The sequence below is a fragment of the Aquarana catesbeiana genome, linkage group LG10 (assembly GCF_042186555.1).
Source record: "Aquarana catesbeiana isolate 2022-GZ linkage group LG10, ASM4218655v1, whole genome shotgun sequence".
In the NCBI taxonomy this organism is placed as follows: domain Eukaryota; kingdom Metazoa; phylum Chordata; class Amphibia; order Anura; family Ranidae; genus Aquarana; species Aquarana catesbeiana.
Genome location: NC_133333.1, coordinates 238517245 through 238622113, shown reverse-complemented (window position 1 = coordinate 238622113; position 104869 = coordinate 238517245). Strand labels below are relative to the sequence as shown.

The window sequence follows — 104869 nt, the reverse complement described above, 5'->3', positions numbered from 1 at the left end:
TTTTTTTCTTTAAATAACAAATTTGATCTTTGAGTCTGATGATATTTACCAGATTCAACCTCTAACAGTATACACAGTATATATCTCCTCTAATAGTATATACAGTATATCTCTCCTCTAATAGTATATACAGTATATATCTCCTCTAACAGTATATCTCTCCTCTAATAGTATATACAGTATATCTCTTGTAATAGTATATACAGTATATCTCTCCTCTAATAGTATATACAGTATATCTCTTGTAATAGTATATACAGTATATCTCTTGTAATAGTATATACAGTATATCTCTCCTCTAAAAGGGAAAAAAAAACTGCTAATGTTTCAAATATCAATCAATTAGAGATTTTCCTCCCTAACCATATAGTTGGTTATTTATTTATATTTACCACTGCATAGAGAGATTTAAGAATAAATTGCCTTTTTTTTTTTTTAGTTTACATTTTCACTAAATTACACACCACACTTTTTTTTTAAGGTCATTATCCAAATAATCGATTATGAAACTTAGTTGCAGCCCTAGCTGGCTTTGTACACATATGAAGATGATGACAGGTGAGGGAGGGAGGCTCCAAAGAGAGTACACAGCACAGGGATTACACATAGGAGGAACCATAGGCGTGTGCACAGGGTGTGCCAGGTGGGCCTAGGCACACCCTACTCACCCCGTGTGGCGTAGTTTCCTCCCTGTTTAGACTCCTGATATTTCACCAAGCCCCCTAAAGGAGCTTGTAAAATAATTGTAAAAAAATGAGAAAAAACAAAATTAAAAAAAACAATAAAAAATAAAATAAGATAAAAATAAAAACTACTGACACCGATCTCTGCCCTGCCGACACCGATCTCTGCCCCGCCGACACCGATCTCTGCCCCGCCGACACCGATCTCTGCCCCGCCGACACCGATCTCTGCCCCGCCGACACCGATCTCTGCCCCGCCGACACCGATCTCTGCCCCGCCGACACCGATCTCTGCCCCGCCGACACCGATCTCTGCCCCACCGACACGATCTCTGCCCCACAGATACCGATCTCTGCCCCACAGACACCGATCTCTGCCCCACAGACACCGATCTCTGCCCCAGAGACACCGATCTCTGCCCCAGAGACACCGATCTCTGCCCTCCGGACACCGATCCCTGCCCCACTGACACCGATCTCTGCCCTTCGGACACCGATCTCTGCCCTCCGGACACCGATCTCTGCCCCACTGACACCGATCTCTGCCCTCCAGACACCGATCTCTGCCCCACCGACACCGATCTCTGCCCCACCGACACCGATCTCTGCCCCACCGACACCGATCTCTGCCTTCCGGACACCGATCTCTGCCCCACCGACACCGATCTCTGCCCCACCGACACCGATCTCTGCCCCACCGACACCGATCTCTGCCCTAGAGACACCGATCTCTGCCCCGCCGACACCGATCTCTGCCCCGCCGACACCGATCTCTGCCCCGCCGACACCGATCTCTGCCCCACCGACACCGATCTCTGCCCCACAGACACGATCTCTGCCCTACAGATACCGATCTCTGCCCTACAGACACCGATCTCTGCCCTACAGACACGATCTCTGCCCTACAGCTACCGATCTCTGCCCTACAGACACGATCTCTGCCCTACAGACATCGATCTCTGCCCTCCAGACACCGATCTCTGCCCCGCCGACACCGATCTCTGCCCCGCCGACACCGATCTCTGCCCCGCCGACACCGATCTCTGCCCTCCGGACACCGATCTCTGCCCTCCGGACACCGATCTCTGCCCCACCGACACCGATCTCTGCCCTAGAGACACCGATCTCTGCCCTCCGGACACCGATCTCTGCCCTCCGGACACCGATCCCTGCCCCACTGACACCGATCTCTGCCCTCCGGACACCGATCTCTGCCCTTCGGACACCGATCTCTGCCCTCCGGACACCGATCTCTGCCCCACTGACACCGATCTCTGCCCCACTGACACCGATCTCTGCCCCGCCGACACCGATCTCTGCCCCGCCGACACCGATCTCTGCCCCGCCGACACCGATCTCTGCCCCGCCGACACCGATCTCTGCCCCGCCGACACCGATCTCTGCCCTCCGGACACCGATCTCTGCCCTCCGGACACCGATCTCTGCCCTCCGGACACCGATCTCTGCCCCACCGACACCGATCTCTGCCCTAGAGACACCGATCTCTGCCCCACCGACACCGATCTCTGCCCTCCGGACACCGATCTCTGCCCCACTGACACCGATCTCTGCCCTCCAGACACCGATCTCTGCCCCACTGACACCGATCTCTGCCCTCCGGACACCGATCTCTGCCCTCCGGACACCGATCTCTGCCCCACTGACACCGATCTCTGCCCTAGAGACACCGATCTCTGCCCTCCGGACACCGATCTCTGCTAGAGTTGCCACCTCATCCCTTTAAACCCGAACACATATTAATTACACAGGTTCTGAGGCAGATTAAGGTAGTAATTAAACTCACTTATCCGCATCAAATTAGCCTCAGAACCTGTGTAATTAATATGTGTTCGGGTTTAAAGGGATGAGGTGGCAACTCTAATCTCTGCCCTCCAGACACCGATCTCTGCTGACACTGTCAGTATATATATATATATATATATACACATGGACGTATACGTGGGTTTGATCTTTGGGGTGCACACCTATGGGAGGAACACACAGTAATCTGATCTCTCCTCTTATACACACAACAGCCGCCCTGCACTGTCCCGGTGTCCTGTATCCCGGGCAGACCTTCCCCCACATCCGGAATACAGCCCGGCTCTGACTGACAGCGCACAGCCGGCGGTATTCATACCTGCTGCCCTCTAGCTACATGATTGACAGCTGAGGCAGTTGCTCGTCTCCGCCCACATTCCCCCCCTCCGCCAATCGCAGGGGGAGCGTATCCCGTGGCGTCCAATCGGCGGCGCCGGTGAGAAGAGAGTTTGGCGTTGCCCCGGCAACCAGGAAGTGTGGCGGATCAGCTGGGAGCAGAGAGGAGCCGGAGGAGAGATGAGGAGGGAGCGGCGCCGGAGACTGCTGGTGCTGTGCGGGGTGCTGCTGGCCGTCATCCTCATCCTCAGGTAAGAGAAGAGGGGGGATCACAGCGACCTTCTATGTGCGCACATCTCCTTCCATTCTATGGAGACCTGCACGTCACAATACACAGTATATCTACCACCGTGTCCCCACTGAGGGGATTGCCCCTCACTTCCTGTCTTGGTGACACCAGGCCAGGAAGTGGGGGAATCTCAGTGGGGGCAGAGCTTGCAATATAATATATATATATATATATATATATATATACACACACACATCTTATTTTTTCGCATATTATATTTATTTTTATAAGGAAACAATTGAAAGCTATGTCCCCACTGAGGAGGTTTTACCCACTTCCTGTCCTGGTGTCACCAAGACAGGAAGTGAGGGGAATGTTCTCCGTGGGGGCAAAGCTTGCAATTATTGCCTTACAATAATAAATATAATATGCAATATGGACATTGTAAGAAAACAATAGCAAGCTATGTCCACACAGGGAGATTCCCCCACTTCCTGTCTCGGTGACGCCAGGACAGGAAGTGGGGGAAATCTCAGTGGGGGCATAGCTCGAGATACATAATACATAATAATACATTGATATAGAATAATGTTAGAGAGACATAATAAATATTGTTCTGATTCCGGGGATTCAGATCGGAAGTGTGTTTTTGCCCATTGAGACGCATTACAGAACGCACTGTGGGCGGTTATGCGCATTGTGGGCGGTGACGCGTACATTTACATGCACATGGGGCAACATTTTCAAGCGGTAAAATATAATTCTAATCGGAATGTTTAGATAAAATGCGCCCATACACGTGCGGGAAAAGAGCATTTTATTGTGCACAGCTGTACACATGCAAGAGCCATTATTCTGTATACATGTATCATTCCGTATAGACTGTCTGTGCAGCTCTGTATACATCGTATCAATATATACAGTATATCTGTAATCCCAGCGGTGGTCAGTGCAGACTTGGAGCAGAGATCAGTCCGGTGCGCTGCGGTTGGGGAATTGTAGCGAAGGAAGTGTTGATGGAGGCAAACACTGACGTTTTATTCTCACTAATGTGAATGCTGAAATGTCCCGGGGGGCCATTGTGTAGGGGGCTGTGCAATGTTGCAGTGCATGGCACTATTTACCTTTTTTTTTTTTTTTTTTTTTTTTTTATTCTTTATTTAACCGCTTTAACCCCCTTCCTGCCCAGGACAATTTTCAGCGCTGTCACACTTTGAATGACAATTGCACAGTCATGAAACACTGTACCCAAATGACATTTTTATCTTTTTTTTTTTTTTCACCCAAATTTAGGTGGTATTTAACCACTTCAGCCCCGGAAAGTTTTACCCCCCCCCCCCCTTCATGACCAGGACATTTTTTGCGATTCGGCACTGCGTTACTTTAACTGACAATTGCGCGGTCGTGCGACGCTGTAGAAAAATAAAATTGAGTCCCTTTTCTCCCACAAATAGAGCTTTCTTTTGGTGGTATTTAATCACCTCTGCATGCGCTATAAACATTTTGAAAAAAAAAACAAAAAAAAACAATATTTTTTACTTTCTGCTATAAAACATACCCTATAAAAAAATGTAAAAAAATCAAATGTCTTCACCAATTTAGGCCAATACGTATTCTGCTACATATTTTTTGGTAAAAAAAAAAATCCCAATTAGCATATATTGATTGGTTTGCGCAAAAGTTATAGCGTCTACAAGCTATGGGATATTTTATGGCATTTTTATTTATTTATTTTTTACTAGTAATGGCGGTGATTTTTAGCGGGACAGCGACATTGCGGCAGACAAATCGGACACTAAGGCTGCTTTTACACTGAAAGCTCGTTTTAGCAGCACTATAGCTCTGTTTAGCATGTCTACAAACTATGGGATATTTTTAGGGCATTTTTATTTATTTATTTTTCACTAGTAATGGCGGCGATCAGCAATTTTCAGCGGGGGCTACGACATTGCGGCGGACAAATTGGACACCTAACTGACACTTCTGACACTTTTTTTGGGACACCTAACTGACACTTTTGACACTTTTTGGGACACCTAACTGACACTTTTGACACTTTTTGGGACACCTAACTGACACTTTTGACACTTTTTTTGGGACACCTAACTGACACTTTTGACACTTTTTGGGACACCTAACTGACACTTTTGACACTTTTTTGGGACACCTAACTGACACTTTTGACACTTTTTTTGGGACACCTAACTGACACTTTTGACACTTTTTTTGGGACACCTAACTGACACTTTTGACACTTTTTTGGGACACCTAACTGACACTTTTGACACTTTTTTCGGGAACCAGTGACATTATTACAGTGATCAGCGCTAAAAATATGCACTGTCACTGTACTAATGACATTGGCAGGGAAGGGGGTTAACACCATGGGGCGATCAAAGGGTTAATTGTGTCCCTAGGAGATGCTTTCTAACTGTGTGGGGGGGATGGATTTACTGGATGAACAGAGAGATCCGTGTTCCTGCTTAACAGGAACACAGGATCACTCTGTTCATTCCTGTCAGAACGGCGATCTGCCTTGTGTACATCAGCAGATCACCGTTCTGTGTCTCTAAGGAGCGATCGCGGGTGGCCGGTGGACATCGCGCCCGCTGTACCAGCTGATTGCCCCCCCTTGGCCAATCAGCGCGCGCCCCCCCCCCGCTGGCTATTGCACGAAATGACGTACAGGTACGTTGTTATGCGCAATAGAGCCAAAATGCCAGCCGGTCGGCAAGTGGTTAATCGCCACCGTTTTTTTGAGGGTTTTTTTGCTAAAAAAAACCCCAAAAATGTTGAAAAAAATAAGTTTTTCTTATTCACAAAATTTTCTGATAGAAACAAAGTAATTTTTCTCCTTCACTGATGTGCGCTGATGACTCGGCACTGATGGGCACTGATAAGCCGCACTAATGGGCACTGATTAGGAGGCACTAATATGCTGAACTGATGGGCACTGATAAAGTAGAGAAGCGAGGGGGAGAAGGGATCACCGCTCCAGGTGGGTGCGGTGATGGCGCTCTCCTCAAGGTGGAAGCAGCAGATGCAGGCTAAGCATATAGCAATTAGAAGGAGGATCTGGACAGCCGCACTCCAATATAAACATCTTAATTGTATAAAATAACAACAGTTCAAACCACAGCAGGGTACAGGATAGATTACTGACGCGTTTCACACTCTCAATAGTGCTTAGTCATAGCCATGACTCCTTCTTCTGATGGGCACTGAAAAGCAGAACTGACTGGCATCACTGATGGGCACTGATTGGTGTCATTGCTGGGCACTGCTGGGGCTGCACTAATGATCAGGGCCCTGATTATTTTTACGCATCTCCCCTGCGAGGAGAGGCCGCTGATTGGTTCTCCTCTCACTCTGTCAGTGTGAGGCGAGGAGAGCCTATAAAGGGCAGTTCCGTGTTTTTCATGTGATTGGCTGTGATTGGACACAGCCGATCACATGGGTAAAGAGCCGCGTCATCAGCTCTTTACCGAGATCGGGGTCTTGTCGTGTCCCAGTGACACCGGAGAGACGTCATATGACGTCATCCCAGAACGAGAGGACATCCCACCTGCCGTCATTTTACTATACGGCGGGCGGGAGGAGGTTAAGCTACAAAATTACACTTAATTCAACTTTATGCACAGCAATGTGCTACACACCCCCCACCACCGTCTTCATTTTCTTTTTAAAGCTCGGTTCACACTGCTGCGACATGGGATCTGACCTGTGAGACTCCAAGTCGCATGTCAAATGAAATGTTTCCCTATGAGAACCGTCTTCCTAGAAAAGTATGGAAATTTTTTTTTTCTTTTTTAATCATACTTGCCTAGGTGGATGTTGCATCTGTCCCCTGCTGACTCTAAAGGCTGAGAACTGAGCGATCAAACACTGCTGATCGCTCGGTTCTCAGTGCTCCCTGAGCAGAGAGCTGGTGACTGTCAGTGGAGGGGGATGGGCCGGGTCAGGCTCTCAGCGGCTCGCTGATAGGCTGAGCCGGGGGCCGGTCCAGGCATGTGGGCGGATCCCAACCATATGGTTGAGATCCTTACCGAACCTGGACCGGCTGAAGCCCGCTGTCTGCTGAAAACAATCTGCACTCCTGTGATCCACAGGAGAAGTACAGCCTAACGAGCTTTGGCTGTACTTCTCCTTTAACTGATGCTACACAAGTTGCTCCGACTTTGGAAAATGTTCCTGCACTATTTTGGGCTGACCTGGATGCGATTTCAGCTCTTGTACAGGCTCCTAAATAGTATCCAAGGCGGATCAAGTCAGAAGGAAGTCGCAGGGAAAAGTCGCAGGGCAAAGTCGTACAACTTTGCAGTCGCAGCAGTCTGAAACGAGCCTTAGGGATTTCTTGTTAGGGAAATTATTGGTCCTTTTTTTTTTTGTTGTTTGCTTGCTGATTTTACAAGGACTTTATGATCACGGACAGATCAACTTGATATTAGCACCACATCTCTTAATTAGTTAGATGTAAGAGGAGGGATTGGGATTTTTAAGGGGCAAAATGAATTGAAATAGTATCAACTATAATGTATAAGAATGTTTTTATTTTAAAGAGCAACATTTTAAAAAATTGTTAAAACATAACAATTGGCAAGTATAAATCAACAAGTTTTTATGGATACAGCACTATAGAATGGAGTTCCCAACATGTTTCACCCATATGTCAGGCTTCTTCAGGGAATGCTGTCCCATTAGAGGTACAAGCCTTTTAGGTCTCTTGAAATGTTAATCAACTCACTAAAAAAGGTCACAGGTGTCTATCTGCATCTGGAACACCATGTGCTAGAAGTGACCAGCGTTCGTCCCTCGGTATTGAGTCCACTGCAGAACTTTGTTTTTTCCCGGTCCTTGAATGCCCCCTATGGTCACCTCTAGCACATGGTTTTCCAGACGCAGATAGACACCTGTGTAGTTTTTTAGATTAACATTTCAAGAGACCTAGAAGGCTTGTACCCCTAATGGGACAGCATCCCCCGAAGAAGCCCGACATATGGGGGAAACATGTTGGGAACTCCATTCTATAGCTCTGTATCCATAAAACCTTGTTGATTTGTACTTGCCAATTGTTATGTTTTAACAATTTTTTATTTTGCTCTTTAAAATAAAAAAAAATCCCATACATTATAGTTGATACTATTTCAATTTATTTTGCGCCTTAAAAATCCCAATCCCTCCTCTTACATCTCGCTGATTTTACAGAAATTTGTAGCTCAGTCGTTCTGCAGTTGTGTTTGGACAGCGTTTCATGTTAGTGATAAACTTCCCAGCGTCAGTCGCTCCAATGCCCTCTCCTAATGAAATAAGGATGCCAACACAGATCTATGCAGGAAAAGTTTTGGCGCCGGTATACGGAGCACGCCCATCGAATGTGTTTGTTCGCTATACGCTCTGGTACATTCAATCACTGAATCATCTTTTCTAGAAATTTTATTTCATCATCTTCTTTAATTACATTTGAATTGCTCTATAATTTGGGTGGCTGTAATGAGTTACCCGTGGAGGGCGGTGACTGTCACATGGGCCTCCAGCAAGGTTACATTACAAGGAAGGACTGTGTGTGTATATGACAGAGAATCATTCTTGTGTGAAATCCGATCGAATCTCTGGACCCGCTGTCTGCTCACCCCCATACACGCTGCAATAATAAGGCAAATGCAGTCACTATTGAACAAATATTGATTGCAAAACTGATTACATACACTAACAGTTTCCTCTGCATTGTGCTTACATGGGAAACTGTTTATGGTAAGGGTAAGAAATTCACAAACTGGTTCTTTCTGCACATTCCAGGTGATAGACGGGATAGAACCAGCAGCAGTTTATCTGAACTAGATCGATCATCTAATCTGATATGAAGATCGTTTCACACCAGGAATCACACAAGAAAGAGCCGTGCATTCCTGGGCCATTCACATGCAATCCAGGTGCAGAGCCATGTCAGCCTATTCATTGGAAAAGGCTGAAACTGCTCCGAACTGCACCAAAAGTAGTGCATCCACCATGCGATTCCCGGGCAGGCAAACGCATTACCTTTGGTCTGTACTGATACCCTCTGCAGATCGCAAGCGCAGTGCATTTTGAACGTGGTGCGTGAAACGCGCATGGAAAGCAGGTTTCCCGCACCGCATTCTAGTGTTAACTGTCCCTAAGCCTACGTTCACATTATAAATCGCACAGGAAGGCGCACCACTTTCCTGTGCAGTTCACATGCGATTTAGTGCGATTTGACTCCATTCATTTTGCATGCAATGTATGTACTTTATTTTACTGTAATGTGATGGCTTCATAGATCTATGACATACACAAAGTCTGAACATAAAAAAAATCTTGGAGTCCTTTCACAAGGGCTGTCCGATCCGGTCCACCTGTCAGTTTTTAAGGTAGACCTGATCGGACACTGCATTGTCCTCCTATGGAGCGGCGGATGTCAGCGGACACCCGCCGCCACCCGGTCCGATCCTGCCCGCAACAAACAGACAGATGGTGGTCCTTTTTTCCATCTGTCCGGCAGGACGGGTAGAAATGGACAGGCGGTCCGTTTCCATCCACTTTCCCCATAGAGGAGAGCGGGACTGTGTCCGTGTCCACTCCGCACATCGGAGCAGACACGGACCTGTCATCTGCACATCGGATCAGACACGGACCTTTCATCCACACATCAGAGCGTACACGGACTTGTCATCTGCACATAGGAGCGGACACGGACCTGTCATCCGCACATAGGAGTGGACACGGACCTGTCATCCGCACATTGGAACGGACACGGACCTGTCATCTGCACATCGGATCAGACACGGGCCTGTCATCTACACGTAGGAGCGGACACGGACCTGTCATCCGCACATTGGAACGGACACGGACTTGTCATCTGCACATAGGAGCGGACACGGACCTGTCATCCGCACATAGGAGCGGACACGGACCTGTCATCCGCACATTGGAACGGACACGGACCTGTCATCCGCACATTGGAACGGACACGGACCTGTCATCTGCACATCGGATCAGACACGGGCCTGTCATCTGCACGTAGGAGCGGACACGGACCTGTCATCCGCACATAGGAGTGGACACGGACCTGTCGTCCGCACATCGGAGCGGACACGGACCTGTCGTCCGCACATCGGAGCGGACACGGACCTGTCGTCCGCACATCGGAGCGGACACGGACCTGTCGTCCGCACATCGGAGCGGACACGGACCTGTCGTCCGCACATCGGAGCGGACACGGACCTGTTATCCGCCTGCTCAGGGGAACGATCCCCTGATGAGCGAGTGGAATCAGCTTAGGACCCTTAATAAAAAAACACACTACTTTTCATGCAAAAAATATAATGGCCACTTGTATGAAATACAACCATCCTGTGCAAATTAAACTAAACAATTTTATTTCTGCTCAAATCTACTACCACCACTACTACTATTTCTACTACTACTTCTACTACCACCACTACTACTATTTCTACTTCTACTACCACCACTACTACTATTTCTACTACTACCACCACTACTACTATTTCTACTACCACCACTACTACTATTTCTACTACTACTTCTACTACCACCACTACTACTATTTCTACTTCTACTACCACCACTACTACTATTTCTACTACTACTATTTCTACTACCACCACTACTACTATTTCTACTACTACTTCTACTACCACCACTACTACTATTTCTACTTCTACTACCACCACTACTACTATTTCTACTACTACCACCACTACTACTATTTCTACTACTACTATTTCTACTACCACCACTACTACTATTTCTACTACTACTTTTTCTACTACCACCACTACTACTATTTCTACTACTACTACTACTACTTCTACTACTACTACTACTACTACTACTACCACCAACACCACTATACTACTACAACCATAGCTCCCAACTGTCCCTGATTTTGAGGGAATGTCTAGGGTTGCCACCTGTTTGGGATTCACCTGGACAGTCCGGGTTTTAAATCATGTGTTCAGGTTTCAGGCGGACTAAAACCCGGACATATTATTCAGACTGGGCTGTGGCTTCCCAAGTAACCAAGATAATCACACACAAATCTGTTGCTGTCTAGGAGCTGCGAGCAGCTGTCTGAGGGCAGGTTCGGCATCACTGGGGGGGGGGGTCGATGATGTCAGCAAGAGCAATTTGGCGACACCCACTGTTCGTGGCAGCATGCTATGCGCTACTCATTACTACTCTCCTTGGGGCACCCAAAGGTGTCCCAGGGCGATAAAGTGTTCGGATTTGGCTTGAAGAAAAGGTGGCAACCCTAGGACTGTCCCTGATTTGGAACAAAGTCCCTCTGTCCCTCATTCCTCTTCATTTGTCCCTCATTTTGGTCTGATCTATATAGATGTATATAAAATGCACTTTTTATCTTTCAAAAAGTGTTTCCCAGCGCTAAACCTTTCATCCAATTTCTAAATTGACCAGTAACACACCTCCTGTATTAACGTGCCCCCACTCTGGATGAAGGAGCACAGGGTGCACTTTTGGACAGCAACATTGTCAGTCTGGGGGGAGGGGAGTGTTAGATGGACAAGCAGGCATCTTTTATGTGCAGCACTTATGCAGTCACAGAAGTCATAATATAATATAATAGTCACTCCTAGTTGCGCGCTCTCAGCAGGGAATATAACCAGACGTGAAGACGCAACATTCCGGGGCGGCACTGACAGTCCTCCTAGTAAGAAGGCAGCTGCTGCACCCACCAGCCCCAGGATCAGCAGGTGGGTTCCCGTTGCCTCTCTGCGTCAGGGGGGGTCATTCTTTGAGGGGGTTCAGTAAGTGCTGTTTGACCAGGACTTTGGGGATGTGATGGGATAGAGACTTAGGTGGAAAAGTTTCATAAATGTTCAGTCGTAGAGCAGCTAGAAAAATGGATGTAAAGGCGAACATTCATTTCATGGTCACGGTTTATTACTACTTTTTATTTAGGATTGAGCATGAGTTCATTCTTTTACTGCTGAAATATAAAAACCCAACACAGGTTCTAACCCTTCTGCACGCCGACCCCCCCCCCCCCCCCCCAAAAAAAAAAAATTGGCCACAGTTGGACTTTAAATTCTTATAATTAAAAAAAATGGGATTTGACGCAGGGGACCAGGTTTTATATAAATGTCAGTCCAGAGAAACGTGATTCACAGAGCAGCCCGAGTTTCCTGAAGATGAAGTAATGCAAATCTAAGTGGTCACATTTGCATCCGGAGTCGGGAAATGTTTTCATCACACGAGTTGTCATTTATCTGTGTCTTTTTATAGGTCTCTCTGCAGGGGGTCGGATGTGGCCCTTTGCTTGCTTATATCCAGCCCTTGGGATATTATCCCCCCCCCCCCCATTAGCAACAGTTGGGCACTATTCCTCCCACTGACACCAATGATGGGGCACTATTCCTCCCACTGACACCAATGATGGGGCACTATTCCTCCCACTGACACCAATGATGGGGCACTATTCCTCCCACTGACACCAATGATGGGGCACTATTCTACCCACTGATACTAATAATGAGGCATTGTTTATTTTCACTGACGCCAGGACATTTTCGTCTCCCACTGGCCACAGTCTGGCCCCCCCTATAGTTTAAAGGACAGTAAACTGGCCCTTTGTTTATTAGGTTGGAGATTTGTGCTTTAGATAATCAGAAGGGGCAGAATTTTAATGTAAATCTGTTAGTACATCACTCTCCCCTCCTCCCAGACTGACAATGCTGCTTTCCAAAGGTGCTCCTCCTGTGCTCCTTCATCCAGAGTGGGGATACTGTAATACAGGAGATGTGTTACTGGGCAGATCACCAGGTGAAAAAAAAAGCAAAGAAAAGAAAACGAATGCAGCCACCACATCTAATGATTGGTTATTACTTTTCACAATCAGGTGCACTTATGCAGGTAATGTCATAGGTATTTGTTTTAATGATCTCTCTGGTTCCTCTGCTCTGTTTTGCATTCCGCTGTTGACTATAGACCTACATCAGGAGGTTACTGTAACCTTTGTACTGATTTATTCTCCTGTGTACTATGCAGGTGTCATTCAACCGTGAAATGGAACATAGCAACTTTTATAGCTTCCCATTCAGACACATGAACTTTTACCAATGATCGAAGATAAACAATGTCACTTCCCTGGTGCCAGTGGTGGCTGGTGCTGTATATTTGGGGGGGGGGGGGGGCAGCAAACAAGACACACATCATCATCCCCCCCTCCCGGGTCAGTCCATTACTCACTCGTCCGTCACCAGTCACACGCTTGCAAATTAATATTCGCTATTGTCTTCCTGATTCTCCTCCTGGCCAATCAGGATTGGGTTGGCTGCCGAGGGAAGGAGGAGGGAAGCCGCCGTGAAGCTACGGCTACTTCCTGCGTCTCCTTCTCCTTGGCGGCGGCTTCACCCTGTAAATCCGGCTTCACCCTTCCTTCCCCTTGGCAGCCAACCCGCTTCTTGATTGGCCAGGAGGAGAATCAGGAAGACAATAGTGAATATTAATTCGCTATTGTCACACAACTGGGTGGGCTGGGGGCGCAGTGTTCTGTGCCCTGAGCCCACCCTTTTTTGAAGCCAATTAGAGCCTCTGGCTTTAATCATGTGCTTGTAAAAAAAAAAACAACTCCATTGGAATCCATGCATCCGGCGCCCTGCATGTAGATTAGGGGCCGGACGTTTGGATTAGGGGGGCGGCGCAGCTAATAGACGGGCCGCCACTGCCTGGCGCTGAATTCTCTCTTTACTGTTCAATGAATGTGTTAAATGAATGGCATGTGATATCAGTATGGGGGAACTTCTTCAAATCATCTCCTCTTAATTTTGAGCATTTTCTTGGTTATAAGGCCTCATGCACACTGGACCTTTGGCCATCTCTCTTAGACGCCTTTCCTCCTGGCAGAAGCGTTTAACAGAAAAAATACTTGACACTTGTAAGTGCGTGCAAATGGCGCATCAAGTGCTTGGGCGACAATTCATTTAATTGGCTAGAATAATCCACTGCCCACTGAAATTAAGGGGGCTCCCGACACCAACAATTTTTTTGGTATGCATTGAAATTAACGCTTAAGCGCTAAATGCCCCTAATGTTAACTCGCATTTAGACGCGCTTACACACGTTTACACGAGCATGTGGGAACGGGTGCGCTTTATTTTTTTTATTTTTTTTTTTATTATTATTTATTATACTTAAATTATTTTATTTTTTACACTTTCCCTTTAAATGTATTCATTTTTTTGGTTCGCTTTTATTCCTATTACAAGGAATGTAGACATCCCTTATAATAGGAATAGTGTGTGACGGGTCCTCTTTAGATGACGTTCTGCAAGAGTTGTTTTTGCATTTTTTACACACATGCATAAAAAAAAAAATCAATTTAGGCCTGAAGATAACATAAAACTTCCCAAAACATTCTATATTTTCTGAAAGCAGATAACATAGATGTAATAGGAAAACAAAAACATCTGCGGTGGTAACATGTAATGTAAAAAAATAATATAGCATATCCTCTCTCCCCTCTGTGTACTGATCTGTACAGTGGAGGGAGAGATCGGATGGCAGCAGTGCCAATACTCTGCAATGCCCTGCCAATACTCTTCCATACCCTGCCAATACTCTGCTATACCCTGCCAATACTCTGCCATACCCTGCCAATAGTCTGCCAATATACCCTGCCAATAGTCTGCCAATATACCCTGCCAATATACCCGCCAATATACCCGCCAATATACCCGCCAATACTCTGCCAATTCACTTCACTTCAGAATTTGCATGAAGCACCCTTTACCACCGCAGATGTTTTAGTTTTCCTATTACATCTATGTTTTTTTCCTCACATGATTTCATATGGACACTTATATTATTATTTGTAGTTTTTAGATTATTTTTTCAGCGCTGCGCTGTCTGTTATTGTCAAGCTTTAAAGGGTTTATATATTTGCCTTTAGTGTTCAGCGGCTTTTAGCATTTAGGAGGTTTTTTGCGCTGACTGTTTGTCTTAATTAACTAATGTCACACGATAGTATTGTAAAGGTCTAAGAAATGCAAAATTTCAGTAAAAAATAACCTAAAGTTCATTTTCAGGCACACAAACGCAGTAAATTACCCAGATTTTTGGTAACATATAAAAGATGAGGTTGCACTGAATAAATAGATACCCAACATGTCAAACCTTAAATTTGCAGGAGTCCCTGTGAAATAGCGACAAACCTCCACACCCTATATTTTCCATAGGCAACACTTTAAAAGCCCCCTGTAGGTCACAGTTTAATGTTATGAAGGAGGTCTTTTTTGGGGGAAGATTTTATGTGCTCGGGTGTAACTTTAAATTTTTTACAATTTAACAAAAACATTTTTTTTTACTTACATTTTTTTCCCATCACATCAGGGACAAAAAGTCCCCTAGATGATGATTTTTTTGGTGACAGGTTCTCTTTATTGAGACATCCAGGGTCTTAAAGACTCTGCATTTCCCCCCTGTGCTCCAGTAAATGTAATGCAATGCAGATCGCACCGCATTACATTCTTTCCTGGGTATGCTGGCCAGGCCGGAGACACCGAGAGGCGAACCCGGAAGTGACGTCACTTTCCGGGTGAGCAACAAGGAGGGGAGGAGCTGTGTCCACTCTGCTCCCTCCCCCTTCCCTGACATAGCACCCGCTATGTCAGTCCCAGGCCTGCAGATGGGTAAGCAGTGCCTGGGTTACATGGGAAGCGCCCGAAAGGCAGGAGTCTGCTTGTCAGATTTATACACAATCTCGGAGGCTGCAGCCATCGGGAACGTGCGTACAACCCTCCACTGTCAAGTCCGTACGACGTACGGACCTGGCAGCGAAAGGGTTAAAGAATAAATTTACCTTTTGGAACATGTTACATGTTCCGCCCATATTTAGCCCCCCATTCACATCAGTGCGACTTGTCATGCGATTTTGACAGTTCCAAGCCGCACCCCATTCGCGGCAATGGAACTGTTCTTATTGCCGCAACTCATGTCGCAGTGATTATGAAAAAGGTTCCTGCACTATTTTTACCAATTTCGTTGCGACTTTCATAGATTTCTGTTATAGGAAGCCGCAAACCGCAATGAAAACAGTAGCGCAAATCGCACTAATGTGCGGCTTTCAAATCGTGCTGAAGTAGCGCGATTTCAAAGCTGCACTGGTGTGAACCAGAGCTTAGGGTGGAACATGTAACATGTTCCAGCTCCTGACTGTTGAAATATTAAGGATTTCTGCGCAATACGCGGAGCACGTGCACTTTTTCTATATATATCTTTGGACACTGCATGAAGAGATTATCATCACGATTGATGTTTAATCTTTTTATAATGGACTTTTCATATTATTGAAGACTTGTGTGCCTTACACGGAGCACGTGCACTTTAATTATAATTTTGTGTGATTTTTATAATTCTATATTATAGGATATATGCATTTAGTTATTAGTTTAATAGATATCCAATTTATATATTAATTTATTTCATTTATTTTTAGCGCCGCACATTTGGTATATCAGTTTGTATTGTCACATTTGGGAAGTGTGGGTAGTGTTGGCAGCTGTTTTTTTTTATTTTTATTTTATTTTATTTTTATTTCTATATTATTATTATTATTATTATTATTATTATTATTATTTTTACTTTACTTTTTATTGCTTTAGTTTTTGTTTAGGGTAGGAGTGTGGCAGCTCACAAGGTTTTTTCCACTTGATGTTCCAGCTCCTCCTGTCAATTCTGCCGATCTCTCCTGTGACAGCGGGCAGGGGATCTTCTCCCCCCCACCCGCTGTCACTTTTTGAAAAGGAAGCGGCCATGCGGAGCTCCCCCCACACAGCCGCATCCTTCATATACAGTTTGCTGTGAATGCATGAACTACAACTACCATCAGCCATTGCTTTTTTTTGTTTTTTTTTTTTTGTTTTCAATGAACTGCAAGGGTGCTGGTGAGCGCCTTCATAGTTCATTAATTGTTCCTGCTTTCAAGTAACCGCTTGCACATACGAGTTACGGGCAGACAGTTAACTTGAGAGTCTGCATTGCACCTGCGAGCTGCTGATCATGGTTGCAATGCTCTGCAGGCTCCCTAGAAAAAAAAAATACATGCACTAACCTAAAAAAAAAATATGCCTTTATTATTTTTTATGAAAAGGTGATCTTCTCCTTTTAACAATTGTGTGACGTTTGTTGCGCAAAAAGGAGCAGGAGCTACTTTTGGGCAACAAACGCACGAGAATCACGTTTTGAAACTCGCTACATGAGATCTGAACGGGGCCCAAACGTCTATGTGTGCATGGATGCTTACAGAAGCATTACAAATGTCCAGTCTGCCTGAGGCCTAAATCCTCTTCAGGGGCGTCTTTAAGGCAGGGCAAAAGGGGCAGCTGCCCTGGGCCCTGTCATTGTTGTGGGGCCTGAAGCAGCTGCCTCATACTTGCCAACTATCCCAATTTAAATTCCCTTATCCCTTGAAGTTTTAGTCCTGTGCTGTGTCCTGATATCTCAGTGTGAAGTGCTAGTACTAATGCTGCTCTGCTCTTCCCTATTATTGTGTACAGATGACTCAACTGCAGACCCTGTGTTTATATGTAAATAACCGGCATTGATAGGTAAATAGCGGCGCCATTGCTAAGTAAATAGCTGCGGCCGGTGGCATTGATATGTAAATAAAGGCGGCATTCATATGTATATCATGCCCCCTACAGTGAGGAGATGATGTGCTGTAACCTCTAGCAACCAATCAGTGAGCAGCATTACTGTACGGTAATCTCTAGCAACCAGTTAACAAGCAGAAATCATTTGCTGTAACCTCTAGCAACTAATCAGTGAGCCGTAATGTGTGCTGTAACCTCTAGCAACCAGTCAGTAAGCAGTAATTATATGCAGTAACCGCTGGCAACCAATCGCGATTGCTGCCTGATCTGATACAGTAAACTGATTTTAAGTCTAGCTGCTATTTATTGTATGTCTCAGAACAGGTGGAGAGTTAAATTGCATGGGGGGGGCCCAAGAAAAATTTTGGCCAGGGTCCATTCAATATTAAAGATGGCTCTGATCCTCTTGGTAATGATTGATATACTGCCATCAACTTCTATAGCACCATACAATACAGCACAAGGGATGTCATTCAGGTATTAGAAATATACAGTGGGGAAAAAAAATAATTTGATCCCCTGCGGATTTTGTAAGTTTGCCCACTTACAAAGACATGAAGGGTCTATAATTTTTTTTTCATAGGTGTATTTTAAATAGACACAGAATATCAACCAAAAATCCAGAAAAAAATACACAATACAAATGTTATAAATTGAGTTGCAGTTCAGTGAGTAAAATAAGTATTTGATCCCCTACCAACCAACAATAATTCTGGCACCCACTGACTGGCTACAGTATGTACTTATGTGGCACACAGATTAGTCCTGTCAATTTAAAGTTCTGCTTAAAAAAAAAAAAAAAAATTAGAAGTCAGCAGCTACAATTACTGCAGCTGCTGACTTTTAATAATTGGACACTTACCTGTCCCGGGGTCCAGCGATGCGGGGGAGCGAAACCCCGCTCGTCTCCCCCTCCTCCTTGCGGCGCCGGCATTGTAACTGTGGGCGCCCGGCTTTGGCTTCACATCCGGGCACCCACTGTGCTCCGAGCTGTGCGCCATGACTGGCTGGGCAATCATCTGGGACCTGCGACGCGTCGAGAGGGAGGGGGAGAGGTGATCTCCCTTCCAGTGCTGCGGTGCGCCGGGAGGAAGTGGGAGCTGGACCCTCTAAAAAGAGGGTATCCGCCCCCCCACAAAAAAAAAATGACATGCCAAATGTGGCATGTCAGGGGGTCACCTCCCTCAAAGCGGAAGTTCCATTTTTGGGTGGAACTCCGCTTTAAGAAGGTGCTCCCAACGACACCTTGTTATGTGTATAAAAGACACCTGTCCACAGAATCTCTATCTTCTAGTCAAACCTCACCATCATGGGCAAGACCAAAGAGCTGTCAAAGGACGTCAGGGACAAGATTGTAGACCTGCACAAGGCTGGAATGGGCTGCAAGACCATCAACAAGAAGCTTGGTGAGAAGGAGACAACTGTTGGAGCGATTATTCACAAATGGAAGAAATACAAAATAATCATCAATCGCCCTCGGTCTGGAGCTCCATGCAGGATTTAGCCTCATGGGGTAAGGATAGGGTTGCCACCTCATCCCTTTAAACCCGAACACATATGAATTACACAGGTTCTGGGGCTGACTAAGGTGGTAGTTAAACTCACTTGGTGCATTATTTGCATTTAATTAGCCCCAGAACCTGTGTAATTCAAAGGTGTGAAAGGTGGCAACCCTAGGTAAGGATGACCATGAGAAAAGTGAGGGATCAGCCCAGAAGTACACAGGAGGAGCTTGTGAATGATCTCAAGGCAGTTGGGACCACAGTCACCAAACAAACCATTGGTAACACAATACGCCGCCATGGATTACAATCCTTGATTGAATTGAAGGTCCTCCTCCTCAAGAAGGCACATGTACAGGCCCATCTGAAGTTTGCCAATGAACATCCAAATGATTCAGAGAAGGATTGGGAGAAAGTGCTGTGGTCAGATGAGACCAAAATTGAGCTCTTTGGCATTAACTCGAATCGCTGTGTTTGGAGGCAGAAAAATGCTGACTATGACCCTAAGAATACCATCCCTACAGTCAATCACGGAGGTGGAAACATTATGCTTTGGGGCTGTTTCTCTGCTAAAGGTACAGGCCAACTTTGCCGAGGGGCCAATGGACGGGGCCATGTCTTGTAAAATCTTGGATGAGAACCTTCATCCCTCAACCAGAACACTGAAGATAGGTCTTCCAACATGACAATGACCCAAAACATACCACCAAGGCAACAAAGGAGTGCCTCAAAAAAAAAAAAAGCACATTGAGGTCATGGAGTAGTCTAGCCAGTCTCCATACCTTAATCCTATAGAAAATGTGTGGAGGGAGCTGAAACTCTGAGTTGCCAAGCGACAACCAAGAAACCTTAAGGATTTAGGGAAGATCTATAAAGAAGAGTGGACCAAAATCCCTCCTGAGATGTGTGCAAACCTGATAAACAACTACAAGAAATGCCTTAACTCTGTGATTGCCAACAAGGATGTCTCCACCAAGTACTAAGTCCTGTTTTGCTTGGGGATTAAATATTTACTTTACTCACTGAACTGCAACTCAATTTATAACATTTGTATCGTGTGTTTTTTTTTTTTTTTTCTGTATTTTTGGTTGATATTCTGTCGCTATCACTTAAAATACATCTATGATAAAAATTATAGAAGTGTAAGTGGGCAAACTTACAAAATCTGCAGGGGATCAAATAATTATTTTCCCCACTTTATTTGAGCACATCAAACCACCCTCAGGCACTTTTGTTGTCCAAGGAGGTCTGTGCGCTGTCTCTGTTTCGAAGAATCAAACGTTGAGTCAGCTTATCAAAGCTTTAAATGTGAACTTTGGGATCAGCCAATATTCTCTGAATACATTCATCTTATGTATTCTTCTTGAATGTTGATGTGCTTTGTGTATTTCCTAAACAAAAATCAAAAAGACGTATCCTTCTACATCTAATCATCCATAAACAGTAATCTTTTACTGTGGAGTGGGGGGCCATCCACAAAACTTTTATGCCCAAAAATACAATAAAAAAATGGACTAAGGCAGGGCTCGACAAATTCCAGGCGCCAGGTCGCCATGGCGACTAGAAGTTGTGTCCTAGCGCCTGGGCTTTTGTCAGCCCATTCACTGTTGGCACCAGTGACTGCATCTATAACAGCCTCAACTCTTCTGGGAAGGCTGTCCACAAGGTTTAGGAGTGTGTCTATGGGAATGTTTGACCATTCTTCCAGAAGCGCATTTGTGAGGTCAGGCACTGATGTTGGATGAGAAGTCCTGGCTCGCAGTCTCCGCTCTAATTCATCCCAAAGGTGTTCTATTGGGTTGAGGTCAGGACTCTGCGCAGGCCAATCAAGTTCCTCCACCCCAAACTCACTCATTCATGTCTTCATGGACCTTGCTTTGTGCAGTGGCCCAAATCATTGGGGGGGAATCGTATTCAAAGTCTCTGCAATTTGAACGGCTACATTGCCGGCAATGGGGTGCAAATGGTCATGCGTTTTTGAATTGTCAAATCGCATGACAAATCACACTGGTGTGAACCAGGGCTTTATAGTTCTACCTATTCTCTTAGCTTTTGATCTTATTGAAAGTCTTGTGTTTGTGAAGGTTTCTCGATGTACTTCGGCCCTGTGCTCCATCTGTCATCACTTCGCACATCCCTGGGGCTCCATAGATTGAAGTTTCCCTTAGAGATTTTTCGAGACCCGCTCTTACAATTTATAATTACATCCTGGGGAATAAGAGACCATACCTTGTGATTGTCTCTCATTCACATCCACTCTGAAGAAAACTGCTTTTTAAAGAGACATAACATCTACACTTCGCCCTTCATTGTTCTCAGTTAACCATGTGACCTCCAGACAATTTACCCCCCTTCATGACCAGGCCATTTTTGCTATACGGCACCACATTACTTTAACTGACAAATGCACAGTCGTGTGACATTGAACCCAAATAAATATTTTTTTTCCCAAAAATAGAGCTTTCTTTTGGTGGTATTTGATCACCTCTGCGTTTTTTATTTTTTGCGCTATAAACAAAAAAAGACGGACAATTTTGAAAAAAAAAAACAATATTTGTTACTTTCTGCTATAATACAAATCCAATAAAAAAATGTAAAAAATAAAATGTCTTAATCAATTTAGGCCAATATGTATTCTGCTACATATTTTTGGTAAAAAAAAATCCCAATAAGCGTATATTGATTTGTGCAAAAGGTATAGTGTCTACAAACTATGGGATATATTTATTTTATTTAATATAATTTTTTTTTTTTTTACTAGTAATGGCGGCGATCAGCAACTTATAGTGGGACTGCGATATTGCATCGGACAAATCAGACATTAACTGACACTTTTGACACTAAAAATATGCACTGTCACTGCACTGTTCTAATGACACTGGCTAGGAAGGGGTTAACATCAGGGGCGTTCAAAGGGTTAACTGTGTGCCTTAGCAGTGTTTGTGCACTGTGGGGGAGGTGCTTTTACTAGGGGAAGGCATGGATTCATGTTCCTGCTTTACAGGATCAATGCCTTCCCTAATGACAGAACGGCGATCTGCCTTGTTTACAAATCGCCGTTCTGGCTCTCTAATGATCGACAGGTGCCAGCGGACATCGAGTCCACAGTACCCGCAGATCAGCTACCGCTGTGCATAATCACAGTGGGAGCGGGTCGCCGGTGGTGCGCACGTGTGCTCCCCAGGCTTGGAAGTGCAGGATCACGTACTCGGTACCTGATACTGCGCAGTAGAGGTACCTTACTGCCGTATATGTACGTTTTATGGTCGGCAAGCGGTTAATGATATACCTGATGCCGATGAATATTTTCCATGTGCCACATATTCACTAAACATTCACACAAGCCCAGCGAATCCTGCATTTTCCTTTTCTCCTCCACCCCTCTTCCACCGCACATCCCATGCCGCCATCTTGAATCATTAATATTCAAGAGCCCGGTCTCTTTCCCATTTTCACAGGAGCCCCCCGTTGACATGCCTTTGATTTCATACGCAGACATGCCGGTGGGCATGAATCAAAACACCACCCTACTTTGACACATACTGGAACGTGCATGAAATGGGTATCCCAGGAGGCTGTGGGTGGCCAATCATACATCGCCCTCGCCTAGACAGGGAATCCGGAAGTGGGTGGAGGGCGTACTATTAGTAATGGATAAAAAAGTTGTTTTTTTTTTTAAATACAGAAACTACCTGTTCCAGTGTGCTCCAGTGGTGGGCTGTCCCTTGGCATCCTCATGTCCAGTGCAGGTATACGAACCCTGTATAGGTCTTGATGACGTTAGGGCCTAAAGTTGACCATAGATGGATCGAAATTCCTCTGAATTAGCAGGAATCACTCAAATTTTGATCCATGTACAGTATGGCTAACGATTGACTTCCGTCGAACGGGAAGGTTGGAAAACATTTGTTGATCGGGGGCTGCAGCCACTGATCAGTGTAGTCTGAGAGCAGAGCAGTCTCTGCTACCAGAATGCTATAATACATCGGGGTTGGGGGGGGAATTCTTCCATCCAACTTGTGTGTATGGGGAAATCCAACCTATTTTTTTTTTCCATTAGCTATGTGGCTAATTAAAATGAAAAAAAAGTAATCTATGGCCATCCTTAGACTGTTGGAGTACGGGGGAGGGGATGCCATGGGGACTGGTCTATCAGTGCAGGGTAGTGGAGGATCAGGTAAGTAGATATTGTTTTCTGTGTCCCCTAGACCTAAGCAAGCAACTGACCTTTACAGTGGTGGGCTGTCCCTTGGCATCCTCATGTCCAGTGCAGGTATACGAACCCTGTATAGGTCTTGATGATGACGTTAGGGCCTAAAGTTGACCATAGATGGATCGAAATTCCTCTGAATTAGCAGGAATCACTCAAATTTTGATCCATGTACAGTATGGCTAACGATTGACTTCCGTCGAACGGGAAGGTTGGAAAACATTTGTTGATCGGGGGCTGCAGCCACTGATCAGTGTAGTCTGAGAGCAGAGCAGTCTCTGCTACCAGAATGCTATAATACATCGGGGTTGGGGGGGGAATTCTTCCATCCAACTTGTGTGTATGGGGGAATCCAACCTATTTTTTTTTTCCATTAGCTATGTGGCTAATTAAAATGAAAAAAAAGTAATCTATGGCCATCCTTAGACTGTTGGAGTACGGGGGAGGGGATGCCATGGGGACTGGTCTATCAGTGCAGGGTAGTGGAGGATCAGGTAAGTAGATATTGTTTTCTGTGTCCCCTAGACCTAAGCAAGCAACTGACCTTTACAGTGCATGCGCCGCCCCACTCCAAGGGATTATTTTTAGGTTTCAATCTTAAAGTGATTCTAAAGGTAATTTTTTTTTTTTTTTTTATACAACCATGTTATACTTACTTGCTCTGTGCAATAGTTTTGCACAGAGCAGCCCCAATCCTCTTGTTTTCAGGTCGTCGCCCCCCCAGTGCTCCTGGCTCCTCCCCCCTGTGTCTTGTGCACTCTTGCATGCTTGTTCCCAAGCCAGCTCTGTGTGTCCATTTACACATGGAGCACAGCTTGGCCCCGCCCCCCAATCTCTCTTCCCTGGCTGTGATTGACAGCAGCAGGAACCAATGGCTCCGGCTGCTACCTCTCTGTCAATGAGGAGAGAGAGAGCCACTGCTCACGTGCACATTGCTGGATCGAGGGTTCAGGTAATAAAATGGGGGGGGGGGGGGGGGGGGCTGGGGAGGGGGAGCTCCACTTTAAATAGGATTAATTAACAGCCAGATCCTTGGAATCTACGGTTTGTGACCCTTTTCCAAAATGCCATAACAAAGGACTGTTTTTCAGCTTCCACAGTATAACACCGTGGGGAGGTTTGCTAAAACTGGAGCACACAAAATCTGGTGCACCTGAGCATAGTAACCAACCAGCTTCTACTTTCAACTTGTTTAATTAAGCTTTGATACTAAAACCTGGAAGCTGATTGGTTACAATGCAGAGCTGCACCAGATCCTGTGTGCTCCAGTTTTAGTAAATCTCCTCCATTGTAACTAATGGCTCCGGCTGCTACCTCTCTGTCAATGAGGAGAGAGAGAGAGAGACGATGCTCTTGTGCACATTACTGGATCAGGGGGTTCAGATAAGTAAAAGGGGGAGGAGGAGCTCCACTTTAAATAGGATTAATTAGCAGCCAGGTTCTTGGAATCTACACTTTGTGACCCCTTTTCTAAAAGGCCATAACAGAGGACTGGTTTTTAACTAATTACACATTGTGGAAAATCCATCTGCAGATTGTGACACCGTCAATTGACTTTGTAATGGCGATGGCTTTAGGGAGCGACTTGCAAATCTGATAGAAGCGTCCCATTATGATTATGGCCCAAGCTGGGATGAGAAACATTACAGCACTGCGGGTCTATGCTCACCCATGTGACTGCTTCTGATGTGGCCACATAAGGTGTGTATGGCTGGGGGTGAGCATTTTTTTTAGTATTGCGCATTTAATTACCATATTTATCGGCATATAACACACACAGGCGTATAACACGCACCTTCATTTTAAGAGGGAAGTTTCAGGGAAAAAAATTAAATTTTAAATTAAGAACTTTGAAGCAAAATAAGGGTCAGTGCCCATCAATGCAGCCTCACCATTGCCCATCTGCAGCCTGATCAATGCCCATCTGCAACCTCACAATTGCCCATCACTGCAGCTTGATCAATGCCCATCTGCAGCCTCACAATTGCCCATCACTGCAGCCTGATCAATGCCCATCTGAAGCCTCACAATTGCCCATCACTGCAGCTTGATCAATGCCATCTGCAGCCTTACAATTGCCCATCACTGCAGCTTGATCAATGCCCATCTGCAGCCTCACAATTGCCCATCAATGCAGCCTGATCAATGCCCATCTACATCTGCAGCCTCACCTCAGATTACCGCTGCCTCAGAAGGGACAGGGAGGGGGGGGCGTGACGTGCGCCATCAGATTACATACAGCGAGAATCTCCTGTTTAATCGGCAGCCTCTTTAATACAAAGTCTCCTGGACCGGCTTCTATGATAGACAGAACACTGGTCCAATTCTGACCCAGGAGACAGGACTTCCTATTACAGAGGCCGCTGAGTAAACCGGAGATTCTCGCTCTATGTAAACTGATGGCGCTCGTCCCACCCCCCTCCCTGTTCCCTCTTTGGCAGCCCAAATTGCAGTATCGGCGTATAACACACACACACACTATTTGCACCCGATTTTAAGGGTGAAAAAAGTGAGTGTTATACACCAATAAATACAGTATTTACAATAACATAGGATAAAATATCTTAATAATTTGCATCTTTCCCTCTGGATACTTCAGTCTCATATCAGACAATGCAATCATTTCCTCCTTTGTCTTCGGAACGCTCTTGTCTCTATGGAAACGGCCCCTTGAGGTTCCAGGCACCGCTCATTAGGAGCAGCACCGGTTGTACCATCCTGCTCAGCAACTTCCTAATGACAGACGGGCTCAGAGGGCTGACAGGGTGGGAAGTTGTCCACATCTACTCCGAAGGGCTGCTCACAATGTTCTAGAAATAGTGGGTGAATGGACGCACTAGGAGTATTGGCCTCTCAATATACAGTGCCTTGAAAAAGTATTCATACCCCTTGAAATTTTCTACATTTTGTCATGTTACAACCAAAAACGTAAATGGATTTTATGTGATAGACCAACACAAAGTGGCACATAATTGTGAAGTAGAAGGAAAATGATGAATGGTCTTTAATTTTTTTTTTACAAATAAATATCTGAAAAATGTGGCGTTCATTTGTATTCAGCCCCCTTTACTCTGATACCCCTAACTAAAATCTAGTGGAACCAATTGCCGTCAGAAGTCACCTAATTAGTAAATTGAGTCCACCTGTGTGTAATTTAATCTCAGTATAAATACAGCTGTTCTGTGAAGCCCTCAGGTTTGTTAGAGAATCTTAGTGAACAAACAGCATCATGAAGGCCAAGGAACACACCAGACAGGTCAGGAATAAAGTTGTGGAGAAGTTTAAAGCAGGGTTGGGATATAAAAAATATCCCAAGCTTTGAACATCTCACGGAGCACTGTTCAATCCATTATCCAAAAATGGAAAGAGTATGGCACAACCGCAAACCTACCAAGACATGGCTGTCCACCTAAACTGACAGGCTGGGCAAGGAGAGCATTCATCAGAGAAGCAGCCAAGAGGCCCATGGTAACTCCACAAATCTGGCCTTTATGGAAGAGTGGCAAGAAAAAAGCCATTGTTGAAAGAAAGCCATAAGAAGTCCTGTTTGCACTTTGTGAGAAGCCTTGTGGGGGACACAGCAAACATGTAGAAGAAGGTGCTCTGGTCAGAAAAATGTAACTTTTTGGCCTAAAAGCAAAACGCTATGTGTGGCAGAAAACTAACACTGCACATCACCCTGAACACACCGTCCCCACCGTGAAACATGATGGAGGCAGCATATTGTTGTGGGGATGCTTTTCTTCAGCAGGGACAGGGAAGCTGATCAGAGTTGATGGGAAGATGGATGGAGCCAAATACAGGGCAATCTTAGAAGAAAACCTGTAATGCCGCGTACACACAGTCGGACTTTCCGACGGGAAATGTTCGATCTGAGCTTGTCCTCGGAAAGTCCGACCCTGTGTAGGCTCCATCGAAAATTTGCTGTTGGAATTTCCGGCCACAAATGTTTGAGAGCAGGCTCTCAAATTTTCCGCCAACTTCACTTTGTTGTCGGAAATTCTGAACGTGTGTACACATGTCCAGTGCACAAAGTTCCACGCATGCTCGGAATCAAGCAGAAGGAGCCCCACTGGCTATTGAACTTCATTTTTCTTGGCTCGTCGTACATCTTGTACGTCACCGCATTCTCACATTCGGAATTTTGGGCCAACATTTGTGTGACTGTGTGTATGCAAGACAAGTTTGAGCCAACATCCTTCGGAAAAAAATCCACGATTTTGTTGTCGGAAAGTCCGATCGTGTGTACGGGGCATTAGAGTCTGCAAAAGACTTGAGACTGGGGCGGAGGTTCACCTTCCAGCAGGACAACGACCCTAAACATACAGCCAGAGCTACAATGGAATGGTTTAGATCAAAGCATATTCATGTGTTAGCATGGCCCAGTCAAAGTCCAGACCTAAATCCAATTGAAAATCTGTTGCAAGATTTGAAACTTGCTGTTCACAGACGGTCTCCATCCAATCTGAGACAGAGCTTGAGCTATTTTGCAAAGAATGGGCAAAAATGTCCCTCTCTAGATGTGCAAAGCTGGTAGAAACATCCCCAAAAAGACTTGCAGCTGTAATTGCAATAAAGGTGGTTCTACAAAGTATTGACTCAGTCTAAAGTCTAAACTAAAAGTCTCTGTGATGGATGTAGTCAGCATAGACTGACTTAATTAGGGTCACTGACATGTATTATAAAAGATCATATAAAGTGACAAGCGCGCATCCAAACAAAGTATTTAGTGAAGTACCGTATCTAACAAATATTGTGTTATCAACACTATTAATGTGACAAGAATTATTTGATATATGTGAAACTTGGTGAAAGATATATTAAAGTATCTATTCTTAAATCTGTCACAACATGCTTCAAACACCGTTGTTGAAGGAGAAAAAAATTATGTATAAAAATGTGTCCTTATAAAAATGTAACCACCTAAAAATTGTGTTATTTGATGAAAAACAAATACAAAAAAAAAACAACAATGTTGCTAGAATGTAAAAGGAACAATATTATGGTACCCACACACCAAATTGTGTCAATTTAATTGGTCAATTAGTGAGAGCTTTCAAGCATATAAAAGTGCAAATTAAACTCCTATTCATTAATAGGTGTAAAAATGATCATAAGCAAAAAAAATGTCCACATGAAAACATATATTAGGGTGATGATAAACCGCAATCTTCTGCTCTTGAATAACTTGATGTTCTTCCCGCACAAGATATGGTAAAATTAACCGCTTACCGGATCAGTTGGATCTCAGGTTATAGAGATCTTATAGGCTTGTTGACCAGGTCTGGGTTAGTCCAGAGATCTGTGCTCCATCCACACCATCCCGCCGGGGCAGTCAGGACACAAAGCACAGCAAGGCAGGGGACGAGGACACGGAGCGGCAGAGAGGAGACCATGGATGGTCTTGGGGAGATAATCAACCGTCCCCTCCGTAGTTGTAGAAACCAGTGATTAATACAAGAAAGAGAGTGCCTGCTTGCTGATCATTAGAAGTGGCTGAGGACATCTCCCTTGATCGCTATTCAGGTGGAAATCACTGATGCCGGCAGGCGAATGCAACAATCCTATAAGATCTCTATAACCTGAGATCCAACTGATCCGGTAAGCGGTTAATTTTACCATATCTTGTGCAGGAAGAACATCAAGTTATTCAAGAGCAGAAGATTGCGGTTTATCATCACCCTAATATATGTTTTCATGTGGACATTTTTTTTGCTTATGATAATTTTTACACCTATTAATGAATAGGAGTTTTATTTGCACTTTTATATGCTTGAAAGCTCTCACTAATTGACCAATTAAATTGACACAATTTGGTGTGTGGGTACGATAATATTGTTCCTTTTACATTCTAGCAACATTGTTGTTTTTTTGTATTTGTTTTTCATCACATAACACGATTTTTAGGTGGTTACATTTTTATAAAGACACATTTTTATACATGATTTTTTTCTCCTTCAACAACGGTGTTTGAAGCATGTTGTGACAGATTTAAGGATACTTTAATATCTTTTACCAAGTTTCACATATATCAAATAATTTTTGTCACATTAATAGTGTTGATAACACAATATTTGTTAGATACGGTACTTCACTAAATACTTTGTTTGGATGTGCGCTTGTCACTTTATATTATTAGTTGTTGGGTCTTTTTTGTATTTTTGGCTTACACAAGCGGCTGCACCGTTTTTATATGGTTAGCGCAAAATACTTCTTTTTGATTTATGTATTATAAAAGGACAGGCTCATCGCTGATAATAAACCTCTCAGTAGTGGGGGCGTCCAATCCATCGCCATATCTTCGCTGTCAGGTAGCAATGAGACTCGGTACCAGGAAAGATGGCGTCTTCTTTTCCGGAACCACTATGGAACGCATCAAAAGCGGAGGCAACGTCGCGTCGCTTTCTGTGCATGCCGCGAATGAGCCTGTTCTTTCATAATACATGCGAGTGGCCCTAATTTTAACCTGTGCTTACAATGATCAGCTTTTTTTATTCATGCAAAACCATTATCCCAATCTCTTTTATTCCTGTAACTGCTTATAAAGCATTAGCTGGAATTTGGCTTCAGTTTGTTAGTGTAATTAAATCTTCTAGCACATTGGTCTCCAAACTGAGGCCCGGGGGGCCAGATGCGGCCCTCTGCTTGTTTTTATCCACCCCTTTAGGGCACTATTTCATCTAATGATACCAACAATGGGGCATAATCCCCCCCACACACACACACATTGACACCAATGAAGGGGCACAATTCCTCCCAATTACACCAATGATGGGACGCAATTCCTCCCAATGACACCAATGATGGGGCCCTATTCCTCCCAATGACACCAATGATGGGACACAATTCCTCCCAGTGACACCAGTGATGGCACACAGTTCCTCCCAATGACACCAATGATGGGACACAATTCCTTCCAATGACACCAATGATGGGGCTCAATGACACTAACAATGAGGCACAATTCTTTTCACTGTCACCAAAGATGTGGCATTATTTTTTCCCACTGACATTGGGACTTGTTCCACTCTCAGTAGCTACAGTCCGGCCCCCTAAAGTCTGAAGGACAGTAAACTGGCCATTTGTTTAGAAAGTTTGGAGACCCTTGTTCCAGTACATCAAGTTCATCCCCTCCCCCCAGACTGACAATGCTGCTGTCTGCTGTGACCCCTGTGCTCCTTCATCCAGAGTGGTGTCTCGATAACACAGGAGGTGTATTACTGGCCAGATCACAAGGTGAAAACAGAGGGAAAAAGGCAAAGAAAAGAAAATGAATGCAGCCACCACATCTAATGGTTGGTAAGCTGCAATATATTGCATTGCTGGTTTTGGGTTTTATACTGCTTTAACTGCAGTAGAGAAAAGTCAGGTCACGCAGTCCTGCATTCTGGCAAGTCAATTTCTATGGTGCGAAAGCAGTAAACACACACAGAGTCCCATTGCAGAAAACAGAACTCATAGTAATCCAATGATTCACAACAAGCCCAGCGGGAGACACCCAACTGGGAACACTCAATACCAGCAATGTGCAGCAGAACAGGTCTGGATATGCCAATAGAGCCTATCTTGCGGGATGGGATGTGGCCTGAGCCCAAATGAGGAGGTCTCCAGAAGGATAGCGTGTCCCTACCCTGTCCCTAGTCCACTGGAACCCCTCCCTGTCGCTAATCACTGTCCCAAGAAATGCACCCCAAGCCTGGGAGCCAGGGCCTTAAATAGACTCTGCCTGAACCAAGCTGGCTGCTGGAGTCACATGGGACGGCAGCATCCAATTGGATAGCTTCTCGAGTGACTCAGGAAACCATAGATGAACCATGATCCTCTCGACGACTTCTCCCTCTGCAATGCCGCTGGCATTGAGCGCCACCTGCAGTGGAGAAAATAGACTGCACCTGCCTACACTCTGAACACACAATATCTGCATTTGGAGCTCACGTCCGTGCGCATGCATTAGGCAACTCCAGGCGAATAACTGTATGCAGCCACATCTTCTAATTGATGTCTATGGGCAGCAGCAAAGGGTCCCGGGAAAGTTTTTACAGAGGCTCTGGAAGCTATCTGGCCCCTTTACAGCCGTGCGCACGAGCCCCAACACACACCGATCAGGTTGTTTACATCATGCTGACCCTTCCAGTGGTCTAAAAACCATACAAGCATTGCCTTGTATCTTTTTTCTCACTTCAAATGGAAATAAAAACACAGGATCTGTATAATGTACACTTAACGTCTGTCAGCAGCAACTCCTGCAGTCCCAGGTGTACATAGACACGTGTGACAAGATCCGGGCTCCGTATTTACAGCCTGGACAGTGATAGATTGTAATGGGGAGCAAAATGTATACCAGAGATGGCTTAGATGTGATGCAGTATTACAGTACAGGTTCTCAGCCAGTGGTCTGTGCACCCCAGGGCATAGCTCCCAACTGTCCCTGATACTGAGGGACTGTCCCTGATTTGGAGCAATGTCCCTCTGTCCCTCTCTCCCCCTCATTTGTCCCTCATTTTGGTCTGATCCATATAGTTGTATATCAAATGCACTTTTTATCTTTCAAAAAGATCTCCCCAGAGTGGCTCAATGATAATGAGGTCAGCAGACTGCCTGAGATGGCCAATTCCAGAACCTTCACTTTATTCTGCTGTAGCCAATGACAGGTCGACTTGGCCTTGTGTTTTGGATCATTGTCATGCTGGAATGCCCAAGTACGTCCCATGCGCAGCTTCCTGACTGATGAATGCAAATGTTCCTCCAGTATTTTTGAGACCTAAATCCTATTGAGCATCTGTGGGGCATCCTCAAACGGAAGGTGGAGGAGCACAAGGTCTCTAACATCCACCAGCTCTGTGATGTCATCATGGAGGAGTGGAAGAGGACTCCAGTGGTAACCTGTGAAGCTCTGGTGAACTCCATGCCCAAGAGGGTTAAGGCAGTGCTGGAAAATAATGGTGGCCATGGAAAATATTGACACTTTGGGCCCAATTTGGACATTTTCACTTAGGGTGTACTCACTTTTGTTGCCAGCGGTTTAGACATTAATGGCTGTGTGTTGAGTTATTTTGAGGGGACAGCAAATTTACACTGTTATACAAGCTGTACACTCACTACTTTACATTGTAGCAAAGTGTCATTTCTTCAGTGTTGTCACATAAAAAGATAGAAGAAAATATTTACAAAAATGTGAGGGGTGTACTCACTTTTGTGAGATACTGTGTGTGTGTATATATATATATATATATATAATATATATATATATATACACATACCAACACTATATATTAGCCTTTAATAAACAAGACCTTTTATATCGTGCAGATCAGCATGTTGTCATGTGACTTCTGGGGAGATTTGGATCATGATTTCCTAATTCTGCACATTCGGACAAACATCTCCCTAGTTCCCGTATCTCTCATCTTCTTTTCCGGGCTGCTAATTGAATTTTATGGACGCGGCTCTGAAGCGGCAGAAGAAAGCGGAGAGTGTGTACTCTCAGCACCCCCCTGATGATCACCGGCTCAGTATTCTGGATGAGATGTGCACACCTGCTGGGGACGGAATGGTTTTGTTTGCAGGTGTGCGCCACCAACCTGATGTGAAATGTGATCATTGGAAGTCATAGAAGCCTCCACCAGACTCCCATGCAAAAAAGGTCTTTTCCACTATGGCCTCGTGTGTTTACTGAGCATAAAAATTGGCTTCTTAAAGTAATACGAAAAGCCTCATGTTTTGTTGTCCTAATGACACTGTTGCTGAGCAGGGAAACGGTAAATGTCTTTGTATCAATAGTTCAGAAGCTCTACAATAGGGGCTCCTTCACACAGACGACCTTGGGTGGGGAAAGAGCAGGAAAAATATGCGGTTGAGCCGCAGTTTTACAATGCCCCCTAAGCTGCCAAGGCAACAGGTTTGCGTGTATGCTGTGGCGAAATGATACTCCATGTCATGTTCAGCTGCTTCTCCGCAACTGCCCTGCAGTCGTGTGCAATTTGTGTGGTGGTGTGGGCTTTTCAGGGTTCAAACCGCTCTCTGAAAAGCAAGCCACCGCAGATCGCTTTTCAGAGGGGAGGCATAGGCTGCTGCAAATGTGAATGAGCCCCAGGGGGCGTTGAACTCAATTTCATTGCGGGCTGCATCATCAGTATGGTTGACCTCAAAGGCCGCTTGTATCTGTAAGACAATGTATCTACTCTTTTTAGGGGTGCCCTATGTACAGATTGAGAGTTTAGGGGTGCACTGTGTATAGAGTGCAGGGTTTAGGAGTGCGCTATGTACAGACTGCTGATTACAGGGGTGCCCTATGTACAGAGTGCAGAGTTCAGGGGTGTCCTATGTACAGAGTGCAGAGTTCAGAGGTGTCCTATGTACAGAGTGCAGAGTTCAGGGGTGCCCTGTGTACAGAATGCAGTTTAGGGCTGCCTTGTGTATAGAGTGCAGAGTTCAAGGGTGCACTACATACAGAGTGCAGTGTTCAGTGGTGCGCTCCATACAGAGTGCAGAGTTCAGTGGTGCGCTACGTACAGAGTGCAGAGTTGAGCGGTACGCTACATGCGCTACGTACAGAGTGCAGAGTTGAGGGTACGCTACGTATAGAGTGCAGAGTTGAAGGGTACCCTGTGTACAGAGTGCAGACTTGAGGGGAGCCTGTGTACAGAGTGCAGGGTTTAGGAGTGCGCTACATACAGAGTGCAGAGTTTAGAGGTGCGCTACGTACAGAGTGCAAAGTTGAGGGGTGCGCTGCGTACAGCGTGCAGAGTTGAGGGGTGCGCTGCGTACAGCGTGCAGAGTTGAGGGGTGCGCTGCCTACAGAGTGCAGAGTTGAGGGGTGCGCTGCCTACAGAGTGCAGAGTTGAGGGGTGCACTGCCTACAGAGTGCAGATTTCAGGGGTGCGCTGTGTACAGAGTGCACAGGGTTTAGGAGTGCGCTACATACAGAGTGCAGAGTTTAGAGGTGCGCTACGTACAGAGTGCAGAGTTGAGGGGTGCGCTGCGTACAGCGTGCAGAGTTGAGGGGTGCGCTGCGTACAGCGTGCAGAGTTGAGGGGTGCGCTGCGTACAGCGTGCAGAGTTGAGGGGTGCGCTGCGTACAGCGTGCAGAGTTGAGGGGTGCGCTGCGTACAGCGTGCAGAGTTGAGGGATGCGTTGCGTACACTGTGTAGAGTTCAGGGGTGCTCTGCGTACCGATTGCAGAGTTCAGGGGTACCCTATGTATAGAGTGCAGATTTCAGGGGTGCGTCATCTAGCCCACTCTGCACATTGGGAGGACGCACAGATGTCACTATAAAACCCTGCTAGGGCAAGGTGACACCCACCAACATGAGGCAGTGAAAATAAGACTGCCTCAGCAGGAAGAACGCCATGTTTTCAAGGAAAGACAAGCAACAGCTAATGTAAGTCTGGACCTTGGAGTTTAATATCACCATAATGACAAACCAGAGGCTTCCCTAAAAATGGTTGTAAACCCTCAAATACCAAATGAAGTGACTGGCCTCAGGTGATACACGGAGATGAAACAAATCCTCCTACATAATTTGTTCCAGTTTATCTACAGTCTTCTCTTCTCTACATCAAAGTCCGGAATTTATACAGCTTGTCTGAGAGTTCAGAACAAAGAGGGCGGAAAGATGAAATTACACGCTGCAGAGCTCAGTAAGGAGAGCTCTGAGAGCTGATTGGAGGACACACACCCCTCTACACAGCACAAAGGAACAGAGCTGAGGCTGTCAATCGGCTGGAGATCCCTCCTCCCGTGTCACCATTTTTCTCTTGGTGTCAGGAAAACTTGTCAGAAGTGATTCATGCTGATAGCAGAGGAAGGAGGCAGAAGACAGAAATGACACTTAGTGCTCTTAATTGAGACAAGTACACACTATAGAGGGATAAGCTTTTTTAATATTTCATGTCTGAGGTTTACAACCGTTTTAACCACTTGACATCCGCGCTATAGCCGAATGACGGCTACAGCACGGACCTGAATTCCCGGGAGGCCGTCATAGGAAGGCCTCCCCTGTGCACGCGCCCTACAGGGCGCGCGTGGAGCGCGCTGTGATCACCGAGTCACTGAGACTCGGATGATCACCGATCCGAGTAAGGGGCCGGTCCCGGGCCCTTACCATGTGATCAGCTGTCAGCCAATGACAGCTGATCACATGATCAAAACAAAAGCTCTGTGATCGTTTTCTTTTTCTCCTCACGCTGACAGCGCATGGATAAAAAAAAGCCGATCACCGGCTTATCAGCAAGGGACATCAGTCCTGAAGAGGAAGAGGCAATTCTGCCTCATATATGCCACCAGTACCCCCTGCCAGTCCCACCTGCCATTGCCACCTGACAGTGCCCACCAGTGCCACCTATCAATGCCCACCAGTGCCACCTATCAATGCCCACAAGTGCCACCTATCAATGCCCACCAGTGGTGCCAATCAGTGCCCCCTAGCAGTGCTGCCTATCAGTGTAACCAATCAGTGCCCATTATTGCCACCCATCAGTGCCCATCACTGCCACCCATCACTGCCACCTATCTGCTGTCTGTGTCAATGGTCGCAGCAGCAGGACACGGGAGCGTGCCCGCATGAGTGCCCAGAGGGAGAGCGGCTCTCCAACGGGACACTCGAGAAGAGGAGGAGCCAGGAGCGCCGCTGAGGGACCCAAGAAGAGGAGGATCGGGGCCACTCTGTGCAAAATCAACTGCACAGAGGAGGTACGTATGAATTTTTTTTTTTAAACAAACCTTTACATATGCTTTAAGTTTTCCAACTGCATTGGAAAAAGCCGAAGTCACATTTCACCTAATTTATTCCCCCGGCGTTTCTTCGGTCATTCTTATAAGCTGTTATTGGAAAAAAATATGTAACCGCATTGTTGGTGATAGAACACAACATTACCTTCTTGTTTCTGGATACAAGTGACTATGGGAGCTTTTATAAATAGAAAGTAAATTCTGCCAAAAATCACAGCAGATTATTTGTGTTTTGTAGTATTTATGTGACTGTGGGCCCCATCCTCATCTACCAGCATTATCAGGATGGACTACACATGTACTTTCTCTCCAAAGTCAACTTCACTATCCAAGGTTGTTACTTTTGAACAATCTATTCTAGACTGCCTATTGAAGAAGGCCCTTAGGGCATGTTCACATGTGTGGCTATACTGCCGCCCATCTGAAAAGCAGTCCATGGTGGATCACTTTTCAGAGGGTGTTTGACAGCCTTGCTTAGCCCACCGTCTGCTTAACCCAAAATGCAGGCACACCACATTACAACCGGGTGCATTGTACTCGGTTGAAGGGTGGTTGCAGCACGGCCTCATTCAGGTTTTGGCGGTGATACTGTCTGCCGAAAGCAAGATTTTTCATTTAAATTTTGCTGTGACGTGTACAGCTCTGATCATCTGCGTGATCAAGGGGGGGGGGGGGGGGTGACGTTAAAACTGCAGCCCAACTGCCTGCATGCGTATGAGCCCTTAAAGTGTACCTAAACCCAAACAATGAACTTCTCTTATTTGATCCTATTTGGTCTGTTAAATATACCGTTGAAAGTGTTTTGCTATATCTTTTCAATAAGTGCATAAAACACCTGTCGATCCTGCCAGAAATCTTGCAAGCCATAGATTATGCAATGTTCTTTCCTGCAAGAAAATTGCTTTATTTCCCCATCAACACAGTCAGTGTTAAAGCATTTGTTAACCAAAAAAAATATATATATACGGTGTATATATGATCCTGTTCTCTTAAAGCGTGTTATACAGCACAGTGCTTGTGCTGTGTCGTTTGGCCCCCTATATCATCTGAAAAACTTGGCTGATCCTGCCAGTTTATACTCTCCTCTATGTAAACTGACCACAGTGTAGCATGGCTGCTGAGCCCTGACACCGTGGTCAGTTTACATGCCTCCGTCAGCCGCAGCTCTCCTGTCTCTCCCCGTCCTCTCCCCCTCCCTCCCTGCCTGACGGCTCCCCCCACCCCATATATACCTTATTTTTGAGCGCTGATCATGTGACCTATCTCCTCCTCCCCTCCAGACTGACGTGAGCGGGGTGAATCTTGGCCCCTCCTGCTGCATCTGTCAGATGGGGAGAGGAGAAAGCCGGTGGGTCATGTGACCACTGATCAGCACTCAGAAATGAGGTATATACTGCATTTTTTTTTTTTATAAAACACACACACAGGGGGACATATTCTTAGAAGACAGAGCGGATTATATAAAGTAAGACATGTGGGTTAAGAAACACTTCAATAGGGGAATCCCTCCCAGTGCTATTGTGTTCTGCTGGTGGGGAGCCTTCCCTGCTGGGAGTACACAATGATAAATGCTGGCAGCTACAGCAGCCAGCAGTAATCACATGCAAAAAAATCCAACAGGCTGGTTGTACTGAAGTTAATCGATGGATCGACTTCAGCCTGCCCATAGATGGATTTAATCTCGGCCAGTCTCTGTTGAACCGTTCGAGATTCAATCCATCTATGGTCGGCTTTACTTTAGGTCAGGGGTCTCCAAACTTTCCAAACAAAGGGCCAGTTTACTGACCTTCAGACTTAAGTGGGGGGGGGGGGCAGACTGTTACCAGTGGGAGTGGAAAATGTCTTGGCATGAATGGGAGTAAATAATGCTCCATTATTGGTATTAGGGAAGAGGAATAGTGCTCCACCATTGGCATCCGTGAGAGAAATAGTAACCCATTATTGGGGTCAGTGGGATGAATAGTGCCCCATTGTTTGGTATAAATGGGGTGAATAATGCCCCATTATTGGTGTCTGGGAGGGAATAGTGTCCAAACATTGGTGTCAGTGGGAAGAATAGTGCCTTATCATGGTGTCTGTGAAGGAATAGTGTCCCATCATTGGTGCCATTAGGAGGAATAGTGTCCCATAATTGGTATCAGTGGGAGGAATAGGGCCCCATCATTGCTGTCATTAGTAGGAATAGTGTCCCATCATTGGTATCAGTGGAGGGAATAGGGCCCCATCATTGGTGTCAGTGGAGGAAGAGTGTCCCATCATTTGTCCCATTGTTGGTGTCATTGGGAGGAATAGTGTCCCAACATTGGTATCAGTTGGGGAAATGGTGCCCCATCATTGGTGTCAATGGGAGGAATAGTGTCCCATTGTTGGTGTCATTGGGAGGAAAAGTGTCCCATCATTGGTGTCATTGGGAGGAAAAGTGTCCCATCATTGGTGTCATTGGGAGGAAAAGTGTCCCATCATTGGTGTCAGTGGGAGGAATAGTGTCCAATCATTGGTGTCAGTGGGAGGAATAGTGCCCCAAGGGCCAAATAAAGGCAAGCAAGGGGTTGCAGTTGGGAGCCAACGGCTCCAGGTTGTCACTCTAGGGCAGGAAGTGTGTTCTTGGCAGGGTCACTAGGTAAAAATAAAGAGAAAAAAAGCTTAAAAAATAATAATGCAGTCACCACATCTAAGGCGGTAAGCTGCAATATATTACATGTTTGTTCTTGGGTTTAGATGCACTGAATTCCCATTATTTTAGCCAATGGGTCCTGCGGAAGAGTAATAGAATCCATATCATACGTGGAGCCTTGGACATTGCCATTGTTTGATAAGATGTGTAAAGTTCATCTATGTTATAGTTCAGTCCCTGTACTTTACACCTTGTCAGCAGTTCTGTCTACTTCATGATATATCGGCTACACTGGCAGCAAGAGTCTGAGGATAAGGTAGGACTGCCACTAAATCATTCCTAAATCAATACATGAGCAATACGCCGACTGATTTATGTGAGCCCTGCGGACCTAGTAAAAGAGATCAATATACTATATATTCTACTTACAGCGGAACTTCACCCTAATGCCGCGTACACACGATCGAACATTCCGACAACAAAACCGTGGATTTTTTTCCGACGGATGTTGGCTCAAACTTGTCTTGCATACACACGGTCACACAAATCTTCTCGGAAATTCCGAACGTCAAGAACGCGGTGACGTACAAGACGTACGACGAGCCGAGAAAAATGAAGTTCAATAGCCAGTGCGGCTCTTCTGCTTGATTCCGAGCATGCGTGGCACTTTTGTGCGTCGGAATTGTGTACACACGCTCAGAATTTCCGACAAGAAGTCTTCTTGTCGGAAAATTTGAGAACCTGCTCTCAAACACTTGTTGCCGGAAATTCCGACAGCAAATGTTCTATGGAGCATACACACGGTCGGCATTTCCAACAACAAGCTCACATCCAACATTTGTTGTCGGAAATTCCGATTGTCTGTACGCGGCATTAGGCTTAATGTACAGGGACGTTTTTACAACCTCTCCTAAACGATTTAACTTGACAGATAGTAACGCATGTTTAAGATGTCCGTTTTGACGCGTTTACATCCCGCATTTAGCAGCGTTTTGCCGCGTTTTAAAAGCGTTTGAAAAAAAAATAAAATGATTATTATTTTTTTTTTTCAAAATAGCCAAAAATGAAAAACGCCTGTAAACACAATGCGGCTAAATGCGAGTTACTGCGTTTAGAAGCGTTTGGCGATTGAAATGCCTCTAAACTCAGCATCTGAACTAATTTTTTTGCTTTCCAAAAAAGGCCTCTAAACTCAACTGCCTAAAAACGACTATAAAGGACCCTGTGTACATGTACTGATAAGATAACATAGAGGAGAGTTCAGGGGCAAATGAAAAATATGCCCGACTGTCCGTTTAGCAGCAGAAGTCTACATGAGGCCTAAATGGAAAGTTCCGCTTTTTGAAATCCCCCCCCCCCCCCTTACCATTTCTTGGCAATTTTTTTGGGGGGGTGGGGGGAGCAAGTATGAGGTCTTGGCAGGTACCTGCTCCTTACTCTCGCTGGAGTCGCCTAGAAAGTTCACACATCACAGGTCCAAGAGGTTGCAGGATCATTCACAGGGCACAGCACAGTTCGCACTTGTGTGAAGCAGCAAGAAGTCACAGCAGGCTTCCCACACCAAACACGCCAGCGACGGAGACCCGAAGACTGGAGAAGAACCGGCCCGGGTGAGGACGACGCTGGATCTCTGGACGGGCACCCGGGTGAGGATGATGCTGAATCTCTGGACAGGTACCCGGGTGAGGACGACGCTGGATCTCTGGACGGGCACCTAGGTGAGGACGACGCTGGATCTCTGGATGGGCACCCGGGTGAGGACAACGCTGGATCTCTGGATGGGTACCCGTGTGAGGACAATGCTGGATCTCTGGATGGGTACCTAGGTGAGGATGACGCTGGATCTCTGGATGGGTACCTGGGTGAGGACGACGCTGGATCCCTGGATGGGTACCCGGGTGAGGACGACGCTGGATCCCTGGATGGGTACCCGGGTGAGGACGACGCTTGATCTCTAGACGGGTACCCGGGTGAAGACGACGCTGGATCTCTGGATGGGTACCCGGGTGAGGACGACGCTGGATCTCTGGATGAGTACCCGGGTGAGGACGACGCTGGATCTCTGGACGGGTACCCGGGTGAGGACGACGCTGGATATCTGGACGGGTAGCGGGGTAAGGACGATGCTAGATAATAAAAAACACGTTATCTCCTCCGATTCCGCAACATTTCTGATTGACGAATGACCATTCAGAAAAGCTGAAAAGCACAAAATGAAAAACGCGAAAAGAAAAGCGCAAATCAACACTCACCAAACTTCTACTAACACGAAATTAGCAGAAGGAACCCAAAGGGTGGCGCTAAAGAGCTGAAAAACCATGTAATACGTCTAGTACGTCACTACGTTCGTGATTGATGGCCAACAATTGTGTGCCGTTTGTATGCAAGACAAGTTTGGGCCAACGCCCTTCGGACAAAAGTCCACGGTTTTGTTGGCCAAAAATCCGATCGTGTGTACGAGGCTTTACAGACCACTTTTTGCTACAGGTAAGCCTATAATAAGGCTTACCTTTAGCTACCCTGGATATCTCCTAAACCTGTATATATACATATACAAATCATTTAAGTTAATTTTTTTCCTCATTAATGTACACACAGCACCCCATATTGACAGAAAAACACAGAATTGTTGACATTTTTGCAGATTTATTAAAAAAGAAAAACTGAAATATCACATGGTCCTAAGTATTCAGACCCTTTGCTCAGTATTTAATAAAAGCACCCTTTTGATATAATACAGCCATGAGTCTTTTTGGGAAAGATGCAACAAGTTTTTCACACCTAGATTTGGGGATCCTCTGCCATTCCTCCTTGCAGATCCTCTCCAGTTCTGTCAGGTTGGATGGTAAACGTTGGTGGACAGCCATTTTTAGGTCTCTCCAGAGATGCTCAATTGGGTTTAAGTCAGGGCTCTGGCTGGGCCATTCAAGAACAGTCACAGAGTTGTTGTGAAGCCACTCCTTCATTATTTTAGCTGTGTGCTTAGGGTCATTGTCTTGTTGGAAGGTAAACCTTCGGCCCAGTCTGAGGTTCTGAGCACTCTGGAGAAGGTTTTCGTCCAGGATAACCCTGTACTTGGCCGCATTCATCTTTCCCTCGATTGCAACCAGTCGTCCTGTCCCTGTATCTGAAAAACACCCCCACAGCATGATGCTGCCACCACAATGCTTCACTGTTGGGACTGTATTGGACAGGTGATGAGCAGTGCCTGGTTTTCTCCACACATACCTCTTAGAATTAAGGCCAAAAAGTTCTATCTTGGTCTCATCAGACCAGAGAATCTTATTTCTCACCATCTTGGAGTCCTTCAGGTGTTTTTTAGCAAACTCCATGCGGCTTTCATGTGTCTTGCACAGAGGAGAGGGTTCCGTCGGGCCACTCTGCCATAAAGCCCTGACTGGTGGAGGGCTGCAGTGATGGTTGACTTTCTACAACTTTCTCCCATCTCCCGACTGCATCTCTGGAGCTCAGCCACAGTGATCTTTGGGTTCTTCTTTACCTCTCTCACCAAGGCTCTTCTCCCCCGATAGCTCAGTTTGGCCAGACGGCCAGCTCTAGGAAGGGTTCTGGTCATCCCAAACGTCTTCCATTTAAGGATTATGGAGGCCACTGTGCTCTTAGGAACTTTAAGTGCAGCAGAAATTTTTTTGTAACCTTGGCCAGATCTGTGCCTTGCCACAATTCTGTCTCTGAGCTCTTCAGGCAGTTCCTTTTGACCTCATGATTCTCATTTGCTCTGACATGCGCTGTGAGCTGTAAGGTCTTATATAGACAGGTGTGTGGCTTTCCTAATCAAGTCCAATCAGTATAATCAAACACAGCTGGACTCCAATGAAGGTGTAGAACCATCTCAAGGATGATCAGAAGAAATGGACAGCACCTGAGTTAAATATATGAGTGTCACAGCAAAGGGTCTGAATACTTAGGACCATGTGATATTTCAGTTTTTCTTTTTTAATAAATCTGTAAAAATGTCAACAATTCTGTGTTTTTCTGTCAATATGGGGTGCTGTGTGTACATTAATGAGGAAAAAAATGAACTTAAATGATTTTAGCAAATGGCTGCAATATAACAAAGAGTGAAAAATTTAAGGGGGTCTGAATACTTTCTGTCCCCACTGTCTGTGTGTGTGTGTGTGTGTGTGTGTGTGTGTGTGTGTGTATATATATATATTTATTATTATTATAATTTTTTTTATTATAAATGTTTTGTTTTTGTTTGTTTTTTTTGAGTGGGGACATTTAGCCCCGGTTCACACAGGGGCGGCACGACTTGCAGGTCGCCTCACCGAGGCGACCTGCACACGACTGCCACAGCGACTTGCAAAACGACTTCTGTATAGGAGTCTATGCAAGTCGCCCCCAATGTAGTACAGGAACCTTTTTCTAAGTCGGAGCGACTTGCGTCGCTCCTATTAGAACAATACTATTGTACAGAACGGGAGGCGACTTGTCAGGCGGCTAGGTCGCCTGACAAGTCGCCCCTGTGTGAACCGGGGCTTAAGGGGTTGTAAAGGTAAAAATTTTTTCACCTTAATGCATTCTATGCATTAAGGTGAAAAAACTTTTGACAGTACCGCCGCCCCCAGCCCCCCCCCCCGTTTTACTTACCTGACGCCTCGAATCTTCGCTGCTCGTCCTCGTCATCTTCATTGCAGCTCAGCCTGGTCGCTGATTGGCTGCAGTGGATGGATTGAAAGCAGCGCAGCCATTGGCTCGCGCTGCTGTCAATCACATCCGATGACGCGGCGCGCCGGGGGGCGGGGCCGAGTGATACAGCGAGGGGCTATAGCCGCCGGCTGTATCACGGGAGCGCGCCCGCAAGCACTCACCACCATGCGAGGGAGCTCGCATTAAGGTGGTAAATGCTTGCGGGGAGGAGCTGAAACAGCCGCCGAGGGACCCCAGAAGACCAGGTTCGGGGCCACTCTGTGCAGAAGAGCTGCACAGTGAAGGTAAGTATAACATGTTTGTTATTTAAAAAAAAAAAAAAAAAAAATATCTTTACAACCCCTTTACCTTTGATTCCTGCCCAGGTGACAGGAATTGGGGGAGATTCTGCCCAATTGTGCACTGCACTATACAAATCTATATAAAACATAGGGCCCATCATACTGATCAGTTTTTGATGCATCTTTGGAGTTTAAAAAAAATGCATGAAAAATGCATCTCTTTAAATCCTATAAAACTGGTCACACTATAGGTGCGCTCCGCTTTGAAAAGTCCTGCATGCCGCATCTTTGGTGCAGTTTTTTTTTTTTTAAAAGGCATCAAAAGCGCATCAAAAACTGATCAGTGTGAAAGGGCCCTAAAAAATAGAGTACTGACAATTGGATGGATCATTATACTACATTTGTACTGATGGGTCTCCTTTAAAGACTCAGTGTTTTTCTGTCATGTGACTAATGAATCAGAGGCAGCTGTAATGTGATTGGCAGACCATAAGCTAACCATTACACGTTTGGGGTGAAAGTGCAGTACAAGAAATCCAGACGTCTTCACATCACTGTGACTACAGATCGGCTGATCGTCTGATATCTGGGTGAGACGTGAATTTAATGCAGAGCTTTGTATAGGACGGACATACCCAGGCAGTGCGCTGGGTGCAAATCTGGTATACTGCAAGAGACCAGCCCCTTCCTGCTGTGCAAAAAGTGTACATCCAATCCGAACTAATATATAGGCAGTGATTTACTAAAGGCAAATAGGTTGTCTACTTTGCATAGGAATTTCTCGTGAGCTTAGTGAATGTGGTGAAAGAATACCCAATCTCTATATTTGTTAGCATGTGATTGGATGATAGAAGTCACCAGAGCTTCACGTCATTCGCTAGGCTATTTCCCATCGGCGCATGCGCTCTGAAGGAACGGCCACCTGTGCCGTTTCTGCAGGCGAGTGTTCCGTGACCGGCGACTACCGTATGCAATGCGCGGGAGTGACGTCACGTGGCTCCGGCCAGTCACAGAGCTAGAGTCTGCAGCCCCGGAAGGAAGATGGGCAAAGATGGATGCGGCCTGCAGCAGGGATGATGCAGGCTTTGTTTGCAGGTAAGTGTCACATAATGCGCTAGTATGCGATGCATACCAGCACATTATGCCTTTACTTTGCAAGGAAGAATAAAAGAAGAAAAACCCACCAGGGTTTACTTCCTCTTTAAGAGTTCCCTTCATTGGAACTAAGGGGCCAAGCCCAACCCCTGAAAAACAACCCCACACCATAATCCCCCCTCCACCAAATGATATGGACCAGTGCACAAAGCAAGGTCCATAAAGACATGGATGAGCGAGTTTGAGGTGGAGGACCTTGACCCGCCTGCACAGAGTCCTGACCTCAACCCGATAGAACACCTTTGTGGTAAAATAGAGTGGATGATGCGAGCCAGGCCTTCTCATCCAACATCAGTGCCTGACCTCACAAATGCTCTTCTGGAAGAGTGGTCAAACATTCCCATAGACACACTCCTAAACCTTGTGAACAGCCTTCCCAGAAGAGTTGAAGCTGTTATAGCTGCAAAGGGTGGGCCAACTCAATATTGAACCCTACCGGCTAAGACTGGGATGTCATTAGAGTTCATGTGCGTATAAAGGCAGGTGTCCCAATACTTTTGGTAATATAGTGTATACACACACACACACACGTGGATTTTTTGTTAGCTATGTATTTAAATAAAATCCTTACCTGCATATTTAAATACTATTGCCTTAAAGAGGAGTTCCACCCAGGGGGGCCCATGAAAAAAAAATTAAAAGTCAGCAGCTACAAATACTGCAGCTGCTGACTTTTAATTGGACACTTACCTGTCCCGGGGTCCAGCGATCCAGGGGATCGAAGCCCCGCTCGTCTCCCCCTCCGTTCAGAGGCGCCGGCATTGCAACTGTGGGCGCCGGGCTGTGGCTTCACAGCCTGGCACCCACTGCGCATGCGCGAGCGGCGCCGCGCGCCGTGATTGGCCGCTCAGTCACCTGGGACCTGTAATGGGTCCCAGATGATTGACAGGAGGGAAGGAGCAGAGCGGAGCCCTTCCTGTGCCAAGGGGGAAGTGATGTCACCAGCCCAGGCACTGGAAGGGGCAGACTACGAGGGACCACCTAGCAACAGGCATTTAGAGGTAAGTTAAAAAAAAAAAAATATCCAAATTTTTTTTGTTTGTTTTTTTAGGATTTTTCATGTATTTTTGTTTTTTTGGGTGGACCCCACTTTAAATAAGTCTCTCTGTTAAAGTGAACCTGCAAGCTGTTTTTTTTTTTTTTTTTTTTTTTTTTTTTTTTTTTTTACATTCTTTATTTATAATTTTCAAAGGTCAGACAAAGATGTATAAAGGTCAATAGAACAACCCAAACAGTGGACAAAGCCCGGTTAATGACATACATATCCATTGAGGGTATCAACCGAAGAAAGAATCCGTACATCATAACACAGCAACAATAGACCTTAGCATGTTAGCTGGCCAACCTTTCAGCTGTTTTAAAATTTTGATATTAAGATTTATTTTTTACTATTAATATTTAATATTGGAGATCCTGCCAAAAGCCCATTCACCACAAGGAGCTATTACCAACTCTCAGCCAGAAAAGCCTCCGAGCTTACCAAGCTCTTTGCTGCCTGGTACAAGAACCAATGGGGCACTGGATTCAGATTTTTCTAAGGGTCACTGAAATTGTGACTGGGAATACTGGCTCCAGTTCAGCAACACTCCACAAAACTGGGACCACCCTCCGGAAAGAGGGAAAGGACCCTGAGTTGGGGAATCCACACACATACAATCCAATGAGAGCGCCAAACAAACAACCGAGAATCCAAGGTAATTTAACCACTTCAGCCACAGAAGATTTGGCTGCTGAATGACCAGGCCATTTTTTTGCTTTTCGGCACTGCGTCGTTTTAACTGACAATTGCGCGGTCGTGCGACGCTGCACCCAAACAAAATTGACGTCCTTTTTTTCCCACAAATAGAGCTTTCTTTTGTTGGTATTTGATCACCTCTACGTTTTTTATTTTTTGCGTTATAAACAGAAAAAAGACCAGCAATTTTGAAAAAAAAAAAACAATATTTGTTACTTTCTGCTATAATACAAATCCAATTAATACAATGTAAAAAATAAAATGTCTTAATTTTGAAACAATTTTGAAAAAAACACAATATTTTGTACTTTTTGCTATAATAAATATCCCCTTTTTTTTTTTTTTTAAAAAGCGAATTTTTCCTCAGTTTAGACCGATATGTATTATTCATATTTTTGGTAAAAAAAAAATTGTAATAAGCGTATATTGATTGGTTTGCGCAAAAGTTATAGCGTCTACAAAATGGATAGATTTATAGCATTTTTATTATTATTTTTTTACTAGTAATGGCGGCGATCTGCGATTTTTATCAGGACTGCGACATTATGTCGGACACATCGGACAATTTTGACACATTTTAGGGACCATTGGCATTTATACAGCGATCGGTGCTATAAAAATGCACCGATTACTGTAAAAATGGCACTGGCAGGAAAAGGGGTTAACACTAGGGGGTGATCAAGGGGTTAACTGTGTTCCCTGGGTGTGTTTCTAACTGAAGGGGAAGGGGACTGACCTAGAGGAAGTGATGGATCGTGGTTCCTAGCTATTAGGAGCTCACGATCTGTCACTCCTCTCAGAACAGTATAATAACGGCTGCTGGTCGGCAAGCAGTTAATGATGAGATTAATTCATAGCAGAAAAGAGCCGACGCGCTTTGAGGGCCAAATACACTCACCCTTCTTTAGGGCTGAATAAAACTTGGTTTTAGCCCCTTGCAGCCCCAGTGCAGCAGAGCTCAGACTTCCTCCAGAGAATACTAGTTTGGTGGCGGTCATGCAGTTTCATTGTCTTCAGTACTTTGAGTCAATGACCTGCCAAATCACTTCATCCCACATAAGTGCAAGACAAGATCTTTGATTCAAAGTGCTGAAGACCTTGTATTTACTGGAGGAAGTCTGAGCTGCACTTGGGCTGCAAGAGTCTGTGTTATATTCAGCCCAGATGGAGCTGATGGATTGGGCCTTGGGCCTGATGGATTGGGCCTTGAAACGCGTTGACTATCCTGCTATGAGAGAGATAGCAGTTATTGTGTCGCAGTGCCAACATCCAAATAGACAAATGCAATAAGAAAGGAGTTCCCCTTGGGGTAGGACTTTAGCGGCACTCAAATAGTATTCAAAAAATTATATAAAGATAGTCATATATTTAGTTAGAGAATACAAAGATAAAAACATGAATCATGACGCGTACATATCAACCATAACTGATATCGCAAGTAGTCAAAATAGATGACAGTGAGTTGAATCCTTCACCCGATGCGTTTCGGAGTCTACAAGAGGTACTCCTTCCTCAGGGGTATACAGGATATCCTGCATACCCCTGAGGAAGGAGTACCTCTTGTAAACGCGTCGGGTTAAGGATTCTACTATCCTGCTATGAATCAATCTACTCATTAAATTTACCCTGGACTCCTGGGGATTTGTTTGGCGCTCTCATTGGATCGTATGTCTTTACTTCCTGGTGACGGTTACTAAAGGTACATGTAGGCTGCCATTGCTGACCTCTCATTTTAAGAATTATGGTTAGCATGTTGTCATGTTGATCAAATGTCATTGACATTTCTTCATTTACTCACCTGCCCACCCACCTTCGCCCTTAATTGGTGACAGTGCTGTCATTGGCCACTGAGGTACTTGCATGGGACAAGTGGAGAAGTGGAGGGAATGGAGATCCATGGTTAGGAATACTGAAACTGAAGCCACAGCCTTGATCTGGGATGTAACTTTGATTAAAGCCGTCCACAAATGTATTATTATTATTATATTATTATATAGGATTTATACAGCGCCAACAGTTTACGCAGCGCTTTACAATATAAAAGGACAATACAGTTACAATACAATAAAATGCAAGAGGATTAAGAGGGCCCTGCTCAGAAGAGCTTACAATCTAATAGGGTGGGGCAGGTGGTTCAAAAGGTTGTAACTGTGGGGAATGAGCTGATGGAAGTGGTAGGAGATTAGTTGGAGACGTTACGGGCTTTTCTGAAGAGATGAGTTTTCAGGGATCGCCTGAAGGTAGCAAGAGTAGGGGCTAGCCGGACGGGTGGAGGTAGCGAGTTCCAGAGGATGGGAGAGGCTCTGGAGAAATCCTGGAGACGAGCATGAGAGGAGGAGACGAGAGAGCTTGAGAGTAGGAGGTCTTGAGAAGAATGGAGTGTTATGTACACTGCTAATGTCATTTTCCTCTTGTCTGCAGGTTGCAAAATTCCTTTTCACTGAGGATGTGGACTCGACACCGAGGTCTCCAAGCAGAGAACGGTCAGTTTATGCTGGAGGGGGAGCCGCTGAGGATTCTGGGAGGCTCCATGCACTATTTTCGAGTCCCTAAAGAATACTGGAAGGATCGCATGCTGAAGATGAAGGCTTGCGGCCTCAATGTTCTCACTACGTACGTCCTGTAAACTGATGAAGGACTGTTATTGATTTGTTAAAGGGTCAGATTCTGGGCTGACGTTTAAACTGCATAATTCTTTTTTTAATTCAATAAACTTTAATTCAACTAAAGTGAAAACACAGACCCATTATCCTTTCATGGCACCCTGTGGCATGTTACATCTCACAGCTATTACTGGCTGACTTACGGTCTCTGCCTCACCCTATTATAAATGCAAGCAAGGGAGTCTCATTCCTTCTGCTGTATTCTGCAAATTAAACACATTTAGACACTAGCTGTGAAAATGAGACCCCTTAAAGCCAATCTATTCACCAAAACAAAAATGTTATATATTGCAGCTTAGCGGTCCTTAGATGTGGTTACATAGTTACATAGTAGGTGAGGTTGAAAAAAGACACAAGTCCATCAAGTCCAACCTATGTGTGATTATGTGTCAGTATTACATTGTATATCCCTGTATGTTGCGGTCATTCAGGTGCTCATCTAAAAGTTTCTGGAAACTATCGATGCTCCCCGCTGAGACCACCGCCTGTGGAAGGGAATTCCACATACTTGCCGCTCTTACAGTAAAGAACCCTCTACGTAGTTTAAGGTTAAACCTCTTTTCTTCTAATTTTAATGAGTGGCCACGAGTCTTGTTAAACTCCCTTCCGCGAAAAAGTTTTATCCCTATTGTGGGGTCACCAGTACGGTATTTGTATATTGAAATCATATCCCCTCTCAAGCGTCTCTTCTCCAGAGAGAATAAGTTCAGTGCTCACAACCTTTCCTCATAACTAATATCCTCCAGACCCTTTATTAGCTTTGTTGCCCTTCTTTGTACTCACTTCATTTCCAGTACATCCTTCCTGAGGACTGGTGCCCAGAACTGGACAGTATACTCTAGATGCGGCCAGACCAGAGTCTTGTAGAACGGGAGAATTATCATTTTATCTCTGGAGTTGATCCCCTTTTTAATGCCAATATTGTGTTTGCTTTGTTAGCAGCAGCTTGGCATTGCATGCCATTGCTGAGCCTATCATCTACTAGGACCCCCAGGTCCTTTTCCATCCTAGATTCCCCCAGAGGTTCTCCCCCCAGTGTAGTGACAGGTACTCTGATGGGTGGTGACAGGTACTTTGATGGCCTGTCATCTCCTAGGACCCCCAGGTCCTTTTCCATCCTTTGTGGTAGCTGCATTTGTTTTTTTTTTTATCTTGCCAGTGTAGCACCCTGATGTTTAGGTGGGGTTGCTATTAAATTTATTTGCCAAGTGATAGTTGCCCTGGCCAATTGATAGGAAGTCAGTTGACTTCACCCTAATTCTGGAATTGCTGCACTTCTCTCTTCTGTCACTAGATGGCCCCAATATCTGGTGACATTAGATAAGACAAGGGCATTACAAGGACAGATTAGAATGAATGGGGTGTCTCAGCCAATGGGCAGGGATTTTCTTGGGTCCCTTGGCCTGCTGGGAGAGCCTATTTATTTGTGTGGAGTCAGGTGATCGGGGTTCTGTACCACCTAAACGTCAGTCTGGGTGGACGTGTGTTGTAATGCCGGACTGCTAGGCCAGAAACCTAAGGCCTATTCCGGGGGGATGTCTGGCTGCTAGGCTGTCTGAGGGCCTATCCAGAAGCAAGAAGCAGCGTAGGGTTGGGACTGCATTCTTGTAGTCCATCCAGAATAATGGTTCCGCCGGCCGGGGAACCAGTCGTGGTCGGAGGTAGAGGGGAAGCTGTCACCACTAAGGGACTATCCACCTTGTTACTGGAGACCATTGTGAGTAAGCTGAGGCCAGTACCAGAGCAGACTTCTCGCCAACCGGGGACGGTGAAGAAGAGGGAAAGCATCAGCAAGTGCCAGGTCAGGGACCAAGCGGGGCAGCAGAGGTGACACTTGTGGAGTGCCAAGCCAGGGACCTAACGTGTCAGCAGGGGTGAAGCTTGAGGAGTATCTGTGAGTGCCAAACCAGAGACCTAGCAGTGAAGTGGGGGTAACGCTTGAGGAAGATACTGAGTGCTAGATTGGAGAAGTGCAGGGGATCCAGTGGATCAGGAAGTCTAGTGAAAGACTAAGAGCTCAGTGGAGTGAAGTTCTACACTAGGAGATTGTAGAAGAAGTGAAAGAGTTCATTGCAACCTTTGTTATAAACTGTTACAAGACTGTTGCCATAGGAGACATCGTTCCTACTCATACAGATGTGGTGTCTGGCTGGATACCTTTCCCTGCATGGCTGTCTGCCTATAGAAGTCTCGGAGTCTGCCAATTAACATTGCATCTACTTAAGGGTGTCCTGGCCCTAACCCTCTCTCCCACAGTTTTGTTTAAGAGACAATAAATCTCTTTGCATTCAAGAAATGTCTGGCGCCCATCAATCTACCTTGCATTACACCCACCATGCCTCATAACTCACTCTACACTGAAGGATGTCAGCTGCCCCTAACCCTGGAGGTCACCATTGGGCCTAGAGAGGCTCGGGATTTTGCTACACCAGTGACACTCATCCTGTCCCGGGATGGCAACACTTGCTTACTGCACTGTATTTATGGGGGAGCCACAGCAAACACATCTTCATCTCCCTTACATGGGGGCAGAGGAATTTGTAGTTTACAGAAGATAGCTGAGGAGGAAGATAACACTGTTTGTGATTTCAGTTCAGCTACCAGGAAGTGACATTTCTGGAAGATCAACTGGTATTATTTTATGTGCTGAAAATGTTCCTAGCCTAAAAAAAGAAAATTAACCCCTTCCTGCCGAGTGTACGAAGAAGCCCAGCCAAACAAGCTCACACTGGACCTCTCCTTTAACTCTTAATGGCACCTCCACACATATGAAAACAAAGTGTGTTTTGGGGTACGTGAAACCGCATAATGTCGCAGCACTATGCAGTTCTGTGCGGCTGCCCTGCAGGTGCATTTTGGAGTAGGCTCTGGGATCTCTTTCCTGTGTTTCCCTCAAGTACAGCAGCCCATCCAAATGAATAGGCTGCTGTGCACCTCACAAACGCGGCACGCAGGACCCCCAATAGTCTGGCCCTAGCCTTAAGCCCCGTACACACGATCTGACTTTCCGAAAGGAAATGTTAGATGTCAGGCTGTTGGCGGACAATCCGACCGTGTGTATGCTTCATCGGACAAATGTTGGCTAGCAGGTTTTCAAATTTTCCGCCAACAAATGTGTGTTGTCGGATTTTCCGATCGTGTGTATACAGCACAAAATGAAAAGCGTGAACTAAAAAGCACTAAATGAAAAACGCGAAAAGAAAAGCGCGAATCAACACTCTCCAAACTTCTATTAACACGAAATTAGCAGAAGGAGCCCAAAGGGTGGCGCTAAAGAGCTGAAAAACCACGTAGTACGTCACTACATTCGTAATTGTTGGCCAACATTTGTGTGACCGTGTGGATGCAAGACAAGTTTGAGCCAACGCCCTTCGGACAAAATTCCACGGTTTTGTTGGCCAACAATCCGATCGTGTGTACGAGGCATTAGGCTTCAAGTGGTTCTGCTGAATTCCCTTATTAATACTGCCTAGACTTTAATATAAATGTGGTTCAGTAAATATAGGGTTGTGATGAGGAAAAAACATGGAGCCTGTCAATGCTGACTTCTGCATGTGAAAATGCTACTTGAGAGCTCCAATCCAAAATCTTATAGTGATGGTGTTCATTAAAGCGGGGGTCCACCTACATCATCTAAAAAAAAAAAATATTAAAAGCCAGCAGCTACAAATACTGCAGCTGCTGACTTTTAATACAAGGCCACTTACCTGTCCCAGAGTCCAGCGATGTCGGCAGGCGAAGCCGAGAACCCGCTCGGTTCTCGACAGCTGCCGCCGCCATCCTAGGTGAGGGAATCAGGAAGTGAAGCGTTGCGGCTTCACTTCCCGGTTCCCTACTGCGCATGCGCGAGTCGCGCTGCGCGTCCCAAGTGGTCCCCGCTCTCTCCTGGGAGCTGTGTGTTTCCCAGGAGACAGCGCGGAGGGACAGGAAGAGGCGTAGACTCCCATGAGAGTCTATGCCGGAAGTGGGTGCAAATACCTGTCTTAGACGGGTATCTGCACCCCCCTCCCCCCTGAAAGGTGCCAAATGTGACACCGGAGGGGGGGGGGGTTCCGAAAAGCGGAAGTTCCATTTTTGTGTGGAATTCCGCTTTAACCCAACAATATTTAAAAAAAAAAAAAAAACAACGCGTTTCAGGAGTACACAGGTTTGCCTCTTCTCCAGGGCTCACACAGTGTGTATACTCGAGAGGACTCAAATTGTCACAATCATCAAACATTCATTTTTTTGAAGACGATGAATAAAAAGGGTCCAGGAGTGAAATATAAACAGCAGGTTCAAACCCAACGCCTCGATCACATCCGTTCCTTCTGAAGATGCTACTGTCCTGGCTGATACGCTGACCCTTGTTCTTCAGTACTCTGAGCCGTTGACCCAGAACTAGTACTGGATAAGGCAATGAGGAAATCTATTGTAGAGCTTTCCTGGTGACTTTGTGAAGCTACAGCTTCTGACTTCTCCATACTGGTCAGTTTCATGCAAGCTTTTGTTAGCTCATCTTAGACTGGTTGACATGCCCTTTGAAATGTTTTTTTCTTATCTCCTCCCAGGTATGTTCCCTGGAACCTTCATGAGCCACAGAGGGGAAAGTTTGACTTCACTGGGAACCTGGATATTTGGTAATGTGACACATCGAAGCCATCCGTAGTAGCTGTAGTAATATGTGGATGTTTGTGACCACAATGAAAATTTCAATAAGTATTACTGAAATTAAAACTGAAAACAAAATCGGGTACAAATGAGTATCCGGACCATAGCAAAATGGGGAATTATCCACCATAACAAAGCAATATAACACAATCTGGTGAATTGCCAACATTAGTAAATAGCGGACAAAATTACATACAGGTTATGCATTAGTCTTATGCCGCGTACACACGATCGGAATTTCCGACAACAAAACCGTGGATTTTTTTCCGAAGGATGTTGGCTTAAGCTTGTCTTGCATACACACGGTCAGACAAATGTCAGAAATTCCAAACGTGAGAACGCGGTGACGTATGACACGCTGAGAAAAAGGAAGTTCAACAGCCAGTGCGGCTCCTTCTGCTTTATTCCGAGCATGCGTGAGCTTTTGTGCGACGGACTTGTGTACACACGCTCGGACTTTCCGACAAAAAGTGAAGCTGACGGAAAATTTGAGAAACTGCTCTCAAACATTTGGAAATTCCGGAAATTCCAACAGCAAATGTTCGATGGAGCATACACACAACCGGACTTTCCGACAACAAGCTCACATCGAACATTTCCCATTGGAAAGTCCGACCGTATGTACGCGGAATTAAAGGAGAAGTATAGCCAAAGCTCTTAATGGTCAGATCCACCCAGAAGCCTGGATCAGCAGCTGGCTCAGCCTTTCGGCGTTCCACCGAGAGCCTGAGACAGCCTCTCCAGCTACCTCCACAGCCCATTGCTCCGATGAGCACTGGAAGGGCAGAGCAGAGAGCTGTAGACTGGTAGTCACCACTTCTCTGCTCACGAAACACTAAGAACTGAGTGATCAGTGGTCTTTGATCGCTCAGTTCTCAGTCTTATAGCTGACAGGGGACAGATGTAGCATCGGATTGATGCTGCATTCACCTAGCTGAGTATAATTTTTTTTTCCTTTAGTTACCCATACTTTTCTTTTAAATCCTGCTGCACACTGACAGATTTCCCAGTGGGCTGAACAAAAAAAAAAAACTGGGGAGCTCTGAGGGGCTCGCTGTACTAACTATTCAATGTTAGTAGAGAGATCTCCCCACTGACAGGGGGACTGTTCTGACAGGGGGACCGCTCCTGTTCAGCCGGCTTCTGTTGGACACACAGGCCACATTACAGCTGGTTTCTGTTGAACCACCCGATATTTGGCCCGTGTGTACCAGGCTTTAGGAATAAAGGATCAACATTCTCCGTAAATTCAGCATGTAGAAATAGTCAGAAAAAAGAGAAATGGGGAGAAAAGAAAGAGAAGGGAGAGGAAAGGGTCTAGAGGTAAAAACAGAATGAAGGAGAAGAAAGAAGAGCAAATTGGAGAGAAAAGTTGCTTCGCTCAGCTCAGTGCTCAACCCCCCCAAGTGAGCCCCCAAATCAGATTGGTGATTGTAAGTATCTCACAAAGTAAATTTCTTAGTAAATACAATACAAACTACAAGACAGGGTTGTTTGCTTTATTATTCTGATAATGAATGTTTTTTATATATATATAAAATTAGGGGTGCAACGGATCATCATCCGTGATCCGTTTCGCGGAGGTTGATCCGTACGGGACACCCGCGATCCGCGGAGCGCTCTGTGGCCTCGGCCATAGGAAAGGCCGCGGCTTTGACCTAGCTCCGGAGCGGCGGCCATCTTGGTACACCCGGCGGCCGTTTAGCATGTGATCGCTCCGTCATGACTCCAGTTCCTCTCTCCCCTCTGTGTACTGATCTGTACAGTGGAGGGAGAGATCGGATGGCAGCAGTGCCAATACTCTGCAATGCCCTGCTGCAATACCCTGCAAATACTCTGCAATACCCTGCTGCAATGCCCTGACAATACTCTGCAATGCCCTGACAATACTCTTCCATACCCTGACAATACCCTGCCAATAGTCTGCCAATAGTGTGCCATACCCTGCCAATACACCCAATCCTCTGCCAATATAGCCGCCAATCCTCTGCCAATATACCCGCCAATACTCTGCCAATATACCCAATACTCTGCCAATATACCCGCCAATACCCTGCAATACTCTGCCAATACTCTGCCAATAGGGAGATTGTGGATATTACAGTGGGGGAGATTTTTTTTTTGTTGATCCGAAAATGATCCGAACCGTGACTCCTGATCCGAGGAACGATCCGAACCGTGAGTTTTTTGATCCGTTGCACCCCTAATATATATATATATATATATATATATATACACACACACACAGTGTAGACCCTATATGGTCAAAAGTATTGGGACACTTGCCTTCACACGCACATGAACTTTAATGGTATCCCAGTCTTAGTCTGTAGGGTTCAATATTGAGTTGGCCCGCCCTTTACAGCTATAACAGCTTCAACTCTTCTGGGAAGGCTGTCCACAAGGTTTAGGAGTGTGTCGATGGGAATGGCCTGCACACCACAACCTGATAGAACACCTTTGGGATGAATTAGAGCGGAGACTGTGAGCCAGACCTTCTCATCCAACATGAGTGCCTGACCTCACAAATGTGCTTCTGGAAGAATGGTCAAACATTCCCATAGACAGCCGTTATAGCTGCAAAGGGTGGGCCAACTCAATATTGAACCCTACGGACTAAGACTGGGATGCCATTAAAGTCCATGTGTGTGTAAAGGCAGGCGTCCTGTAGTGTATTTAGGTTCTGTGCTGCCCTAGGCCTGGCTAAATTCGTGCAGCCCCTAATTTAACTATGACTCACCCCTTCCTGTCAAGGCCACACCCCTTGCTGCTTAAGACCTGCCCTAAACTTTTCGAGTGGGGACCCCAGTTCTGAGGGAGTTGGGGGGGGGGGGCAATGGATTCCCTTAATTTACATAAATTTCTCTCACTTCCTGTTCGGCTATGGGGCAGGAAGTGAAGGGAAATCTCTGCAATGGGACAGGGATGGTAAAAAATAAACTGTCAGGGGCTATAACCCTCCCTTATTCTATCCAAAATGAAAAAAAAAAAAAGTGTTGCCTGTAGTTCTACTTTAAGCACAAATTTCCGCGCAAGCCGGTGGGGACTCTTTCCGTGCTGCCCTAGGCCTGGGCCTTGTCGGCCTAAGCCAGGATACAGCGTTGCAGGTGTCCCAATACTTTTGACAATATAGTGTATCTGTGTTGTATTTTCATGAACATCAGAATATTCTTCCATGGACATCTTTCTGCAGTCAGAAGGTACATTCATAGGCAACTGCAATCTGTTTTGCAATCTGGGATGCTTTAGAAAGCTGAGTCTGAGCCAAATATACAGTATGTAGTAGCCATATTGTCTAGGATCCACCTTGGTATACTTTTAATCATATGGAGTCAATTTCAACTCCAATGCCGCATACACACGTTCGGACATTCCGACAACAAAACCGTGGATTTTTTTCCAACGGATGTTGGCTCAAACTTGTCTTGCATACACACGGTCACACAAAGTTGGTCGGAAATTCCGAACGTCAAGAACGCGGTGACGTACAAGATGTACGACGAGGTGGGAAAAATGAAGTTCAATAGCCAGTGCGGCTCTTCTGCTTGATTCCGAGCATGCGTGGAATTTTGTGCATCGGAATTGTGTACACACGATCGGAACTTGTTGTCGGAAAATTTGAGAACCAGCTCTCAAACATTTGTTGTCGGAAATTCTGACAGTAAATGTCTGATGGAGCCTACACACGGTCAGATTTTCCGACAACAAGCTTGTTGTCGGAAGTTCCGACCGTGTGTACGCGGCACTACAGTACAGGTGCTTTATGCTGCAGAACATGTCAGTGCTCTCCAAGTTGACCATTGATAATAATTACTTTCTCTGATTGTATACAGGACCTTTCTAACTATAGCGGCTGATGTGGGATTATGGGTAATTCTTCGCCCAGGGCCCTACATATGTTCGGAGTGGGATCTGGGAGGATTGCCTAGGTGAGTGTATACAGGCTGTACTGCAGGTTACAGGGGGTCACACCCAGCTGTGTGTCCCAGCGTCACCTGCCAGCTGCATATGTGGCATACATTCCATAATCTGCTGGCTCAGACAAGTTGCCCCATGTGTCCCACTCTGGCATTGTTTCTCCTCACAGCTGGCTACTACGAGACAAGGACATGCAACTACGTACCACGTATAAAGGCTTTTCAGAGGCAACTGAAGCATATTTTGATCACCTTATACCCACAGTGGCTGGACATCAAGTGAGTGTAACATCAGCCTGTTTACAGGATAAAAAATCAATACTGTTTTTTTTCACCAATTACAAATATCTTACGGTCTGAGACAGGGGCGTTGCTAGGTCTACAAAAGATCTGGGGCTAGAGCCCATAGCAGCGTAGTAAAGAAAGTCATACGCTTGGCAGGCATACACATGTAATATACGTGTGTGTATATCCCCAGAGGGCCCCCCACTTACATCAGGGTCCCTAGAGAGCCTCCCAATTACATCAGGGTCCCCAGAGAGCCTCCCACTTACATCAGGGTCCCCAGAGAGCCCCCCCTTTGCGTCAGGGTCCCCAGAGAGCCCCCCCTTTGCATCAGGGTCCCCAGAGAGCCTCCCCCTTGCATCAGGGTCCCCAGAGGGCCTCCCCCTTGCATCAGGGTCCCCAGTGGGCCTCCCCCTTGCATCAGGGTCCCCAGTGGGCCTCCCCCTTGCATCAGGGTCCCCAGAGGGCCTCCCCCTTGCATCAGGGTCCCCAGTGGGCCTCCCCTTTAAACTCAGGGTACCCAGAGAGCTTCCCCTCCCCTTGGGGATCCCTGCAGAGACTCGGGGCTATGGGCCCCAGGTTCGGGGCTATAGCCCCAAAAGCCACCCCCTAGCGACGCCACTGGTCTGAGATATGATTGTCCTACTGTTGGGTTCATGACAGATATACGAGTGTGATTAAACCTACAAACAATAGCGCCAAGCAGCAGATAAACATCAGTTTCAAGTGGAATTGACCTTTAAAGTAAAACTGTGACCAGGCTATGGACATTCTTCTATTCTAAATGAGCTTTAAAAACAAGCCCACGCTGACCTCTGTAGCTGCAGGCACTGTGGAACAATTAATGCTAAAAGTTCAAAAGTGAAGCAATAAAGTCATTAAAGTGGGGGCTCATTACTTTGTTCTCTCTTCTGTGCTCCTCCTGCTGTGTATTTAGAAGACTGGCAAGCTGCTAGGTCACTACTAGCAGGAGGGACCAAAATATCCAAGAGAAGAAAAATTAAAGAGAAAGTATTTTTTTTTTCTCTTTTTGATTGTTCTACAGCACCACAGGCAACACACTTTGTTTGCTGTTTCAGTCAACCATGCAACTCAACCAGAGGTCAAAGCAAGCCGTCTATGATCTTACTGCCCTTTATCCCCAAGGATCTCTATGTTCAGTTCAGATTCTTATATACAGTAAAACCTTGATTTGAGAGTAACTTGGTTCGAGAGTGTTTTGCAAGACAAGCAAAATTTTTAAATACATTTCGACTTGATATACAAGCGATGTCTTGATATAAGAGTAGCGTAATGTCACAACTGAGTATAAAAGAGAAGAGAGGCGCCTCTAAGTGTAGCAACATGGTTACATTTAATGAAGATACAACATTTAGCAACTCACATGATTGATGATTAACCGCTTCAGCCCCGGAAGATTCTACCCCCTTCCTGACCAGAGCACTTTTTGCGATTCGGCACTGCGTCGCTTTAACTGACAATTGCGCGGTCGTGCGACGTTGCACCCAAACAAAATTGACATCCTTTTTTTCCCACAAATAGAGCTTTCTTTTGGTGGTATTTGATCACCTCTGCGGTTTTTATTTTTTGCACTATAAACAAAAAAATTGACAATTTTGAAAAAAAAGCAATATTTTTAACTTTTTGCTATAATAAATATCCCCCAAAAATATATAAAATAACTATATTTTTCCTCAGTTTAGGCCGATATGTATTCTTCTACATATTTTTGGTTAAAAAAAAAATCACAATAAGCTTATATTGATTGGTTTGCGCAAAATTTATAGAGTCTACAAAATAGGGGATAGTTTTATGGCATTTTTATTATAATTTTTTTTTTTTATTAGTAATGGCGAGGATCTGCAATTTTTATCGGGACTGCAACATTATGGCGGACACATCAGAAATTTTTGACACTATTTTGGGACCATTCACATTTATACAGCGATCAGTGCTATAAAAATGCACTGATTACTGTGTAAATGACACTGGCAGTGAAGGGGTTAACCACTAGGGGGCAGTGAAGGGGTTAAGTGTGTCTTAGGTAGTGATTCTAATTGTGGGGGGGGCTTCAACACACGACAGTGATCTCTGTCCTGTCACTAGGCAGAACGGGGAAATGCTTTGTCTACAAAAGCATCTCCCCGTTCTACCTCTCCGTGACACGATCGCGGGCACCTGGCGGACATCGAGTCCGCGTGACCCGCGGTCACAGAGAATGTGGCAGCACCGCTTCTTGAAGGGGACGTACCTGTTTGCCCTTTTGCCCACCAGTGCCATTCTGCCGACGTAAATCGGCGTGCGCTGGTCAGCAAGCGGTTAAAACAGGCACATCTAAGTATGCGGAGATCCGGGGTAAAGCTGTCCACATAGACCATCCCCCGCACCGCCATCGATGTCCTCCCTTCCACGCTGCGTTCCATGAGCGGTTCAAGCCTCACTTTCAGATCGCTGTCCTGCAGGGTAGTCTTCCCGGTCATGTTTGCAGACTGACAGCGGTGAGAGGCGGTGGTGTGGAGGATGTGCTATGTGGACATCTTTACCCCTGATGCCTGCATACTTAGATGTGCCTCTTTTAATCATCAACCATGTGAGTTGCTAAATGTTGCACCTTCATTAAATGTAACCATGTTGCTACACTTAGAGACGCCTCTCTTCTCTTTTATACTCTGGAGCTCCTGCTGGATTTTGCTTCTAATCCCCTTGTGGATGCTTCCATTTGTGGATGGACATTTTATGGTTACACAACCTGGTCACATGGCTATAATCTTTTTTTTTTTTTATGGACTATAAACTGAAGGACCTATGAATAAATGGTTGTGGAACAAATCATTTGAGTTTCCATTATTTTTTATGGGGAAATCCGCTTTGATATACAAGTGCTTTGGATTCCAAGCATGTTTCTGGAACAAACTGAGCTCGCAATCCAAGGATTTACTGTACATAGAAAAACATTGCCTAAGGGACTTTGAGAGACACACCAAAATAAGTAAAAAAAAGATATAATATTATTTAAAGGACATATCTTAAAATATGTATATCATATTAAAAATCCAAAGACGGTGCACAAAAAAATACACAATTGCATAATTTACAACACGATTAATGATCCGTAGATATGGAATACTTAGACATGGTATCCAAATAATTTGACGTGTTTCACGAGACAACACTCGCTTCTTCAGGAAAACTTTAGATACTCATATCTGAAAGCAGTTTAGACTCCTCTCAGCTTAAAGTCTTAGGCACTGATGAGGGGGACCTGTCTTTCCCCTCCTTTTATCCTTCATAGGAACCCAGATGTTGCATGTGGTACACCAGAGAGCTGACTACACGCTTTAAACATCTCCAGACCTATTTATGGCAATTAATGAAGTTCGCTTTTAAGAAATGATTAGAAGGGAAAGCAAGTGATTCATGTGTGCAGGCTTTTATAATAGATTTGATGTATTTGCATACAGCAGGGGTCTCAAAACTTTCTAAATGAAGGGCCAGTTTAGTGTCCTTCAGACTTTAGAGGGACCGGTGGGGGTAGAAAATATCCCAACGTTATCGGGAGCAATGCCTCAGGCTTGATGGTCAGTGAGAGTCAAAAAATTACTTAACGCCTGTGGTCAGTAGGAGGAGTAATCCTATCATTGGTGTTAGTAGGAGGAATAGTGCCCCATCATAGGTATCAGTGGGAGGACTAGTGCCCCATCATTGGTATCGGTAGGAGAAATAGTGCCCCATCATTGGTATCCATGGAAGGAATAGTGCCCCATCATTGGTATCGGTGGGAGAAATAGTGCCCCATCATTGGTATCCATGGAAGGAATAGTGCCCCATCATTGGTATCAGTGGGAGGAATAGTGCCCTATTCTAAGTGACAGTGGGAGGAATAGAGCCCCATCATTGGTGTCAGTGGGAGGAATAGTGCCCCATCATTGGTATCAGTGGAAGGAATAGTACCCCATCATTAGTATCAGTGGAAGGAATAGTACCCCATCATTGGTATCAGTGGAAGGAATAGTGCCCCATCATTAGTATTAGTGGGAGGAATAGTGCCCCATCATTGCTATCAGTGGGAGGAATAGTGCCCCATCATTGCTATCAGTGGGAGGAATAGTGCCCCATCATTAGTATTAGTGGGAGAAATAGTGCCCCATCATTGGTGACAGTGGGAGGAATAGTGCCCCATCATTGGTGTCAGTGGGAGTAGGGATCGACCGATTATCGGCGGCCGATATTCACTTTTTTTAGATGTATCAGTATCGGTCACAAAACTGATTGATATTACCGATATTTCTTCAAGGGGTTATACGGGGTGATGCTTGCAGCTGCAGGCATCACCCCGGTGCCATTCTTTAGAGCGGATGGTCAGCTTTATTATAACAACCGATGCAGCTCAGCAGCCGCTCGGCTGTTATTAAAAGCAGCGGGAGGGGATGTCCCCCCTTTCCGCCGCCTTCTGCCTCTCGCCCGGGCTCTTTCGCGCTCACCTGTTCCACCGGGAGGCCCGAGCAACCAGCCGGCGGCCGAAGACCCCAACAAAGCTGATGCTTTGTTGGGGTCTTGCATTTAGTAATCTGGAAGCAATGTCATGACATCACTTCCCGGATTACTGACATCTTAAAGAAGGCGCCAGTTTTAAAAAATAAAGTATTCCAAAAAGCTGATCTTGACGTTTTGAATACTTTCAAGTGCAGAGGAGGGGTTTGGGGTCTTAGAGACCCCCGATCCCTCCATAAAGAGTACCTGTCACTGTCTATTCCTGTCAACAGGGATGTTTACATTCCTTGTGACAGCAATAACAGTGATAAAAGAAAAAAAAATGTAAAAGGACAGTGTAAAAATTATTTATTTTTTTGCAGAATATCGGCACATAATATCGGCTATCAGCCTGAGTAGTGGCCAAAATATCGGTATTGTATCGGCACTGAAAAAACTATATCCATCAACCCCTAAGTGGGTGGACTAGTGCCCCATCATTGGTATTAGTGGGAGGAATAGTGCCCCATCATTGGTATTAGTGGGAGGAATAGTGCCCCATCATTGGTAATTGTTAGTGGGAGGAATAGCGCCCCATCATTGGTATTAGTGGGAGGAATAGTGCTCCAGTATTGGTATCAGTGAGAGGAATAGTGCCCCATCATTACAGCGATCAGAGCTAAAAATAGCCACTGATTACTGTATACACGTCACTGGCAGAGAAGGGGTTAACACTAGGGGGCGATCAAGGGGTTAAATGTTTTCCCTGGGAGGTGTTTCTAACTGTGGGGGAAGGGGACTGACTGGGAGTACAGAGACATCACTGTTCCTGATCACTAGGAACAGCAGATCTCTCTCTACTTCCCTGTCAGAACGGGGATCTGTCTACATTCACAGATCCCCGTTCTGGCTCTCTGAGGAGCGATCGTGGGTGGCCGCCCACGCACATTGGCTCCAGGGTCGCACGGCGGGCGCGCACGCCCCCTATACTTTTTAAAGCGGCTGCCGTACAGCTATGGCAATTCCCGCAGGGGAGCCAACCTGCCGCCGTATAATGACGGCGGCTGGTCGGCAAGTAATTAAACCGGTGTTAATTTTGACGTCAAATTTCAATTTAGTTATAGTCATAGTCTTTTGACTAAAATGCCATTTTAGTTTCAGTCGTATTATAGTCATCTGAATTGTTTTTGTTTTAGTCATATTTTAGTCGACTAAAATCTCCAGTACATTTTAGCCGACTAAAATTGAACGGGTTTAGTTAAATTGTGTAATGTATTATTTAAGCATTTCTTTAGAATTGACAAACTCATTATATACTCCTGGAGTAAAAATCAAATAAAATGTTATTATTTCTGGTATGAAGAGTTGAACATGCATTACAGACACAGATTTAGCCGTTAATAAATTAATAAATAAATAAAAAAGGTTTCATAAACAAACAAAAATCTTGCTTTTTGACAAACAGAAGTACAACTTAAAAATATAAAAAAAAACAAAAAAAAACTGTAAACTCTATTGGCTGTAATGACATTGCAAATACCCTGTTTCCCCGAAAATAAGACCTAGCGTGATTGTCGGTGATGGCTGCAATATAAGCCCTACTCCCCAAATAAGCCCTACCCTGTTTCCCCAAAAATAAGCCCTACCCTGAAAATAAGACCTACAAGGACTTTAACTAGGGTTTATTTGGGGGGTAGGGCTTATATTGCAGCCATCACCGACCATCGCGCTAGGTCTTATTTTCGGGGGAAACAGGGTATTACCTGAATATATTACCAACATTAAATATTAAGACACAAAATAAGAAAAGCCTTTTTCTTATTTTTTTTTTCTTCTTTTAGCAGCTTAGTAAATGCTCTCTACTTATTCTTATGTGGTAGTGCAGTGCTAATTTTGATGTCAAATTTCAACTTAGTTTTAGTCATAGTCTTTTGACTAAAATGCCATTTTAGTTTTAGTTGTATTTTAGTCTTCTCAATTGTTTGAGTTTTAGTCATATTTTAGTAGACTAAAATAGTATTAATTTAGTCGACTAAAATAGTATTAAGTCGAATAGAATAGTATTAATTTGGTCGACTAAAATAGTATTAATTTAGTCAATGAAAATAGTATTAATTTAGAAAATGAAAATATTTTAGTCGACTAAATGAACACAGCTTCACACATGTTGTACTTTCCCGGGCCGCGGATTGGACACCCCTGACCTAATCTGTCACGTTTTATTTTCTGCAGTACACCAGGGGAGGAGTGATAATCGCTGTCCAGGTGGAGAATGAGTATGGCTCTTATGCAAAGGATGCCAACTACATGGAGTTCATAAAGACAGTGAGTTCTACACCTATCAGTACAGATTTGTTGGTGCTGGACGCTGATAATGTAATAGAAAGTCGCTGCAGTATTATTTCAGTCTTTGCTCTGCATTAGTCCTTGGGTAGTACAATTGATCTAATGTACATAACCAAAAAATGCTGGAGATAAACACTCGTATAATGCTGTGCACTGTACTGGTGGTGAAGCCAGGAGACGCTGAACTAGGAAGTGTCCTATGCAGTGTCGATGCTGTGAGATATGTATGCTAAAGTGATCTTACTGTAGTGCACCAGGACAGTGCACAGCACAATATCAGTGTTTTTATCTTGCTTTTCAATTGGAGCTATAGGCTAAACTTTTTTTCTTTTAATTTTGAATAAAGCAAGGGAGGGTTGTCAGATTTTTTTTTTTTTTTTCCCTATCTGTGTCCCATTTCAGAGATTTCCCTTCACTTCCTGTCCCATAGCCAAACAGGAAGTGAGAGGAAATCCTTTAAAATTACGGGAATACCTTGGGGACCCCCAGGTCACTAAAACTAGCATTTTTTCGTTTTCTGTGGACAACCCAAAATTTTGCTTTCAGAGCCAGTTCACACCACAAAAACGCACTCCAGATACGTTCTGGATGCGTTTCTGCATGTGTGTATTTGATGCATTTCTGGATGCATTCCAGATGCTTTTTTTTTCTTCTTTTTTCTTGGGTCCGGTGCATTTTTGATGCATTCCGGTGTGTTTTTAATGTGTTTTACCATGTTCCAGTACAGTCCAGAGCAGAAAAAAAATGCAGCATGTTCTACTTTTCTACTTCTTCTTCTTCTACTTTTTTTTATGGGACTGGAAGGCCCTGGAACTGACCCCGCTCATGGAAGGGGCTGCAAATGTAATTCATTTAGGGTTTACGTTTATTTACCCCTTCCCGCCGACCGTACGCAGATATGCGTACTCGGCTTTCCGGGGTAATACTGGGATAATGCCCGCAGCTGCAGGCATCATCCCGGTACCGTTGTTTACAGCGGGCGATCGGCTATCCCAGTATAGCAGCCGATGCGGCTAAAAGCCGCTCGGCTGTTATACCGGAGGAGCGGGAGGGGACATCCTGCCGCCTCCCGCCGCCTCCCGCCGCTCTTACCGGGCCTCCCGTGCGATCGGGAGGCCCGGTGTCCAATCGGCTGCCTTCAGCGGCTGGGGGCGGGCTGGAACGAAGCTGTGGGCGGCTTCGTTCCAGCCTTCTCATTGTAAACGCGGAAGCGACGTCATGACGTCACTTCCCGTTTACTCGGCTGCCAATGGCGCCGGTTTTAAAAAAAAATATACAGTATTCAGAATCGCCGTTTTCGGCGATCTGAATACTTTGAAGTGCAAAGGAGGGATCGGAGGTCTTTTAGATCCCCGATCCCTCCATAAAGAGTACCTGTCACCACCTATTACTGTCACAAGGGATGTTTACATTCCTTGTGACAGCAATAAAAGTAAAAAAAAAAAAAAAAAAATTTTTTAAACACAATTTATAAAGTATTAAGTAATAAGTAGTAAGAAGAAAACGCATACGGAAGTCGCACCCGCATATGTAAACGGTGTTCAAATCGCACATGGGAGGTATTGCCGCGATCGTCAGAGTGAGAGCAATAATTCTAGCCCTAGACCTCCTCTGTAACTCAAACCTGGTAACCGTAAAAAAAAAAAATTTAAAGCGTCGCCTATGGAAATTCTTAGGTACCGTAGTTTGTCGCCATTCCACGAGTGCGTGCAATTATAAAGCGTGACATGTTTGGTATCTATTTACTCGGCGTAACATCATCTTTCACATTATAGAAAAAAATTGGGGTAACTTTACTGTTTGGATTTTTTAAAATTCATGAAAGTGTCCCTTTTCCAAAAATTTGCGTTTAAAACACCTCTGCACAAATACCGTGTGATATAAACTATTGCAACAATCTCCATTTTATTCTCTAGATTCTCTGCTAAAAAATATATATATATAATGTTTGGGAACTCTAAGTAATTTCCTAGCAAAAAATACAGATTTTAACTTGTAAACACCAAATTCCAAAAATAGGCTTAGTCATGAAAGGGTTAAGAGATAATCTCCGGCACATACAAAAAGTACCAGGTTTGGAAAAAGTAAGATACAGTATTTATAAAGTTTTCCTCTTTCCTTCACTACATTTTTTTATTTGCATTTTAATCTCTCACAGGCAGCTAATGTATTTCTGCTTTTTTTACTTTGTACTAAAATGTTGAGCTTGGTTCATTCTTTTTCTTCTCTTTCAAGACAAATATTACAGTGTATGGAATTTGTGTTTCATTTCTGCATCAGGTTATTGCGAAAATATAACCTAATCTTCAGCCTGCACTAGTTTAAAAAATATCCATCTTTTGATGATGTTAATTAGGGATCGACCAATATAGTTTTTTTGGTGCCGATACGATACCGATATTTCGGCCACCTCTCAGGCCGATAGCTGATATTGTATGCCAATATTCTGTACACTTAAAGAGGAGTTCCGCCAATTTTTTTTTTTAAAGTTTGCAGCTGCTGACTTTTAAAATATGGACACTTACCTGTCTGGAGCGTCCGAGATGTTGGCACCCGAAGCCGATCTGTCCCTCGGCTCTCAGGTGGATGCGCTGCTATCTTTGGTAAGGGAATCAGAAAGTAAAGCCTTGCGGCTTTACAGCCTGGTTCCCTACTGCGCATGCGCAAGTCGCGACCCCACTGGTTCTTGCTGTCTTCTGGGACCTGTGTGTCTCCCAGAAGACAGCGGGTGGGGGAAGGTGGAGGCGCCGGATATGGCATAGATATCCGCGGATACTGCAGCTATCTATACCCGGAAGTGGGAGCAAATACTTGGATTATACAGGTATCTGCTTCCCCCTCCCACCTGAAAGATGCCAAATGTGACACCGGAGGGGGGGGGATTCAGAAAAGCAGAAGTTCCATTTTTGGGTGGTACACTTTTTTTTTTTTTTTTATCACTGTTATTGCTGTCACAAGGAATGTAAACATCCCTTGTGTCAGGAATAGACAGTGACAGGTACTCTTTATGGAGGGACCCCTCCTCTGCACTTAAAAGTAGTCAAAATGTCAAGATCATCGTTTTTGAATACTTTATATTTTTTAAAAATGGGGCCTTTAAGATGCCAGTAATCCGGGAAGTGACGTCATGACATCGCTGCCGGATTACTAGATCCGAGACCCCAACGAAGCATCGAATTTGTTCGGGTCTTCGGCCAGCCGGCGAATGTGCAAGCTGGTTGCTCTGGCCTCCCGATGAGACGGGAGAACCCGGGCGAGCGGCGGGAGGGAGGGGAACGTTCCGTTCCCGCTGCTTGTAATAACAGCCGAGCGGATGCTGAGCCGCATCGGTTCTTATTACAATAAAGCTGCCCGTCCGCTCTAAAGAACGGTACTGGGGTGATGCATGCAGCAGGCATCACTCCGGTAAAACCCCTTGAAGCAATATCGGTAATATCGGGTACATTTGTGCCCGATACTTTAAAAAAAAGTGAATATCAGCTGCTGATAATCAGCCTCACCGATAATCTGTCGATCTCTAATGTTAATGGATTGAGTCAATTTGCTGCAATGATTAAAACCGGCCATAGGTGGTTTGAATCTCGGCTGGTTCAGCAGTGACCGACTGAGATTTAAACCATCAGGCTGGCTGATTGTACCCAGTTAGGTTGTTGTACAACTTGGGTACAACCAGCATGTCGTATTTTTGTCATGCAATTATTAGCCGCTAACAATAATCACTGTTTTCTCCCAGCAGAGACAGCTTCTGCATCCCCCTGCTGGGAAAACACAAAAGCTCTGTGGGAGGTATTCTCCCATCAACACTGACTGTGTTGATGGGGCAATCGAGAGGTTTTCTTTCCTGCAACCTGAAAATTGCATAGTCTATGATCAGCTTTACACTCTTGAGTACATTATACATTATATTTTATAGCGGTGCCTTCGCCGATCTCCAGCTAAAACAACAATGTCACTGATTACTAGATATAAAATTGTACAGCGTAGTTGTTTGGTAGTAGATTATAATGTATATGTGAGGGTATCATGGAGCTTGCCCGTTTAACCGATCTATATATCTTGTTGCATCAGGCTCTTGTACGGCGAGGAATTGTGGAATTGTTAATGACATCTGACAACAAAGATGGGATCAGCTCAGGCAGTATGGAAGGAGGTAAGGCGCCCTCTTCAGAATTTATAATACCAGTGTTGTGTTGCTCTCTGACAGATTTGCAGAGAGCAAATGATATTACTAAGAAGTGACTGGCTCATTTTACAGTAATCTAGGAGTTCCCATACCTTTTAAGTGTTGTTTAACTAAAGTGCATAACATTTTAAAGATGTAATACTAATTTTTGGCCACAAGATGCCAGTGTTGCATGGCTTGATGGTAACAGGACGGCCCAACTGTCAAATTATAATATGGGGGTCAGAAGGGCTTTACAGTTCCCTCTGATCTGTTCAACATAACTAGACTGGTGATCCCCTCTCAATTACTCTCCATTCTGATCAGCCTGATAGTCTTTCAGTTCCTATTACCTTTTCCATATTCAGGAACACAATTACAGCTTATAAGGCTAGGCACATGTGTCTTTCAATAAAGAGCTGATCTATTTCAGGATTTCAGAAAAAATCTAGTAAGTTAATGGTATTAGGATTCCCAATTCCCTTTTTTGAGAGCAAAAAATATCTTTAATGTTTTCTTCATACGGTGCCTTGAAAAAGTATTCACACCCCTTAAAATTTTCCACATTTTGTCATGTTACAACCAAAAACATAAATGTATTTTATTGGGATTTTATCTGATAGACCAACACAAAGTGGCACATAATTGTGAAGTGGAAGAAAAATGATAAATGGTTTTCAAAAGTTTTTACAAATAAATATGTGAAAAGTGTGGTGTACATTTGTATTCAGCCCCCCTGAGTCAATACTTTGTAGAACCACCTTTCACTGCAATTACAGCTGCGAGTCTTTTTGGGGATGTCTCTACCAGCTTTGCACATCTAGAGAGGGACATTTTTGTCCATTCTTCTTTGCAAAATAGCTCAAGCTCTGTCAGATTGGATGGAGAGCGTCTGTGAACAGCAATTTTCAAGTCTTGCCACAGATTCTCAATTGGATTTAGGTCTGGACTTTGACTGGGCAATTCTAACACATGAATATGCTTTGATCTAAACCATTCCATTGTAGCTCTGGCTGTATGTTTAGGGTCGTTGTCCTGCTGGAAGGTGAACCTCCACCCCACTCTCAAGTCTTTTGCAGACTCTAACAGGTTTTCTTCTAAAATTGCCCTGTATTTGGCTCCATCCATCTTCCCATCAACTCTGACCAGCTTCCCTGTTTTGCTGAAGAAAAGCATCCCCACAACATGATGCTGCCACCACCATGTTTTACGGTGGGGATGGTGTGTTCGGGGTGATGTGCAGTGTTAGTTTCCTGCCAGACATAGCGTTTTGCTTTTAGACCAAAAAGTTAAATTTGTTCAATCTGACCAGAGCACCTTCTTCCACATGTTTGCTGTGTCCCCCACATGGCTTCTCGCAAATGGGACTTCTTTTGGCTTTCTTACAAAAATGTCTTTCTTTTTGCCACTCTTCCATAAAGGCCAGATTTGTGGAGAACACGACTAATAGTTGTCCTGTGGACAGATTCTCCCACCTGAGCTGTGGATCTCTGCAGCTCCTCCAGAGTCACCATGGACCTCTTGGCTGCTTCTCTGATTAATACTCTCCTTGACCGGCCTGTCAGTTTAGGTGGACGGCCATGTGGACTCTATTTACTAATTAGGCGACTTCTGAAGGCAATTGGTTCCACTAGATTTTAGTTAGGGATATCAGAGTAAAGGGGGCTGAATATAAATGCACGCCACACTTTTCACATATTTATTTGTAAAAAAAATTGAAAACCATTTATCATTTTCCTTCCACTTCACAATTATGTGCCACTTTGTGTTGGTCTTTCACATAAAATCCCAATAAAATACATTTCCGTTTTTGATTGTACCATGACAAAATGTGGACAATTTCAAGGGGTATGAATACTTTTTCAAGGTCAACCTGAAAGTTCACACTGAAATGTACTGTAGGTCAACCAATAATACCCGGCAATGGTAATGACCTCTCATTTAAGAGCAAGGTCTCAATGCGCTTTTCCCCAAGGGGTTAAACATCCAGGGCTTCTGCTTTACTCTCTCAATCCATGTTCTCCATTGTCAAAAAAAAAAAAATAGAGGAGAAAGAGCTCCAGTAGTGTAAAACCTTTTATTAACTTCAATATGTGACATACATTAGTTAATGTGCTTACATTTCATTGTGCATTTCTCCCTGCACCTGGGTTCACACACATTAAGTTATTACCGTTCGGTTCTACTCTGTGACAATGTGAGCGCGGTCCGTGTGTAATCTCACACCTCACAGATGGATTAGCTTCCTGTATGCCCCCGGTGATCAGGGGTACTGACTGGTGACAGTATGTTAAAAAAAAAAAAAAGTTATACATTTTGTACATTTTTTTTTTTTTAATTTATTTCATTTTTTTTTTTTTTATTTTACAGGTTTTTTGTTTTTTTTTTTGTTTTGTTTTTTACATACTCTCATCAGAGTAGTTCAGTGCCACCATAGAAACATTGTACTACTCTGAGGGGGTAATTGGGGATTTTCCCACTTTGCTGTTACATCGATGATCATTGGAACAGCAATGTTTTCAACTGTTATGAATTGGTTACATTCATGACAGCTGGGAATGCTAGTGATCTGTGATTGACTACAGCTAATCACATGGTACAGGGTGCTGTCATTGGCCCATGTGATAGCTGCGGGCCAATCATAGATCACTCTGCAGGAAAAACAGCTGTTATGAATGAAATGAATTCATAACAGCTGTTTTGACATTGTGATGTCCTCCGGACACAGCGGTTGCAGGTGCGGCGTTCTACGTACCCCTTACCTGAAACAGGCTGGATGATGTACATGTACGTGATCCAGCCTGCCCCTACCAGCCACCCCCAGGAAATGTACTGTGGGTAGAGGGCAAGTGGTTACATTTTAAGGGATGCCAGGTGTGAATTTAGCTGTTTGCTTTAAGTCTAGTTTTAAAGTGATTGTAAAGGCTTGTTTTTTTTGTTTTTTTAAATAACAAACATGTTATACTTACCTCCTCTGTTGCATTTGGTTTTGCACAGAGCAGCCCAGATCCTCCTCTTCTCGGGTCCCTCTTCTGCTCTCCTGGCTCCTCCTCCTATCGACTGCCCCTTCAGCCAGCAGCTTGCTACAGGGGACACCTAAGCCCAGTTAGAGCTCTGTGTATCCATTCAGACACGGAGCCCCGAACTGGCCCCACCACCCTCTCTCCCCTTATTGGCTGACTGATTTTGATTGACAGCCACAGTAGCCAATGGCGCCGCTGCTTTGTCTCAGACAATCAGAAGGATTGTCTGGGATGGCTAAGACACTCGTGGACATCGCTACAGAGAGAAGGGTCTCAGGTAAATAATTAGAGGTTGCTGGGGGGCTGCTACACACAGAAGGGGTTTTATTTTGATCCATAGAATGCATCAAGATATAAAACCTTCTGCCTTTACAACTTCTTTAACAATCTACTGTATTAGAGTCTTTGGTGTTGAGGTTTTTGCATGCCTACCCTGGTAGTTACAAGACCTTCCACTTTTCCTGCTGGATTTCTAATTTATTTTGAATTAAAACACCTAAAGTGTATTTAGACCCAATTTTTTTTTTTTTTAGGTTTAGAAATAAATGTGTGTTCTTCCAATGACAAATATCTGAGAGTGGATTCCCCTCACTTTGGAGAACTATTCTCTCTTCCTGTTGTGTCTACAAGGCAAGAAATAAAGGGAAGTCTCCCAAATGGAAAACCGATGTTAGGGGTCCTAACCTTTCCATACATTATCCAAGAGAAAAAAATGGCTTTACTATTCTTTAAGGAGGAATGAATGATTCACGTTGTAGCAGCCCACAAAAAGTATAGGAATGTAATGTGTGATTTTTTTTTCCTCCCCTCCCCCTCACAGTTTCCTGTGAACCTAACCTTAAGGCTGCATTCACACTACAGAGTTTTGAATCGCGGGCAGATTTGCCGCAAATCTACCTGTGATTTCAAAGCACCGATGTGTGAATGACAAATCGCGGGACTCGCATTTGAGAGACCATTCATTTGAATCACAGTACGGGTTTGCCGCAATTGACACGCAATAAATCGCGCTGCAACCCGCATCGCGGGAAGCATGTTGCCCAAAAAAAGTTCAGGAGTTACTTTTGGGCAACATGCTTCCCGTGATGCGGGTTTTTATCGCGCGACAATAGCAGCAGACCTGCGCCACAATTTGAGGTGTCATTTGAATAAATAGCATCTCAAATGCGAGTCCCGCGATTTGTCATTTACACATCAGCGCTTTCAATTTACAGGCAGATTTGTGGCAAATTTGCCCGCGATTCAAGACGCTGAAGTGTGAATGCAGCCTTAAAGCCAGTTGTGTAGAAACACGATAGGATGACCATTCCACCAATGTATGGAGAACTTCTTGTATATCTTGTGGCAATAATACAGCGGCATTATGTTCTGAAGCAGGAAAAAGCTGCATGTGGCATAGTAGTTTGAGTAGTTACTAAATAACGCTACTTTTCTCTCTAGTTTTGGCGACCATCAATTTCCAGAAGACTGAACCCATCCTCTTCTCATATCTGGAATCCATCCAGGTAAACCGATCAGTCTTCACATTGTATCTGATAATTTGCAGTGTGAAACAGACACATGCAAATTGGATACGGATTTCCCTGCATCCAATTCACATGACAGGCAAGTGTGACCGGCTTTCAATGGAGCCAGTTCACATATGTGCGTTTTTGGGTCCGGTTCAGGTGAAAATTCAGGCTAAAATTCACACCTGAATCGCAGCTGAACAGGTGTACAGGAACACACTGGACCCCATATGTGAAACCGGCCTTAAAGCGAAGGACTTTATAATTTATACAACCAGTTTAAAGAGTCTGCCCTTCCCAAGCTGATATGTCAGTGTTTGGTGGGTGCTGGAGAGTTAAATAACCTGATAGCTTTTTATGTCCCTTGGGGATTCAATAGTAAGATCAGGACATGGACCATGCGATTTTCTTTCCTGCAAAATTGCTTGTTGTGTTCTCCCAGCAGTTGGGGGGGGGGGGGGGGGGGGGGTATGCGGAAGCCATCCCTTCCCGGGAGAACACAGTGATTATTGCTAGCAGGTATAGCCTCTGGCAATAATCGCATTTAAAAATATGACATGCTGGTTGTACCCAAGTTGTACAAAAAACGAATTGGCTACAATCAGCTTGCCCCACACTGATGTAACATTAGTCTGTACATTACTATTATTATTATTAACTGCTTGAACGGAGTTGGTAGGATTGTTCTTCACACATTTAGTGGTAGGATTGTTCATCATACTTGTACTGGGACCATTGTCCATCATACCTGTAATGGGATGATTGTTATCAACCCAGCCCACATTCAAATTCCCATCAGGAATAGTCACAGTTTCTGCTGCAATACCAGCTGTCTCTTGAAGCTGTGCTGTAGAGTCTTCAGCAGCTGTGGGGCAAACAGCTTTGGACTCAGCTAAAGGAGGGTTAATAGGTTGGGCTGACACTTGTAGTTCCTTTGCAGGAATTTCATTTTTTAAATGCAACTTTTGCTGCACTGCAGCATCAGCAGGTACAACATTGCTACACACAGGATTAGCAGCCTGATTATCACTGGGCACATTGTCAGCATCAGTCATGGTGCTAGATGGGAAAAAAACAGTTTTATCCACCACATGGGGCTTGACAGACTTTACCTTGTCAGGCACACCATCAGTAATGTTCTCATCGTTAAACACCAGCTGATCTCCCCGCATAGGAGACTCCATTGCCTGGATTACTCTCAGCATGCCTCCAGAGTGCTGAGAAGGCTTAGGGCTGCTTACCTCCCTGAGGGGCAGGGGGTCAGAACTATGGGTCTCCTCCTCCTCCACCTCCATCTTTGTCATCCTTGCAAACCTTCGGTCATTGCAAAACTTTTCCTTTAAAGGCCCATCTCTGCCTTCCATCATGGACACAATGGTCTCCTGGTGTTCCACACGGACTTTAGCCAATTGGATTTCCGAATCCATGGATCCACGTTTCTGGCTGTGCAAGCCCTCTCGCTGCTTCCGCAAACGCTTCAGCTCCGCTCGGAGCTTGTAGTGCTTGTCTCTCTCCCTATTCAGGACTTTAATCCTGGCCTCACTCGCTCCCGAATGGCCTCCGAGCCTTCATCCTCACCAGGGGCAGAGAGATCACCAGCCATGGCTTGTATAGGGGCAGGCATGTCACCCCAGTCAACCCAGGAGATGGCTGCAAGCTTCCAGCAGTAGAGGCCCCACTAGCCTCCATGGCTTCCCCAGGAAGGGGCCAGGGGAGCTGGGAGAGAATTTTCGAAAATTCTGATGGACCTAGAAACAGAACATGTTGTAAATATTTCCGATGGAACCAATTCCTATCGGGAAAACCGTTCGTCTGTATGCTGTTCCAACGGACCAAAAATGATGCATGCTCTGAAGCAAGTACGGGACGGAAGCTATTGGCTACTGGCTATTGAACTTCCTTTTTCTTGTCCCATCATACGTGCTGTACGTCACCGCGTTCTGGACGGTTGGACTTTGGTCAGACTTTGGTCAGACTTTGGTTTGACCATGTGTAGGAAAGACCGCTTGAATGGAATTCCATCGGAGTTCCGTCGGAGAAACCTTCGGAGTTTATTCCGACGGTAAAACCGGTCGTGTGTACGCGGCAGAACACGTGCAGATAGGCCCTCACTTTCTCATGAATGGGCAGGTCTCTGTCTCTCACAGGATCTAAATATTCCCGACATACTGCTGCTATTAATTGTGCATTCATTCATACAACTATATCTAAAGGGAGAGTAGTGACAGGTCTCTTTTTCATTTTAGGGTAACAAGCCAGTGTTGGTGATGGAGTACTGGACGGGGTGGTTTGACCACTGGGGAGGAGACCACAATGTTTTTGATGTTGACCGTGAGTAGTTTTTCTTGCTTGCTTGGCATGGGTTTGGTCTTCTGCTCCAGTAAATGAATGCAGATTCTTTATTTCCCTCAGAGATGGTTTCAACCGTATCTGATGTACTAACAAAAGGAGCCTCCATTAACCTGTATATGTTTCATGGTGGCACTAACTTCGGATTCATGGCCGGCGCTCTTCACTTTCATGAGTATCGTTCAGATGTCACCAGTTATGGTAAGCTCAATCTCTCTTTTTTATAGAATGTTAATGCTCCTGTTAATGAGTTGAGACTTTGGGAGTAGTAGAGGCTTGGGTTAAATCCATCAATTCCCAGCTTTGATAATTCTGTGTCACATGAATGCTGTCACGTTGAATTGTGATGTGTCTCTGTGGAAGTCTGTAGGCAAGATCTCCCCACCAGAATTCCCAATTCTGTCCAACTCTTGCAGCCATTAAATTCAAATGGTGGCATCAAAATTCCCCAGTGGATTCTCCATAAAGTAATATTAAAGCAAATGAAACCTCCATAATTTAATATTAACCACTTACAGACCTGAAGATTTTCCCCCTTAATGACCAGGCCTTTTTTTGCGATACGACACTGCGTCCCTTTAACTGACAATTGCGCGGTCGTGCAACACTGTACCCAAACAAAATTGACGTCCTTTTTTTCCTGCAAATAGAGCTTTCTTTTGGTGGTATTTTATTACCTCTGCGTTTTTCTTTGTGCTATAAACAAAAATAGAGCGACAATTTTGAAAAAATATATATATTTTATACATTTGCTATAATAAATATCCCCCCCAAAAAATTAAAAAAAGACATTTCTTTTGTATCCTGTGTCCTAATGTATCCTGTGTCCTAATAGCTTTTTTGTAGTTAACAATCCATACTATGCAATCTAGGAGGGTAATTTTGTATTATCCACTCATGTGTGATATTTGATATTGAGATTTTTGTACCTTTTTAGATTATGATGCTCCGCTGACTGAGGCCGGGGATTACACATCCAAATATTTCAAACTGCGAGAACTATTCAGCAAACATCATGGTAATTTTGGCACTTATATATGTTCTATCTTTTATGACAAGCATGTGAGCTCATTACTGTGTGAAGGGGGATCAGAGAAGAGATTGTGTGATGCACTTACTGTATAATGCTGTAGCATTCTAAGACGACCCTTAAAGTTATTGTAAAGGTAAAAGGTTTTTTACCTTAATGCATTCTCTGCATTAAAGTGGTAGTAAACTGCTGTGTGTGTGTTTTTTTTTTTTTTTTTGCAACCTGGAAGGTAAAGCCATAATGTGCTAGTATGCATCGCATACTAGCACTTTATGTGAAACTTACCTGTAAATGAAGCCCTCCAGCTCTGTGCTGTCACCACTGAGAGCACATCTTCACCTGGTCTTCCTTCTGGATTCGCGGAGCCCGGCTGTGTGAGTGGCTGGAGCTGCGATGACGTCACTCCCACGCATGCGCTAGGGAGCTGCCGCTTATGGCACAGGACTCTAAAAGGATGGCCTGGGTGTCCGTTCCTTTAGAGCGCATGCGTCAGTGACATCACCGGCTGCATGTACTGTAAATATCTCCTAAACAGTGCATGTTTAGGAGATATTTACAGTACCTATAGGTAAGCCTTATTATAGGCCTACCTATAGGTAAAAGTCAGAGATGGGCGTTTACCCCCACTTTAAGGTAAAAAAACCTTTTACATGCAGATCCCCCTGCAGCCCCCCCCCCCCCCAAAATACTTACCTGAACCCGATCTTGGTCCAGTGCTGTGCACGTTTGCAGCAGCTCTCCCGGTTGTTACAGGCGTGGCTGAGAGCAGTGGAAGCCATTGGCTCTGCTGCTGTCAATCAAAACCCTTGAGCATAGAGCAGGGCCGAGCCGGACTGTGTGTCTGAATAGACGCAGACAGCCCAGCTTGGGAGCAAGCTCAAACACAAGTGCCCCCATAGGAAGCAGCTGCACTCCCTGGTTATCTCTTACCTTGACTACTACAACTTCCTCCTCATTGGATTACCTTTACATACACTATCCCCCCTGTAGTCCACAATGAATGCTGCTGCAAGACTCATCCACCTTACCAACTGTTCAGTGTCCTCCATCCCTCTCTGCCAATCCCTCCACTGGCCTCCACTCACCCAGCGAATAAAATTCAATGTACTAACAATCATTTACAAAGCCATCCACAACTCTGCCCCCAGCTACATCACTAACCTAGTCTCAAAATACCAACTAAGCCGCTCTCTTTGGTCCTCCCAAGACCTCCTACTCTCTAGCTCCCTTGTCACCTCCTCCCATGATCAACTCTAAGACTTCTCCAGAACCTCTCCCATCCTTTGGAACTTCCTACCCCAATCTGTCCGACTGTCTCCTAATCTATCCATCTTAAGTGCCGGTTCACACAGGGGCGACCTGTCAGGCGACTTAGCCGCCCGACAAGTCACGCTCCATACATTGCAGTGGAACCGTTCTAATAGGAGCGACTCAAGTCACTACAACTTAGAAAAAGGTTCCTGTACTACTTTGGGGCGACTTCGGAGCGGCTTGCGTTGACTTCTATACAGAAGTTGCTTTGAAGACGCCCCTGTGTGAGCCGGCACTAAAGAAGCCTATCCTGCTTCTAACTTATACACTGTTTTACTTTCTCCATCAGCTCATCCCCCCACAGCTATTACCTTTTGTATCAATTGACCCTCCCTCTTAGATTGTAAGCTCTAAGGAGCAGGGCCCTCTGAGTCCTCTTGTACCAAATTGTAATGTAACTGTACCATCTGTCTTCATTTTGTTAAGCGCTGCGCAAACTGATGGCGCTATATAAATCCTGTATGATAATAATAATATGGTGGGCACTCAGTGGGGGAGGAGTCAGGAGCACCAAAAAGGGACCCAAGAGGAGAAGAATTTGGGCTGCTCTGTGCAAAGCCATCGCACAGAACAGGTATATATAACATGTTAGTTATTTTATTGAATAAAAAAGGGAAGCTTTAGTATCACTTTAAATGGATCAAAATGTAGCCAGTTCAACAGCGACCTGATGACTTTTTGACCAGTGTGCGGCTTTCCCTGTTCAACAGGAGTCAATAGTTAGATCAACAAATCAAAGTTGGGAAAACATTTCTCGATTGTCAGTTGCAGCTGCTGATCAATGTATTCCAGGAGCCAATGTCAAAATACAGCGGGGAGAATTTCTCAATCCCCCTTATTTGTGTGGATGGAGGAATGTGTTTGATTTTTTTTTTTTTTTTTTGTTCAGCCCGCTATGGCCAGCTTTAACCAGGGATAGCAGCAGGAAAATCTGACCATTAATTTTTTTAGTATGAAATGCTGTCTCTTTTCATAAATATACAAAAGTGTTTTGACCAAATCCGTGCATTTATTCACATAGTGGACACAGACTGTCCATATCTTTAAGCCTAGTACACACTACCACACCGGTCAGCACTCATGGCCATTGGCTGCCAGTGCTGGTTTTCCAGCATGCCCATTCGTCCAGCTTCTGTTGGACAGGCTGGTGTGCACACAGGCCAAATGTCGGTCAGTTTCTATTGAACCGACTGATATTCGGCCTGTGTGTGCCAGGCCTTAGTGTTGTTCATTCTCTCCACCCTAAGGCTGGGCCATACACTGCTAGAATTTTTTTAGTTCAGCCCACAGGCTGAATGAGCAGATTCCTCTGTCCATGCTATACACTAGGGATAGACAAATCTCCCACTGTGCCCATTGCAATGTGACAGCTGCCGCAGACGGCCATCAGAATACCCAAAAAGCAACTGCATTGAATACAACTGCTCTTTGGCGAAAATACTTTTCAGGCGGGAGGGACCCGATGGGACCGCTCACATTGAGAATTTTGGCTGGTTCATCAGGAATGGCCAGCTTAAGATTGATCATAGTTACATAGTTACATAGTAGGTGAGGTTGAAAAGTCCATCAAGTCCAACCTATGTGTGATTATGTGTCAGTATTACATTGTATATTCCTGTATGTTGCGGTCGTTCAGGTGTTTATCTGATAGTTTCTTGAAACTATTGATGCCCACCGAAGGGAATCCCACATGCTTGCCGATCAGCCAGGAAGGTCTGCAGAGACTACAGAGCATTCATACACATGAGATAATTTCCCTCTACAGGCAACGGTCATCTCATGTTTTTGTCCGTGTAAGTGTGTGAGGTAGCACTGGACCTCTATGGCTGCTCAACTCATGGAAAGACCTAAGAGTGATTGGTCCTTCATTGGAGACTGAGGAGCCCTTTGTCTCAAAACTATGTCCTATGTTTCAAAACTCAAAAAATTGTCTCAAAACTTTTCAGTGCTACGAAAGCTTGAATTTATTGGTAGCCATGTATACAGCCATCCCGCTTTGTGGTTATACCCCTTCTTCAGGGCTAAAAACTCAAGATTGCTGTTTAGTGTGGGTTATAGTGGGAGATTGGACATTTTGAGTGATGTAAAGCAATAGATCAATTCTCAGTTGCAATCCAAACTTGAACAAATTTATACACACATTTACCAATAAAGATGTTTTGACAATCAAAAAACTTAAGACTATTCTCTAGGACGCTCATCCTCCACTGTTACAGCCATCCTGTGTCTGTGGTCAGCCCAATACAGATAAGTCCTATAGATAATCCATACATATCCATATAATTACTATGTCATATGTGTTTAATGTTACAGTGGAGCCGCTTCTACCTGCACCCTCCCTGCTGCCAAAAGGAGCTTATACTGTAAAGCTGAAACGCAGCCTGTCACTGTGGGACGTCCTGCTTCTGACAGGAGAGGTGAGGGGGTGGGGAATATTTTCTTACCTGCTTGCTTTATACTCTGTAGTTCTGGGGTCAGCAGTTTTATAGTCTGCACTACATAGATTTAAGGTTGAATATATATTTTATTCATTTTACCAAGAATTGGAAAACGACAAACAGTCACTCGTAATAATGAGTGCAATGGTGCATAAACGTAAGTAAAGGAAATCTCTGTGTCAAATACACAAATAGGCTTATAAAAAGATGGAGTAAGATATTTCCCTTAAAACAAATATAGATGTGTGCCATAGAACAATGTTTAATCATTGTGTGTATCATATGGTTCATAAAATAAATCAGCAGTCAAAAAAGGAAAAAGGCAGAAAATATAGCAAACAAAAAGAAGGAGAAAGGAAAATTTATAGAAAAAAGAAAGAAAAGATAATAGGAAACAAGTTCACTTTAAGGGAAAAAACTAATGAGAGTACAAAAGGGAGAGAAGTAAATCTATTGAGTGACTCTATTCCTCAGTTTGTCCAAAGAGGATTAATGCATCCATATAAACCAAGTATTTTTAAAATTCTCCCACTTATCGATCTCCTTAGCACTCATCTCCTCCATCAACATGATATTATTGATTTTGTTCACCCAGTAAGATGGGGGTGGGGCAGCGGTATTCTTCCAAACCTTGGAAGTTAATTGTCTAGCTGCAGACAGGAAGAATTTTAATAAGCTGGACTTTCAGCATTTAATGGTACCCGGGAGAATAAACAGTAAAGCTACAGAGGAGGAGGGGGTGAGAGGTTTATCGTAGACCTCCGTGTATATCTGGAAGATCTGTGACCAGAAGGGGCGGATAGTGTCACAATCCCACCATATATGGAGGTACGTTCCTCTCTCCGTGTGACATCGCCAACCTGTGTTCGCAATTGATGGAAAGATCCGGTTAATAGTGACCGGGACTCTATACCACCTAGATATGAATTTGTAATTATTCTCTTGAGTATAATCTGAAATAGAAGATTTGTGGGTAAAAAGGAATGCTCCTGCAGAAGCCTCATATCCCAGCTCCCTGGACCAAAGTTTAGTGAAAGTGGGAGGCGTACTGTGGATGTGAGCCAATATAAGATTGTAAATCGCTGATCGAGTGTGACTGGGGACCTCAGGTGGGAGACATAAGCTTTCAAACCCTAACAAGGGCCTATGAATTTGATTCATTTTAGAAGTGGTATCAATAAAATATTATGTACATTTTGTGGATCAGACCAGTAAATATAAGAGACAGTGACCTCTAGTAAGCTGTATTCTCTATGAAATAAATGAATAAATAATCATTAATTTAATAGCAAATGCATGTAAAAAACATTTGCTGTTTTGTAAAAGAGAAACAACCATCATTAACAAATATACAAAATGGATAACTGGTTACCCCCATCTGTATTGGTTTTGTATTCACCAATTTAACGCAATCACAATAAAGAAAGATATATTTTGCTCAACAAAGCTGACCCTGCTGGCCGTTGTAGATGTCTATGTGATGATACCCTCTGACCAAACTTAAAGCCCTAAGTTTTTCTGGGATTGAACCACCTTTGGATAGTTGGATAATAATTATTTTAGAAGGATACTTGTGCCCTGGACTAACCACTGATATTCTGTTTTGCTTTGATTCCTGGCTCTCCGTCTGCAGCCATTCAAGTCGGAGGTTCCAGTAAACATGGAGAACTTGCCAGTGAACGATGGAAACGGCCAGTCCTACGGCTACACTTTATACGAGACAGTGATATACGGAGGAGGAAAGTTCCAGACCAAAGGACATGTCAGGGACCGAGCACAGGTGCCATCCCAGTGTCCTGTACACCTTTGTTATCAGATACATAATTTGAGTAGACTTATAGTGTGAACCCATTTCTTTTTCAGGTCTTCGTGAGCACGCAATCAGTGGGATTCATAGACTATAAGAACCAGGAGCTGGACATTGCAGAGGTTCCAGTAAGTAGCCAACATGTCATATGTCTCCACATCTACTTCATATGATTTTTAGGTGGACTAAGGTACAGGAAGAATGAGCTGCATGGCCACTAATGACCAATCAAATTCCTTTGTCTTTTAGAGCAGTTTAGAGTCTTAGCTATGCATTGTTTGGACTATAAGTGATACCCTCTATTGTCTAACGTAAGTTATTAAAAGTCAGGACATATAAGGTTTCTTCCTCAAGCATTATGCAATACATTTACAGTAATGCCTGATAAAGGAACATAATAGATCCCGAAACCCTGCATTAAAGCTGGCAATAGATGGATTGAATTTTAGCTGGTTTAGCAGGAACAAGGCGAATTTCCATTCATGTATGAGTAGGGTGGTTGTACAGAAGTTGAGCTACCGCTCAACTTCTGTACAACCGCCCTGTTGGAAAATTTCCGCCAGATATAGATTGTAATGCTGTTCAGTGTATTCTGATGGCGGGGAAGTCTCCCCACTGTCAGAATACACAGGCGCAGCAAAATTCCTCCATCCACTTTGAATGTGTGAATGAAGGAATTGAGTAATTTTTTCGCTGGTTGAACTAAACTAACTGCCTTAAAGCGTACATCCAGCCAACATTTTTTTTTCTTTTTTTGGTTTTGGATGGAGTGTGGAAGTATTGGAAGCCCTGACAGTTTTTTTTCTGTTATCTGGAGCTCCTTCAAGAAGATGTACCCTCACTTTCTTTAGTAGCGTATGGAAAGATTTTATTTCCATATGTGTTCCTGTTGCAGATTTCTCCTCTTATCCTGTCTGGTGAAACATTGCCAGCAGGACAGGAAGTGAGGGTAAATGTCTCCAATGCAGCCCCTGATAGCAATAAGAACCCGATAGGAGATGTAATCCTTTCCATAACTTAAAAAAAATAATAATAATAATAATGTTTTTTTAATGTTTTTTACCATTTAAGTTATCCAATAAAGGCTTTCCATAAAGAGACCCTGTGGCCAGACCATTAATTTCAACAAAAATCTTCCCATGTTCAAATGAGATTTCTTTGTGTATTGAACATATTTATACATGTTATTTACCTGTAAATGCCTCACTTTTGTAGATAACCAAAAGCCTTGAGATGAGACATGAGAAGCCCCAGCAGACACGGAGCTGACACTCTATAATAGACATTGTCAAATAATAGGGTTCCTTCAGATATTACTAGGGGTTCCTTGAGCTGTGGCAGACAGACCTCCCATCTGATGGAGCCTGCATAGTTCTGGGGTCAACTGCAGAGCCATCTGTAGTAACACAATAATCTTTTTAGCTGTCTGTACAAAAAGTGAGTTATCTGACAAGCTAGAATGTCATGTGTTCATAGAATGAAAGTGTTTTATGGTAGAACTTATAACTATCAGGGAAGGTCAAACATATGTTTTATTAATGCCCCATTCCAGGAAAATCCTTCCAGTACCCCCTTCCCTCCACTTCAAGGGGTAAATGTTTGTTAAGTCTAGGGGTAAAGACATAAGCTGTAATGCTCAACTTATGCCTTGCTTTGGCAGGCTTCTTTCATGTTGTACGACCAGTCCCCCAAAGCCTCTTCTCTCCAGCCAGCGGTCACACTCTGATGTCATCAGAGTCATCAGATGCAGAACCAATAGACCAATAGTCTTGCATTATACACAGGGGCAGTGAGGACCTGTCCAACTTAGGTTTTGGAGCAAAGAATAAGGTAAGCATTACAGCTTTTTCCTCAACCCAAAGACTTAACGAGCCACTGTAAGATTTTTTTTTTTTTCTTTTTCTTTGCAATGACCGGAGTTCAGCCTTAAGTTTACTTTATAAAGTATAAGCTACTTTCTTTGTTAAAAACTGGGGAGTTCCATGGCATTGGCCTTTCTGCTATATGGTACTGGAACTCTTCAGTGATGAACTCTGACCTTTGATATTCTCAAGTAAACCGTGCTATGATTCTCACTGTAATACAGGCACACCAATTTTGGTTTAATTTCTATTCAAAGGGTTATAGAAAGCTTCGAATATTAGTAGAAAACTGTGGACGAGTTAACTATGGGACCAGAATAAATGATCAGCGTAAAGGTATCCACATATTATTGTATTATTAACATTTGGGGGGGGGGGGGAGGTATATACTAAATCAACTCAAATGACATTTTATGTTGTGTCTCATGGCTGTCCCTCAACCAAAAAAATGACAAAAAAAACAAGGGTATCTTGTATCTCTTCAAATATGGCAGACGGAAGGCCAAGCTGCAACTTTGTAACTCTGTCCTGTGCAATACTAACACTGTGAATTGCTCATGCTGGTTAACAGTAAGCATCACGCTGTAAAGGGGGTAAACTCTGTACTTGGATCTTTCAATGATGAATAGATCTTGGTATGTATCATTGTTGCATGGTTATTTCAAAGGAGGTGGAAATAAAATGAATAGGTGGTGGGAAATAACAGACATAGAAAAAAATCTCCTCCACTCCAAGCCCTGTTGCTCTCGCTCTGGTCTCTGTGCTGGTGGAATCTTTAACACATGAACACACAGAAACTCTGCAGAAATAAGGTTGAGTGTATGGGTAGTTGACGAATTAATTGAATTGGCACCACATGCCAATTACCATAAGACTAGCAAAAAAGTATACAACTCTGAGTAGGGATGAGCCGAACACCCCCCTGTTCGGTTCGCACCAGAACATGCGAACAGGAAAAAAGTTCGTTCGAACATGCGAACACCGTTAAAGTCTATGGGACACGAACATGAATAATCAAAAGTGCTAATTTTCAAGGCTTATATGCAAGTTATTGTCATAAAAAGTGTTTGGGGACCTGGGTCCTGCCCCAGGGGACATGGATCAATGCAAAAAAAAGTTTTAAAAACGGCCGTTTTTTCAGGAGCAGTGATTTTAATAATGCTTAAAGTCAAACAATAAAAGTGTAATATCCCTTTAAATTTCGTACCTGGGGGGTGTCTATAGTGTGCCTGTAAAGGGGCGCATGTTTCCTGTGTTTAGAACAGTCTGACAGCAAAATGACATTTTGAAGGAAAAAACTCATTTAAAACTACCCGCGGCTATTGCATTGCCGACAATACACATAGAAGTTCATTGATAAAAACGGCATGGGAATTCCCCAAAGGGGAACCCCGAACCAAAATTTAAAAAAAAAAATGACGTGGGGGTCCCCCTAAATTCCATACCAGGCCCTTCAGGTCTGGTATGGATATTAAGGGGAACCCCGGCCAAAATTTAAAAAAAAAAATGACGTGGGGTTCCCCCTAAATTCCATACCAGACCCTTCAGGTCTGGTATGGATTTTAAGGGGAACCCCGCGCCAAAAAAAAAAAAAAAAACGGCGTGGGGTCCCCCCAAAAATCCATACCAGACCCTTATCCGAGCACGCAACCTGGCAGGCCGCAGGAAAAGAGGGGGGGACAAGAGTGCGGCCCCCCCTCCCTCCTGAACCGTACCAGGCCACATGCCCTCAACATTGGGAGGGTGCTTTGGGGTAGCCCCCCAAAACACCTTGTCCCCATGTTGATGAGGACAAGGGCCTCATCCCCACAACCCTGGCCGGTGGTTGTGGGGGTCTGCGGGCGGGGGGCTTATCGGAATCTGGAAGCCCCCTTTAACAAGGTGACCCCCAGATCCCGGCCCCCCCCCTGTGTGAAATGGTAAGGGGGTACATAAGTACCCCTACCATTTCACGAAAAAAGTGTCAAAAATGTTAAAAATGACAAGAGACAGTTTTTGACAATTCCTTTATTTAAATGCTTCTTCTTTCTTCTATCTTCCTTCATCTTCTGGTTCTTCTGGCTCTTCTGGTTCTTCTGGTTCTTCCTCCGGCGTTCTCGTCCAGCATCTCCTCCGCGGCGTCTTCTGTCTTCTTCTCCTCGGGCCGCTCCGCACCCATGGCATGGGGGGGAGGCTCCCGCTCTTCTCTTCTTCTCTTCTTCTTTTCTTCTTTTCTTCTCTTCTTCTCTTCTTCTCTTCTTCTTCATTTTCTTCTCCGGGCCGCTCCGCAATCCATGCTGGCATGGAGGGAGGCTCCCGCTGTGTGACGGCGCTCCTCGTCTGACAGTTCTTAAATAACGGGGGGCGGGGCCACCCGGTGACCCCGCCCCCCTCTGACGCACGGTGACTTGACGGGACTTCCCTGTGGCATTCCCCGTGACGTCACAGGGAAGTCCCGTCAAGTCACCGTGCGTCAGAGGGGGGCGGGGTCACCGGGTGGCCCCGCCCCCCCCCCCGTTATTTAAGAACTGTCAGACGAGGAGCGCCGTCACACAGCGGGAGCCTCCCTCCATGCCAGCATGGATTGCGGAGCGGCCCGGAGAAGAAAATGAAGAAGAAGAGAAGAAGAGAAGAAGAGAAGAAAAGAAGAAAAGAAGAAAAGAAGAAGAGAAGAGCGGGAGCCTCCCCCCCATGCCATGGGTGCGGAGCGGCCCGAGGAGAAGAAGACAGAAGACGCCGCGGAGGAGATGCTGGACGAGAACGCCGGAGGAAGAACCAGAAGAACCAGAAGAGCCAGAAGAACCAGAAGATGAAGGAAGATAGAAGAAAGAAGAAGCATTTAAATAAAGGAATTGTCAAAAACTGTCTCTTGTCATTTTTAACATTTTTGACACTTTTTTCGTGAAATGGTAGGGGTACTTATGTACCCCCTTACCATTTCACACAGGGGGGGGGGCCGGAATCTGGGGGTCACCTTGTTAAAGGGGGCTTCCAGATTCCGATAAGCCCCCCGCCCGCAGACCCCCACAACCACCGGCCAGGGTTGTGGGGATGAGGCCCTTGTCCTCATCAACATGGGGACAAGGTGTTTTGGGGGGCTACCCCAAAGCACCCTCCCAATGTTGAGGGCATGTGGCCTGGTACGGTTCAGGAGGGAGGGGGGGCCGCACTCTTGTCCCCCCCTCTTTTCCTGCGGCCTGCCAGGTTGCGTGCTCGGATAAGGGTCTGGTATGGATTTTTGGGGGGACCCCACGCCGTTTTTTTTTTTTTTTTTGGCGCGGGGTTCCCCTTAAAATCCATACCAGACCTGAAGGGTCTGGTATGGAATTTAGGGGGAACCCCACGTCATTTTTTTTTTTTAATTTTGGCCGGGGTTCCCCTTTGGGGAATTCCCATGCCGTTTTTATCAATGAACTTCTATGTGTATTGTCGGCAATGCAATAGCCGCGGGTAGTTTTAAATGAGTTTTTTCCTTCAAAATGTCATTTTGCTGTCAGACTGTTCTAAACACAGGAAACATGCGCCCCTTTACAGGCACACTATAGACACCCCCCAGGTACGAAATTTAAAGGGATATTACACTTTTATTGATTGACTTTAAGTATTATTAAAATCACTGCTCCTGAAAAAACGGCCGTTTTTAAAACTTTTTTTTTCATTGATCCATGTCCCCTGGGGCAGGACCCAGGTCCCCAAACACTTTTTATGACAATAACTTGCATATTAGCCTTTAAAATTAGCACTTTTGATTTCTCCCATAGACTTTTAAAGGGTGTTCCGCGGCATTCGAATTTGCCGCGAACACCCCAAATTGTTCGCTGTTCGGTGAACTTGCGAACAGCCAATGTTCGAGTCGAACATGAGTTCGACTCGAACTCGAAGCTCATCCCTAACTCTGAGACTTTAGAGGTGCTTACAAAGACAAAACTTTCACACTAGCTAAGAACATTTAGCAGTTTTATTCAATATAAATGTTAAGAACAATCCAATAAAACTTAATTTTGTGTTGCATTGTTTCAGTGTCATCATTTTCATAAATTGTTGATCCCAACATGTTTTGCCCAAGAAGGGCTTCTTCAGCAGAAAACCTGCTAGCACACTTGAAACTGTTTAAGAAACAAATCGTCAAATGAATAAGCCAGCACTCAAATAGCATCACACACTGTTGATCCCAAACAATCACCATGAAGTCCCTACCTTTGGGGCCTCTCCTCTACCATGTTTCACTTGAAAGGGCTTACTCATAGAGATCATGAGTAAGCCCTTTTGGGTGAAACATGTTAAAGGTAAGGTCTCAGTGGCGGGGACTTCATGGTGATTGTTAGCATCACATGAATACTGATTAATTGAAGCAATTAGAGTGAAGTGAATTTCTGTTAAATTATCCAGCCATGTTATAATGGGAAGGGAGCACACCTTTTCACTACCATTTTTCTGTGCAGCTTCAGGTCCAACCAATAACTACAGATGCACTTTAGAGTATCTGTAATAGAGGAGAACACCTGAGTGGGAAGTATCACATGGAAACTGCCTTTCTCTAATTCCTGGGCTGCCTATGAATTCTACGGTTGGGGTGTTATACTAAACTTGTAATAGATTTCCTTTGAATGCACTTTTGCATGTTAACCCTTTAGTGGGTCTTTTTTCTGGCATCGTAAGGCCAAAACTATATGAGCAATTCAAGTATGCCACAAGTGAAGCTTTCCAACAATTATTGCAGTTTGCATAAATTAAATGTGGCCACTCACATAGGTGGATTACGCTTGTATGACTAGTGGCATCAATTATAAATCTAGTTATCAATCATAGAGGCGATGGGATATTAAAACTTTTTTGTACAAACAAGCGAAGAAAAACGTCAAGCCCAACTGCTGGCAAAAAAAAAAAGTTTTCCCTTGCAGTGGGCCTGATCATTTTGTCCAGGGGAGAATAGGAAGCCTTATACTCACCCAATCCTCAGATTCATGGCAAATGGTGCTCCCCCGCGATCCAGCGTGGGCTTAATGATGTCAGAAACATTCCATCTCTCAAGACCACTAGACTGAAAGAGCCACAGGTCTTGTGCTGGGAGGATCGAAGGATCAGGCAAATATATCCCCTTTTCCTCTCTCCTAGACAAAAAAGAGCACTTAACCCTTGCAGCGCAGGCAAGTTCACTGGGTCTGGCAAGGTGGCTCTCACACAGCAATTACCTCATTGGGTGCCTAACAGTAGCTCAAACCATAGAAATAGACAAAAGGGATTAAATAATCCAAAATACTTTAATTGTTGATGAATTGGTCATATAAAAACAGCCAACGCGTTTTGGGGCGAGCAACTCCTCCTTCATCAGAGCTCAATACAAGATAAAACGTAAACCGTCACCCACCAAAACTTGAATGGATTCAGAAGAAACGGTAACCACCACTCAGATCTGTATTATGTCTGAAATTAAACCCTCCTTATGGAGTAATAGTGTATTGGTTTGTAGGGTAGGGGTAGTGGGTGGGTGGTACTTCCTCCATGTTCCCCTCATTGGGCGCAAAGTTTAGGTCACATAGAAGGCCTACCCCGGGATGGGTTCTTTTAGGCTACACAAGGCACATTGAATAGGATCACTGCCCTACACATGGGGTACTGATACCTGTGCCATGCTCACCAATGCCCTGGGACAAGGTGGAGGTCACTTTCAGGGCTAGCTCAACCTCAAGGATGGGTTCTTTTAGGCTACACAAGGCACATTGAATAGGATCACTGCCCTACACATGGGGTACTGATACCTGTGCCATGCTCACCAATGCCCTGGGACAAGGTGGAGGTCACTTTCAGGGCTAGCTCAAGACTCAAAGGTGGCCGTACACCATGTACACTTGAACAGATGACTGAACTGTAGTTAACTCTCTTCAACCCCATGTTAATTTACACCACTACTGTCACTTAATGCATTTAGGAGGAACACATAAAGCCGATACGCTACCTCACTCCCAGTAACAGAATGGAATCCCGCCAAGCACCTAGTGCGGACTCCATGCTTGCTGTTAACTTTTCCTAATCCACACCTTTGACCAGGCCGGGGCCCTCTGCAGTGCTGATCTGCTCTCGTTATTATGGGAGATGGACTGCTCAGAGTGCTGACAACAACTCCCTCTAAAGGGCATCCCACCTGTCACGGGTACACATGTCATGACAGATTTGCTTGTTAAACCTTCATTACCCTTGGTAACCACTTTCTTGTCCTCTACACTGTGTTAACTCTTACAGAGCTATCTTCATACCCCAATACGTTTCAACTGACCCAAGCTGTGGACTATGTGTGCCGGTTACTTACATACACTTCTGTAGTAAGTTCAAACCAGGCAAAGACAAAGTTTCAAAAACGTTACCGTTCAGAACATTATAACTTCAACAAAGTGCAGTCTTTCACTACGACCCTAATCCCTAACGCAGGCTTGTGGAGATTACAAGCTGTGTCTTGTCTATGTCATGTCTATGTCTCCTCCTATGCTGACTGTATGTCTGGGCAGAGCCCTCCCCCCTTTTATTAACAGCACAGGGAAAGAGGCAGAGCTCAGCAAAAAGTGCTGGAAAATGGGTTAAGTCTTTCCCTCCTGGCCAGGGCAGGAGCTGTCTTACTAATAAGCATTTCAACCTGTTTGCAGGTTGCTGAGGAGCAACTCATACATCATTATTCCACAAGAAAAAAATGAATTACGTACCTAAAAAAGATGTGTGTGGTTGCTGTTTCTTCTGAATCTATTTACGTTTTGCTCTGTGCTGACTGCTGAGCCCCAATGAAGGGGGAGTGGTTTGCCCCCAAAATGCGTTGGCTGTTTTTGTATGACCAATTTATCATTAGTTAAATTTATATTGGACTATTTCATCTTTTTGATATAGCACTCCTTTCAAGGTGCAAGCAATTGTCAGACACCTTTTTATAGAAGTGCATGACAATGAATAGTCGTGGAAAGCAGTAGTTAGTTATAGAAAAGTTTGGGAAGGTGTTGAGTGGTATGAATGACTCCTGTGAACTTCAGCCATGTGTTTGGACCTCAGGTTGTCCTCTACTATCTTGCTGCATCTCTTTTTTTCTCTCTTTCTCAGGTCTAGTCGGTGATGTGTTTCTCAGGGATGTTCCCCTGCGGAATTTTAGGATCTACAGTCTGGACATGAACTCGACGTTTGTAAGCGGGTAAGAAGACTTTTTTTTCCCACGATTAATAAAATTGAAAGTTTTTAATGGTGTGAAATACAAGTTGAGGTTTAAAAGTGTATGGAAAAAGTCTGCTCAGCACAAGTTTTTTGCTGTGCTGCCATTTTGTGTTTGAGAAGGTTTCTTTTCCTGTTCCTCAGGCTACATTCACATAGGCGGCCAGGGGTGCATAGACCATTTACAAGGCACAGTCTTTCTCGCACATGTGCAGTAGGAAACCGTCTGTGAAGCTGCGAGGCTTCACTGCCTGTTTCCCCCACTTAGGATGCCGGAGCCTGAACCCAAAACTGATTGAAGAATCAACTCGGGTAAGGACATCGCTGGATCCCTGCACAGGTAAATGTCTTTATATTAAAAGTCAGCAGCTACAGCATTTGTAGCTGCTGACTTTATTTTTTTGGGGGGAGCCTGGAGCTCCTCTTTAAAGAGATAAAATGCCGGAGGCACTGGATGCGGGCAAGGAAACAGCATGGATAGAGAACGTCTATCCAGTCCTCTAATTGCTTCCCTAGCTCCAAGCCAGGAGTAACAAGCCACTGTGGAGATGGAGGAATGCTAGGGCGGCATGACATAGTTACATAGTTAATCTGGTTGAACAAAGACCATCCAGTTCAACCAACAGAGAAAAAAAAACACAAATGGAAAACCTCCATATATACTATCCTATTCCCACAGCTGATCCAAAGGAAGGCAAAAAAAAAAAAAAAACAATAAAGAATGATCCAATTTGCTGCAGCAGGGGGAAAAAATGAATTCCTGATCCCCCAAGAGACAATCGGATGTTCCCTGGATCAACAAGAGAAACTGGAAGTGTGCCAAAAACTTAATGGCCATTCCAAGCTTCACCCCTCTGTGTGGCTTCAGGTGGCCATACACTACAAAAAAAAAAGTTCAAACTCCTATGTGCATGACAGAGGCATAGGAGAGCATAAAAATAACGGGTTTTCTTTTTACAGAAGTGGGTTATAGCCTTTCTAAATAAATGATAAGTTTTGTTATGAAGTTGCTTCTTAGTAGAGTTCTTCTTTAATATCTTGCATCCTTGTTAAGTCTGAACAGTGTCCGTTGGTCAGATGTGAGTGAGGAGGATAGGACAGGCCCGGTGTTCTTCCAAGGGGCTTTAGAAATTGGTTACTCTCCACTGGACACTTACCTGTGCATGAAGGTAAGTACTAAAAATGTGTAAATGATGTATTTCAGTGCTTCATGTGTGTTAGATGCCATTCACTGTGAGACAGCATGACACAGAGACCGCCTCCCTTCTCCCAACCGGGTACTAACAGTGGATACATGCATCAATTTTCTGTTTTAGGTTAGGAATTTATAGGCATTTTTCTAAATTTTTCCTTTTGATGGAGTGACACCAGGGGTCCCAGTTCACATAGCAGTTGTCCCCATTAAAATCCAAGCAGTAGACATTAAATAAAATAAATTTGACTTTTCTGTCATTGCTGGCTGTAGCTCCACCCTACTAAGCCGAAAAAAAGGGGACGGGAGTTATAGCCAGCACTGAGCCCTGCCTCTTGTGCATTCTGTAGTGATCTCTCTCTCTCCCTCTCTCTCTGTGTTCATCTGTCCATTTTAGTTGACATTGCAGACTGTTATTCAGGGGAGAGAGTGGAAACTGTTAGCTTGTGTTGTGAATGATTGCAGCTGGAGAAGAATGCTTTCTTTCACAAAAACACAATCTGAAAACAAAAACTATTAAAAATGTGTCCTGCAGATCCTAAGTCTTCAAAAAATGATTTTATATTTATTCTGTGAGAGAAAAAAACCCCACACAATGTGAAGGGGGGAGCCTCCTTCAAAATAGTGAGTGGCTGCTCACTTCCAGAACATGAGCACTGAGCCAACAGTAGGCCAAAAGCGCTTTACCCTTTCAAGGGTTAAACTTCAAAGAGTATGCTGCTCTCCTCTGCTCAGAAGCTTGGACTTACGGGACCACCCATGAAAGATAAAGGAACAACCAAAAGTGCTGTCACTTAGTGAGATGGCTGCGGGATGACGTCATGAACGTAGATCTGCCCCCCCTGTAGGCGTTACGTCCTGGGCGGGACTTCATCAGTAGGAGTAGAGCTGGTGCGTCAATATCACGCGCTAAAATTCCTCTCCCCGCTGCTCCCATGGCAACCAAATAAACGAAAATGTAAAGCAGATCTCGGGATATTACAAATGCCTGGTTTACCATAGCATAAGTCCACCATACATGTGAATAAATCACAATGTTGTATTTTGGGGCCCTTTCCAACAAATGCAGACACCCCCTACCCCCCTCCCTTTGTCAGGGATCTTTCCATGGGCCAAAACACATACATAAAGTAAAAATAACAAGATACCTCTCTGCTGCAGCCGGCGTGACCAGCGAAACTGGTCAGGTTCTTCTTTTACCCCCCCTCGTTCCAGCACTTCGGGGAGGCCCCCCAAGTTCCTTCAATGGACTAGACCACCCATATTTAATCAATACATTAATAAATCCAATATGAGATGGATTATGTCTGAAAGAGCCCCAAATACAACATTGTGAGTTATTCACACGTATGCAGTGGCGGAACTACCAGGGTCACACTTGCGACCGGGAAAGGATCGTCCAGGAAAGGACTGCCGATAACCGGCAAGCTGTGATTGGTCCTTTACCATGATCTGTGATCAGCTGTCACAGAGCGCACTGGATACGGGCCCAGGAGGCACACAGGAAGCCCCTGCGCCTTTAAGAAGGGGTGAGCTCCTTCCAGGCTTACCTGACCTTTATCTTTCCATTATTATGCATGTTCTTCTACTATGGAGGCCCTCAAAAATGTATAGCGTTAGGACTGCAGATAATACTGGGGTGCCATTGCCAGTAGCTCTGCAGCTTACGCATATATTTGTAAATGTGTGCAAACTAAACCCCTGTTTTTAACGCAAACTGTTAGACAGGATAATTCATTTGTTAGTAAGCTGGTCAGTGACTTGAGCTTGAAGTTGTCTTTGGTTTTGTTTGACATGCGTCGCCCTTCCATGTGCTCCTTGCTGCGAAGGCCAGTTATAGGTGTGGGCAGTGGCCATTTGTTTGTAGGGCTCTGGGAGGATGTCCATGGAAGCCCTCCCAGAACTGGAAGCCCGGGACTCGGGTGGAGGGGGGGGGGGGTCAGGGGGGCCCTTCATGGCTTCTTGCATCGGGGCTCTGAAGGTTCCAGCTACACCTCTGTATTTATGGTGGACTTCTATGGAATTCTATGGTCCATCCAGGCATTTGTAACTTACTAGCCTTCGCTGTGAGTTTTTCAGCATCGTGCATCCACATGTAAAACAACCCTCCACTGATCTTAGAGAGGCCTACATCGGGACTTCTCTGCTATTTCTTACAAGTTCATTCTCATCAACCAAGGAATAAGGCTATTATTGGTGTGGTCCAATTTTGAATACAAGTGAGGATTCAGGACACATTATTATTGATAATATTATGTCCCTGTTTGGGAATAACGCCGTGGCCAAAAGGTTTTGAGAATGACACAAATATAAATTTTCACAAAAGTCTGCTGCTTCAGTGTTTTTAGATCGTTTTGTCAGATGTTACTATGGTATACTGAAGTATATGAAGTATAATTACAAGTATTTTATAAGTGTCAAAGGCTTTTATTGACAATTACATTGTGTTTATGCAGGGTCAATATATGCAGTGTTGACCCTTCTTTTTCATGACCTCTGCAATTCTCCCTGGCATGCTGTCAGTCAACTTCTGGGCCAAATCCTGACTGATGACAGCCCATTCTTGCATAATCAATGCTTGGAGTTTGTCAGAATTTGTGAGGTTTTTTTTTTTTTTGTTTACCCGCCTCTTGAGGATTTTGCACAAGTTCTCAATGGGATTAAGGTCTGGGTAGTTTCATGGCCATGGACCCAAAATTTCGATGTTTTGTTCTTCTAGCCACTTAGTTATCAATTTTGCCTTATGGCAAGGTGCTCCATCATGCTGGAAAAGGCATTGTTCATCACCAAACTGTTCTTGGATGGTTGGGAGAAGTTGCTTTTGGAAAAGGTTTTTGTACCATTCTTTATTCATGGCTGTGTTCTTAGGAAAAATTGTGAGTGATCCCACTCTCTTGGCTGAGAAGCAACCCCACACATGAATGGTCTCAGGATGCTTTCCTGTTGGCATGACACAGGACTGATAGTAGCGCTCACCTTTTCTTCTCTGGACAAGGTTTTTTCTGGATGCCCCAAACAATCGGAAAGGGGATTCATCAGAGGAAATGACTTTTCCCCAGTCCTCAGCAGTCCAATCCCTGTTTCTTTTGCAAAATATCAGTCTGTCCCTGATGTTTTTCCTAGAGAGAAGTGGCCCCTTTGCTGCCCATCTTGACACCAAGCCATTTTCCAAAAGTCTTCTCCTCACTGTACATGCAATGTGCCACTCACACCTGCCTGCTGCCATTCCTGAGCAAGCTCTGCACTGGTGGTGCCCCGATCCCGCAGCTGAATCAACTGTAGGAGATGGTCCTGTCGCTTGCTGGACTTTCTTGGGCACCCTGAAGCTTTCTTCACAAATGAGGTGGAAATGTTTTTTATGGGATTGAGTTCATTTTCATGGCAAAGAGGGACTTTGCAATTAATTGCAATTCATCAGATCTCTTCATAACATTCTGGAGTAAATGCAAATTGCCAGCATAAAAACTGAAGCAGCAGACTTTGTGAAAATTCATATTTTTGTCATCCTCAAAACGTGAGGTATACAGTATGTATATGAGTATGATTTTATAACTATACCTGATGCTAAGTTGTCTCCCAGGCTCCTAAGGTATCTGTGCTGCTCTTCGGTGGTGCTACAAATCATAAGTAGATGTTGAGCCTCAGTCAGGTTTTTATGTTTACATTTATTTAAAAATACAATCTGACAACAACACAAGCCACACACTACACTAGACTGTCTCAGACAACACAAGCTGCCAATTTTCCACCCCTGTACGTATTAAGATTTGTGTGAAAAATATGATTTGGGTATGGCATGATTGAGTAATTGTCATTCAAAGTTTGACAGTGCTGAAAGCTGAAAATTGGCCTAGGCAGGAAGGGGGTGAAAGTGTCCGCTATTGAAGTGGTTAAATATCAGTTATGGATCAAATACATTTATAAAAAACAAAAAAAAATCTTTTAAATAAACCTGCTGTCTTGTAGTTTATAAAAAATGACTATTTAGATGTTCTATACTGACTCTTTATAATTGTGTTCTTTCCTGTTCTGGTCTCAGGGCTGGAAGAAGGGTGTGGTGTTTGTGAACGGGAAGAACCTGGGTCGCTACTGGAATATTGGACCTCAAGAGACCCTTTATTTACCTGGAACCTGGCTCTGGCCGGGAGTAAATGAGGTGAGCCCATTGTTGCCTCTTGCTGTCCATTACACAATCTGATCCCCCAGTAACCTCATTGTTTCTGCAGATCACGATCTTTGAAGAAGAAGTGGCTGGAAGCTCGCTGTACTCTGTCGACATTCCCCTTCTTGGGAGGACTCAGTATGTGGACTAGCCAGATGTGAAGAGATGGAAGCTGAATGTGTAGAACAGCCAAGCACAACCCAAATCAGCATTGCCATGGCTCTAGGAGGTTAGAAGTATAGAGGTTGCAATCTTACGGGCTTTCCTGGCACCAGCGTTGGTCTTCATCAGAAAAAAAGGCATTTTCAAGTTCTTCCAATGTGTCCATATACCTGCTTTCTTTTCTGTACAACTTTTCCACACTGGCTCTCCAATTTCTAATAGAACTTAATAACAAGGTACCAGTACTTGGAAAATAGACTTCTCAGCTAAACGATTCTTCCCAATATGGCACAGCACAAATCCTTCCAGAGGCTTCTCTTCTTCATGAAGCTCCAAACACTTGTAAATGAATTTAGAATGTAAACTCAGGTGCTCACGGACTATTTATGTGTACAATAATATTGTTTTTAATGTATTTTTTAAACTGTAAAAGAGTAGATAATATTAATTTTAATTATGAATGCTAAAATGAGGGTCTTCCTTTTTGCTAATTTTATAAAAAAAAAATTGAACAAACCGTTCTTTTATTTATTTTTATTTTAACATTGATCTGCACTTGTGACTTTATCAGTAAACTTCAGGAACAAGTTCTCTGGCTAAGCTGCCTGCTCCCTGACCCAACAGTTCAGATTTGGTTACGAACCGGTGGGTTAAATAAATACGTTGTTGGCATCTCTAGAGACCTCATTGGTGCGATTTCCCAGCAATAGGTTGTACCTCCATCCCATTAGACACTACCAAAATTGGGTGGACTAAAACGCCTTTAGGTTTTGTACATGTGGGCTTTAGTATGTGAATGAGTAGTGTACAGCAAGTATTTGCAAAGCTTCAAGCTTAACCAGTTGCCACCCAGCCACAGTACATTCACTGTGGCAGGGGCAGGCTGGATCACGTATATGGCCGCTGTGACAGCTAATCACAGCGGTCACATGACCAAAATCCCCACCTCTGCCTCTCGGAGTCTGAAAGCTCGTAAAGGGCCAGGAGACACCAGGGGTTAAAGAAGAAGTACAGCCAAAGCTTGTTTGGCTGTACTTCTATGGATCACAGGAGTGCAGTTCGTTTTGCACTCCTGTGGCCCATTTTCAGCAGAGACCGCGCTGAAGTCTGCTCTCTGCTGTTCGGGCATCATCACGAGCATGGAGTCAGGATCCGCCCAGATCCCTGGACCGGTGTTCTGCCGAGAAAGTTCCGCTCGGCGGATAAGGACCCCCCTCTACTGCGCAGGCGCTGCGCCTGCGCAGTAGGATCTGGCGGAAATAGGCGAAGGGGAATAGGTCCAAATCAGCTGTAGACGGTGCCTGTAAGAGGGCCCCTCGCGGGCTCGCTTCGCTCGCCACGCTTCGGGCACGGCCTCGCTTCGCTCGGCTCTTTTAGATTCCCCCTCTAGGTCCACTTGGATGGTGGGGAAGGAACCTGGACCCAGGGCGCAGGCGACGTGTACAGCTGATTGTCGATCTTGAGCTTCGGCTATCTCCGGCGGCTGTTAGTAGTTCGTGCTGCGCCTGCGCAGTACAGGGGGGGAACTTATCCACCGAGGGAACTTATTCGGCAAGACACCGGCACCTGGCTCAGCCACTCAGCGAGCCGCTGAGAGCTTGATACGGCTGCTCCCGCTCACTGGAGCGCTGGGCTGTGAAGGGGGAGGGAGAGGCCCAGCTCAGGCTCTCAGAGGCTCGACAGTCAGCAGCTCTCTGCTTGGGGAGCTGTGAGAACCAAGCAATCAGCTGTGATTTGCTGCAATTACAGCTGCAAGTCTTTGGGGATGTCTCTACCAGCTTTGCACATCTAAAGAGTGAAATTTTTGCCCATTCTTCTTTGCAAAATAGCTCAAGCTCTGTCAGATTGGATGGAGAGCGTCTGTGAACAGCAATTTTCAAGTCTTGCCACATGTTCTCAATTGAATTTACAGTGCCTTGAAAAAGTATTCACACCGCTTGAAATTTTCCACATTTGTTCATGTTACCATGAAAAACTTAAATGTATTTTATTGGAATTTTATGTGATAGACCAACACAAAGTGGCACATAATTGTGAAGTGGAAGGAAAGTAATAAATGGTTTTTACATTTTTTTACAAATAAATATCTAAAAATTGTGGTGTGCATTTGTATTCCGCCTCCTTTACTCTGATACCCCTTACTAAAATCCAGTGGAACCAATTGCCTTCAGAAGTCACTTAATTAGTAAATAGAGTTCACCTGTGTGTAATTTATTCTCAGTATAAATACAGCTGTTCTGTGAAGCCCTCGGAGGTTTGTTAGAGAACTTTAGTGAACAAACTGCATCATGAAGGCCAAGGAACACATCAGACAGGCCAGTGATAAAGCTGTGGAGAAGTTTAAAGTAGTGTTAGGTTATAAAAAAAATCTCAATCTTTGAACATCTCACGGAGCACTTTTCAATCCATCATCCAAAAATGGAAAGAGTATGGCACAACTGCAAACCTACCAAGACATGGCCGTCCACCTAAACTAACGGGCCGGGCAAGGAGAGCATTCATCAGAGAAGCAGCCAAGAGGTCCATGGTAACTCTGGAGGAGCTGCAGGTGCAGAGATCCACAGCTCAGGTGGGAGAATCTGTCCACAGGACAATTATTAGTCGTGCTCTCCACAAATCTGGTCTTTATGGAAGAGTGTCAAGAAGAAAGCCATTGTTGAAGGAAAGCCATAAGAAGTCCCATTTGCAGTTTGCAAGAAGCCAATGGGGGGACACCCTTTGATAAAGTCACGTGTGGTGTGATGCAACGCGTCAGCGAGGAGTCAGGTGCCACTGCTTCCGGGTACGGCCGAACCCGGAAGCTTCTCCTTTACTGTGGAACGCAGTATTCTTATATGTAAGTTGCTACTTTTATTTTAAATAAACTTCTGAATACTACACTCTGGAGCTTTTTCTGCTTTCTTTATCATCCATCTGAGGATAACTTTGGAGGACGGGAGAGTGTCGGTTGTGGCTGGTGTACCTGTGTCCCCGGGGGCTGTGACAACCATTGGAAGCTGATCCCCAGGATTTAAGTCTTTTACAAGCTGGTATAACGCTCGATTCGGGCCCACTAGGGGGCCGCAACTTCAGGTGAGAGGCTGGGGAAACTGTTGCTGCACTCCAGAACAAGATCGGATATACTCTATTAGACACTGGTCGTCACATTATTTATTGCACCCACACTTTTGCACCTTTTTAAAGAAGATCTCATTGGGTTGCTATCGGGAATTGTACCTTCATGCAATTTTGAACTGTTTGGACATTTTCTTGCCAGATATTATCAGTGCACTTCATTTTTTGCACACTTTTTCTATTGCACTTGCACTTTACCCATTATTTTGAGAAGATTTGGTTGTCACCACTAGGAGTCGCACTGCATGTTTTTGTTGGACTGCATTGTGTTATTCATACATGTTTTCGTATATTTTATCCTATTAGTCCACATATATGCTTTCATTTTTTGTGATGTTTATTATGGTCCGTATTTGTATGCACATTGCACTTTAAGGATTGTATTTATTCCATTGCCTTTTTGCACGTTATCACTTTGTATCTTTGATCACTGTGCCAGTAATTGTGTTCACTTTATTATTTATAGTGTTTACACTATTATTCAGCTATTTTTCACGTTTAGAATACCAGTTACTGCCCTTTAGGTGGGTTAGAACCACATATATTTATTTAAATGGGGGGACACGGCAAACATGGGGAAGAAGGTGTTCTGGTCAGATGAGACCAAAATTTAACTTTTTGGCCTAAAAGCAAAACACTATGTGTGGCGGAAAACTAACACTGAACATCACCCTGTACACACCATCCCCACCGTGAAACATGGTGGTGGCAGCATCATCTTTTTGTGGAGATGCTTTTCTTCAGCAGGGACAGGGAAGCTGATAAGAGTTGATGGGAAGATGGATGAAGCCAAATACAGGGCAATCTTAGAAGAAAACCTGTTAAAGTCTGCAAAAGCCTTGAGACTGGGGCAGAGGTTCACCTTCCAGCAGAACAACAACCCTAAACATACAGCCAGAGCTACAATGGAATGGTTTGGACCAGAGCATATTCATGTGTTATAATGGCCCAGTCAAAGTCCAGACCTAAATCAAATTGAGAATCTGTGGCAAGACTTGAAAATTGCTGTTCACAGACGCTCTCTATCCAATCTGACAGAGCTTGAGCTATTTTGCAAAGAAGAATGGTCAAAAATGTCACTCTCTAAATGTGCAAAGCTGGTAGAGACATCCCCAAAAAGACTTGTGCAGCTGCAATTGCAGAAAAAGGTGGTTCTACAAAGTATTGACTTAGGCCCCATTCACACTAGCGCGTTTTTTGATGCATTTTGCATTTTGCAGAAATGCACGGGAATTTTTTAACATGGGTTCCTATGGAACATGTTCACATCAATGCTTTTTTGTATCTCTGCGTTTTTGGAAAGGGTCGGGGACTTTTTTTCATGCAAAAAGCAGCGTTTTGCATGTAATGGTTTTCAATGGACAAGCATCAAAAACGCAAGTGCACCGTTTTTGCAGCGTTTTTGGTGCGTTTTTGCCGTTTTGTTTTTTTTTTTTTTTTGGTAATTTTTTTTTAAGACTGTAAAAAAAAATGAAAAAAAAAAAAAACGCAAATCGCGGCAAAAACGCCGCAAAAACGCGGCTCAAAAACGTGGCAAGCATGAAAAAAAAACCTCCAAAAACGCTCAAAAGCAACATGCATAGGTGTGAATCGAGCCTTAGGAGGGCTGAATACAAATGCACGCCACACGTCACATATTTATTTGTAAAAAAAATGTGAAAACCATTTATCATTTTCCTTCCACTTCACAATTATGTGCCACTTTCTGTTAGTCTATCACATAAAATACATTAACGTTTTTGGTTGTAACATGAAAATATGTGGAAAATTTCAAGGGGTATGAATACTTTTTCAAGGCACTGTAGGTCTGGACTTTGACTGGGCCATTCTAACACATGAATATGCTTTGATCCAAACCATTCCATTGTAGCTCTGGCTGTATGTTTAGGGTCGTTGTCCTGCTGGAAGGTGAATCTCCGCCCCAGTCTCAAGTCTTTTGCAGACTCTAACAGGTTTTCTTCTAAGATTGCCCTGTATTTGGCTCCATCCATCTTCCCATCAACTCTGATCAGCTTCCCTGTCCCTGCTGAAGAAAAGCATCCCCACACCATGATGCTGCCACCACCATGTTTCACAGTGGGGATGGTGTGTTCAGGGTTATGTGCAGTGTTAGTTTTCCGCCATACATAGCGTTTTGCTTTTAGGCCGTAAGATATACAGAGCTTGGGATATTTTTTTTAAAACCTAACCCTGCTTTAAACTGCTTCACAACTTTATCCCTGACCTGTCTGGTGTGTTCTTTGGCCTTCATGATGCTGTTTGTTCACTAAGGTTCTCTAACAAACCTCTGAGGGCTTCACAGAACAGTTGTATTTATACTGATATTAAATTACACACAGGTGCTCTCTATTTACTAATTAGGTGACTTCTGAAGGCAATTGGTTCCACTAGATTTTAGTTAGGGGTATCAGAGTAAAGGAGGCTGAATACAAATGCACGCCAATTTTTTTTATATATTCAGTTGTAGAAAATTTTGAAAACCATTTATCATTTTCCTTCCACTTTGTGTTGGTCTATCGCATAAAATCCCAATAAAATTTGTTTTTGGTTGTAACATGACAAAATATGGAAAATTTCAAGGGGTGTGAATACTTTTTCAAGGCACTGTATATTTAGGTCTACTCTTCCTTGTTTAGTTTAGCAAAGCCATCTCTTCCACTCTGTCCCCTGACAGGAGTCACCTCATACTAAGTACAAATCTACATAAACAGTCTTATTGCCATAAATAAATAAAGTGCTACAAAGAATAAAGTTAATTATTACCTAAACTATAGTCATACACTATACGGGAAAACAATTGTAAACACATGACCATCACACCCACCTATATGGCCATTCATATGTGAACACCCCTCCAAACTATTGACTTCAGGTGTTTCAAATGAAGGTTACTGGTAATGATATATCCTACAGAGATATTTTAGACAAATGTGCACTTCTATGTGACAACATTCTGGGGGAAGGCCCTTTCCTGTTCCAGTAGGACTGCGTTCGTGTGCACAATGCCATCTCCACATGGTTTCATGAGTTTGGTGTGGAGGAACTCAAAAGTCCTGACCTCAACCCTACTCAACACTTCTGAGGTGACTTTGAAAGTAGATTGTAAGATTGTAAGTCACGCCTCCTCATCTAACATCAGTACTTGACCTCAGAAATAATATTTTGACTAAATGGGCACGGACGCCTTTTAAAGCCTTCCCAAAAGAGTAGCTTATAGCTGCAAAGGTGGGGGGACTAGGGGGCAAGTCTATGGAATGGGACGGCCAACAAGCTCATATAGGTGTAATAGTCACACTTATATAATGTAAGTGAAGGAATAGGGTAATGTCAGACAAGTGATCACCGACAAACGACTAACTTTCTCCCACTGAGTTGCTCCCTCGTTGGCAGGACCAGTAAGTTGCTGCTTGTTTGCTAGTGAGCAGGTAAGATTCTGCAGTGTTCTGGGCCAGCAAGGGTGCAACTCTATTAGCAAAACCACTTTCCTTTACTGTTGCAGGAAATACAGTTGAATTGCCCATCTCACGTCACCCTTGGGCTCTTGGTTACCTGTTCTATGTAAAAGAGAAAACAATCCTGAGAGAAGGGGAATTCCATCTGTGCCACTTCTGCAATGAGCACCCCAGCCCTTGTTGCTGGCATCTGAAGTTATTGTGACCCATGTGATGGGGACGATCGAGTGGCAATTGCGAAGATTTTTTCACTGGTGCCACCAAAGGAGGGACACTCTCATATCCTGAGTAAGGAGGATGCGCTTGTTCTTGCTGTCGGACCTCCATTGTTGGAGGAACCCTTTCTGAAAGGGCTGTGTGTGCCACTGTGCCCACTTCACCATGGGGATTGTGGCCGCCATGGTGCCAATTACCTTCAGACACTGAAGAGCAGAGAGATGAGATGAAGTGAGGGCTGAGCGGATTCTGTCTCTGATCACAATCATTTTCTTCTCGGGCAGTGAGATGGTGCCCTCCACTGTGTTGAAGAGGGCCCCGAGAAACATGAGGGACTGTGAGGGTTCTAGATGACTCTTCTCTAGATTCAGGAGCCACCCAAACTCTTGAAGGGTGGAGATGACCAGACTCCTGTGTTCTAGAAGTTGGCCTCCGTCTTGTGCTATGAGAAGGAGGTCGTCTAGGTAGTGATGAAGATGAACCCCCTTGACTCGGAGCAAGGCCACAACAGCTAACAAGACCTTGGAGAAGACACGAGGTGATGTTGTTAGACCGAAGAGGAGACAGGTGAATTGTAAGTGCTGCTGGCCTACTGCAAAGCAAAGGAATTGATGGAAACCCATTTCCACTGGAACGTGGAAGTAGGCGTCTTTTAGATCGATCCACACCAACCAGTCTCCTGGATGGACCGACTGCTGGATTGTGTATAAAGACTCCATTTTGAATTATTCTTTTCTGATGAAGCGTTAAGATGGGTCAAATCTATAACCGGTCTCCATGTGCCGTTCTTTTTCTGTACCATAAACAGAGGAGAATACATGCCTTGGCCTTGTTCGTCCTCCGGAACAGGAATGGCTGCGCCTTGCTCCACCAAAGAGTTCACGTAGGCTAAAAGGATCTGCTTTTTTTCTTCTGACTGTGGAATAGTCGTAGGGATGAATCTGAGTCTGGGGGTGCTGCTGAAGACCCAG

General features: G+C 44.6%; 1 protein-coding gene across 2 annotated transcripts; it reads left to right on the top strand.

Annotated features, from left to right (window-relative positions):
- Positions 1–2754: 2754 nt before the first annotated feature.
- Positions 2755–99180, top strand: GLB1L2 (galactosidase beta 1 like 2). Of its 2 annotated transcripts, none has more exons than XM_073603485.1 (19): positions 2755–3091; positions 49037–49228; positions 53829–53897; positions 57762–57857; positions 58016–58124; positions 64833–64925; positions 69015–69096; positions 73572–73636; positions 75886–75970; positions 76052–76189; positions 76926–77006; positions 80643–80746; positions 82401–82547; positions 82631–82702; positions 84694–84772; positions 91496–91583; positions 92655–92769; positions 96832–96948; positions 97019–99180. In XM_073603485.1, the coding sequence occupies exons 1-19, from the start codon at positions 3021–3023 to the stop codon at positions 97103–97105; spliced, it is 1890 nt and encodes a 629-aa protein (XP_073459586.1). In that variant the 5' UTR covers positions 2755–3020; the 3' UTR covers positions 97106–99180. The 2 variants fall into 2 exon arrangements, with proteins under 2 accessions (XP_073459586.1, XP_073459587.1); XM_073603486.1 differs by lacking the exon at positions 2755–3091 and adding an exon at positions 44162–44315 and having other exon boundaries at positions 97019–99179.
- Positions 99181–104869: the final 5689 nt, after the last annotated feature.

Bases quoted from the DNA above. Each gene is read 5' to 3' on its own strand.
- GLB1L2 (XM_073603485.1), top strand. From the start codon at position 3,021: ATGAGGAGGGAGCGGCGCCGGAGACTGCTGGTGCTGTGCGGGGTGCTG. The intron at 69,097-73,571 runs GTAAGGCGCCCT...TTTTCTCTCTAG, and splicing joins CTCAGGCAGTATGGAAGGAG to TTTTGGCGACCATCAATTTC. The intron at 91,584-92,654 runs GTAAGAAGACTT...ATCCTTGTTAAG, and splicing joins AACTCGACGTTTGTAAGCGG to TCTGAACAGTGTCCGTTGGT.